Source organism: Salvelinus namaycush, chromosome 7 (assembly GCF_016432855.1).
Source record: "Salvelinus namaycush isolate Seneca chromosome 7, SaNama_1.0, whole genome shotgun sequence".
Classification (NCBI taxonomy): domain Eukaryota; kingdom Metazoa; phylum Chordata; class Actinopteri; order Salmoniformes; family Salmonidae; genus Salvelinus; species Salvelinus namaycush.
The window spans coordinates 14,640,542-14,762,437 of NC_052313.1; the positions used below are offsets into that span (position 1 = coordinate 14,640,542).

The window sequence follows — 121,896 nt, forward strand, 5'->3', positions numbered from 1 at the left end:
CCTGTCAATGAAATGGAATCCTACGTAGATGCGTTCTGCCTACAACAAAATCTCTTGCATAGTTAGTTTTGCATACTAAGTCTTGTATGGTTTGTTTTGTTTCGGTATGTTCCATTGAACGTGGCTAATGTGTTGGTTCGATCACAAATCCCACAGTTAAGGGAATCGTTGATAGTGTTAACTAAGGGAGAAAACTCTAGAAAGTTGAGTGAAGTTCAATCTCTTGCTTCTCTGCGCGGGTTGATATTTCCTCTGCGCAGCACTCCCAGGGAGGGAACGTTCCCAGGGAGGGAACGTTGCTTAGAGGGAACGTTGCTGTAGAACCGCGCCTATCTAAACCTCCCATTGAGGTGTGGTAGTGCTAGAGTACCAGGTGGGTCCTCTGAGGCCTCAGTTACAGATTATTTAACTTTGAATTCTATGACTCTCCTCTGGTGTTCTGTCCCCCCCATCCATTTCACTCTAAACCCTATTTAGTTTGCTTTCAAAGAAATCTTGAGCTCTGTTTTGACATGGGAGTTTATCTGCACCGTACTGTTGTGGGGGTGCCATGTAAAGCCGCGATGCAAAGCCTAAGACTTTCATTGCAGGCCAAACACAGTGGGATTGTTTAAACTCCTCTCATCTCTCTCTCTCACCTGATTCGCTGGGATTTTTATTTTCTGCCTGAAACCATCGCCTTGGTGTTCTAACAAGAGTGGGTCCTTGTAAACGGGGGTTGTCATGGTGACTCCTCCCTCTTTGGGCTTTACTGCATGTGCTTTTGCTCCTCCAATGTGAGGAGAGCAGAGGAAGAAAGGGGGAGAGAGGGGGTGAAAATGGAAGGAGAAGAGACAGAAATGGAGAGTTGAGGGGGAAAGGTCGTTGCAGGGGAAATTAACTAGATTGTTTTGGAAAATGGAAAGAAACTGATGGGCACTTTACCCCGGTAGTCTTTTTTGCATTGATGTAGACCTAGATCGTAGATGCAGTGAGTCTTAAAAGAGTCTTGAAATGAAGCTTATCATGTTAATGTTTCATTTCACAAATCCCTTCCTTATTAAACAATTACCAAGTCTTCCTATAGTGGATGGAGTTAATGTAAATACTAGAATGTAGTCCTGTATCACTGCTATATCATGATGCAATGTGGAGAAGTATTGCATGACTGTCATCAGGGAGGACTTGGATCAAACTGAGAATTGTCAATTAAATTAGGCAATGTTTATAGAGGGAACACTAGGTATTGAGTTATTGAACCAGCTGGGGTTTGGGCTTTGGGATGGGGAGGGCCGGGAGTTGCAGTACCTTGGAGGAAGATGTTCCCTAATTAACTTGAGATTAGAGCCTAATTGGAAGGGCTGTGAATTGTTGAGTGGGGACTCAATTTCCCATTGTGCAACAGTCAAAACGGGGGCTTTTTCTAATGAGAAATACCTTTTGATGGTGGCCAAAGTACTAATACCTTTGGAAATGAATAGCATTCTCATATATTCCTTTGTCTCATGGCCAGATTTTCAATAGGACCAAATTTTACTCTCATAACAGATTTTTCTGTTATTTTCAGTGAGATTTGGATGGAAGCCTAGTTTTGTGAGAGAAGCAGAGCTCTCAATCAAATTGTGACTTCGTTTTTATTTCCTGTCTTCCAGATGTCTTTATGGCTGTGGTGGAGGAGGAGGTGTTGCTGGAGGAGGAGGAGGCGCGTCCAAGCCCTCGGCTGGAGGAGGAGGAGGCGCGTCCAAGCCCTCGGCTGGAGGAGGAGGAGGCGCGTCCAAGCCCTCGGCTGGAGGAGGAGGAGGCGCGTCCAAGCCCTCGGCTGGAGGAGGAGGAGGCGCGTCCAAGCCCTCGGCTGGAGGAGGAGGAGGCGCGTCCAAGCCCTCGGCTGGAGGAGGAGGAGGAGGCGCGTCCAAGCCCTCGGCTGGAGGAGGAGGAGGAGGCGCGTCCAAGCCCTCGGCTGGAGGAGGAGGAGGCGCGTCCAAGCCCTCGGCTGGAGGAGGAGGAGGCGCGTCCAAGCCCTCGGCTGGAGGAGGAGGAGGCGCGTCCAAGCCCTCGGCTGGAGGAGGAGGAGGCGCGTCCAAGCCCTCGGCTGGAGGAGGAGGAGGCGCGTCCAAGCCCTCGGCTGGAGGAGGAGGAGGCGCGTCCAAGCCCTCGGCTGGAGGAGGAGGAGGCGCGTCCAAGCCCTCGGCTGGAGGAGGAGGAGGAGGCGCGTCCAAGCCCTCGGCTGGAGGAGGAGGAGGAGGCGCGTCCAAGCCCTCGGCTGGAGGAGGAGGAGGAGGCGCGTCCAAGCCCTCGGCTGGAGGAGGAGGAGGAGGCGCGTCCAAGCCCTCGGCTGGAGGAGGAGGAGGAGGCGCGTCCAAGCCCTCGGCTGGAGGAGGAGGAGGAGGCGCGTCCAAGCCCTCGGCTGGAGGAGGAGGAGGAGGCGCGTCCAAGCCCTCGGCTGGAGGAGGAGGAGGAGGCGCGTCCAAGCCCTCGGCTGGAGGAGGAGGAGGAGGCGCGTCCAAGCCCTCGGCTGGAGGAGGAGGAGGAGGCGCGTCCAAGCCCTCGGCTGGAGGAGGAGGAGGAGGCGCGTCCAAGCCCTCGGCTGGAGGAGGAGGAGGAGGCGCGTCCAAGCCCTCGGCTGGAGGAGGAGGAGGAGGAGGCGCGTCCAAGCCCTCGGCTGGAGGAGGAGGAGGAGGAGGCGCGTCCAAGCCCTCGGCTGGAGGAGGAGGAGGAGGAGGCGCGTCCAAGCCCTCGGCTGGAGGAGGAGGAGGAGGAGGCGCGTCCAAGCCCTCGGCTGGAGGAGGAGGAGGAGGCGCGTCCAAGCCCTCGGCTGGAGGAGGAGGAGGAGGCGCGTCCAAGCCCTCGGCTGGAGGAGGAGGAGGAGGCGCGTCCAAGCCCTCGGCTGGAGGAGGAGGCGGCGGCGCGTCCAGGCCCTCGGCTGGAGGAGGAGGCGGCGGCGCGTCCAGGCCCTCGGCTGGAGGAGGAGGCGGCGGCGCGTCCAGGCCCTCGGCTGGAGGAGGAGGCGGCGGCGCGTCCAGGCCCTCGGCTGGAGGAGGAGGCGGCGGCGCGTCCAGGCCCTCGGCTGGAGGAGGAGGGGGCGCCGCGTCCAGGCCCTCGGCTGGAGGAGGAGGGGGCGCCGCGTCCAGGCCCTCGGCTGGAGGAGGAGGGGGCGCCGCGTCCAGGCCCTCGGCTGGAGGAGGAGGGGGCGCCGCGTCCAGGCCCTCGGCTGGAGGAGGAGACGGCGGCGCGTCCAGGCCCTCTAAAGAAGCCTAAAGTGTCTCCATCAGGTCCAGTATAGAAAACCATTGTACACCGAGTGTACAAAATATTAGGAACACCTTCGTAATATTGAGTTGCACTCCCTTTTGCTCTCAGAACAGCATAAATGCATTGGGGCGTGCACTCTACAAGGTGTCGAAAGTGTACCACAGGGATGCTGGCCCGTGTTCACCCCAATGCTTCCCACAGTCAAATTGGCTGGATGTCCTTTGGGTGGTGGACTATTCTTGATACACATGGGAAACTGCTTAGTGTGAAAAACTCAGCAGCTTTGCAGTTCTTGACACACTCAAACCGGTGCGCCTGGCATCTACTACCATACCCCATTCAAAGGCACCTAAATCTTTTGTCTTGCCCATTCACCCTCTGAATGGCACACATACACAATCCATGTCTCAATTGCCTCAAGGCTTAAAAATAATTATTTAACCTGTCTCCTCCCCTTTATCTACACTGATTGAAGTCGATTTAACAAGTGACATCAATAACATTTCATAGCTTTCACCAGGATTCACCTGGTCAGTCTGTCATGGAAAGAGCAGGTGTTGCTGATGTTTTGGTGCACTTGTGTATGCTTTAAAATCACAATGTCTAAGTATAACTTCCCCCAACCAGTAACTCTCCACTTGCTTTAGGTGTGACTTTGGAAAAATATCAGCACAACATCCATTCAATAAAGCATGAATCATGATAAAAAACAAACAAGGTTATGCTCTTATTTGATTGGCTTTCTCTGTTCCAGGTGTTGAACTGGCGCAGGAGATTCAGGTGACCGTTACCCTGACGGAGGGCCGGGAGTCTCACCAGAGGTCTGGAACTCTAGTGGACGTGTCACCGCTCGCCTCCCAGAGTCCCGCCTCACCCGTGGACGATTTCCAACAGGAACTGGAAATATCAGACTCTTTACAAACGGGGAAAGGTGCGGCGCCCGAGGAGGCTTTGCCCTGCGATGTAGAGGGGGAGGAGACCAAATCGGAAGACTCAAAAACCACTTTAGCCACGCCCACCAACGAAATATCTCATGAGGCTTTGGAGGAGACTACCGAAGAGGCTCCTGTGGAGGAGGAGGAGCCTATGGAAGTAGCACCTGTAGAATTGAAGTCTTTGGAATTGGCTGCAATGGAGACTACTGTTGAGCAGAATGTTATGGAACCCATGCAGGAGGTGCAGGATGCAGTTGCAGAAAAGGAGGTTGAGGAGAAGTTGCAGGGGTTGGAGGACGAGGAGTTGCCTCCAAGTATTTTGGACGAGGGGGAGAATTTGCCTCCAATTGTTTTGGACGAGGGGGAGGTGTTGCTTCCAAATGTATTGCCCATTGCAGAGGACAAAATCAGAGAAAAGGAGCTTAGTCCCATGGCTGAACTTCCTGAAATGGAGAGCCCCGTAGACATGGATATCATGCACGCCAGCAACCGCAGCCTCTCGGACTTCAGCTCACCGAGGGGAGATGGCAAAGCCCCAAAGGCTTCCCCTGAAATGTCTCCTGAGCTCTCGCTCATGCTGATCCAGTCCCTCTTCCCTACAGAGTCCTTCCCCAGGGAGGCCAGCCCTCCTTGGGTTCAGGTCCAAATCCAGGCCCAGGCTGCTCCACCACAGACCCAACCTCATTCTGGATATAGTACTTGTGTGCCTCCCACCACCACAACCTTTTTCCCCCTAACTCCCAAGATTGGCATGGGGAAGCCTGCCATCTCCAAGAGGAAGTTCTCCCCTGGGAGACCAAGGGTGAAGCAGGTAAGGTTGTTCATCTATTTATTTCTGTTGTTTTTTACAGGAAGGTTTCTTCCCCAAAACTGGATTGGAAGCTCCACTAGTCTGTAGTTCTTCTAGCAGGTTTGTAGCCATTATAACAAACCTTTAGTTCTTCTAGCAGGTATGTAGCTATTCTAGCTGGTCTGTAGCTATTTTAGCAGGTAAGTAGCTATTCTAGCAGGTCTGTAGGTGTTCTAGTAGGTCTGTAGCCATTATAACAAACATTTAGTTATTCTAGCCGGTCTGTAGTTCTTCTAGCAGGTCTGTAGTTCTTCTGGCAGGTCTGTAGTTTTTCTGGCATGTCTGTAGTTCTTCTAGCAGGTATGTAGCTATTTTAGCAGGTGGGTAGTTCTTCTAGCAGGTCTGTAGCTATTTTAGCAGGTATGTGGTACTTCTAGCAAGTCTGTAGGTATTCTAGCAGGTCTATAGTTCTTCTGGCAGGTCTGTAGTTCTTCTAGCAGGTCTGTAGCTATTTTAGCAGGTCTGTAGTTCTTCTAGCAGGTATGTAGTTCTTCTAGCAGGTCTGTAGCTATTTTAGCAGGTATGTAGCTCTTCTAGCAGGTCTGTAGGTATTCTAGCAGGTATGTAGCTCTTCTAGCAGGTCTGTAGGTATTCTAGCAGGTATGTAGCTCTTCTAGCAGGTCTGTAGCTCTTCTAGCAGGTCTGTAGGTATTCTAGCAGGTATGTACAGTTGAAGTCGGAAGTTTACATACACTTAGGTTGGAGTCATTAAAACTCGTTTTTCAACCGCTCCACAAATGTCTTGTTAACAAACTATAGTTTTGGCAAGTCGGTTAGGACATCTACTTTCTGATTACACTGAGTAATTTTTCCAACAATTGTTTACAGACAGATTATTTGACTTATAATTCACTGTATCACAATTTCAGTGGGTCAGAAGTTTACATACACTACGTTGACTGTGCTTCCAGAAAATGATGTCATGGCTTTAGAAGCTTCTGATAGGCTAATTGACATCATTTGAATCAATTGGAGGTGTACCTGTGGATGTATTTCAATGCCTACCTTCAAACTCAGTGCCTCTTTGCTTGACATCATGGGAAAATCAAAAGAAATCAGCCCAGACCTCAGAAAATAGATTGTAGACCTCCACAAGTCTGGTTCATCCTTGGGAGCAATTTCCAAACGCCTGAAGGTACCACGTTCATCTGTACAAACAATAGTACGCAAGTATAAACACCATGGGACCACGCAGCCGTCATACCGCTCAGGAAGGAGTCGTGTTCTGTCTCCTAGAGATGAATGTACTTTGGTGCGAAAAGTGTAAAGCAATCCCAGAACAACAGCAAATGACCTTGTGAAGATGCTGGAGGAAACGGGTACAAAAGTATCTATATCCACAGTAAAACGAGTCCTATATCGACATAACCTGAAAGGCCGCTCAGCAAGGAAGAAGCCAGTGCTCCAAAACCGCCATAAAAAGCCAGACTACGGTTTGCAACTGCACATGGGGACAAAGATCGTACTTTTTGGCAAAATGTCCTCTGGTCTGATGAAACAAAAATAGAACTGTTTGGCCATAATGACCATCGTTATGTTTGGAGGAAAAAGGGGGAGGCTTGCAAGCCGACGAACACCATCCCAACCGTGAATCACGAGGTGGCAGCATCATGTTGTGGTAGTGCTTTGCTGCAGGAGGGACTGGTGCACTTCTCAAAATAGATGGCATCATGAGGCAGGAAAATTATGTGGATATATTGAAGCAACATCTCAAGACATTAGTCAGGAATTTAAAGCTTGGTCGCAAATTGGTCTTCTAAATGGACAATGACCCAAAGCATACTTCTAAAGTTGTGGCAAAATGGCTTAAGGACAACAAAGTCAAGGTATTGGAGTGGCCATCACAAAGCCCTGACCTCAAACCAATAGAAAATTTGTGGGCAGAACTGAAAAAGCGTGTGCGAGCAAGGAGGCCTAGAAACCTGACTCAGTTACACCAGCTCTGTCAGGAGGAATAGGCCAAAATTCACCCAACTTACTGTGGGAAGCTTGTGGAACGCTACCCGAAACGTTTGACCCAAGTGAAACAATTTGAAGGCAATGCTACCAAATACTAATTGAGTGCATGTAAACTTCTGACCAACTGGGAATGTGATGAATGAAATAAAAGCTGAAATAATTCTCTCTACTATTATTCTAACATTTCACATTCTTAAAATAAAGTGGTGAACCTAACTGACCTAAGACAGGGAATTTTTACTAGGATTAAATGTCAGGAATTGTGAACAACTGAGTTTAAATGTATTTGGCTGAGGTGTATGTACACTTCTGACCTCAACTGTATGTTCTAGTAAGTCTGTAGCCATTATAACAAACCTATAGGTCTTCTAGCAGGTCTGTAGCCATTCTAGTAGGTATGTAGTTCTTCTAGTAGGTCTGTAGTTCTTCTAGCAGGTCTGTAATTCTTCTTGCAGGTCTGTAGTTATTCTTGCAGGTCTGTAGTTATTCTTGCAGGTCTGTAGTTCTTCTAGCAGGTATGTAGTTCTAGTAGGTCTGTAGCCATGATAACAAACCTTTAGTTCATCTCGCAGGTATTTCGTTCTTCAAGCAGGTTTGTAGCCATTATAACAAACCTTTAGTTCTTCTAGCAGGTCTGTAGCTATTCTAGCAGGTCTGTAGTTCTTCGGGACTTTCTGTAGCTGTTCAACTAGGTCTGTAGCTCTATCCAAAGACTGCTCTGCTGTGGTGGGAGTTGTGGTCCTCCGCTGATCCACAACTCGTATCCTCTCTCTCTGTAATTATATTCCCTCCTTTCCCATTCCCTCTTGTTGCTCAGTTTAGTGCCAGTGTGGAGTGTGTATTAATTAATGTTGAGAGGCTCTGGCTGCTTTCTCTCTCCCTCTCTCGCTCTTCCTTGCTCTCTTTTGCTATCTTTTTTTCCCTCCCCCTCTCTCCTTCTTGCTCTTGCTCACTTTGTCTTTTTCTCTCTTCCTCTTTCTTTCTCTATCTATCACTCTCTCGTTCACATAGCTGAGTATAACCCAGAGCCTTTGGGGATGGAGTAGCGAGGGCTGAGGTCTGTGCCAAGGGTTTGAAGTTGGGGAGGAGGGTGGACACCACATCTTTTGGAGGTGTTTTAATTCGTATAGGAACTCATTGAGGCGTGAAGCACGACACAAACCCATTTCCACCAAGCTGAGGGAAGAGGGAGGACACCTCTTTTTAAGGCCAGCCAAAGCTGTCAGAAGGGGAAATTCAACTTGGCTACTCGGTATATCTAAGCCCAATAGTGAGCTATAGACTCAGAACTGGAAAGCCTTGAATGATGTTTACCTTTTCATTTATTTATTTTTAAGTATAGAGCTCAATGTTTGTTTTTTACTTGGATTTGTTTTGGATATGATATAATGTATTTTTTAGGATGCATCTGTAAGTACTTGCATATAAAAGATGTCACCTTGTTTCGACTTTGGGCGAACATGTGCAATACTTATTTTAATAGTAGATTTTGTGTGTGTGTGTGTGCGTGTGTAGCACATCAATACAGAAGTTGCTGAGCTGAAGTTTTAGTCCATACTTTTTCTTCTTTTAGTTTGTTCCCTCTTATCTCAGGAGGATTACTGTTTCCAGTACAGGATCATTTGCAGGGTTTGCTTCCATTGCTAGGATCAGCTGGGATTTCCTATGTGTAGTGTGTGCCTGCTTGCTTGCCTGCCTGTGTGAGTTCTACTGAGCTTTTGAGTGTGTGCGTGCGTTCGGGTTTCCGTTCGGAAAATGTGGAGTTGGACATTCAGAATTTTAATTTATTTGAGATATTTACCAGACCATAAGCATTTGTAACCTGACTAGGGCGTCCACCCACAGAGTTCAGAATGACAGAAAGCACAATTAGATTATGGAAATTAATCTTAACAGAACAAGAAACTCGAGGATGCAACGGCATGTGTCCTTCTTACCGAATTCCTTTACTTTTCCTCAGTTTATGTCAATCTACTATTCCCCCATAGTATATATTTTTTAACCCATTCTATTGGTCAGCTTGTTCATCTGTGTGCGAAAGAAATGGCCTATTCCAAATTGATTCTGGGACAGTTGTGGGACGAAAGATCCCATATTCGTACAACCAGTTGGCCTGACTGAGGCTACCAATTTTTTTTTTTAAAGCAATTAGACTGATGCGACAGATCAGAACGTTTTAGCTTAAAATGTTGAAAAATATTATTTCTTCACATTAAAAGTCTGGTAATGTGCACTAGGTTATGTGCACATTAATGTCTGTTCAAAAATGTAATTGGCAGGGACCTCCCGAGTGGCGCAGTGGTCTATAAGGCATTGCATTGCAGTGCTAGCTGTGCCACTAGAGATTCTGTGTTTGAGTTCAGGCTCTATCGCAGCCGGCCGCAACCGGGAGGCCCATGGGGCGGCGCACAATTGGCCAAGCTTAGTCCGGGTTAGGGAGGGTTTGGCCGGCAGGGATATCCTTGTCTCATCGCGCACTAGCGACTCCTGTGGCGGGCCGGGCGCAGTACACGCTGACACGGTTGCCAGGTGTACGGTGTTTCCTCCGACACATTGGTGCGGCTGGCTTCCGGGTTGGAGGGGCATTGTGTCAAGAACAGTGCGGCTTGGTTGGGTTGTGTTTTGGAGAGACGCATGGCTCTCGACCTTTGCCTCTCCCGAGTCCGTACGGGAGTTGCAGCGATGAGACAAGACTATAACTACTACCAATTGGATACCACAAAATTGGGGAGAAAAAAGGGTGAAAAAAATTGTAATTGGCAAGAAAACACCATTGTAAAAGTGGATGAAAATATCCGGTAGAAAGACAGGAGATCTAAAGGTACAACAACTATACTGAACAAAAATCTAAACGCAACATGCAACAATTTTAGAGATTTGACGGAATTACAGTTCATATAAGGAAATCAGTCAATTTAAATGATTTTAAAGGGCTCTAATCGATGGATTTCACATGACTGGGAATATGCAAATTCCCAGTCATAAAATGCTAATTAATTACTTAAAAATCATACAATGTAATTTTCTGGATTCTCACAGTTGAAGTGTACCTATGATAAAAATTACAGACCTCTACATGCTTTGTAAGTAGGAAAACCTGCAAAATCGGCAGTGTATCAAATACTTGTTCTCCCCACTGTATGTTAAAAAATATATATATATTAAAAAGAAATATATACAAATTTTGCTACATACAAGACTGATTTTGAGCCGGTCGGTCAAAGATGGGAGCGTCGATGCACAGCTATTTTCAGGGCTCTCGAGAGATGTTAGATCGGTTTCAAGTCTGGCCTCTGGCTGGGCATTCAAGGACATTCAGAGACTTGTCCCGAAGCCACTCCTGCGTTGTCTTGGCTGTGGGTGGTGGTGGCAGTATCATTCTGTGGGGTTGGTTTTCAGTGGCGGGGATTGAGAGACTAGTCAGGTTCAAGGGAAAGCTGAATGGAGTAAAGTACAGTGAGATCCTTGATGAAAACCTGCACCTTAGACTGGGGAAAACGTTCACCTTCCAACAGGACACCGACCCTAAGCACAAAGCCAAGACAACGCAGGAGTGGCTTCGGGACAAGTCTCTGAATGTCCTTGAGTGTCCCAGCCAGAGCCCGGACTTGAACAAAATCAAAAATCTCTGGAAAGACCTGAAAATAGCTGTGCAGCAATGCTCCCCATCCAACCTGAGAGAGATTGAGAGGATCTGCAGAGAAGAATGGGAGAAACTCCTCAAATACAGGTGTGCCAAGCTTGTAGCGTCATATCCAGGAAGACTCTAGGCTGTAATCGCTGCCAAAGGTGTTTCCACAAAGTACTGAGTAAAGGGTCTGAAAACATATGTAAATGTGATATTTCAGTTTTTATTTTTTGAATACATTTTCAAACATTTCTAAAAGCCTGTTTTTGCTTGGTCATTATGGGGTATTGTATGTAGATTGAGGGGGGGACGGGACAATTTAATCAATTTAAAATAAGGCAGTAATTTAACAAAATTTAAAAATTCAAGGGGTCTGAATACTTTCTCTGTCAAAAGTATGTGGACACCCCTTCAAATGAGTGAATTTCGCTATTTCAGCTACACCCATTGCTGACAGGTGTATAAAATCGAGCACACAGCCATGGAATCTCCATAGACAAACATTGGCAGTAGAATGTCCTTACTGAAGAGCTCAGTGACTTTCAACGTGGAACCATCATATGATGCCATATTTCCAACAAGTCAGGTCGTAAAATTTCTGCCCTGCTAGAGCTGCCCCGGTCAACTGTAAGTGCTGTTATTGTGAAGTGGAAATGTCTAGGAGCAACAACTGCTCAGCCGCGAAGTGGTAGGCCACAAGCTCACAGAGCGAGACCGAGTGCTGAAGTGCGTAAAGTCGTCTGTCCTCGGTTTCAACAGTCACTACCGAGTTTCTTCGAGGCAGTTTGGAATTTCAGCACAAGAACTGTTCGTCGGGAGCTTCATGGGTTTCCATGGCAGAGCAGCCACACACAAGCCTAAGATCACCTTTCGCAATGCCAATGCCGACTGGAGTGGTGTAAAGCTTGCCGCCATTGGACTCTGGAGCACTTGATACACGTTCTCTGGAGTGATGAATCACGCTTCACCATCTAGCAGTCCGACGGACTAATCTGTGGCAACAGTTTGGGGAAGGTTCTTTCCTGTTTCAGCATGACAATGCCCCCGTGCACAAAGTAAGGTCCAGACAGAAATGGTTTGACGAGATCGGTGTGGAAGAACTTGATTGGCCTGCACAGAGCCCTGACCTCAACCCCATCGAACACCTTGGGATGAATTGGAACGCCGACTGCAAGCCAGGCCTAATCGCCCAACATCAGTGACTGACCTCATTAATGCTCTTGTGGCTGAATGGAAGCAAGTCCCCGCAGCAATGTTCCAATTCCAGTGGAAAGCCTTCCCGGAAGATTGGAGGCTGTTATAGCAGCAAAGGGGGAGCCAACTCCATATTAATTACCATTATTTTGGATTGAGATGTTTGACGAGCAGGTGTCCACATACTTGTGTACTTTGATTTTTGTTGTGTTTAAGCCTATGTTGCAGTTTCATTGCAGTAAGAGCGACTTTAAAATGAAGTTAGGCCTATAGATGTGTATTAGGGGGAGAAGAGAAGATGGGCTGTCATAAGAGGATAGCGGGTCGTACTAGTACACAGATGGTTAATATTGCTGCAAGATTAGGAAGATCTAGGAAGATGCTTAATCTTCTTCTTCCACACAATATTAAATACTTAAAGGGAAAATCCACTCAATCTATCCCTCATGCTCCAATGTTCTTAGACAATCGCTCCGTAGACTGTTCTTGACCTACTGTTGAGTGGTCCAATATGACCTACATTAGGGTTGGGTGTTATACCTTATATACGGTATCCCGGGGTATTTGGAAATATGCTCTGATTTTCCAATACCGTCAATAAAATGTAAAAAAAAAAATATATATATACACTGCTCAAAAAAATAAAGGGAACACTTAAACAACACAATGTAACTCCAAGTCAATCACACTTCTGTGAAATCAAACTGTCCACTTAGGAAGCAACACTGATTGACAATAAATTTCACATGCTGTTGTGCAAATGGAATAGACAACAGGTGGAAATTATAGGCAATTAGCAAGACACCCCCAATAAAGGAGTGGTTCTGCAGGTGGTGACCACAGACCACTTCTCAGTTCCTATGCTTCCTGGCTGATGTTTTGGTCACTTTTGAATGCTGGCGGTGCTTTCACTCTAGTGGTAGCATGAGACGGAGTCCACAACCCACACAAGTGGCTCAGGTAGTGCAGCTCATCCAGGATGGCACATCAATGCGAGCTGTGGCAAGAAGGTTTGCTGTGTCTGTCAGCGTAGTGTCCAGAGCATGGAGGCGCTACCAGGAGACAGGCCAGTACATCAGGAGACGTGGAGGAGGCCGTAGGAGGGCAACAACCCAGCAGCAGGACCGCTACCTCCGCCTTTGTGCAAGGAGGAGCACTGCCAGAGCCCTGCAAAATGACCTCCAGCAGGCCACAAATGTGCATGTGTCTGCTCAAACAGTCAGAAACAGACTCCATGAGGGTGGTATGAGGGCCCGACGTCCACAGGTGGGGGTTGTGCTTACAGCCCAACACCGTGCAGGACGTTTGGCATTTGCCAGAGAACACCAAGATTGGCAAATTCGCCACTGGCGCCCTGTGCTCTTCACAGATGAAAGCAGGTTCACACTGAGCACGTGACAGACGTGACAGAGTCTGGAGACGCCGTGGAGAACGTTCTGCTGCCTGCAACATCCTCCAGCATGACCGGTTTGGCGGTGGGTCAGTCATGGTGTGGGGTGGAATTTCTTTGGGGGGCCGCACAGCCCTCCATGTGCTCGCCAGAGGTAGCCTGACTGCCATTAGGTACCGAGATGAGATCCTCAGACCCCTTGTGAGACCATATGCTGGTGCGGTTGGCCCTGGGTTCCTCCTAATGCAAGACAATGCTAGACCTCATGTGGCTGGAGTGTGTCAGCAGTTCCTGCAAGAGGAAGGCATTGATGCTATGGACTGGCCCGCCTGTTCCCCAGACCTGAATCCAATTGAGCACATCTGGGACATCATGTCTCGCTGGGATGCTTTAGTCCAGGTCTGGGAGGAGATCCCTCAGGAGACCATCCGCCACCTCATCAGGAGCATGCCCAGGCGTTGTAGGGAGGTCATACAGGCACGTGGAGGCCACACACACTACTGAGCCTCATTTTGACTTGTTTTAAGGACATTACATCAAAGTTGGATCAGCCTGTAGTGTGGCTTTCCACTTTAATTTTGAGTGTGACTCCAAATCCAGACCTCCATGGGTTGATAAATTTGATTTCCATTGATACTTTTTGTGTGATTTTGTTGTCAGCACATTCAACTATGTAAAGAAAAAAGTATTTAATAAGAATATTTCATTCATTCAGATCTAGGATGTGTTATTTTAGTGTTCCCTTTATTTTTTTGAGCAGTGTATATACACACAGCGTATTCCAGTTCCCACCAATATCCAGCAAATTTGCACAGCCATTGAGGAGTGGGTCAACATTCCACAGGCCACAATCAACAGCCTGAACTCTTTGTGAAGGAGATGTCGCGCTTCATGAGGCAAATGGTGGTCACATCAGATACTTACTTGTTTTCTAATTCACGCCCCTACCTTAAAAAAAAAAGGTATCTGTGACCAACAGATGCACATCTGAATTCCCAGTCATGTGATATCCATAGATTAGGGCCTAATTCATTTATTTCAATTGACTGATTTCCTTATATGAACTGTAACTCAGTCAAATCCTTGAGATTGTTGAATGTTACGTTTATATTTTTTAGTGTATTAAGTTAACTATCTAAGATGTGCCAAATAAATTATCTCCAGCTGGGTTTTGCTAACGTTAGCTAAGTGGCTAACGTTAGCTTGCACGGTCAAGCTTCTTGGTAACCGCAGCAGAGCCCATCCCCTCCTGGATTAAGATCCCTACTGTCTAATATATGGTTTGTGCTAGCTGCAAACTGCGTTGTAATATACTTGCTTTACTATATGAGTTGGGTTGTCTGTCTTGGTAGTAAAAGTTTGCATGCACTCTTTAGTATTTACTTAGTATCCGCTATGGTGATTCCTTAGTACTTGTTAGCATTTTGTGATGTTTTGGGATTTTATGTACAAAAAAAAGATGGCACCCCTTGTGTGCACTACCAGTAATATCGTGTATCCTGGGATGGCACGGTGTGAAGGTATGGAATTCCGGATACCGCCCAACCCTAAACTGCATGGTAATGTAGTGGTCCAATACAACATACATGGTGATTTAGATGGTCTTGTCATGTCTTGAGGCTTGCGTTAAAGGTAGGCTCAACAATATGTCAGCATCAGACAACCAAATTCAAGTTTGCCAGGACTGGCACTTTTTGATTCTTCCTAAGTTGTTCCATCCCTAAAGGCGTGATGACATAACAAACCAGTAGTTGTATGTTATCGTTGTTGATTGCTGTGAGCAGGAATTCTGCTCAAATGATGTCTTATTGCTTTGTCTACCTTTTTAACGCATAATGTGTAGAATGGGATGGGGTTGCTCAGGAAGTTGGGTAGTATGACGATATTTGTGACTACAGTATGTCGTACATGTTTGAGATGGAAGCTGTGAAGAACGTCTCTGTACTGTGCAGACAATCTCTCCAAATTCCAACTCTTTCGCTCTGACTTTGGCCTGTTTTTGGATTTAGCCTAACCTTTGAGGTCCGTTTATCCTTTGCAACTGAGCATACTGTATTCACAAGCATGTGCTTGGAGATGGCATGATCATGTTCTTTTCACTATCTATGAATGCATTCAACTAATACATCCCCATTCACTTGCACCCTCATTCTCACACACTATGTACATAATCTACTGAAATGTCTCCCCCCCCCCCCTCTCTCAAAGCCTGTCTTTTGCACACTGACACCTTTAACCCTTTGATGCGTACAATCACATATTTGTGATCATTGTTGAGTGGTCCCTGCAGCGTATTATTGCAAAAATGTGATTGGAACAGTAGCAACAGAACGTAGGACTCAACAAACACGTCTTAACAGCATTGTGTCTTGAAAACAACTAAACAATGTTTTGTACTGATGGGAAATGAAGGTCTTCACAACTTTATTCCTCAATTGTACCTTTTATTGTAAAAGATAAATGTGAACTTTTTTTATCCAAGCCTCACACAGAACACATCCAAACTCATTCCATAAACCAGTCTAAATAACAAAACATATGTTACCAACCTAACTTGTTTACAATGTACCACATCTCTGGTGAGCACAAGGGAGACGTGTCATATTGTTTAGAAAAGACATAAGCTAACAGCAGCTAAATTCTTTGTGATGGCAGGCATGTTTGTTTGACATGTGAAAACTCCCTAATCCAAGAATGCCATCCAGTAGAAGATGCAAATAAACAAAGTCAAAATGCAGCCAGGAATCGGCCCAGAAGCAGCCCTCTTCCGGGGGGCTGGAACTGATTTACTGATGACTGCCCAGAAACGGCTCAAGTACATCGGGCCTTTTCCTTCTACCGGAATTCAGCCGACTTTGCCGGCATTTTACCAGAATCCCCCCAGAAGCGGCCGATGCTGTATGTATAGAAAATGACCCGATATTAGTAATTTTAAATATTACTATTATACATTTTATGCATACAAATTATACCCATCCACAAAAATAAAAATAAATTGTGTCGAAGGAAACACCATACACCTGGTCAGAGTGTGTGCGTCTAGCCCGCCACAGGAGTCGCTACAGCGCGATGGGACAAGGACATCCCGGCCGGGACAAACCCTCCACTAATTCGGACAATGCTGGGCCAATTGTGCGTTGCCTCATGGGTCTCCCGGTCGTGGCCGACACGGTTCTCGAACCAGCATCTGTAGCAATGTGTCTTAGACCGCTGCGCCACTCGGGAGGTTCCATCCACAAAGTTTTTAATGCTTATCAATTGCCTTACACAAAGTATCAAAATACTACACAGGACTCTTAAATAATTTGTATTTAAGGATCACAGAAACGGTGAGATAATATGGAAAAATACATAATTATATTAAGCAGCCCATGTAATCATCTGCCAGAGAGTAGCCCCAATCGTCCCGAACCCCAAGTAATACATTTGGGCCAGATAACGATCACCGGAATCGGCTTGAGCTCAATCCTCGCATCTTAGCCATAAGTAATACTGCCGAAGGCGGCCCAGACTCGGTCCATATGATGTCGGCCGAGTCTGACTCTCAGCCGAGTGCCCCGACTCTCAGCCGGAATCGGCCCAGATCCACTGTGCTAGCTGGGAGATGGCTGCGTGTAAAAGATTAACTTAGTTTGGCCACTTTTCAGCATATTACAAATCTTCGATGTACTTGTTTCAGTGTATACAAGAACTGGAGCACATGACTTGACAAGTCGTTTTCAGTTTATGACAAATCACAAACCAAATAAAATGTTATTACCTCACAGATCATTACCCCAAATACAAGCCTACTGCCAAGCCTAACCTTAGCGCAAAAGCTAAACAGGGTTGCCAGATTTGGTTTAAACCATTTTAGGGGAGTTTGTGGGGGGGTTCATTTAGTTTGTGGGTGATTTCAAGTCCATTGGGGGTAGAAATGTGGAATGTATTGTGGGGGAATATGATGCAGGAAATACTACCATGATGGGGGATTTATCAGTAAATGGGGGGCAAACACAGGAGTAATGTATAAGCTAACTAAAAGTAAAACCCCTGGAATGTGGGGTCTGAGCTGGCATCCCAGAGTAACGATAGTTATAGTCTAAGTCAGTCACGTCAACCATCCCTTCACCTCGTTTTGTCATAACATGGTCTGACGTTTACGTGACAACCAGAATGCATTGTGATGTCAACAAACACGGCGCCACACATAGCTGGCATTTAGCTTAGCATTAGCTCATCATAATCAGTACAACCTTCCAAAAGGTATTTTACACAACTCATGTGTCCATTACAATCAATGCAAGACTTGGAATGCATGATTTGTCACCAGAACTTGAAAACGTGAATATATTATGCTCCATATATACGGTGTGCTACAGTAGAAACGACAACACTATATACAGAAACTACAATAACGTAATAAGGCACTTACTTTGATAGGAACGCACATGTCCAAAGTTGTTGTTACTATAATGTAAGGGAAACCACAATGAAGGCAATGCAGGCGCCAGCCGGAAAATGTGCCAGGTTCAAAAAGTTTGTGCAGGTTCTTTTCTGACTGGAAATGTCTGAGGAAACACAGGGGAAATGTCGTAGAGAGAAGTTTCTCCTGCTCAGTAAAGCATCAAACATAAATTGTCTGCAACAGTGAAATGGGGTACTTCTATGTGAATTAATGTTTAGGCAGAACACACCTCAATTCAAACTGTTAGAAAATAAAACTTGTTAGAAAATTATTTGAAATTGACAATTAGAAACCTAACCAATAGATAATTAGCAGGCAGCGTGCCTTTGTTTGAGGGCAGTGCCGGTTAACTGTCCTGTTGCCTAACAATCACATTTTGGGTTAGTGAGTGCATTCTGACATCACTTGCATAAAAAAACTACCCCTGGGGCGATCATTAGAGATATTTGGAACTCACAGTGAAAAGGTTGTCTCGTGCTTAATTCCGACAGTTTCATTAAAAAGTGCTTGAATTTTGGGACAAATGTAAGCTGGAGATGGAGAAAAAAATGCAGGAAGCGAGTGGAGATAAAAAAAAATCTAACCCACGGCTGTGATATATTATTAATCAAGTTGAAATGATTTTGCATTGCAAAAAAAATGGAAAAAGCCCACTGTGATTGTGTGATTGAGCTTAATTATATAGCCTCTTGCCGATTAGCTCATTAAACAAGCTAAACGCTTCCCTGTGACAATTTCATCTGAAATTCCCTGACGACGGTCGCTGTGTTTATCTCGACAGCAGCAGTGGCGTCACGCTGACATAATCATCACTTGTTTTGTAAACACGCCAACAAGTAACAGGCGGCTGCCATGGCGCCCGGCACTGGATAGTGTGGAGTTGTGGACGGACTGTCGCAGAGCGCTTGACTAGGCGTAGCATTACTGGATGCAGTGGATGTGCAAACGGGCAATGTCTCGTGTTCTCTCCGACTATTGAACTTGACCCTCTTCTTGCAGACATCGATATTTCACAATCTCCTTTTTGATTGGAACAGATTTTCAAATTGAATTGTACTGAATCTCCAAATTGAGGTGAATTCAGTTTACCCTCCACTCATGTATAGGAGCTGTCCCAAAAGTCTCATATCTCACTGGTTTCTTGGCTGTTTTTTATAATGTCATGTATAACCATTTATTTTGTTGCTTTGTTTGACATTTGCATTTGGCTGTTGCATTTATGTTGCTGCATTTTGTCCCCTCCCACTCCCAACCCATCTTCCTCCTACCCCCACCCCTCCTCCAATCAGGGAGCATGGAGTAACCATAGGGCAGCAAGCCCCCCCTCTTGGTCCCAGCAGGACCCCTCAGAGGGGGGGTGGGATGGCCCAAAAAACAGGCAGTTGCAGGAGGTGCCCGTCTGGAGCATGAGAGTGGTAAATGGAGCGCTCTTATGATGTCCATGTCCAACCCCCCCCCCCCCCCCCCCCCTCCCTTTCACTCAGTGGTTTAGCCCGGCCAGGTGGGGACAGGTTAGGACATGACACAGCACATGGTGCCACCTGCGGAGAGTGAAGGCAAATCCATGTGAACATTGTTTTTGCACCTCCTTTATGAATTGCGTTATTATTCTATAAATTAACATTGTTAGCATTTAGCGTTGTTAGCATTGCCGGGACGACAGGAATCCCAATACCCCTGACCCCCCTCTCTGTCACCCCCACCGCAACCCTTTAGTCCTGACATTGTGACATGAATCCACTTTGACGCTAACGCGCCACAACAAGCCTCTCTCTCGCACGCGCTCTGATGAGTTCATAAACTCCACTGTTATGTCGTCCTGTCTGAGCTGACAAGGTAAAGATAAAACTCCTTCACAACATGGCTCAATTATTATACTTCAATCTATCACTGATCTGAGCGATGTATAGTCTCATATCAGTTAGCATATACACACTTCATACCTCCCTCTCGTGCGCGCTCTACTCTTTCCCTCTCTCCTTCCTCTATCCCTCTCTCCCCTTCCTCTATCCCTCTCTCTAGCTCTTTTCTCTTCCCTTCCTATTTCCCTCCTCGTTCCCCCTTCCCTCCTTCCTCGTTCCCCCTCGCTCATTCCCTCACTCGTTCCTTGCTCTCTCTGTTTGATATTCTCTGCCACACACACACACACACACACACACACACACACACACACACACACACACACACACACACACACACACACACACACACACACACACACACCTCTCACCCTCTTGTCTCTCTCTCCTCCCTGTCTCCCTCCCTGTCTTGCTCTCTCCTCGCTCTCTCCTCGCTCTCTCCTCGCTCTCTCCTCCCTGTCTCCCTCCTGTCTTGCTCTCTCCTAACACTCTCCTCTTGCTCCTGTCTTAATGTCTCTCTCCCCCCTCACTCTTTTATCCTGCCCTCTCTCTCCCACACAGGGTCGTGGTTCGGGCTTCCCTGGAAGGCAGAGGCCCCGCGGGGCCAACCTATCTGTGCGCGGGGGCCGCGGACGCTCTCGAGGACTCAAAGCCGACACCACCCTCGCCATGACCCCTGGGGTAGGAGCCCTCACCCCCTTTATCCCCCTCCACCGCCTCCCTCCCTCTCTCTGTCCTCCTCCTCCTCTGCATACATTAATAAAACAATGGCCTAATGTGCTTAGCTTAGCCCAGAGAGTGCACTCACATTAGCAAGAGGAACAGTACACTCAAGCACGGCATGAGGGTTGGTAGGGAGGGGGTGGTGGGGAGAGGAATGCTATTTTATAGCGGTGGGCAGGGAACTGACATGTTCCCCCCCCCCCCCCCCCCACACTAAAAACTGTGGGTGGTTGATGCAGAAAATGTGTTCAACATGCATTTAAAATACTATACATTGTGGGCACCTTTTAAGGTAGAAATGTCAATTCTGTATTGATTGTACGAGCTAGATAGTTGGATTAGATGGCAGCCTGCTTGTTGACCAGAGCCGCTAGTCATGTTGACACGCGGGCGGCATGGTAATGCTGAGATGGGAACCCTGCTGCCTGTTTGTCCCTGTGGATGACATAATAATATATTGACACACAGTCTGGAGGTGTGATAGCTGGTCACATGAGAACGTCTTTCATGTCCTAGACCTAGATCAGGCCTGATCCTGGGAGATATTTTCTAATACTTTACTAGGCCAAACACTATTTAATTTTTTATCTCAACCTTTCAGATTTTAAACACAATCTTACCATCTGTTTTAATTTCAATATTTTTAAAAATAATTTGTTAATCAACTCCTGCTTGTGTGCCTGTCTGTGTGCCTGTGTTCGTGTGTGTCTCTCCAGGCCAGCTTTGTGGAGCAGCCGTACATGGTGAAAGAAGAGGAGGAGAATGCCATGCACAACACTGTGGTCATTTTCTCAACTTCAGACCACTTCACTCTCAGACAGGTCAGTAACAACACTGTGGTCATGTTCTCAACCACAGACCACTTCACTCTGACAGGTCAGTACCAACACTGTGGTCATGTTCTCAACCTCAGACCACTTCACTCTGACAGGTCAGTACCAACACTGTGGTCATGTTCTCAACCTCAGACCACTTCACTCTCAGACAGGTCAGTACCAACACTGTGGTCATGTTCTCAACCTCAGACCACTTCACTCTGACAGGTCAGTACCAACACTGTGGTCATGTTCTCAACCTCAGACCACTTCACTCTGACAGGTCAGTACCAACACTGTGGTCATGTTCTCAACCTCAGACCACTTCACTCTGACAGGTCAGTACCAACACTGTGGTCATGTTCTCAACCTCAGACCACTTCACTCTCAGACAGGTCAGTACCAACACTGTGGTCATGTTCTCAACCTCAGACCACTTCACTCTCAGACAGGTCAGTACCAACACTGTGGTCATGTTCTCAACCTCAGACCACTTCACTCTCAGACAGGTCAGTACCAACACTGTGGTCATGTTCTCAACCTCAGACCACTTCAATCTCAGACAGGTCAGTAACAACACTGTGGTCATGTTCTCAACCTCAGACCACTTCACTCTGACAGGTCAGTACCAACACTGTGGTCATGTTCTCAACCTCAGACCACTTCACTCTGACAGGTCAGTACCAACACTGTGGTCATGTTCTCAACCTCAGACCACTTCACTCTGACAGGTCAGTACCAACACTGTGGTCATGTTCTCAACCTCAGACCACTTCACTCTGACAGGTCAGTACCAACACTGTGGTCATGTTCTCAACTTCAGACCACTTCAATCTGACAGGTCAGTACCAACACTGTGGTCATGTTCTCAACTTCAGACCACTTCACTCTGACAGGTCAGTACCAACACTGTGGTCATGTTCTCAACCTCAGACCACTTCACTCTCAGACAGGTCAGTACCAACACTGTGGTCATGTTCTCAACTTCAGACCACTTCAATCTGACAGGTCAGTACCATCATACATCACTGAAACGATAGAGTATTGACACTTTGTGCCATCAAAGTCCCGGCTTGTGTGTGTCTGTGTGTGTTGCTTAAAGCTGTGTATTTCAACTCCCCTCGTGGTCTCTCTACTGTCAAATCCTTCTTGTCTTCCTTAGAAAAGGCTCTGTATAGCAGTAGTGACTGGTGACTTTAATAAGGAGGACAATAGGACTCTTCCTCCCTGGTCAAGCCGCGTCTGTTGAATATGCCTAAAGCCTATTAAGTGTCTCACATAACCAAATACTGTACTGTACATTAGGGCTGTCCCGACTAAAAAAATCTTTGTCAACCGAGAGTCGTCCTGTTTTGACCAATTGATTGGTCGTAATGTTTAACCTTATTTTTCCATATATAGACAGACACACCCTGTGTTTGAATAAAATCAACTACATATGCACTGAGCTTGTCTGATGCTTTAGCACACTGTTTGATTAAATAATTAAGATACACAAATGACTCAAGAAAGAGCCCGATGGTCACACTGTTGAAAGAAATGACAGCTAGTACCTGTGACTGGCGCACATTGTCTCGCTCTTCTCCCTACTGCAGCTCAAAGGCAGCACAGCAAGTGTTTATTGCGCTGTTCGTGCTGAAGCTGCAACATAATTGCAGTCATTTACTTTCTTGTTTCTGACTGAAAAGTTATCAAAATCTCTAATTTGTTTAGGAAAAACATTCCCTATTCGCTCAACCCTTGCTCTCTTTACGTGAAACACTGGAGATTAAAAAAAGGCTGGTATAGGAGCAATTGTTGCTTTAGTATTATGTGTGCCAAAAGCCGTTACTGTTAGATTACAATAAAATATTGTTTCTGACAATTTGAAACAGTGTAAACAACACTAAATAATTGATTGCATTTCAAAGCATGTGCTCATATGCTGTTTGATGGCATGAACAAATGAATGATTGATTGATACAGTAGCCTATATATGGAAATATAGGCCTAACTAAGTTACAGTTATTAAGACTAAACAGGATGCGCTCTTAGGCCTACAGCTCGATGGTGGTTACACAAGGCTACTATACAAAGCCTACTAATGATAACGACATTACTTATTATAATGACGATCATAATAATATTAATAATAACAATAAGGAGATCAAGAAAAAGAGGGTATAGGAGCGAAAGCTAAATGCATATGTGTGACAAACCGGTGCGGTTAGATTACAATATCATTTTTCTGTCTGTTTGGAACAGTGTAAACACCACTAAATACATTATAATTAGTACCAGTCTGTTCTAATGGGGGGAAAAGCCTTTATTACAGCATAGCAAAGATTAAAACCAGCTGAATCTGTGAAATTGCTTTGTCCAACATTTTGCTGTTGCATGAGGCTTGGTGCTCACGGAATCAGTAGGCTATTAAACAAACACTCAAACAAGCAACGTAAGCAAGATCTGTCTCATTTCTGTAGATATTTAAATATGGATGATTTATAAAGCCAGGCGCATTTAACAGTTAGGCTATTGATTATAAGACTTAATTAAGTTGGTTTCCCCTCTCCTCAATTTTCTTAAACAATTAGGCTTAAGCAAGGACTGTTTCCTCGTCTGTGCTGCTGCTGCCTCCGCCGCATTGTTCTCATTCCCAATATGCTAGTAACTTTGCTATTATGCAGATAGCAACATAGGGAAAGGCGGCAATTCTACGGCGAACTGAAGATTGTTTCAGAACCTCGGACAGTGACCGTATCCAATAGGGGAAAAAGCACATTTGTTATAAAATAATATTATATTTATTAGTGTTGCACCATAATATTTTTACATAATATAACCATACACAATGTCAATATCACATGTCTTAGTGATGAACTGTGCCTTGCTCATGGCCTCCGCCAGGGATTAGTCCACTGAGACAGGCGTGAATCAGACACGTGTCTTGTGAAAAATAAAATGTATTAATTGTGACTGCTCGACTAAAGAAATCTCTGTCGACCAACAGCCTATCGACCAATCGACTAAATGGGGTCAGCCCTACTGTACATATTTGAATATGCATGCTGGTGAAAAAATACTACAGCTATTAGAGATTATGAAACATTACAAATGCATTTTGTATGATGATGCTATGATAATCTCTTGTCCTTGTTGGACAGGCTGTTTACTAGTCTCTTCTTGGCCTTGTTTTCTCTTCCAACTTTTTCCACTCATTTGCGTCTGGCCATTTTTGCAAACACCCACACATGGACATGCATGCGCGCACTCACGCACATACACGCCCCTGAGACACAGATGAATCCTGCTGTGAGGTAAGGCTCTTAAGAGATGCTGTGTCGTGGAAGATGAAAGTATCCCGAGTTACGCTGCTTGTTACTGCGGGAGCCGTATGTTTATGTACGTCGAGAAATTTAACTCGTATGTCGAGAAATGTAACTTTCTCTTGTTTTCTCTCCATTTTCTGTTAACCTGCTCTATTCCCCATTACTTATGCACTCTTTCCTTTTCCTTCCACATCCTTTTCTCTCTATCCTCTGCTCCCTCTCCTGAACCTCCCACCTCTCCATCTTTCTCTCCCTACCTCCTTCTTTCCCTCTCTGTCTACTTCCCTTTTTTTCTCTATTCTCCCTTCCTCCCCCTCTCTCTCTTATACAGGACATGTGTGTGGTGTGTGGGAGTTTTGGCCAGGGGTCAGAGGGCAGGCTGCTGGCCTGTTCCCAGTGTGGCCAGTGTTACCACCCCTTCTGTGTCAACATCAAGGTGAACCCTTCTCTTTCCTATACCAGACCTACAGTATCTCTCAAAAGATAATCCGCAACCAATAATGTGTATGTATATATACACTGCATTGTTTTTCTTATATGCATTTAGCAAGACATGGGGCCCCTCCATTGATTTTGTTCTGCTTGAGGCACTCAGATGCAGTGGTGGGAAAAGTACCCAATTGTCATACTTGAGTAAAAGTATAGATACCTTTTTAATAGAAAGTTACTCAAGTAAAAGTCAGCCAGTAAAATACTACTTGAGTAAAAGTCTAGAAGTATTTGGTTTAAATATACTTAAGTATCAAAAGCAAATGTAATTGTCAAATTTATACTTAAGTATCAAAAGTAAACGTACAAGTATAAGGAGGGGCACCCACTCCAACACTCAGACATTATTTACAAAAGATGCATTTGTGTTTAGTGAGTCCACCAGGCCAGAGGCAGTAGGGATGGCCACGTGTTTTCTTGATAAGTGCATGAGTTTTACCATTTTCCTGTCCTGCTAAGCATTCAAAATGTAACGAGTACTTTTTGTTGTCAGGGAAATTGTATGTAAGACAAAGTACAATATTTTCTTTAGGGATGTAGTAAAGTCAAAGTTGCCAAAAAATATAAATCGTAAAGTACAGATACACACAAAAAAACGACTTAAGTAGTACTTTAAAGTACTTTACACCACTGCTCAGATGGCATAAGAACATGGCATAAGCCATGTCAAAATGTGTAGAATTGTAGGAAATTAGCTTTAAAACTAAAATGGTCTCTCAGCCCCATGGCAAAATGTGTAAAATTGCAGGAAACTAGATTTAAAACAGCAACATTTTGTGTATGTGGCTACATGTATGCATAGTTTGGTTGTAGCGTAGTCGCCAGGGGATTCCCTACAGATTGTATTAGGCTCTGTGCCAACCTCCCCAAGCAGCTTTGAGCCAAGGTGTCAAATAAATACTGGGATGATTAACAGGTTTCACTTTAAGCACCTTGTGTGGATTCTATTGATGGATTTATCGCCACGCCAAGTCTTATCCCCGCAACACCACCCCCTCTGGCAGACAAATAAGGGCCTAAGAGAGTTTCCTTTGATATAGTGTTAAGTTTTTTACAAATATCACCTCAAGCAGTCGCCACTCCAAGCCGGCTTGCCTACAATTGTCATATTCCATTCTAGTTGGAACAAAGCCTCTAAAATAAAATCAATAGTATGTATAGAAGTTTTACTTTTATGAATGTCATATGCATGCTGCCCTTATGCCTATTCTGGTTCAGTGTATTCAGTGAATTGGCCCCTAAATATAGAATGTACCCACCCCCCTTTTAATCTCTCCCACTGAAAAAAAAGCACTCACTCAATAATGGGAGCCTATCAGACACGCACACACACTCACACACACGCACAGGTTTTCTTCATCACGCCTGCCTCTGCCAGCCAATCGCACCCATCCCAGCTAACACAGTGATTAAACCGATTGATGTTAGCAGCACCGCGGCGCACTGGCGGAAGCTAATGGACAGGAATGATGGAGACGGCATTATTGATGGCCCCTGGTAGCTAGCGAAACGGCTAATTGCCCTTGGTAGCCAAGTGCGCTCAGCAGCACTTAGTGTGACTGTACATTTCACTCACGGCTATACACATTGGCTGCTTGGTTGTAATTTTTATTTATTTTTATTACAATGCTAGTAAAAGAGAGATGTACCTGTTATTGACAACATGGTGAGAATAAGTCTCTTTTTTGGCATCCATTTCGGGTCTGCCAGATCCAATGGAATTGGTGGCCTACTGGCACAAAGTGGTGTTTATAAGTAAGCCCATGATACATTTAGGAGTAGTCGGGTAATGATATTGGGTAACTGTTTACTATGGAATCTCTAAATACCTCACCCAGATTTGAGTACTGAAATCAAAAAACATTTTAAATGGAGGTAATCTGGGTGGCTAAACTATGCAAGTGGAAATCCACCAACGTCAGCTTGTTATGGTATTTGTTGTCTGGCTTTCAGCACATAATGGGTGAGGGAGGAGGGTCTTTCTCTCAATTGGTTTGATCCTCCCTCCGCATCCATGGTTTATTGGCTAATAAATACTGGTGCATCCCTTTGACAAATAGCTCAGCAATGACCTTTAACCTGGAAGATGTGCTGCTGGGAACTAGAGATGTGATTATTCCCCTACTAAATATAGAACATACAGCCATTAGTCAATATGCTCCATTGAAATGGACCTTAAAGGGGATTCCTATCCCTGCTCTGCCCCTTTAATACCTCTCTAACCTTTGCCCCCTGTGCCACCAGATCACCCGGGTGGTGCTGAGTAAAGGCTGGCGCTGTCTGGAGTGCACGGTGTGCGAGGCGTGCGGCCAGGCCAGCGACCCAGGCCGCCTGCTGCTGTGTGACAACTGTGACATCAGCTACCACACCTACTGCCTGGACCCGCCCCTGCAGACGGTGCCCAAGGGCAGCTGGAAGTGCAAGTGGTGTGTATATGTCGTGACTGCTGCCAATCACGGAGCACAGCACAGCCAATCAAAGTATCAGAGCTTGTCTGGCTGCACCAATGATGCTGTCAAATGTTTTTTAGAATGAAGATGGTTTGTGTTTGTTTGTCTCTATTCTTTCCCTTAGTATCTCATCTCTCTATCTCTATAATGTCTCTTCTCATCCATGCGTCTCGCTCTCTGCGTCTTTCTCGCTCTCTCTGCGTCTTTCTCGCTCTCTCTGCGTCTCTCTCTCTTGCTCTCTCTGCGTCTCTCTCTCGCTCTCTCTGCGTCTCTCGCTCTCTCTGCGTCGCTCTCTCTCTCGCTCTCTCTGCGTCTTTCTCGCTCTCTCTGCGTCTTTCTCGCTCTCTCTGCGTCTCTCTCTCGCTCTCTCTGCGTCTCTCTCTCTCGCTCTCTCTGCGTCTCTCTCTCTCGCTCTCTCTGCGTCTCTCTCTCGCTCTCTCTGCGTCTCTCTCTCTCGCTCTCTCTGCGTCTCTCTCTCTCGCTCTCTCTGCGTCGCTCTCTCTCGCTCTCTCTCGCTCTCTCTGCGTCGCTCTCTCTCGCTCTCTCTGCGTCGCTCTCTCTGCGTCTCTCTCTCTCGCTCTCTCTGCGTCTCTCTCTCTCGCTCTCTCTGCGTCTCTCTCTCTCGCTCTCTCTGCGTCTCTCTCTCTCGCTCTCTCTGCGTCTCTCTCTCTCGCTCTCTCTGCGTCTCTCTCTCTCGCTCTCTCTGCGTCTCTCTCTCTCGCTCTCTCTGCGTCTCCCTCTCTCGCTCTCTCTGCGTCTCTCTCTCTCGCTCTCTCTGCGTCTCTCTCGCTCTCTCTGCGTCTCTCTCGCTCTCTGCGTCTTTCTACGTCTCTCGCTCTCTCTGCGTCTCTCGCTCTCTCTGCGTCTCTCTACGTCTCTCGCTCTCTCTGCGTCTCGCTCTCTCTGCCTCTCGCTCTCTCTGCCTCTCGCTCTCTCTGCGTCTCTCGCTCTCTCTGCGTCTCTCGCTCTCTCTGCGTCTTATTGGGGTCAAATTTGTCTCCACTTTTGTGGATTGGGGTGATCAGTCCTTAGTTCCAAATATTGGGGAAGATGCCAGAGCTAAGGATGATGTTTAAGTATTGCGAATTGTAATTTGTTGTCTATATATTTTATCATTTCATTTAGGATACCATCAACCCCACAGGCCTTTTTGGGTTGGAGGGTTTGTATTTTTGTCCTGTAGTTCATTCAATGTAATTGGAGAATCCAGTGGGTTCTGGTAGTCTTCAATAGTTTATTGTAAGATTTGTATTTGATCATGTATATGTTTTTGGTGTTTGTTCTTTGTTATAGAGCCAAAAGATTAGAGAAGTGGTTTATCCATCGCCATTTTGGATAGATAATGCTTCGTGTTGTTGTTTGTTTAGTGTTTTCCAATTTTCCCAGAAGTGGTTAGATTATATGGATTCTTCAATTATATTGAGCTGATTTCTGACGTGCTGTTCCTTCTTTTTCGTAGTGTATTTCTGTATTGTTTTAGTGATTCACCGTAGTGAAGGCGTAGCCTCAAGGTTTCTGGGTCTCTATGTTTTTGGTTGTTGGATAGGTTTTTCAATTTCTTTCTTAGGTTTTTGCATTCTTCATCAAACCATTTGTCATTGTTTTTAGGTTGTCTGCTAGAAATGTTTAGATTTGATAGGGAAGCTGAGAGGTCAAATATACTGTTTAGGTTGTCTACTGACAAGTTTACACATTCACTATTACAGTGAAACATTTTGTCCAGGAAGTTGTTTAAAAGTGTTTGACTTTGTTGTTGCCAAATAGTTTTTTGGCAAGTTTCCACACTACTTTCCTTCCATCTATAGCATGTCTTAATATGATTCAGTTCCTTTGGCTATAATTCCTCGTGATTGAGCATAGCTCAGTTCAAGTAGAGTGTTATTTTGCTGTGATCTGATAGGGGTGTCAGTTGGCTGACTGTGAACGCTCTGAGAGACTCTGGGTTGAGGTCAGTGATAAAGTAGTATACAGTACTACTGCCAAGAGATGAGCTATAGGTGTACCTTCTATAGGAGTCCCGTCGAAGCCTGCCATTGACTATGTACATACCCAGTGTCTGACATAGTTGCAAGAGTTGTGACGCGTTTTTGTTGGTTATGTTGTCGTAGTTGTCTATGGAGGCATATGGGGGAGGGAATGCTGTCACCTCCAGGTACAGTTGAAGTCGGAAGTTTACATACACCTTAGCCAAATACATTTAAACTCAGTTTTTCACAATCCTTGACATTTAATCCTAGTAAAAATTCTCTGTCTTAGGTCAGTTAAGATAACCACTGTATTTTAAGAATGTGAAATGTCAGAATAATAGTTGAGAGCATGATTTATTTCAGCTTTTATTTCTTTCATCACATTCCCAGAGGGTCAGAAGTTTACATACACTCAATTAGTATTTGGTAGCATTGCCTTTAAATTGTTTGACTTAGCAAGCCTCTCACAATAAGTTGGGTGAATTTTGGCCCATTCCTCCTGACAGAGCTGGTGTAACTGAGTCAGGTTTGTAGGCCTCCTTGCTCGTAGACGCTTTTTCAGTTCTGCCCACAAATTTTCTATAGAATTGAGGTCAGGGCTTTTTGATGGCCACTCCAATACCTTGACTTTGTTGTCCTTAAGCTATTTTGCCACAACTTTGGAAGTATGCTTGGGGTCATTGTCCATTTGGAAGACCCATTTTCTACCAAGCTTTAACTTCCTGACTGATGTCTTGAGATGTTGCTTCAATATATCCACATCATTTTCCTGCCTCATGATGCCATCTATTTTGTGAAGTGCACCAGTCCCTCCTGCAGCAAAGCACCCCCACAACATGATGCTGCCATCCCCCGTGCTTCACGGTTGGGATGGTGTTCTTCAGCTTGCAAGCCTCCACCTTTTTCCTCCAAACATAACGATGGTCATTATGGCCAAACAGTTCTATTTTTGTTTCATCAGACCAGAGGCCATTTCTCCAAAAAGTACGATCTTTGTCCCCATGTGCAGTTGCAAACCGTAGTCTGGCTTTTTTATGGCGGTTTTGGAGCAATGGCTTCTTCCTTGCTGAGCGGCCTTTCAGGTTATGTTTATATAGGACTCCTTTTACTGTGGATATAGATACTTTTGTACCCGTTTCCTCCAGCATCTTCACAAGGTCCTTTGCTGTTGTTCTGGGATTGATTTGCACTTTTCGCACCAAAGTACGTTCATCTCTAGGAGACAGAACGCGTCTTCTTCCTAAGCGGTATGACGGCTGCGCGGTCCCATGGTGTTTATACTTGCGTACTATTTTTTGTACAGATGAATGTGGTACCTTCAGGCATTTGGAAATTGCTCCCAAGGATGAACCAGACTTGTGGAGATCTAAAAAAAATAATTCTGGGGTCTTGGCTGATTTCTTTTGATTTTCCCATGATGTCAAGCAAAGAGGCACTGAGTTTGAAGGTAGGCCTTGAAATACATCCACAGGTACACCTCCAAATGACTCAAATGATATCAATTAGCCTATCGGAAGCTTCTAAAGCCATGACATTATTTTCTGGAATTTTCCAAGCTGTTTAAAGGCACAGGCAACTTAGTGTATGTAAACTTCTGATCCACTGAAATTGTGATACAGTGAATTATAAGTGAAATAATCTTTCTGTAAACAATTGTTGGAATGATTACTTGTGTAGATGTCCTAACCGACTTGCCAAAACTATAGTTTGTTAACTTCTCTAGGATATGTGGGATAAAAATCAATCTTTCATGAAATCACACATGAAAGACACCAAATTAAAGCTACACATGTTGTGAATCCAGCCAACATGTCTGATTTCAAAAAGGATTTACGGGGAAAGCACACCAAACAATTATGTTAGCTCACTACATAGCCACAGAAAAACACAGCCATTTTCCCAGCAAAATATAGTAGTAACAAAAAGCATAAATAGAGAAAATTAATCACTAACCTTTGAACATCTTCATCAGATGACACTCATATGACATCATGTTACACAATACATTTATGTTTTGTTCGATAATGTGCATATTTATATCCACAAATCTCGGTTTATATTGGCGCCATGTTCAGAAATGCCTCCAAAATATCCGGAGTAATTACAGAGAGCCACGTCAAATAACAGAAATACTCATCATAAACTTTGATGAAAGATACATGTTTTACATATAATTAAAGATACACTTGTTTTGAATCCAGCCAACATGTCTGATTTCAAAAAGGATTTACGGGGAAATCACACCAAACAATTATGATAGCTCAGTACATAACCACAGAAAAACACAGCCATTTTCCCAGCAAAAGATAGCTTTCACAAAAACCAGAAATAGAGAGAAAATTAATCACTAACCTTTGAACATCATCAGATGACACTCATATGACATCATGTTACACAATACATTTATGTTTTGTTCGATAATGTGCATATTTATATCCACAAATCTCGGTTTACATTGGCGCCATGTTCAGAAATGCCTCCAAAATATCCGGAGTAATTACAGAGAGCCACGTCATATAACAGAAATACTCATCATAAACTTTGATGAAAGATACATGTTTTACATATAATTAAAGATACACTGGTTCTTAATGCAACCGCTGTGTCAGATAAAAAAAAAAAAAAAACGTTAGTAAAAAGCACACCATGCAATAATCTGAGATGGCGCTCAAATATAAATAACATTTCTCCGCCATGTTGGAGTCAACAGAAATACGAAATTACATCATAAATATTCCCTTAGCTTTGATTATCTTCATCAGAATGCAATGCCAGGAATCCTATTTCCACAATAAATCGTTTTTTTTGTTCGATAATGTCCATTACTTATGTCAAATTAGCAACTTTAGCTAGCATGTGTAGTACACGTGTCCAAACACTGGCGCAAATGAAGGCAAGCGTCGGACGAAAACTTCAAAAAGTTATATTACAAGTCGAATAAACTGGTCAAACTTAGTAGAGAAACAATCTTCAGGATGTTGTTATCATATATATCCAATAACGTCCCAACCGGAGCATTTCTTCATGTCTGTATAACTAATGGCACACATGGCCATCCCATGGCTAGAGTGCGTGACCAGGAACTGGCAATCTGCCAGACCAGTGTCTCAAATAGCTCCCATCCGGCCCCACATCACACTAGAGGCTTCATTCCACGTTCTACTGACTGTTGACATCTGGTGGAAGGCGTATGAAGTGCAAACAGATCCATAGATTACAGGGATTTGAATAGGCGATGACTTTCACATCGACCCTTTTCAGAATTTTCACTTCCTGTTTGGAAGTTTGCCTGCCATATGGTTCTGTTATACTCACAGACATAATTCAAACAGTTTTAGAAACTTCAGAGTGTTTTCTATCCAATAGTAATAATAATATACATATATTATCATCTGGGACAGAGTAGTAGGCCGTTCAATTTGGGCACCAATTCATCCAAAAGTGCAAATGCTGCCCCCTATCCCTAAAAAATTAACAAGAAATTTGTGGGGTGGTTGAACAACGAGTTTTAATGACTCCAACCGAAGTGTATGTAAACTTCCGACTTCAGCTGTAGGTGTTTGTCCCCCTGTGTGCTGAGGGTGTCAGGTTCTTGTCCAGTTCTGGACAATGACCTCAGACCTTGTATATTCCAGGATGAGATTGTAAAAGCTTTGTGTTCCATAGTGTCTAGTGGTGTTTTTCTGTGGTTTAGGCCTGAACCATCACAGTAGGTGTGTGCAGAGCATCTGTTATGTACATCTTAGGTCGCAGGATGGGGCTTGGGCAGGTGTAATAGTGGGCTTGGGCCTGTTGCGCTGCTCACGGCCTGGGCATATGTCCTGCTGTCATGTTGAGGTCCGTGCCGCAGTGGCGGGGGGCATGGGGTGTGCAGAAGGGACATAGGTCTGATATGCGTTGGCCTTTATAGGGTGTGGCCAGGTTTTGCTTGGGGTGGTCTTATCTGGTTGGGGTGTGGCTGGTGATGCTGTGGTCTGGGTGTAGGTCCTCTTGTGTGTTCTCTCGATGCAGGTCCTTCAGGAGGGGTCTGGGAGGGTGTCCGATGCTCCTGTGTGAGGTTCTGGGGCTACGGTTGAGGGTGACGTCCTTCAGGGTCCTGGCAAAAGTTGGGATTGGTGCCTTGTAGAGGTGGACCTGGTCATAAAGGCTGTTCAAGTTGAGGGTGGGGTGGTGGGCCAGGTAGACATTTAGGTTTTGAGGCACAGTCTCGCAAAATGCTTTTATTCACCCGCTGTATGGTGGCAGGGTGTAAGTATTTTCGTGTTAGCAGGGTAGAGATGACCACTTGTGCATTGGGGAAAGTGAAAGAAGCTTTTTCAATCACTCCCTTGTGCTGTGGCCACCCTTTCCTGCTGGGTCCTCAGGTAATTTGTGCCCGTGTGAATTGGGATGTGGCTGGGGACCCTAGTATATCCTCTGACAACAGCTCCAGGCCATGCCTAGTGTTTGGGCACCAGAGTTTAGCCACTTTGTCTCTCTCTCTCTCTGCGTCTCGCTCTCTCTCTGCATCTCGCTCTCATATATTCTCGCCAACTATCTACACTCCCACCACTGAACATCAACATTATTTTCTCTCTCTTTCCCCCTCTCTCTGTCACACGTTGTTGATCTGTAGCAGAGCTTTAGCAGCTGTTTTCAGCCGTGATAGGGAGGGATTTCCCCCATATTAGGCGTAACATCAGTCCCTAATCCCCAGTCAAACAACACTCTGTTGACACTGCAGCGAGACTCATTCATTCAGGACTTTCCTTGGAGCCCCGCCAGTGACATATATTTATTTTTAGGGCAGCTCTTTTCAAGGTGGATGATCCATACACACACACACACACACACACACACACACTTCTTAAGTGTGTGTGGTATATATCAGATAGCGTAACTGTAGTGGGTTATTTTGGAGTTTATAGTAGGTTTGTGTGTCTGTGTACCCTCAGGTTTGCTTGGATGAACAGTATTTACACTGCCTTCAGAAAGTATTGAATTATTCCACATTTTGTTACAGCCTGAATTCTAAATGGATTATTTTCTCACCCATCTAAACACAAGTCCTCATCATGACAAAGTGAAAACATGTTTTAAGAAATGTTTGCACATTGATTGAAAATTAAAGACAGAAATATATATACACATCCCTTTATGACACTCCAAATTGAGCTCAGCTACATCCAATTTCTTTTGATCATCCTTGAGATGTCACTACAATTTGACCTGTGGCCAATTTAATTGTTTGGACATGATTTAGAAAGAAACTCACCTGTCTATATAAGGTCCCACAGTTGACAGTTCATGTCAGAGCAGAAACTATACCATGAAGTCCAAGGACCTGTCTGTAGATCTTTGAGCTAGAATTGTGATGAGTGCATTCAGAAAGTATTCAGACCTCTATACTTTTTCCACATTTTCTTAAGTTACAGCCTTATTCTAAAATGGATTAAGTAGTTTTTTCCCTCATCAGTCTGCATATAATTCCCCAGAATGACAAAGCAAAAACTGTTAAAAAATGTTTTGCAAACTTATAAAAAAACTGAAATATGACATTTACATAAGTATTCAGACACTTTACTCAGTACTTTGTTGAAGCACCTTTGGCAGCGATTACAGCTTTGAGTCTTCTTGGGTATGACGCTACAAGCTTGGCACACCTGTATTTGGGGAGTTTTTCCCATTCTTCTCTGCAGATCCTCTCAAGCTCTGTCAAGTTGGATGGGGAGCGTTGCTGCACAGCTATTTTCAGGTCTCTCCAGAGATGTTCGATTGGTTCAAGTCCGGGCGCTGGCCGGGCCACTCAAGGACATTGAGACTTGTCCCGAAGTCACTCTTGCGTTATCCTGGCTGTGTGCTTAGGGTCGTTGTCATGTTGGAAGTTGAACCTTCGCCCCAGTCTGAGGTCCTGAGTGCTTTGGAGCAGGATTTCATCAAGGATCTCTCTGTACTTTGCTCCGTTCATCTTTCCCTCAATCCTGACTAGTCTTCCAGTCCCTGCCGCTAAATTACATACCCACAGCATGATGCTGCCACCACCATGCTTCACCATAAGTATGGTGCCAGGTTTCCTCCAGACGTGACGCTTGGCATTCAGGCCAATAAGTTAGATCTTGGTTTTTATCAGACCAGAGAATCTTGTTTCTCATGGTCTGAGAGTCCTTTAGGTGCCTTTTGGCAAGCTCCATGCGGGCTGTCATGTGCCTTTTACTGAGGAGTGGCTTCCGTCTGGCCACTCTACCATAAAGGCCTGATTGGTGGAGTGCTGCAGAGATGGTTATCCTTCTGGAAGGTCCTCCCATCTCCACAGAGGAACTCTGGAGCTCTGTCAGAATGACCATCAGGTTCTTGGTCCTTCTTCCCCAATGGCTCAATTTGCTCTTGGAAAACTTTTGGTGGTTCCAAACTTCTTCCATTTAAGAATGATGGAGGCCACTGTGTTCTTGGGGACCTACAATGTTGTAGACCTTATATAGACTGGTGTGTGCCTTTCCATATCATATCTAATCAGTTGAATTTACCACAGGTCGACTCCAATCAAGTTGTAGAAACCAAGGGTGATCCAGGGAAATAGGATGCACCTGAGCTCAATTTCGAGTCTCATAGCAAAGGGTCTGAATACTTATGTAATTAACATTTGCAAACATTTCTAAAAACCTGTTTTTCACTTTGTCATGGGTTATTGTGTGTCGATTGAGGATTTTTAAAATCCATTTTAGAATAAGGCTGTAACGTAAAAAAATGTGGAAAAAGTCTGAATACTTAATACTGAATACTTACCAAATGCACTGGATCTGGGGAAGGGTTTTCAAGAATGTATAGAGTGTTGAAACATTCCAAGAACACAATGGTCTCCATCATTGGGAAATTTAAAAAATATGGAACTACCCTGACTCTGCCTAGAGCTGGCCGTCCGAACAAACTGAGAAACCAGGCAAGAAGGACCTTGTTCAGGGAGAGGTGACCAAGAACCCAATCACCACTCTGACAGAACTACAGAATTCCTTGGCTGAGTTTGTCTACAGAACTTCACCAATCTGGGCTTTATTGGAGAGTGGCCAGATGGAAGCCACTCTTGAGAAATTGGCACATGACAGCATTCCTGGAGTTTGTAGAAAAACCGAAAGAATAAGGAAAAATTTTATCTGGTTTGAGACCAAAATGTAACTCTTTGGCCTGATTTCAAAACGCTATATCTGGAGAAAACCAGGCACAGCTCATCACCTGTCTAACACCATTCCTACCGGGAAGCATTGGGGGTTGCAGAATCAAGATATGGGGATGCTTTTCAGCAGCAGGGACTGGGAGACTGGTAAGGATAGAGGGAACAATGAATGGAGCCAAATACAGGCAAATTCTTAATGAGAACTTGCTTCAGAGTGCAAACGACCTTAGACTTATGTTTCAACTAGAGGTCGACCGTTTGATCGGAATGGCCGATTTTAATTAGGGCCGATTTCAAGTATTCATAACTATCGGTAATCGGCATTTTTGGACACCGGTTGTGGCCGATTACATTGCACTCTACGAGTAGACTGCGTGGTAGGCTGACTACTTGATACGCGAGTGCAGCAAGGAGCCAAGGTAAGTTGCTAGCTAGCATTAAACTTATCTTATAAAAAACAATACATTTTAACATAATCACTAGTTAAATACACATGGTTGATGATATTACTAGTTTATCTAGCTTGTCCTGCGTTGCATATAATCGATGAGGTGCCTGTTAATTTATCATCGAATCACAGCCTTCTTCGCCAAACGGGTGATGATTTAACAACCGCATTTGCGAAAAAAGCAATGCCGTTGCACCAATGTGTACCTAACCATAAACATCAATGCCTTTCTTAAATTCAATACACAAGTATATATTTTTAAGCCTGCATATTTAGTTAATATTGTTAATACTGCTAACATGAATTTATTTTAACTAGGGAAATTGTGTCCCTTCTCTTGCGTTCTGTGCAAGCAGAGTCAGGGTATATGCAGCAGTTTGGGCTGCCTGGCTCGTTGCGAACTGTGTGAAGACCATTTCTTTCTAACAAATACCGTAATTAATTTGCCAGAATTGTACATAACATTGAAGGTTGTGCAATGTAACAGCAATATTTAGACTTAGGGATGCCACACGTTAGATAAAATACGTAACGGTTCCGTATTTCACTGAAAGAATAAACGTTTTGTTTTCAAAATGATAGTTTCCGGATTTGACCATATTAATGACCTAAGGCTCGCATTTCTGTGTGTTATTATAATTAAGTCTATGATTTGATGTTTGATAGAGCAGTCTGACTGAGCAGTTGTAGGCAGCAGCAGGCTCGTAAGCATTCATTCAAACAGCACTTTCCTGCATTTGCCAGCAGCTCTTCGTTGAGCTTCAAGTATTGCGCTGTTTATGACTTCAAGCCTACCAACTCCCGAGATTAGGCTGGCAATACTAAAGTGCCTATAAGAACATCCAATAGTCAAAGGTATATGAAATACAAATGGTATAGAGAGAAATAGTCCTTTTATTCCTATAATAACTACAACCTGAAACTTCTTACCTGGGAATATTGAAGACTCATGTTAAAAGGAACCACCAGCTTTCATATGTTCTCCTGTTCTGAGCAAGGAACTTAAACGTTAGCTTTCTTACCTGGCACATATTGCACTTTTACTTTCTTCTCCAACACTTTGTTTTTGCATTATTTAAACCAAATTGAACATGTTTCATTATTTATTTGAGACTAAATTGATTTATTGATGTATTAAGTTAAAATATAAGTGTTCGTTCAGTATAGCTGTAATTGTCATTATTACAAATTTATAAATAAAAATCGGCCGATTAATCGGTATCGGCTTTTTTTGGTCCTCCAATAATCGGTATCGGCGTTGAAAAATCATAATCGGTCGACCTCTAGTTTCAACAGGACAATGACCCCAAGCATACAGCCAAAGCAACGCTGAAAAGGCTTCAGAACAAGAATGCCCAAGTCCCATTTGAAAATCTGTGGTAAGACATGAAGATTGCTATTCACCGCCACTCCCCATCAAACTTAACAGCACATGAGAAAATCTGCAAAGAAGAATGGGACAAAATCCCCCAATCCAAATGTGCAAAGCTGATACAAACATACCCAAAACGACTCAAATCTGTAATCGGTGCTTCTACAAAGGATTGACTCGGGTGTGAATACTTATGTTTATGAGGTATTTTATTTTCAATACATTTGCAAACAATTCTAAAAACTTGTCTTCACTTTGTCATTATTGGGTATTGTACTGTATGTAGATGGGTGAGCAAAAACATCTATTCAATCCATTTTGAATTCAGGCTGTCACAACAAAATGTGGAATAAGTCAAGGTGTGTGAATACTTTCTAAAGGCACTGTATGTGTGTGATACAAGTGCATTATCTTTGGACTCTCTGTGTTGGGAGGTGTGCTAGATATGCTGGAGTCGCTGCGATTGTAGTGTTTCACCCCTGCTTGACATCGCCCACTCATGCCACCCTCTCTCTCACCTGCCATAGGTGTGTCTCCTGTACCCAGTGTGGTGCCACCTCCCCCGGCATGAGGTGTGACTGGCAGAACAACTACACCCAGTGCGGCCCCTGTGCCAGCCTGGCATCATGCCCGATGTGCATGCGCAGCTACTGTGAGGACGAGCTCATCGTGCAGTGCCGCCAGTGTGACAGGTGAGCAATAATCATCTCTCTCTCTGCCAGGCCATGCGCCACCTGAGAATGATTGGGTGACACTAGGACCTGACAACACTGTGTAGATATGGCATGTTGGCAGCCAGCGTCCAGCTTGACAAAGGAAACAGTCCAAAGATCTTACTACGGTGTCATTTACTCATCGTAAGGCTTGATGGGATGAACATATCATTGCTGTAGCAAACGGGTTAATGCATATCGGAGTCTGTGTGAGTGCGTAGCTAAGTGCTTGTTTATGTGTCTATGTGCACCTGTCTCTCTCTGTATTTACACTTGTATATGTTCAAATTGCATGACATATACACTACCGGTCAAAGGTTTTAGAACACCTACTCGTTCAAGGGTTTTTCTTTATTTTTACTATTTCTACATTGTGGAATAATAGTGAAGACATCAAAACTATGAAATAACACACAAAAAATCATGTAGTAACCAAAAAAGTGTTTAAAAAAATGCTTCTGCAAAGTATTTACTCGGGTGTGAATACTTATAATACCAGTGAAAAGTTTGGACACCTATTCATTCAAGGGTTTTTCTTTATTTGTACTATTTTCAACATTGTAAAATAATAGTGAAGACATCAAAACTAACACATGGAAAACATAACACATGGAATCAAGTGTTAAACAAATCAAAATATATTTTATATTTGAGATTCTTCAAAGTAGTCACCCTTTGCCTTGATGACAGCTTTGCACACTCTTGGCATTCTCTCAACCAGCTTCACCTGGATTGCTTTTCCAACAGTATTGAAGGAGTTCCCACATGCTGAGCACTTGTTGGCTGCTTTAACTTCACTCTGCGGTCCGACTCATCCCAAACCATCTCAATTTGGTGGAGGTTGGGGGATTGTGGATGCCAGGTCATCTGATGCAGCACTACATCACTCTCCTTCTTGGTCAAATAGCCCTTACACAGCCTGGAGGTGCGTTGGGTCATTGTCCTGTTGAAAAACAAACGATAGTCCCACTAAGCCCAAACCAGATGGGATGGCGTATCGCTGTAGAATGCTGTGGTAGCCATGCTGGTTAAGAGTGCCTTGAATTCTAAATAAATCACTGACAGTGTCACCAGCAGAGCACCCCCACACCATAGCACCACCTCCTCCATGCTTTACGATGAGGAATACACATGCATAGATCATCCGTTTACCCACACTGCGTCTCACAAAGACACGGAGGTTGGATCCAAAAATCTCCAATTTAGACTCCAGACCAAAGGACACATTTCCACCGGTCTAATATCCATTGCTCGTGTGTCTTGACCCAAGCAAGTCTCTTCTTCTTATTCGTGTCCTTTAGAAGTGGTTTCTTTGCAGCAATTTGACCATGAAGGCCTGATTCACGCAGTCTCCTCTTAACAGTTGATGTTGAGATGTGTCTGTTACTTGAACTCTGAAGCATTTATTTGGGCTGCAATTTCTGAGGGTGGTAACTCTAATGAACTTATTCTCTGCAGCAGGTTGTCATGACGTGGCCCTCTTTGGGTATAGCGAAAGATGAAAATTAATTACTTAAAAATCATACAATGTGATTTTCTTGATTTTTTTTTTTTGATTCCGTCTCTCACAGTTGAAGTGTACCTATGATAAAAAATTACAGACCTCTACATGCTTTGTAAGTAGGAAAACCTGCAAAATCGGCAGTGTATCAAATACTTGTTCTCCCCACTGTATACCCCTCTACCTTGTCACAACACAACTGATTGGCTCAAACGCATTAAGGAAAGAAATTCCACAAATTAAGAAGGCACACCTGTTAATTGAAATACATTCTAGGTGACAACCTCATGAAGCTGGTTGAGAGAATGCCAAGAGTGTGCAAAGCTGTCAAATCTGAAATATACATTTTTGGATACTACATGATTCCATATGTGTTATTTTGTGGTTTTGATGTCTTCACTATTATTCTACAAAGTAGAAATAGTACAAATAAATAAAAACCCTTGAATGAGTAAGTGTGTCCAAACTTTTGACCGGTAGTGTACATAGACATGAAATTGCACGTATAAAGTGCATTTGTAAATGTATCTAATCGTCCTCTCCTTCCCATGTCAGGTGGATCCACGCCTGCTGCCAGGGCCTGGACACAGATGAGGAGGTGGAGAATGCAGCGGATGATGGCTTTGACTGCACCATGTGTCGAATGCACGCTCTGCCTTCACAGGGTAAGACTCCAGACCTAGCCCACACACGGTGAATGCTATGTGTATGATTATGAGGCCAATACCTTACAATAGGTGTATGGTGATAGCTATATAAAGTGTGCACTAGTCTTCATCAAATTAACGGCAGCCGATTTGGTGGAAAGTAGCTGTAAATATACCCCTTTGCATCATGACAAGTTGTAGTAACTAGACCTGTGTTTGAATACTCATACTAACCGCACTAACCATACTATTTGTGTTGTAAATTGAGTAGTATGTTTATTGGTCGTAGTATGAATATAGTTAGTATACCAAAAGTTCCTGGATGACGTACGACATTTGCCAAAAAACAAAGTATACAAGCAGTGCAGTGGACACTATTTCCGCTCATAATGCAATTCTACTGAGAATGGGCGTGGCCGCAACATTTTCAGATTTGAAGAAAATGGAGTTAAATATGCAGCTGAAGTCCGACGAGAGAGGATACAAATTCATTGCTTTAACTCGACTATTCCCAAACTGGGGTACGCGCAATGCTGTCGGGGGTACGCCAAATAAAAATGTGATTCACATTTTCAAACAGTCCATTTAGATTTTCCAACGGGGCTATACATCTGGGTGATGTTTTTTTCTTGCCTGAGTAGCCTCGTTTCACTGCCATGAATACATTTCAACCATCTAGTGTTCAGCAAAATAACACAATGTCAAATACAGGTAGCCTAGTCAAATAATTAACATCCAATCACATTAACCGTTACTCTCTTGCGGGAAACCTTCACTCTTGCGCAGACATTTAGAAATGAAACATGACCATTTGAAAAATAAGCCATGGGGGTTTTTTGAGTGAGAATTAAGATGACTTTTGAGTAGTAAGACATGTATAAAAGCAACAGAAACCATTAATAAGGGGCTATAAGTGTCTTATATGGTGAGCTACCTAGTGGCTAGGGCAGGCAAGCTCCGTACTATTTGTGGAGGACTTAATTCTTCTTGCTGCTGCGGATAAGGCTAAGACAATGCTGGGGGAAAAGGCCCAAAATACCACAGACAATGCCTTCATCAAACAACACTGTTTCACGACGCATCAGTGACATGGCAGGAGATGGTTTGAAACAATTACTGCTTTGCATACAAGCCCGTGAATTCTATGCGTTACAGCTGGATGAGTCAACAGACGTGGGGGGCCTGGCACAGCTCCTGGTGTATGTCCGTTATGTTTATGGGGGGTCAATTAAGGAAGATATCCTCTTCTGCAAACCACTGGAAACCAGGACAACATGAGAGGATATTTTTAAGTACTGGACAGCATTGTGACATCAAATGGACTTTGGTGGTCAAGATGTGTGGGTATCTGTACTAATGGTGCAAAAGCCATGACAGGGAGACATAGTGGAGTGGTAACGTGCGTGCAAGTAGTTGCTCCCGATGCCACTTGGGTATACTGCAGTATCCACCGAGGGGCTCTTGCAGCCAAGGGAATGCCTGATAGCTTGATAGACGTTTTGGACACTACAGTGAAAATGGTTAACTATGTTAAAGCAAGGCCCCTGAACTCTCGTGTATTTTCTGCCTTATGCAATGATATGGGCAGCGACCATGTAACGCTTTTACAATATACAGAAGTGCACTGGTTATCAAGGGGCAAAGTATTGGCACGTTTTTTTTTTTTACTTGAGAGACGAGCTTAAAGTTTTCTTTACTGACCATCATTTTTACTGACCGCTTGCATGATGAAGAGTTTCTCACACGACTGGCCTATCTGGGTGATGTTTTTTCTCGCCTGAATGATCTGAATCTAGGATTACAGGGACTTTAAAACTATATTCAATGTGCGTGCCAAACTTGAGGCTATGATTAAGAAGTTGGAGCTCTTCTCTGTCTGAATTAACAAGGACAACACACAGGTCTTTCCATCGTTGTATAATTTTTTGGTGTGCAAACGAACTCAAGCCTACGTACAATGTCAAATGTGATATAGCGAAGCACCTGAGTGAGCTGGGTGCGCAATTATGCAGGTACGGATGACACAAACAGCTGGATTCGTTATCCCTTTCATGCCCTGCTTCCACTCTACTTACCAATATCTGAACAAGAGAGCCTCATCGAAATTGCAACAAGGGGTTCTGTGAAAATTGAATTTAATCAGAAACCACTGCCAGATATCTGGATTAGGCTGCGCTCAGAGTTTCTTGCCTTGGCAAATCGTGCTGTTAAGACACTGATGCCCTTTGCAACCATGTACCTATGTGAGAATAGATTCTCGGCCCTCACTAGCATGAAAAAGAAAGGCACGGACTGTGTGTGGAAAATGATTTAAGACTGAGACTCTGTCCAATATAACCCAACAGTGCAGAGTTACAGTTGAAGTCGGAAGTTTACATACACCTTAGCCAAATGCATTTAAACTCTTCTTCACAATTCCTGATGTTTAATCCTAGTAAAAATTCCCTGTCTTAGGTCAGTTAGGATCACCACTTTATTTTAAGAATGTGAAATGTCAGAATAATAATAGCGAATGATTTATTTCAGCTTCTATTTCTTTCATCACATTCCCAGTGGGTCAGAAGTTTACATAGACTCAATTAGTATTTGGTAGCATTGCCTTTAAATGCTTTAACTTGGGTCAAACGTTTCAGGTAGCCTTCCACAAGCTTCCCACAATAAGCTGGGTGAATTTTGGCACATTCCTCCTGACAGAGCTGGTGTAACTGAGTCAGGTTTGTAGGCCTCCTTGATCGCACACGCTTTTTCAGTTCTGCCCACAAATGTTCTATAGGATTGAGGTCAGGGCTTTGTGATGGCCACTCCAATACCTTGACTTTGTTGTCCTTAAGCCATTTTGCCACAACTTTGGAAGTATGCTTCGGGTCATTGTCCATTTGGAAGGCCCATTTTCTACCAAGCTTTAACTTCCTGACTGATGTCTTGAGATGTTGCTTCAATATATCCACATCATTTTCCTGCCTCATGATGCCATCTATTTTGTGAAGTGCACCAGTCCCTCCTGCAGCAAAGCACCCCCACAACATGATGCTGCCACCCCCGTGCTTCACGGTTGGGATGGTGTTCTTCAGCTTTCAAGCCTCCCTCTTTTTCCTCCAAACATAACAATGGTCATTATTGACAAACAGTTCTATTTTTGTTTCATCAGACCAGAGGACATTTCTCCAAAAAGTACGATCTTTGTCCCCATGTGCAGTTGCAAACTGAAGTCTGGCTTTTTTTATGGCGGTTTTGGAGCAGTGGCTTCTTCCTTGCTGAGTGGCCTTTCAGGTTATGTCGATATAGGACTCGTTTTACTGTGGATATAGATACTTTTGTACCTGTTTCCTTCAGCATCTTCACAAGGTCCTTTGCTGTTGTTCTGGGATTGATTTGCACTTTTCGCACCACAGTACATTCATCTCTAGGAGACAGAACGCGTCTCATTCCTGAGCGGTATGACGGCTGCGTGGTCCCATGGTGTTTATACTTGCGTACTATTGTTTGTACAGATGAACGTGGTACCTTCAGGCGTTTGGAAATTGCTCCCAAGGATGAACCAGACTTGTGGAGGTCTACAATTCTTTTTCTGAGGTCTTGGCTGATTTCTTTGAGTTTCCCATGATGTCAAGTAAAGAGGCACTGAGTTTGAAGGTAGGCCTTGAAATACATCCACAGGTACACCTCCAATTGACTCAAATGATGTCAATTAGCCTATCAGAAGCTTCTAAAGCCATGACTGCATTATCTGGAATTTTCCAAGCTGTTTAAAGGTACAGTCAACTTAGTGTATGTAAACTTCTGACCCACTGGAATTGTGATACAGTGAATTATAAGTGAAATAATCTGTAAACAATTGTTGTAAAAATTACTTGTCATGCACAAAGTAGATTTCTTATCCGACTTGCTAAAACTATAGTTTGTTAAACAAGAAATGTATGGAGTGGTTGAAAAACGAGTTTTGATGACTCCAACCTAAGTGTATGTTAACTTCCGACTTCAACTGTATATGCATCCTTTCAAGCACACCCTTCTCATTAAACTATGGTGAATTATTCACCATTTTTGATTAACAATTAAGGTTTTATATGTAAGATGGCTAAAAAAAAGAGCAAAATTATTGATTGTTATTATATTATTTGTTGCCTGGTCCTTTAAGAGAAATTTGTCACTTCCCACGAGCCAGTTTATGCTAACAACAAGTTGCATAGCAACAGCATCAACTTCCGGTAAACAGGCGAAGAGCTAGTACACTCAACTGAAAGTATACCGTTTGTTTACAGTATACTAAAATGAACTAATAGTATTGTGTATGTACTCATTACGCTTTTAGTATACAGTATGTTAGTATGGGTATTCAAACACAGCTTAGTTGTATATCCTATGGGTAAGGTCTTAAATGTAGTGTACAGTGTTACCAAGCTCATCTCAATGAACACATCCAGCTCCACTCAATTAGCCCAAAGTCGTCCTCTTTTTTTGTTAAGGGGACCAGCCTCAACCAAATTACAACAGCAGATGGCTAGATTTTAAAATCAAGCTGCAGCCTGTTCACTCACTCATTCTATCGGATAATTCTTGAAATTGGGGACAGATTTTACCTCCGAGAAAATAGAGGGAGTGATGGAAAAAGGGAGGGAGGTAGTTTTATTTAAATAATAAAATGAATGAATTTAATCTCAAATTATTAATTTAAGTAAAAAAACGTACATTTTTTACTTACATAAAAAATGTAAGTAAGTATTCTTTACATTTGGTGGCAGCGGTGAAATCCAGTGGTTGCTGTTTGATGCATTTATTTGTTTCATCTCCATATTACTGCTGTATATGACTTCAATGCACTGAAATCTAAATCCTCCAAATCCTTTGACATTTTGCATATTTGTCATTCAGGCAAAGTGGAGGCCCTCCTATCTGACGGCTGCGAGGCCCCGATGGTGGCCCAGATTGTGTCTACAACGAGAGAGCCAGGTAAAACAGCACTACCCTGATAAATCACAGTGCCGTTTATCAAGTGGTGTGACTCAAAGGAATCATTACTTTCTTTAAATGTTGTCGCTCCTTGAGTGTTGGACTCGCTAACGTAATATCCACGTTATGTGGACACAAGTTTTTCAGTATTTGTAAACAAGATGGTCACAGACATGTACGTGGGAGGCTGCAGGGAAAAGTGAATCACTCATGAGTATTGCTCTTTGTATCTGTCTAGTACAACAAACAAACGTGTGTTCATAACACGGGGTAGTCCTCGAGAGCTACATTTCATACTTGTAAACAGGCCTGGTAGATTGATTAATGAACCCCTCCTCCATACCTTCAGACATCCAGAAGACATACACCCAGGATGGGGTGTGTCTGACCGAGTCTGGCCTGTGCCAGCTGGAGAGCCTGGCAGTGCCCTCCTCAACCCGCCGAGGGCAGAACAGGCGGCCCAAACCCAAGCTCAAGCTGAAGATCATCAACCAGAACAGTGTGGCTGTGCTCCAGACCCCACCGTACCCCCACTACTCAGAGCTGTCCCGGGACGGGGACGGGTACATGGACGACCGCCGAGGTAAAGACTTCTAGGTGTTTACTATGGGTTGGCTGGGGGTATCCCACCTTGAGGAGTCTGGGGGCTCCATCCTCAGCTAAAAAGTTACAAAGTAAAAAAAATAATAATAGAGGTTTGTTCAAATAAACCCATTATTGTTTTTTTTTTGTAGATGAATATATTTGAACTAGGATGTAAAGCTCAGGTTTTCTCTTCCACATTGGCCAGGACCGGAATATCTGGGCTATTTTCTAAGGATAGAAAATTCAGCCAAATTGACTTGGTATGACACAGGAGGGGATCTGCATACATCCTTCCCTTGTTTCCATTTAATCAGAATGGTCAAAAGGAAAGGCAGATGTTTGCCAGGAAGCAATGTTCCCTTCATCTCAAGATTTAGATGCACAGAAAACGTAAAGGCAAAAGCATAAGTAATGCTTGACGTTTGCACTGGAACCGATTTGTCGGAAAGAGGAGGGAAACGGAGGAGGAAGGAGATGGGGGGGGAAAGGGAGGAGGAAAGGTGGGGAATGAGGGCAGGCAGGCATATAATGAATATGACTTGGAGAGAGAAGAAAGGCTTTTGAAAACAGCAGTCAGCAAATTATACCTCAATTGGCATTTTGGTGATGAGAGGAAGCTGGCCGGGGCTAACTGAATTAATCCCCAGCCCATCCATCAGAACATGGCTCTCAGTGCAAGCAAGGGCTAATGATGAGAAATTAACCCTTTCCCGCTCACTCTATATTTGGTCCTCTATATTTAACTCACGCAGCGGGCACATTTTCAAGCCATGCCGAGAGGGAGCTTTTCAGTGGCTGCTTTACAAATCACATAAAACTATGTTATAATGTTGCCATGACTGTACACAGGTTTATGACAATGCACATAAATATAGATAAATTACATTAACCTTGTTTTGAAGTGTGAAGAAGTATATCTCAGTATTTACCATGAACTATGGTTGTGATCAGGTACTAGGGACTATTTTGTTATGTCGGTAGGTGTTATAGCCAACCACTGTAGATGTACCACCTCATGGCATTTAGAAAAATGTGAAATATGAACGAAAAAGTCTGCCTTAGACTAATCATGCATACATTTGTGCATGTCCCATACAGTGATTTGTCCTTTAAAAGTTGCAGCGTACTGCAGAATTCTATGGCACGTTATTTAATTGCCAACCACTGATACCATTAATGCTAGTTAGTGCTAATTTGACCACCAGAGGGCATCTTTGAGAAGCATTTGATGGCCTTCAATAGTGGCTGTTCTAGAGAATTTAAAACCTTTTTTTGTAAGAACATAGTATATGGGACTAATTTTTAAGAAATTTTGCTTAATTTCATTAATATTATGGTGTTTCTATTCCAAGAAAAGCGAAAAACCCTCTGGGGTTCCGTTAGAATGGAACGGAAAATATGGCGCTGTACAACGTCATGGTCGGGAGTAGGCTACGTACTGGGCTATTTAGCTAAAGAATCCCTGTGTCGTGAGGGAGACCTGGGTTCAATTCCCCGATGGGGAGGAAGGAGTAGGCTGTCTTTGTAAATAAGAATTTGTTCTTAAAACTTCTTATGGCTGCAATCCCGTTAATGGGATCGATATGACAACAGCCAGTGAAAGTGCAGGGCGCCAAATTCAAACAACAGAAATCTCATAATTCAAATTCCTCAAACATACATGTATCTCATACCATTTTAAAGGTAATCTTGTTAATCCCACCAAAGTGTCCGATTTCAAATAGGCTTTTCAGCGAAAGCAGCACAAACGATTATGTTAGGTCACCACCAACTCACAGAAAAATTCAGCCATTTTTCCAGCCAAAGAGAGGAGTCACAAAAAGCACAAATAGAGATAAAATTAATCACTAACCTTTGATCTTCATCAGATGACACTCACAGGACTTCATGTTACACAATACATATATGTCTTGTTCGATTAAGTTCATATTTATATCCAAAAACCTCCGTTTACATTGGCGCCATGTTCAGAAATGCCTCCAAAATATCCTGAGAAATTGCAGAGAGCCACGTCACATAACAGAAATACTCATCATAAACTTTGATGAAAGATACATGTTTTACATAGAATTAAAGATACACTTGTTCTTAATGCAACCGCTGTGTCAGATTTCAAAAAGCTTTACGGCAAAACACAGTATTCAATAATCTGAAAACAGCGTTCAGCCACAAAAGCAAGCCATACAGTTACCCGCCAAATTGCGCAGTCAACAAAACTCATAAAAAGCATTATAAATCTTCACTTACCTTTGCTGATCTTCGTCGGAATGCACTCCCAGGACTCCCACTTCCACAAGAAATGTTTGTTTTTTTCGGTAATGTCCATCATTTATGTCCAAATAGCTATTTTTGTAGCGTGTTTGGTAAACAAATCCAACGTCAGGGAAGCGCGTTCACTAAAACCTGACAATGTCCAAAAGTTCCGTAACAGTCCGTAGAAACATGTCAAACGATGTATTGAATCAATCTTTAGAATGTTTTTAACATAAATCTTGAATAACGTTCCAACCGGAGAATTACATTGACTTCAGATGAGTGATGGAACAGAGCGCCCTCATGTGAACGCGCATGGTCAAAGAATGGTCAGGTCATGGCAGACCTGACTAATTCCCCTTTCATTCGGCCCCCCTTCACAATAGAGGCATCAGACAAGGTTCTACAGACTGTTGACATCTTGTGGAAGCCGTAGGAAGTGCAAACTCATCCATATCTCGCTGTGATTTCAATAGGATCTTCGTTGAAAATGACCAGCCTCAGAATTTCCACTTCCTGTTTGGATTTTTCTCAGGTTTTTGCCTGCCATATGAGTTCTGTTATACTCACAGACATAATTCAAACCGTTTTAGAAACTTCAGAGTGTTTTCTATCCAATACTACTAATAATATGCATATATTAGCAACTATGACTGAGGAGCAGGCCGTTTACTCTGGGCACCTCGGTGCATCTTTCATCCAAGCTACTCAATACTGCCCCTGCAGCCATAAGAAGTTAACTGACTAGTTAAATAAAGGTTACACTAAGAGCATAACATTTCTACACCCTAATTGTATAATTGTAGTCTAACCAATACCCAAACGGAGATTCAGTGAAAATAAAAATCTAATTGATTTATCAAGACCAGTCCCCATGCTTGTCTCAGAGCAGCGCAAAACGGTGCTAAAATAGTTGTAGGCTATTGCTTCAAATCCTATTGCTTCTAACTTCAATATGCTCTTTAAATATATAAGACCTACAGCACATTACTCAACACTAGTGAGACACATGTCGCCTACGGTAGGCCTACAGTATAGCGAAAAATATGACGTGACTCTCTGCCAATAACTACATATAGAGGATTGGAGGATTCTAAATTAAAACCGAAAGCCGCCTCATGGGTCTCATGGTGGCGGCCGGCATGGGTATCGAACCTGCATCTTTAGCAACGCATTTTGCACTGAGGGAGCCCCCATCCACTTGGGAGCCCCCATCCACTTGGGAGCCCCCATCCACTCGGTAGCCCCCATTCACAAAGTATCAAAATACAGAGAGGTGTTGGTAAATGTATATTGTCCTGCTAATAGCCCATAAATGGCTATTATCATACTGTACATGGTTTCCAGGTCAGGATAACCAAAACATTTCTTTATTAAGACTATCAGAAAGAATATTGGTACTTGTTTATTTTGATCCAAAGCTATGAATGAGTGAGTCACTCAGCTTTATGTAGGTGCTAGCTATATGACTGTGCCATCAACTTGATAATATATAATTATATTTTGGAGGTTATTTTGTTTTCAAAAAAACTAAAGTGAGCGATTGTAATCTGAATAAAGGCCAAAATAATATTTGTAAAGGCCAAAACATTTATTTATGTTTTTAGAGGGAGAGAAACGCTGGGACAATTGTGCGCCACCCTATGGGACCCCCAATCACGATCGGATGTGATTCCTAATAGTACTTTTTGTTGTATTATTTGTTTTGTCTTTTTTCTGGTGGATTAAACTGAAATTGGTTGCAATCACGGCCGGTTGTGATACAGCCAACCTAACTAAGAAATACATTTGACGATAAGCTACCTGCTAATAGCCATAATGGCGCTGTACAATGTGACTGTGTGTTTGAAAGAGTATTTTCCAGTCAGCAACAATTTGTTTACGTTCATTAGACAACTTTGTTCCAATATTTCTGTAATTCAGTGATATTTATTCCCATAGTAATTCGTTATGGATCCATAACTAAATACACATCTGCATTTTGAAAGAGTATTTTTATCATTATTTTATTTAACGAAAGCATAAAGATGCCATTACTAGTTACATTGTTTTAGTTTGAACATGCAGACTGGCACTAAGAACAACGGGAACGTTTCCCTAGTCAGCGCCATTATTAGTGCAATGCCCCTTAAAGTGTTGCTCTGTGCTACCCAGTGTGGTGGGATGGGGGTCCACCCCCCTCCCCCATGGGCTAGGTCCATCTTCTGTGCGTGGCTCTGTGGCCCATCCCATGCCCCCTGCCCTCGTGCCTTGAACCTTGCGTGCTTTCAGTGGATACAGCTGGAAAACTGCAAGGCAATCCCATTGTGCGCCACTCAGGAGCCATGACCAATATATATTGTTCTGCTAATAACAGGGTTAATAATATATCTGTGAGAATATCCAAGGGGCTTTGTTTAAAAAAAGAACAATATTTTGTAGATTTTGTTTTCAAATAAAGCCTTGTTTGTTATTTAGAATTATTTCTGTTTTTAGAGGGAGCGGAACCAAAAACCTACAGTCATCTCATAGGTCTCCCAGTCGAGGCCGGCACGGGTATTGAACCAGCATCTGTAGCAACACAGCTTGTACTGCTATGCAGTGTCTTAGACCGTTGTGCCACTCAGGCGCTGTACACCGTGACCAGTCGGGAGTGGGTTACAGTACTACAGTAAGAGCGAAATAATCCTAAAAAAACCTTAGTGTAACAACAGTTTTAGTAATTAATACTGAAGTTGTGCACAATTATCAGTTCCTATTTAGGTTTATGTCGCCCATTCATTGTCAGTTAGAGAAACAGTAGGACCCAAAAGCATAATCAGTGCTCTAACTCTCCCCTTGCGCTGGTCTGGAGCAATGAAGTGGTGACGCAGGGTACCGTACTAAACCACAAATGACTAAGTCCTGCAGCATAATCACAAAACTTTTAGTGGAGCAACCACTGTATGTAAAGGATATATATCAATCATTAAAACCTCTACGGGATCAGTGTCCCTATACCGGGACGGTTGAGCTAACGTGCGCTAATGTGATTAGATAGACATGTCTTATATGGGCCGAAAGCTTAAATTCTTGTTAATCTAACTGCACTGTTCAATTTACAGTAGCTATTACAGTGAATACCATGCTATTGTTTGAGGAGAGTGCACAACAACAAAACACTTATCACGGCAACTGGTGTGATACATTCACCTCAAGGTAAATAATGTACTTATATTCAGTAATCTTATTCAGTAAATCCTGAGGGTCCCAGAGATAAAATGTAGCATCATTTTGTTTGATCAAATCTATTTTTATATTCAAATGTAGGAACTGGGTTCTACAGTTTGAACCCCTGCTGTCTCTGGCTCCACACCCACCCCACCCTGCCATCTAGATGTGTGAAAGTTAGTGTATAAGCTAATGATAAATCATTTATGACATTCCTGGGAGTGTGTAAACTTATGTTGTATTACCATATCGTTTTTGTATGTTCTCAATAGTTATTTACTTGAAAATGTATCAATTGACCAATTCGGCACATTTGGGCAGACTTGATACAAAATATTGTCCAGTATTGCAATGCTTCACTGGATCAATCTGAAACTTTGCACACACACTGCTGCCATCTACTGGCCAAAATATAAACTCCGTCTAAGCTGCAGTATTATATGATGGCGTTTCTCTTGTATTTGAAAGATGATGGGACAAAAAAATATATAGAAAACGCTTTACAAAGTATTTTTTTGTATTATCTTTTACCAGATCTATTATATTCTCCTAAATTAATTTCAAATTTCCATAAACTTCAAAGTGTTTCCTTTCAAATGGTACCAAGAATATGCATATCCTTGCTTCAGGTCCTGAGCTACAGGCAGTTAGATTTGGGTATGTCATTTTAGGCGAAGATTGAAAAAAAGGGTCCGATCCTTATTAATCCTGGAGATGCTATTTGCATTTGTAATCTGAGAAATACTAAAGTGTTAAAAGGGTTATCTCTAAGATGGTTATCTCCTAAAATAGTTTAAGTGGTTAATTTAAAATTCCAACACTAATGTACTGATGTGGCTCCTCATCCAGAGGTCTTACTCTGACACCAGGCCCACCAAGATGGCAGACCTCCCATCAAAGATGCATTGAGGGTTTTGTGGATCATGGGTATGTGCAGGGCTGGGTCATGTTCATCAAGAACCAAATGGGAGAAATAGAGGGATTATCAAGAAATTCTCATTTTAGTTTACCATTGCAAAAAGTGTTTTCTGTTGCGTGTCCTAATGAACGTCTTCATGGTCTGTGTCCTGGTTTTAGTGACATGGTTTTGGTTGTGTTCCATTCCAAAAGGGGACCTCCTGATGGACTGTGACTTGAAGTCGGACTCCAGTCCGGAACGGGAGCCTGTCGACGACGACGCCAAGGGGGCCGAGGGCGCCGACGGCAACAAGAAAAGGAAGAGGAAACCTTACCGGCCCGGTAAGTTTAACATTCAAAACTTTGTCTGTTTGAGTTTAGAACAGAAATGTGTATTTTGGCTCTGAGACAGCACAGCAAATACTGTCTGAAAAACAGTACATATAAGGCATCATTAAAGTGTCAGGGACACAAATGCGCATGGAAGGGTCCCCTTCCATAGGTCAGCACAGACCCTGGATCAGTTTTGTCTCTGAACTCCTATGGGTTGAGGTTCAGATCGGACAAGATGAAACGTATCTTACAGCAGCTCTTAGGAACATCTTATGTTTAGCCCCATTAGGAGAAAAGAGAAGATAGGATGTTGATGGGGATGAATGGACAGGGGGAGAGCGAGAGGGAAGGAGAGTGGTGGAGGAGAGGGGGATGCAGAGGGAGGGAGGGAGCAGACGTATGGGAGATGCAGAGGGAGGGGGGAGCAGACGTATGGGAGATGCAGAGGGAGGGGGAAGCAGACGTATGGGAGATGCAGAGGGAGGGGGAAGCAGACGTATGGGAGATGCAGAGGGAGGGGGGAGCAGACTTATGGGAGATGCAGAGGAAGGAAGGGAGCAGACTTATGGGAGATGCAGAGGGAGGGAGGGAGCAGACTTATGGGAGATGCAGAGGGAGGGAGGGAGCAGACTTATGGGAGATGCAGAGGGAGGGAGGGAGCAGACTTATGGGAGATGCAGAGGGAGGGAGGGAGGGAGCAGACTTATGGGAGATGCAGAGGGAGGGAGGGAGGGAGCAGACTTATGGGAGATGCAGAGGGAGGGAGGGAGCAGACTTATGGGAGATGCAGAGGGAGGGGGGAGCAGACGTATGGGAGATGCAGAGGGAGGGCGGAGCAGACGTATGGGAGATGCAGAGGGAGGGGGGAGCAGACGTATGGGAGATGCAGAGGGAGGGAGCGGACTTATGGGAGATGCAGAGGGAGGGAGGGAGCGGACGTATGGGAGATGCAGAGGGAGGGAGGGAGCGGACGTATGGGAGATGCAGAGGGAGGGAGGGAGCGGACGTATGGGAGATGCAGAGGGAGGGAGGGAGCGGACGTATGGGAGATGCAGAGGGAGGGAGGGAGCGGACGTATGGGAGATGCAGAGGGAGGGGGGAGCGGACTTATGGGAGATGCAGAGGGAGGGGGGAGCGGACTTATGGGAGATGCAGAGGGAGTGGGGAGCGGACTTATGGGAGATGCAGAGGGAGGGGGGGAGCGGACGTATGGGAGATGCAGAGGGAGGGGGGAGCGGACGTATGGGAGATGCAGAGGGAGGGGGGAGCGGACGTATGGGAGATGCAGAGGGAGGGGGGAGCGGACGTATGGGAGATGCAGAGGGAGGGGGGAGCGGACGTATGGGAGATGCAGAGGGAGGGAGGGAGCAGACGTATGGGAGATGCAGAGGGAGGGAGGGAGCAGACTTATGGGAGATGCAGAGGGAGGGAGGGAGCAGACTTATGGGAGATGCAGAGGGAGGGAGGGAGCAGACTTATGGGAGATGCAGAGGGAGGGAGGGAGCAGACTTATGGGAGATGCAGAGGGAGGGAGGGAGCAGACTTATGGGAGATGCAGAGGGAGGGAGGGAGCAGACTTATGGGAGATGCAGAGGGAGGGAGGGAGCGAGCAGACTTATGGGAGATGCAGAGGGAGGGAGGGAGCAGACTTATGGGAGATGCAGAGGGAGGGAGGGAGCAGACTTATGGGAGATGCAGAGGGAGGGAGGGAGCAGAATTATGGGAGATGCAGAGGGAGGGAGGGAGCAGACTTATGGGAGATGCAGAGGGAGGGAGGGAGCAGACTTATGGGAGATGCAGAGGGAGGGAGGGAGCAGACTTATGGGAGATGCAGAGGGAGGGAGGGAGCAGACTTATGGGAGATGCAGAGGGAGGGAGGGAGCAGACTTATGGGAGATGCAGAGGGAGGGGGGAGCAGACGTATGGGAGATGCAGAGGGAGGGGGGAGCGGACGTATGGGAGATGCAGAGGGAGGGGGGAGCGGACGTATGGGAGATGCAGAGGGAGGGGGGAGCGGACGTATGGGAGATGCAGAGGGAGGGAGGGAGCGGACGTATGGGAGATGCAGAGGGAGGGAGGGAGCGGACGTATGGGAGATGCAGAGGGAGGGGGGAGCGGACGTATGGGAGATGCAGAGGGAGGGGGGAGCGGACGTATGGGCGATGCAGAGGGAGGGGGGAGCGGACGTATGGGCGATGCAGAGGGAGGGGGGAGCGGACGTATGGGAGATGCAGAGGGAGGGGGGAGCGGACGTATGGGAGATGCAGAGGGAGGGGGGAGCGGACGTATGGGAGATGCAGAGGGAGGGGGGAGCGGACGTATGGGAGATGCAGAGGGAGGGAGCAGACGTATGGGAGATGCAGAGGGAGGGAGGGAGCAGACTTTTGGGAGATGTAGAGGGAGGGAGCAGACTTATGGGAGATGCAGAGGGAGGGGGGAGCAGACTTATGGGAGATGCAGAGGGAGGGGGGAGCAGACGTATGGGAGATGCAGAGGGAGGGGGGAGCAGACATATGGGAGATGCAGAGGGAGGGGGGAGCAGACGTATGGGAGATGCAGAGGGAGGGGGGAGCAGACGTATGGGAGATGCAGAGGGAGGGGGGAGCAGACGTATGGGAGATGCAGAGGGAGGGGGGAGCAGACGTATGGGAGATGCAGAGGGAGGGGACTTATGGGAGATGCAGAGGGAGCGGACTTATGGGAGATGCAGAGGGAGCGGACTTATGGGAGATGCAGAGGGAGCGGACTTATGGGAGATGCAGAGGGAGCGGACTTATGGGAGATGCAGAGGGAGCGGACTTATGGGAGATGCAGAGGGAGGGGACTTATGGGAGATGCAGAGGGAGGGGGGAGCAGACGTATGGGAGATGCAGAGGGAGGGAGCAGACGTATGGGAGATGCAGAGGGAGGGAGCAGACGTATGGGAGATGCAGAGGGAGGGAGGGAGCAGACGTATGGGAGATGCAGAGGGAGGGAGGGAGCAGACGTATGGGAGATGCAGAGGGAGGGAGGGAGCAGACGTATGGGAGATGCAGAGGGAGGGAGGGAGCGGACGTATGGGAGATGCAGAGGGAGGGAGGGAGCGGACGTATGGGAGATGCAGAGGGAGGGAGGGAGCGGACGTATGGGAGATGCAGAGGGAGGGAGGGAGCGGACGTATGGGAGATGCAGAGGGAGGGAGGGAGCGGACGTATGGGAGATGCAGAGGGAGGGAGGGAGCGGACGTATGGGAGATGCAGAGGGAGGGAGGGAGCGGACTTATGGGAGATGCAGAGGGAGGGAGGGAGCGGACTTATGGGAGATGCAGAGGGAGGGAACGGACTTATGGGAGATGCAGAGATGCATCTGTCTCGTCCAGGACCGGGGTCTACGCAGACTGGTACGCCATAGCCAATCAGAGGAACAGTAGGGGTATATGCAAACAAGCCATTTTCCAAAATTCACTTTGAACTGGACTGTGTGTTTACAGACAGTAGCAACAGCGCAACTTTAGATCATTAGAACGCATTTGGCAAAAGCCACAAAATACACTTGTTTGGATTTCTGCAAATATGCAGCTAAATACCGCGATAGTCCTCTTACATTTGGGAACTTTACAGTCCTATTGATCAAACAACCATAAAAAGGTAGGCTGTCTTTCCCTATATGTACATCAACAACAACAAGATCAAACAACTAATGCTAGCCAGAGCAAGATGAGATAAAATCTAATGAAGGAACATTAAATAAACCCTCTCAAAATGTTTCAGCTAGTTGTGAAAGTTGCACTGATAAACAATGGAGAACAGCCTGCTTGTCCTTCTGCAGCTTGCCTGCCAATGCATGCGTTGTCCCAACCAAGTACCCAAGCTTACTGGCAAAGTTGGCTCGCTAGCTAAATGAGAGAACACTTCACTCTGGCCATTTTACTTGCCGTAGCAGATCTGATTAGGCTGTTTACATGTTATCTAGAGCGTTCAACTAACTTATTACTTTTTTTGCCTACGTTTACTGACACCGGTCATATTCAGTGGGTCTTGCACGGTTATTCTGCGCTCTGGCACACTCAGTCAAGTGCTCTGAAATCGGATTAGATAGCTAGTCAGAGTGAATTTGCAAACTCAAGATATGCTAACTGGATAACCGTCGTTCAGCATAGATAGCTAGCAAAGCGATTCACATTTCTTGCTAGCTAACCAAATGACACATGCATCTCTAGCTGTGTAGCCACACAAAAAAATTATACAAGGGGGAAAAGTCAGTTACTCACCCACTCCTCCATTGATATGACGTCCTCCTAGCATCTAGCTAGCGTAGCTATCTAGATAACGTTAGGCTCTGTGTTTTTAGCTTGCTACATAAATAGATACGCTACCATAGCCTTAGTAACATTTGTCTGTTTTTGTCCAAAATATTGAGTCATTGAAACTGTGCATCCCGAATGGAGGCTGCAAACAATATACCGAGCCAGCTGATAACAATATTTTATGGACTATCAAGAAATGTATTGGTGAATTATTTTAATCATGCATTGAACTGCATCCATCTATTCTGTCAAATCAAATGTTTTTGGTCACATACACATGGTTAGCAAATGTTATTGGTCACATACACATGGTTAGCAGATGTTATTGGTCACATACACATGGTTAGCAGATGTTATTGGTCACATACACATGTTATTGCGAGTGATGTGAAATACTTGTGCTTCTAGTTCCGACAGTGCAGCAATATTTAACATGTCATCTAACATTTCTACAACAACTACCTAATACACACACATCTAAGGAATGGAATAGGAATATAAACATATAAATATATGGATGAGCAGTTACAGAGCGGCATAGGCAAGATGCAATAGATGGTATAAAATACAGTATATACATATGAGATGAGTAATGCAAGATGTGTAAACATTATTACAGTGACTAGTGATCCATTTATTATGGTGGCCAATGATTTCAAGTCTGTATGTAGGCAGCAGCCTGTCTGTGTTAGTGATTGCAACAATACTGTAGTGTACGTCATGGAATGTTGAGTCAAATATAACCTATTTTAAAACCTCATGAAGTTGGTTTTGTAGCATAAACTGGGAATTTGATATTTTTGACTGATATTATGGTTCTGTTTCCTATCTGCAGAGTAGTTAAAACGCTGTCAGTTCCACTTTAAAAATGTAATATGGAGTTAATACATACATTTTTGGACTTAAAAATGTTATGTATGCCCATGGATTCTTGAAGAATATAACTTTTAAATGCCTCATGAGCTGACACACCCCAGCAGAATCCAAAATGTAAGATTGTTTTACCGTAATTGCTGGACTATTAAGCGCACCTGAATATAAGCCGTACCCACTGAATTTTTTACAAATATGTATTTTGTACATAAATAAACCGCACATGTCTATAAGCCGCAAGTGCCTACCGGTACATTGAAACAAATTAACTTTACACAGCCTTTAAACGAAACACGGCTTGTAACAAAAATAAATAGGCTTTAACGAAACACGGCTTGTAACAAAAATAAAAAATAAATAGCAGTAAACAGTAGCCTACCAAGAAAGTCAAACTTCATTGCGGTGGCGATTGTTATGGCTTTCAGTCGGATCTGCACAGTTCCAACGTCTTATCATCGACTCATTAAGGCCAAGCTCCCGTGCAGCAGCTCTATTTCCTTTTCCAAAAGCCATATCGATCGCCTTCAACGTGAAAGCTGCATCATATGCATTTCTCCGTGTCTTTGCCATGATGAGGGTGACAAAATGACTACCGTAATCAGAATGATGGCAAGTTTGAGCGCGCTCGATTTACGTCACATTATGTGACGGTGCTCAGTTTTTTGGCGGCATGAATCTTGTGAAAAAAGAAGAAAAAAAAGTAAATTAGCCGCGTCATTGTATAAACCGCGAGGTTCATAGCGTGGGAAAAAAGTAGCGGCTTATAGTCCGGAAATTACGGTACTCCAATTTTTGTAAATATGGTAATTGTAAACACACTATAGCCTCAAAACATTGTTAAAACGAAAAATGTTCTATCATGGATGGTCAATCCTTACATCCATATCTGTCTATGAATTTGACAGTGGTTGATTCTCCAGACCCATCCCTCAGTTTTTTACCGAAACAGAGGTGGGGTGTCCTCTTTATTGCTTCAACTGTGAATTGGCCCTTTGAAGCTCTCCCACTGAATGTGGAAGAGTCCTCTGGAAAAGTAACATTGACTCATATATATACTCAAACGAATAATGTCCTACTGAAAAAACACCTGGAAATTGTCTTTATATATGACCTTTTCATTTGCCTGTCTATATACAGTTGAAGTCGGAAGTTTAGAAACACTTAGGTTGGGGTCATTAAAACTTGTTTTTCAACCACTCCACAAATTTCTTGTTAACAAACTATAGTTTTGGCAAGTCGGTTAGGACATTTGCTTTGTGCATGACACAAGTCATTTTTCCAACAATTGTTTGCAGACATGATACAGTGAATTATAAGTGAAATAATCTAATTCCAGTGGGTCAGAAGTTTACATACACTAAGTTGACTGTGCCATTAAACAGCTCGGAATATTCCAGAAAGTTATGTCATGGCTTTAGAAGCTTCTGATAGGCTAATTGACATCATTTGAGTCAATTGGAGGTGTACCTGTGGATGTATTTGAAGGCCTACCTTCAAAATCAGTGCCTCTTTGCTTGACATCATGGGAAAATCAAAAGAAATCAGCCAAGACATCAGAAAAACAAGTCTGGTTCATCCTTGGGAGCAACTTCCAAACGCCTGAAGGTACAATGTTCATCTGTACAAACAATAGTACGCAAGTATAAACGCCATGGGACCACGCAGCCATCATACCGCTCAGGAAGGAGACGTGTTCTGTCTCCTAGAGATGACCGTACTTTGGTGCGAAAAGTGCAAATCGATCCCAGAACAACAGTAAAGGACGTTGTGAAGATACTTGAGGAAACCCGTACAAAAGTATCTATATCCACAGTAAAATAAGTCCTATATCGACATAGCCTGAAAGGCCGCTCCGCAAGGAAGAAGCCACTGTTCCAAAACTGCCATAAAAAAGCCAGACTATGGTTTGCAACTGCACATGGGGACAAAGATCGTACTTTTGGAGAAATGTCCTCTGGTCTGATGAAACAAAAAATAGAACTGTTTGGCCATAATGACCATCATTATGTTGGGAGGAAAAAGGCGGAGGCTTGCAAGCCCAAAAAACACCATCTCAACCGTGAAGCACGGGGGTGGCAGCATCATGTTGTGTGGGGGTGCTTTGCTACAGGAGGGACTGGTTCACTTCACAAAATAGATGGCATCATGAGGAAAGAAAATTATGTGGATATATTGAAGCAACATCTCAAGACATCAGTCAGGAAGTTAAAGCTTGGTCGCAAATGGGTCTTCCAAATGGACAATGATCGCAAGCATACTTCCAAAGTTGTGGCAAAATGGCTTAAGGACAACAAAGTCAAGGTATTGGAATGGCCATCACAAAGCCCTGACCTCAATCCTATAGAACATTTTTGGGAAGAACTGAAAAGGCACGTGCGAGCAAGGAGGCCTACAAACCTGACTCGGTTACACCAGCTCTGTCAGGAGGAATGGGCCAAAATTCACCCAATTTATTGTGGGAAGCTTGTGGAAGGCTACCTGAAATATTTGACCCAAGTTAAACAATTTAAAGGCAATGTTACCGAACACGAATTGAGTGTATGTAAACTTCTGACCCTCTGGGAATGTGATGAAAGAAATAAAAGCTGAAATAAATAATTCACTCTACTATTATTCTGACATTTGACATTCTTAAAATAAAGTGTTGATCCTAACTGACCTAAGACAGGGAATTTTTACTAGGATTAGATGTCAGGAATTGTGAAGAACTGAGTTTAAATGTGTTTGGTTAAGGTGTATGTAAATTTCCGACTTCAACTTTGTGTGTGTGTCTATACAGTTAAAGTCGGAAGTTTGTGCACATTCCCAAGTGTGTGAGAAGTAGACACAGCCCAGTTCTGATATTTTTTTCCACTAATTAGTCTTTTTACCAATCAAATCAGATCTCCTCACAGCAGTCAAAAGACCAATTAGTGGAACAAATATCAGAATTGGGCTGTCTGTTAAAATGCAGCGTGTGTATGCATGCATGAATGTGTGTACAGTATGCGAATGTCTATGCCAGAGAGAGCCACAAGCTCTCGCCCATGTCAAATAGCTGGGTTTGACGGGGCGGGAGGGAAGGAGAACTGGTGGGGAGAGGTGGAGAAAGGGGTGTGTCTCTCCTGTTTGCCAGGTCACTTGTTATGAACTGTCACAGTGGAGACATTTTTTTCCCACCCTGCTCTAGTGAACAAGTGGCTGCAGACATTCTCACAAATAACATACCAGTATCACACAAATAAGGTATCTTTACTGTGTCATTTAAGGTGGATTACAAAGCTATTATTATGGGGTATACTGTGGCGCTATTACTTGATTGTGAACCTCTTTCATGTGATAATTGTCTTAAATAATGTTTAATGAAGTTGTTCATTGCAAGATTAGAGTAGTTTTTCTATGGTGTTAAAATGTACGTTTTAGTCATTTAGCAGACGCTCTTATCCAGAGCGACTTACAGGAGCAATTAGGGATAAGTGCCTTGCTCAAGGGCACATCGACAGATTTTTCATCTAGTAATCTCGGGGGTTTGAACCAGCGACCTTTTGGTTACTGGCCCATCGCTCTTAACCGCTAGGCTATATGATGTTGTATGTTTTGTAATTTGGCTATTTTAAGTCTAGTGTATGGTGCCTTACTGGTGGTAATAGAATCTCATATCTTGGTGTTCTTATTTAGCACAGACGACAAGAGTTGGTTATCCATTGAATGCTCTGAGTTGGACTTCTCATAAGGGGGCGGTATCCTGGCAACTCTGAATTCAAACGGCTGTTTCCTCTCTCTTCCCTGCACATAAATCATCAAGTCTCCCCTCTCTTGCTCTGAGGCAGCTTAAGGAAGGCTGGAAGGCTCTGTTTGTCTGCTTCCAGACCATAGGGGCTTCTCTCTCAATACCAAAGCTATCCAGAAATAGGCTTACCCGAAATGCTCCCTTCTTTCTCTCTCACACTCAGTCTCTCAGGTCTAGTGGCTAGGAGATGAATTCCCCAAACACTCTTACACACTCACTCTCTTACGTTTGCTCTCTCACACATTTTAATATATAATATAATAATATGCCATTTAGCAGATGCATTTATCCCAAGCGACTTGGTCTCTCACTCATGCACTCTGTCATTGTGTATTGACCAGAGTGAAAGTCTCTCGCTCACTCACATCTCCCCTCAGGCTCTGTGCTCATAGGTCACTGAGTAATTAAGATTAATGCCAGGGATTGGACTGAAAGACCCTCCTCTAATGTCTGACATAATTAGGGCCCTGGTGACATAAATTGCTGTCATATATCTCCTCCCTCCCACTTGTCTCCCGGCTAGGTATTGGAGGGTTTATGGTCCGCCAGAGAAGCAGGACGGGACAAGGGAAAGCCAAGCGATCCCTATCCAGGAAATACTCAACAGGATCGTTACCTGAGAACCCAATGTGCAAAGAGGAAGGTAAGCAAATGGAATAGTCTCTAAAGTGCAAGTCCCACCCATCTGACACTCCAGGCAGACTATCAAATCCAACACTTAACCCGGTAATAAGGTGGTTCCCTGACTGTTACTTTGAGGTTGTGACCTCCTGTCTGTGTGTTGCAGGGTGGAACAAGACGGAGAGTACTCAAGCGGAGGAGACCCCACCGGTGTCTGAATGTCTGGAGAAGGTCAAGAAAAGATACCGCAAAAAGAGAACCAAATTGGAAGAGGAGTTCCCTTCTTACCTGCAGGTGACTTTCAGTCACATGTACACTAATGATATCAGTATTGGTCTAAAATGTTCATTTTGATTCTGTTATCATACTCTGTCTTATTGATCGATTTATAGGAAAAGGTCACCGGTTCAATATGCATAAAATCACCTAATCACACTGAGGTGATTGACTGTATTTGTACAGATGTAGGATCTTAATTTGATCACACTTCTGTTGCTGAGAATTTCCTGCAATGCAGATGAGCTTCATGATTTACATAAATTAACTGAAAACTTGCAATAACACAGTTAGTTATATTAACAGTATTGCACGTTTCATGTAGCCTAACTACCAATCAAGCAACGTTATGGACTAAACTTAAAAATTGTTGCAGCATGATTATGTTGCTGCAACAATACTGATCAAATTTAAGATCCCACATCTGTATGAACCATTTTAGCAAATACGTCTTAGCCTAATTGTCCCAAATCATCTTCTTGTACCACATTAGAATAGTGCATATTCGATAAGACATCTTCCAAGCATTTACCAGTAGCAACTTTATTTCACCACCCATTTCAACCAGCACTTCATAAGTTGCATGTTGCCCCCTTCTCAGATGTATTACCTTCATGATAATTAAAAAAAATCCCTGAAGCGTAAGTCCTCTCGGAGAGACGTTGCCCACTCTGTGCCACGCCACACCTTTAAAAGACCCAGCATGCTCAGGGTTCGGGGGAGCAGCCATGCGTTAAGCGCACCAGCTGTCACTTTGGGCTTTCTTGTACGCCGCGCTTAAAATTTTTATTTAAAGGTCCTCACCAGAGGAACGACTTTAATCAATTATTTAAATACCCGGCACATTAGCCTTTTTAATGTTTTACCACAGCAGGGAGCAGTCACATTGATAGTTTTGGAGCCGTTAGACCTGTTGGAAGCACTAGTGACTTAAACACGTAGCGGCTCAGCCAGCGGTACAACGTGTCGCCACTGAGTTCAGGCTTTCTGTGAGGTTGTGTCTACCCATGTCTGTTTATTTGTATGGCTTTGTACAGGTTTAGGGCAATTCTCATATTGGAATCACATTCTATCCAACACATTGATTCCTACAGCCACAAGGTTTTTACATAAAGAGTTGCTATATCAGTGATTCTAGTTGCTATATCAGTGATTCGAGTCAACTTTCTATTTTTGTGGAACTATGAGTTGATTTTATATGGTTGCATCTTTATATGGTGTTGTGTGTTTCTCAGCTTCTATGTAACTAGGCCTCTCTCTAGAGAATGCATGCATGTAGCTCTTGCCATGTTGCTGTCAAATTAGATCCCAGTTGGTCACTGTACAGTAGAAATCTAGATACAGTTGATGTCGGAAGTTTACATACACTTAGGTTGGAGTCATTAAAACTAGTTTTACAACCACTCCACACATTTCTTGTTAACAAACTATAGTTTTGGCAAGTCGGTTAGGACATCTACTTTGTGATTACACAAGTAATTTTTCCAACAATTGTTTACAGACAGATTATTTCACTTATAATTCACTGTATCACAATTCCAGTGGGTCAGAAGTTTACATACACTAAGTTGACTGTGCCTTTAAACAGCTTGGAAAATTCCAGAGAATTGTCATGGCTTTAGAAGCTTCTGATAGGCTAATTGACATCATTTGAGTCAATTGGAGGTGTACCAGTAGATGTATTTCAAGGCCTACCTTCAAACTCAGTGCCTCTTTGCTTGACATTATGGGAAAATCTAAATAAGTCAGCCCAAGACCTCAAAAAAAAATTGTAGACCTCCACAAGTCTGGTTCATCCTTTGGAGCAATTTCCAAATGCCTGAAGGCACCACGTTCATCTGTACAAACAATAGTACGCAAGTATAACACCATGGGACCACGCAGCCGTCATACCGCTCAGGAAGGAGAAGCGCTCTGTCTCCTAGAGATGAACGTACTTTGGTGCAAAAAGTGTAAATCAATCCTAGAACAACAGCAAAGGACCTTGTGAAGATGCTGGAGGAAACAGGTCAAATCAAAGCAAATTTTATTTGTCACATACACATTGTTAGCAGATGTTAATGCGAGTGTAGCGAAATGCTTGTGCTTCTAGTTCTGACAATGCAGTAATAACCAACGAGTAATCTAACCTAACAATTCCACAACTACTACCTTATACACACAAGTGTAAAGGGATAAAGAATATGTACATAAAGATATATGAATAAGTGATGGTACAGAACGGTATAGGCAAGATGCAGTAGATGGTATCGAGTACAGTATATACATATGAGATGAGTAATGTAGGGTATGTAAACATAAAAGTGGCATAGTTTAAAGTGGCTAGTGATACATGTATTACATAAAGATGGCAAGATGCAGTAGATGATATAGAGTACAGTATATACATTATATTAAGTGGCATTGTTTAAAGTGGCTAGTGATACATTTTTGATCAATTTCCATTGTTAAAGTGGCTGGAGTTGAGTCAGTATGTTGGCAGCAGCCACTCAATGTTAGTGGTGGCTGTTTAACAGTCTGATGGCCTTGAGATAGAAGCTGTTTTTCAGTCTCTCGGTCCCTGCTTTGATGCACCTGTACTGACCTCGCCTTCTGGATGATAGTGGGGTGAACAGGCAGTGGCTCGGGGTGGTTGTTGTCCTTGATGATCTTTATGGCCTTCCTGTGACATCGGGTGGTGTAGGTGTCCTGGAGGGCAGGTAGTTTGCCCCCAGTGATGCGTTGTGCAGACCTCACTACCCTCTGGAGAGCCTTCCGGTTGTGGGCGGAGCAGTTGCCGTACCAGGCGGTGATACAGCCCGACAGGATGCTCTCGATTGTGCATCTGTAGAAGTTTGTGAGTGCTTTTGGTGACAAGCCGAATTTCTTCAGCCTCCTGAGGTTGAAGAGGCGCTGCTGTGCCTTCTTCACAACGCTGTCTGTGTGGGTGGACCAATTCAGTTTGTCCGTGATGTGTACGCCGAGGAACTTAAAACTTACTACCCTCTCCACTACTGTCCCGGCGATGTGGATAGGGGGGTGCTCCCTCTGCTGTTTCCTGAAGTCCACAATCATCTCCTTTGTTTTGTTGACGTTAAGTGTGAGGTTACATTTGTGGCCTGCTGGAGGTCATTTTGCAGGGCTCTGGCAGTGCTCCTCCTTGCACAAAGGCGGAGGTAGCGGTCCTGCTGCTGGGTTGTTGCCCTCCTACGGCCTCCTCCACATCTCCTGATGTACTGGCATGTCTCCTGGTAGCGCCTCCATGCTCTGGACACTACGCTGACAGACACAGCAAACCTTCTTGCCACAGCTCGCATTGATGTGCCATCCTGGATGAGCTGCACTACCTGAGCCACTTGTGTGGGTTGTAGACTCCGTCTCATGCTACCACTAGAGTGAGAGCACCGCCAGCATTCAAAAGTGACCAAAACATCAGCCAGGAAGCATAGGAACTGAGAAGTGGTCTGTGGTCACCACCTGCAGAATCACTCCTTTATTGGGGGTGTCTTGCTAATTGCCTATAATTTCCACCTTTTGTCTATTCCATTTGCACAACAGCATGTGAAATTTATTGTCAATCAGTGTTGCTTCCTAAGTGGACAGTTTGATTTCACAGAAGTGTGATTGACTTGGAGTTACATTGTGTTGTTTAAGTGTTCACTTTATTTTTTTGAGCAGTGTACAACGGTTTGGCCATAATGACCATCGTTATGTTTGGAGGAAAAAGGGGGAGGCTTGCAAGCCGAAGAAAATCATCCCAACCATGAAGCAGTGGGGTGGCAGTATCATGTTGGGGGGTTGCTTTGCTGCAGGAGGGATTGGTGCACTTCACAAAATAAATGGAATCATGAGGAAAGAAAATTGTGTGAATATATTGAAGCAACATCTCAAGACATCAGTCAGGAAGTTAAAGCTTGGTTGCAAATGGGTCTTCCAAATGGACAATGACCCCAAGCATACTTCCAAAGTTGTGGCAAAATGGCTTCAGGACAACAAAGTCAAGGTATTGGAGTGGCCATCACAAAGCCCTGACCTCAATTTCTATAGAAAATTTGTGGGCAGAACTGAAAAAGCGTGTGCGAGCAAGGAGGCCTACAAACCTGACTCAGTTACACCAGCTCTGTCAGGAGGAATGGGCCAACATTCACCCAACTTATTGTGGGAAGCTTGTGGAAGGCTACCTGAAACGTTTGACCCAAGTTAAAGCATTTAAAGGCAATGCTACCAAATACTAATTGAGTGTATGTAAACTTCTGACCCTCTGGGAATGTGATGAAAGAAATAAAAGCTGAAATAAATCATGCTCTCAACTATTATTCTGACATTTCACATTCTTAAAATAAAGTGTTGATCCTAACTGACCTAAGACAGGGAATTTTTACTAGGATTAGATGTCAGGGATTGTGAAAAACTGAGTTTAAATGCATTTGGCTAAGGTGTATGTAAACTTCCGACTGTATACACACCTCACTATTTCTGTAAGTGTCTGGATAACACTAGGGCCTATAGAGTGCTGCAACACCGAGAAACAAAAATACATATACAAAACACACTGGAATCTGGGCCTGGAGACCCATTCAATTAATAATTTGGTTAGCAGTAGCGTAGCCTGATAAGACTTATTATTATTAGTAGCTTTACTTAAAGTTCAGTATGCATTGTAATTTCAAATACTGTATTTGAATTGGATTACTATGAACTGATCCCTTTCAATTCAAATCTGGAATTCATAACTGGATCCCACCTTCTGACACCAGGGCTGCATTTACACTGGCATCCCAATTCTCATATTTCGCCCAATTATTGGCAAAAGATCTGATTGGTCCAAAGACCAATTAATGGCAAAAGAGAAGAATTAGGCTGCCTTTGCTGCCATAGCCCAAGGGACAAACTTGCTTCCTGTCATGTTTTTTGTGCGTGAAAGATATGTGTTGTGTTACTGAATGTGTTCTCTGTATCTCATGGTCACTTTCTCATTGACTGTGTGGTATGTTACCAGGAGGCTTTCTTTGGAAAGGAGCTGCTGGACAGGAGCAAGCAGAGCAGGCAGGCGGGCCTGGTGACCACAGGGCTCTGTGAGGAGAACTCAGGGGTCCATGCAGAGACCAAACCCCGCAGCGTCAACGCCAGCTTCCTGGACCCCTCCTCAGACCCGCTGCTCAGTGCTACCTCGACCACCATACCCATCTCCAGCAAAGGAGGAGGACTGCGTATGTTCGCATCTCTTTTGCACACTTTCTCGAGCTGTCACTTTCCCTGTCTTACACACACACACACACACACACACACACACACACACACACACACACACACACACACACACACACAGAGGTTCGTCCTCAGAGGTGAGCTGTCATGTTGACTCTCTTCTCCTAAAAGTTCATTTTATTCTACATGCAGAGAATTTTTTTTCTCCAATATGTTTTTTTGCTTTCTCTTTTACACACAATGGACTCTCAATGTACCCAGTCTCAATGCCATCTTTCAAACAAACCCGAGCAGAATGGAAGAAAGTGGCCTTGTATTAGTTTGGGTCCCCCTCCTCTTCTAGATGAACAGTACTATTTCCCTTAAGTTTTTCCCCAAGTTTTTTCTTGTCAAAAGTTGTAAATTCACGTGGTTTCTTCCACCATCCCCCATCAAGTTTCTTCCACCATCCCCCATCAACCTTCAATCCTGTCTGCTCATCTTAAGTTCTCTTTTCCACATATACAGTCATTTACACTCTACTCCAACACGCTATGAAAAGTGCTGCAAGTTGCCTACTGGGAACACACATAGCGGCAAGAACTCACTGGAAACTAGCAAAACAGATAGATTAACGACAGTTTTTTTTCTCTTCAGATTGCCATTTGTGTTAGCAGAGCGTTTGGTTTTCTACATTGTTTTCGATAGACTTATTCACTTTCATATCGAAACAGCCGGAGTTGTTATCTCTAGTACAGGGGTCTCCAACAGGTAAATTGCGAGCTACCAGTAGCACACAGCCCACCTATGAGTAGCTAATCTATTCTGAAAGAAAGTACATGAGTTTTTGTCATGTGTTCCATCAAAATCTGTCATAAACATAAAGCCCCGGCTGCTTCCCAATCAAAGCCACATTGACATTATCCCACCACTGGTTAACCACTATTGGCTTAAAAAGTCAAACATAATACAATATCTGGCCATTCATTTCCAGCAATTATAGCCCGTCTGTCTGTTTGGTGCGCGAGTTAGTCTATTCGTCCATATATAGCAAGGTAGCGATGCTAATGATATCTGCCATTTTGTGGGCAGACACAGACATTCCCCATAAACCTTCTCAATGAAATGGAAACTGCAAAGTAGGTTTACCTGACAGAACTAGATTATGTCATGCTTATTGTATCAATTGGGGGGCCATTGTTTTGCAATCTCTGCCATGACATGTTCTGCAGCAGTAGGCCTAACCTCTAAAATGACACATTCCTCTCTTGGTAGATGCGGAATTAAGGGGGAATTCTAATGCGATTTAAGCATTGACATGGACTCAACATCAATTTTCATTGTTTCTCTAGGAATAATTGGTATATTGTGAGTAAAAAAACTGAAACGAATCCAAAACCAGGAAAAATTTAACTGAGAAAACACAAAATAAAATGTTCTGGCTCTGTCATGGCTCATGACAGAGCCAAAATGTTTTGGCTCTGTCATGCCAAATACTGTTTATTAACCATTATATTGACACCAAGGACCCGGGGAAGAGTTGCAGGGTAGAAGAAAAGAATGTGCCTATTTGAAAGCTATACAAAAATGAGTAGCTTGTGACATGTTTTAAAAGTAGCTCTCATGCCTGAAAACCCCTGCTCTAGTATCATCCAGAACGCAATTTGCCCTCCCACCTTTATTTAACTAGGCAAGTCAGTTAAGAACAAATTCTTGTTTTCAATGACAGCCTAGGAACAGTGGGTTAACTGCCTTCTTCAGGGGCAGAACGACAGATTTTTACCGTGTCAGGTCGGGGATTCGATCTTGCAACCTTCCAGTTACTAGTCCAACGCTCTAACCACTAGGCTACCTGCCGTCATTTGTAGCAGAGGGAAGCACACTAGTCACTCGGAAGATTTGCTTGTTTTGAAGACATTCACCAGCTTTTAGTTTGAATATGGTCCTTGGACAGGGTTAGTTCTCTTAGATATTAAGGAAACCATATACTGTATGCCTATATACAGTGCATTTGGAAAGTATTCAGACCCCTTGACTTCTTCCAAATGTTACGTTACAGCCTTATTCCAAAATTGATTCAATTGTTTTTCTTCTCATCAATCTACACACAATACCCCATAATGACAAAGAAAAACAGTTTAATTTTTACAAATGTATTAAAAATTTAAAACGATCACATTTACAGAAGTATTCAGATCCTTTACTCAGTACTTTGTTGAAGCACCATTGGCAGCGATTACAACCACCTTTGCACACATGTAATTTCTCCCATTCTTCTCTGTAACTCCTCTCAAGCTCTGTCAGGTTGGATGGGGAGCATTGCTGCACAGCTATTTTCAAGTCTCTCCAGAGATGTTTGATTGTGTTCAAGTCCTGACTCTGGCTGGACCACTCAAGGACATTCAGAGACTTGTCCCGAAGCCACTCCTGCGTTGTCTTGGCTGTATGCTTAGGGTCGTTGTCCTGTTGGAAGGTGAACCTTCACCCAGACTGAGGTCCTGAGCAATCTGGAGCAGGTTTTCATCAAGGATCTCTCTGTACTTTGCTCCGTTCATCTTTCCCTCGATCCTGACTAGTCTCCCAGTCCCTGCTGCTGAAAACATCCCCACAGCATGATGCTGCCACCACCATGCTTCACAATAGGGATGGCACCAGGTTTACTCCAGACGTGACGCTTGGCATTCAAACCAAAGAGTTCAATCTTGGTTTCATCAGACCAGAGAATCTTGTTTCTCATGGTTTGAGAGTCCTTTAGGTGCCTGTCTTGTGCCTTTTACTGAGGAGGGACTTTCGTCTGGCCACTCTACCATAAAGGCCTGATTGGTAGAGTGCTACAGAGATGGTTGTCCTTCTAGAAGGTTCTCCCATCTCCACAGATGACCTCTGGAGCTCTGTCAGAGTGACCATCGTGTTCTTGGTCGCCTCCCTGTCCAAGGCCCTCCTCCCCCGATTGCTCAGTTCGGCTGGGCGCCAAGCTCTAGGAAGAGTCTTGGTGGTTCCAAACTTTTTCCATTTAAGAATGATGGAGGCCACTGAGTTCTTGGGGACCTTCAATGCTACAGAAATGTTTTGGTACCCTTCCCCAGATCTGTGCCTCGACACAATCCTATCTCAGAGCTCGACAGACAATTCCTTTGACCTCATAGCTTGATTTTTGCTCTGACCACCAGATCATCCGGACTTTCCGGAAGTCCTGAGCACGGATGCAGATCTCCTGGGAATGCTGTCGGATGATCTGGTGAAGCAGGGGAATGACTCAGGTAGACCCCTCCCCTCCTCCAAAATGGCAGCCTCCACTTCCTGTCTCCTCTGCCCACTCAAATACGCACTCTCCCTGTCATTAGCAAGGTCAACGCCATACACAAACACCTATGGACTTTCTCTGTTGCATCTTTACTTATGATTTGGCATGTTCCCTCCTTCTCCTTTTGGTAAGAGAAGTCCTCGGGCCCGTCTGGCCTCTTAGGAGTAGAGCTGCCCCCTCCCTCCACTTCTCCCACTCCGGGCCTGCTCACTGCGTTTGCATGTCCTTCCTTCTCTCTTGATCTGTGGTCTGTGCACTGCCTTTCCAAATCATGTCCAATCAATTGAATTCACGACAGGTGGACTTCAATCAAGTTGTAGAAACATCTCAAGGATAATCAATGGAAATAGGATGCACCTGAGCTCAATTTCGAGTCTTATAGCAAAGGGTCTGAATACTTATGTTAAGGTATTTCTGTTTTTATTTTTAATACATTTGCAAAAAATTCTAAAACCTTGTTTTCGCTTTGTTATTATGGGGTATGTATATCATCTCCATCTCCAGCCAATTCCGAGGATCCCTTAGTGGACCTTCCGGAAGTCCTGAGCACGGATGCAGATCTCCTGGGAATGCTGTCGGATGATCTGGTGAAGCAGGGGAATGACTCAGGTAGACCCCTCCCCTCCTCCAAAATGGCAGCATCCACTTCCTGTCTCCTCTGCCCACTCAAATACGCACTCTCCCTGTCATTAGCAAGGTCAACGCCATACACAAACACCTATGGACTTTCTCTGTTGCATCTTTACTTATGATTTGGCATGTTCCTTCACTTGTATTGTATTGCACATCGAATAATACTCTTGGTTTGCAGTGCCTACTCTGGCCAACACTTCTGTCTCTGTGTATTATTTTTGCTTTGCTTTCGAACAGTTTACTTGAAAGGCCTGTCTTGATGCCGGCATATTTGAAAGAGAACCAATACTATTCAAACCCAGGTCTGTGCTAGGACATGTTATGATGGTTGTTGATATTATGTCACAACTATGACGAGATGGTGTAGCATCACATTGAGCTGCTTCAAGTAGTATCAATAGCATTAGCATTTTATTACACCTGCTTTTCTCCCCCTCATTTTATAATCATCTGGTTTTGGGTTCCTGTAGGTCTTGATTTATGCCATTTCCAGGTCGACAGCCCTCCTTCTCCTTTTGGTAAGAGAAGTACTCGGGCCCGTCTGGCCTCTTAGGAGTAGAGCTGCCCCCTCCCTCCACTTCTCCCACTGCGGGCCTGCTCACTGCGTTTGCATGTCCTTCCTTCTCTCTTGATCTGTGGTCTGTGCACCCCACTCCTCTCTCACACTGTAGCACTGTCCAGTCTCTTTGACTAACTACTGCGGTGTTACTAACCACGCACCAATCTGCATGTCTATGTGGTGGTTCAGTGGTATTGGGTAAAAAAATTATTAGAGGTGCTCATTAAAAAAAATATATATTTATCACAAATGTTGTTTTTTATGTAATTCAGTTGGTTTCATTTGATATGTTTTAGTGTTTACTACCTTTTCACCCCAGCTGAGTTTAAGTTGTGTGGGTTAAAAAGTGAGCTTCCTCTAGTCATACAATGTAACAAAGTTTGAACTGAATGACTCCGCATGTCTCACAGGTCTGGCATTCCATGGAGCAGTTACCTGAGTAGCAATGAGTATTTTATTTATTGAGCCGGCAAGGTTTCCTTTTTTCTCTGTCGCCTTGAGTCTGTGAAACAAAGAAATGTATTTTATCTGTCCAGTGTTGTATAGTGATTTTCATTTTCCACCCTTCTATTTGTCCGAGAGATTATTTGAGAACAAACTGTGTCTTACGAGAACGCCTGAATTCCCTGAAGCAGATTACTAGTTTTATAAAAACAATAAGTTACTTCAGCCTTTATTCTTTCCTTTCAGACCATATGCAGTATCTGTGGTCTCAATGCATCTCTTCCCATATATCCAGTTAATTTAAGGTCACAAGCAAATTAGCTTTTTCCGACAAAAAAAACACATGGCAAACTAGTGGAGTGTGCACCACAGTAAAATGTGCATGAACCTCCAACCCCCTCTGATGTTAAAGACAGCGGTTATGATGATTAATCATTGCAATCTCCCATAACTTTTTTCATTGATTAAGCCCTCGTTTATTCGAATGTGGGCAGGATCGGAACGATGATGAAAGTAGTGTGGCTATTTTTTAAGACAACCCCCCCCTTTCCACTCTGTCGAGCAGGCAACACATATTAGTTTTTTGTTAGGGGAAGAAAATGCATGGAGAGCTTATTTTACAACCATGACATGATCAGCTCTCTCTCCTCTCCTTCTCCTCTCTTCCTCTTTCTCCTCGCTTTCTCTCTCTCCTCTTTCTCCCTCTTTTTTTCTTCCTCCAATACCCAGCAACAGTTCTAAAATAAATTGCCCGTCAACTCTGATTTACTCTTTGGTGTGACAGCTTCCAGTTTTTAGGGGGGTTGTTTGGAGGGTGGGGTGGGGGGCTAGTGTGTTGATTTTTAACATAAAAGTGGACTGTGTGGGTGTGTGCGAGCATCTGCCTGCATGTGTCTGTGTGACCACCATCCCCTCAACATCCTTTTATCCTTTTCTGCCATCCCCTAGCTGGTCTGGACATGGCCCCCATCTCTGATTATCCCATTGGGTCCTGTCAGGGCTCTGCAGGCCGGGGGCCCAGGGCTCTACAGGAGGAGCCTCTGGATGTCATCCTGAGCCCAGAACTGGACAAGATGGTCGTAGATGGTAAGCCGACCATGTTGAATTCTGACTGTTTACAGGATTGGTTGCTTAATCGGTGTCATTGGTGAAGAGCAGAGGTGTAAATCTCCAGGGCTTCAGTGTCTTTTCTCCTCCAAATCACTGATGTATTGATGTATAATTGGCCAGAGAGTTGCACACCACCTGGTTTCCCTGGTCAACATCAGTACATGGATTCAGGATTGGTTTCCTAGACGCAGATTAAGCCTAGTCCTGGACTAAAGCATTAGCAAAGAACAATCTCCATTGAAAGCACTTTTTTAGCCAGAACTACGCGTAATCTGTGTCTGCGAAACTGCCCCTAAAAGTCAAGAATGAAAAATAAGTATTTCTTCCTAGAGTTGCGTACCTTTGTTGCGTATGCGCTGTACAGTATCCATCACATGGAGCAACTGCAGTGTATATAGAAGCCATGGTGGTTGAATCAAATGCCAGATTACAAAATCATGGAAAGCTAAGTAAATAATGTTTGCTCAGTTTAACTGATGTTCCCGCAAAGTTAAGTGTTTACAAATAGGGAGGTCTACCCTGTTTTCTTGGCAGAGATTTATCCCTTGTCCCTTTTTCAGGAACCTGTCTTTCAAAGTTAATTTGTAAAAATCCAAATAACTTCACAGATCTTAATTGTAAATGGTTTAAACACTGTTTCCCATGCTTGTTCAATGAATCATAAACAATTAATAAGCATGCACCTGTGTAACGGTCGTTAAGACACTAACAGCTTACAGACGGTAGGCAATTTAGGTCACAGTTATGAAAACTTAGGACACTAAAGAAGCCTTTCTACTGACTCTGAAAAACACCAAAAGAAAGATGCCCAGGGTCCCTGCTCATCTGCGTGAATGTGCCTTAGGCAAGCTGCAAGGAGGCATGAGGACTGCAGATGTGGCCAGGGCAATAAATTGCAATGTACGTACTGTGAGACGCCTACGACAGCGCTACAGGAAGACAGGACAGACAACTGATCGTCCTCGCAGTGGCAGACCACGTGTAACAACACCTGCACAGGATTGGTACATCCGAACCTCACACCTGCGGGACGGCAACAACATCTGCCCAAATTAGCCCAGAATCCCTCCATCAGTGCTCAGACTGTCCGCAATAGGCTGAGAGAGGCTGGACTGAGGGCTTGTAGGCCTGTTGTAAGGCAGGTTCTCACCAGACATCACCGGCAACAACGTCGCCTATGGGCACAAACCCACCGTCACTGGACCAGACAGGACTGGCAAAAAGTGCTCTTCACTGACGAGTCGCGATGGTCGGATTCGCCATACTGCTCATTCTGTGCATGATTTCCTGCAAGACAGGAATCTCAGTGTTCTGCCATGGCCAGCGAAGAGGCCGGATCTCAATCCCATTGAGCACGTCTGGGACCTGATGGATCGGAGGGTGAGGGCTAGGGCCATTCCTCCCAGAAATGTCCGGGAACTTGCAGGTGCCTTGGTGGAAGAGTGGGGTAACATCTCACAGCAAGAACTGGCAAATCTGGTACAGTCCACGAGGAGGAGATGCACTGCAATACTTAATGCAGCTGGTTGCCACACCAGATACTGACTGTTACTTTTGATTTTGAACCCCCCTTTGTTCAGGGACACATTATTCCATTGCTGTTAGTCACATGTCTGTAGAACTTGTTCGGTTTATGTCTCAGTTGTTGAATCTTATGTTCATACATATATTTACACATGTTAAGTTTACAGAAAATAAACGCAGTTGACAGTGAGAGGACGTTTCCTTTTTTGCTGAGATGATATACACACACATATACACATCTATCTATATATATATATATATATATATATATTCACATATATCTATAAATACACGTGTGTATATATATATGTGTGTGTGTGTATATATGTGTGTCTATATATATACACGTATACACACATAGATAGATTTATGTGTGCATGTATATATATTGTTTATTTCCCTCATCAATTTGCACACTAATGTCAAAGGAAAAACAGATTTTTAGAAATGTTTGCTAATTTTGTATTCAGACACTTTACTCAGTACTTTGTTGAAGCACCTTTGGCAGTGATTACAGCATCGAGTCTTCTTGGGTATGATGCTACAAGCTTGGCACACCTGTATTTGTGGAGTTTCTCCCATTCTTCTCTGCAGATCCTCTCAACTCTGTCAGGTTGCTGCGCAGCTATTTTCAGGTCTCCAGAGATGTTCAAGTCCAGGCTCTGGCTTGGGCCACTGAAGCCCATTCAGAGCCTTGTGCCGAAGCCACTGCTGCGTTGTCTTGGCTGTTTGCTTAGGGTCGTTGTCCTGTTGGAACGTGAACCTTTGCCGCAGTCTAAGGTCCTGCGCGTTCTGGAGCAGGTTTTCATCAAGTATCTCTCGTGCTTTGCTCTGTTCATCTTTCCCTCGATCCTGATTAGTCTCCCAGTCCCTGCCGCTGAAAAACACCCCCACAGCATGATGCTGCCACCACCATGCTTCCCCGTCGGAATGGTGCCAGGTTTCCTCCAGACGTGACGCTTGGCATTCAGGCCGAAGAGTTCAATCTTGGTTTCATCAGGTCTGAGACTCTTTAGGTGCCTTTTGGAAAACTCCAAGCGGACTGTCGTGAGCCTTTTACTGAGGAGTGGCTTCTGTCTTGCCGCTACCATGAAAGGCCTGATTGGTGGAGTGCTGTAGAGATGGTTGTCCTTCTGGAAGGTTCTCCCATCTCCACAGAGGAACTCTGGAGCTCTGTCAGAGTGACCATCGGGTTCTTGGTCACCTCCCTAACCAAGGCCCTTCTCCCCTGATTGCTCAGTTTGGCCAGGCGGCCAGCTTTAGGAAGAGTCTAGGTGGTTCCAAACTTCTTCCATTTAAGAATGATGGAGGCCACTGTGTTCTTGGGGACCTTCAATGCTGCAGAAATGTTTTGGTACCCTTCCCCAGATCCGTGTCTCGACACAACCCTGTCTCTGAGCTCTACGGACAATTCCTTTGACCTCATGGCTTGGTTTTTGCTCTGACTTGCACTGTCAACTGTGGGACCTTATATAGACAGGTGTGTGCCTTTCCAAAACATGTCCAGTCAATTGAATTTACCACAGGTGGACTCCAATCAAGTTGTAGAAACATCAAGGATGATCAATGGAAACAGGATGCACCAGAGCTCAATTTTGATTCTCATAGCAAAGTGTCTGAATACTTATGTAAATAAGGTATTTCGTTTTTTATTTACAAAAATAACCTGTTTTCGCTTTGTCATTATGAGGTATTGTGTGTAGATTGCTTTTTTTCATTAATTGTAGAATAAGGTAACATAACAAAATGTGGAAAGTCGAGGGGTCTTAATACTTTCCGAAGGCACTGTATATACAGTGCCAGTCAAATATTTGGACACGCCTACTCATTCAATGGTTTTTCTTTATTTTTACTATTTTCAACATTGTAGAAAATAATGAAGACATCAAAACTATAAAATAACACATATGGAATCATGTAGTTACCAAAAAAGTGTTAAACAAATCAAAATATACTTTATATTTTAGATTCTTCAAAGTTGCCACCCTTTGCCTTCATGACAGCTTTGCCTACTCTTGGCATTCTCTCAACCAGCTTCACCTGGAATGCTTTTCCAACCGTCGTGAAGGAGTTCCCACATATGCTGATTACTTGTTGACTGCTTTTCCACTCTGCGGTCCAACTCATCCCAAACCATCTCAATTGGGTTGAGGTTGGGTGATTGTGGAGGCCAGGTCATCTGATGCAGCACTCCATCACTCTCCTTCTTGGTCAAATAGCCCTTACATAGCCTGGAGGTGTGTTGAGTTGTCCTGTTAAAAAACAAATGATAGTCCCACTGTCCGCAAAACAGATGGGATGGCATATCGCTGAAGAATGCTGTGATAGCCATGCTGGTTAAGTGTGCCTTGAATTTTTTGGACTCATCTGATCAAAGGACAGATTTCCACCAGTCTAATGTCCATTGCTTGTGTTTCTTGGCCTAAGCAAGTCTCTTTTTCTTATTGGTGTCCTTTAGTAGTGGTTTCTTTGCAGCAATTTGACCATGAAGGCCTGATTCACACAGTCTCCTCTGAACAGTTGATGTTGAGATATGTCTGTTACTTGAACTCTATGAAGCATTTATTTGGGCTGCAATTTCTGAGGCTGGTAACGCTAATGAACTTATTCTCTGCAGCAGAGTTAACTCTGGGTCTTCCTTTCCTGTGGCGGTCCTCATGAGAGCCAGTTTCATCATAGCGCTTGATGGTTTTTGCGACTGCACTTGAAAAAACTTTCAAAGTTCTTGAAATGTTCTGCATTGACTGTCATTTCTCTTTGCCTATTGTAGCTGTTCTTGCCATAGTATGGACTTGGTCTTTTACCAAATAGGGCTATCTTCTGTATTCCACCCCTACCATGTCACAACCCAACTGATTGGCTCAAAAACATTAAGGAGGAAAGAAATTGCACAAATTCACTTAAGAAGGGACACCTGTTAATTTAAATTAATTCCAGGTGACTACCTCATGAAGCTCGTTGAGAGAATGCCAAGAGTGTGCAAAGCTGTCAAGGCAAAGGGTGGCTACTTTAAAAAATATGTTTGGATTTGTTTAATACTTTTTTGGTTACTACATCATTCAATATGTGTTATTTCCTAGTATTGATGTCTTCACTATTATTCTACAATGTAGAAAATAGTGAAAAATAAACAAAACCCATTGAATGCATAGGTGTCCAAACTTTTGACTGGTACTGTGTCTATATATATATCTATATATCATTGCAGTAATGTAATAAGCATTTCTTTATCTTTTTCAGGTGCAATTCTCAGTAAACTCTACAAAATCCCAGGTTTGTGGTTTTGATATTAATCTTTTCAGGCCCATTAAGGCCCAACCTAGATTGTTCTTCTGAGAGTTGTTCATTCAGTTGTATGTCAGAGATGATCAAAAACGATTTGAATGACAGTTATTGATGGTGGTTTAAAGTACGTGCGCAGCATCGCAGTGCTTGAGGCTTCACTACAGACCAGAGTTCGATTCCGGGCTGTGTCGCAGCCGGCCACAACCGGGAGACACATGAGGCGGTGCACAATTGGCCCAGCGTCGTCCCAGTTAGGGTAGGGTTTGGCTGGCAGAGATGTCCTTGTCCCATCGCGCTCTAGCGACTCCTGTGGCGGGCCGGGCGCATGTGCGCTGACACGGTTGCCAGTTGTACGGTGTTTCCTCTGACACATTGGTGAGGCTGGCTTTCGGATAAAGCGAGCAGTGTGTCAAGAAGCAGTGTGGCTTGGCAGGGTCGTGTTTCGGAGGACTCATGGCTCTCGACCTTCGCCTCTCCCGTGTCCGTACAGGAGTTGCAGCGATGGCACAAGACTAACTACCAATTGGATACCACGAAATTGGGGAGAAAGAGTTGTTTTTTTAATAAAATACGCGCATCAACGTCATTTATTTCATTGACTAAAGAGCTGGAGGGGAAGGATGTTGAGGACCTCTTCACAGCGGTCCTTAGTCCCAGCACCAGCCAGCCTCCACAGCTGTCTCACCCTGGGGCCAATGGACCTGGAGCCATGGCCCTTCCAAACCCAGGTACCACCACCACCCCAAGCCTCTTGGAGAATTGTATTTGGTCACATTTTTATATAATCTACTATTGACTGTAAAATGAATGTATAACCATGGGCATTTATTGATCATTGAGGAGCGCATTGATTTTATATGCATGTCATGTTCACATAATCAACAGGACATGTGGATGTACACGTGAGTATACCAAACATTAGGAACACCTTAACTTCTCTAGGGTACGTGAGACGGTAGCATCCCACCTCTTCAACAGCCAGTGAAACTGCAGGGCACCAAATTCAAATACAGAAATACTCATTATAAAAATTCAGAAAACAAAACATATTTTACATAGGTTTAAAGATTAACTTCTTGTGAATCCAACCACGGTGTCAGATTTAGAAAAATGCTTTACGGCGAAAGCATACCTTACGATTATTTGAGAACATAGCCCAGCAGACAAATCATTACAAACAGTAACCAGCCAAGTAGAAGAGTTACACAAGTCAGAAATAGAGATAAAATTAATCCCTTACCTTTGATGATCTTCATATGGTTGCACTCAGCAGACATTCATTTACTCAATAAATGTTCCTTTTGTTCGATAAAGTCTCTTTATATCCAAAAACCTCCGTTTTGTTTGCGCGTTTTCTTCAGTAATCCACAGGCTCAAACGCAGTCAAAACAGGCAGACAAAAAATCAAATTGTATCCGTAAAGTTCATAGAAACATGTCAAACGATGTTTATATTCAATCCTCAGGTTGTTTTTAGCCTAAATAATCTATAATATTTCAACCGGACAATAACGTCATCAATATAAAAAGGTAAACAAGAATGGTACTCTCTCGGTCGCGCGCATGAAAAAGCTCTGTGACACTTTAGGGTCCACTCATTCCGACTGCTCTTACTTCCTCATTTTTCGGGAATACAAGCCTGAAACAATTTATAAAGACTGTTGACATCTAGTGGAAGGCATAGGAACTGCAATTTGAGTCCTAAGTCAATGGATACTGTAATGGCATTGAATAGAAAACTACAACAACAAAAAAAATACTTCCTGAATGGATTTTTCTCAGGTTTTCGCCTGCCAAATCAGTTCTGTTATACTCACAGACACTATTTTAACAGTTTTGAAAACTTTAGAGTGTTTTCTATCCAAATCTACCAGTTATATGCATATAATATCTTCTGGGCCCGAGTAGCAGGCAGTTTAATTTGGGCATGTTTTTCATCCAAAATTCCGAATGCTGCCCCCTACCCTAGAGAAGTTAATATTGAGTTGCACCACCCCACCCATTTGGCCCTCAGAACAGCCTCAATTTGTTAGGGCATGGACTCTACAAGGTGTCAAAAGTGTTCCACAGGGATGCTGACCCATTTTGAATCCAATGCTTCCCACAGTTGTCAAGTTGGCTGGATGTCCTTTGGGTGGTGGACCGTTCTTGATACACACAGGAAACTGTTGAGTGTTCAAAGGCACTTAAATGTTTTGTCTTGCCCATTTCACCCTCTGAATGGCACACATGCAAAATCCATGTCTCAATTGTTTCAAGGCTTAAAAATCTTTCTTTAACCTGTCTCCACCTCTTAATCTACACTGACTGAAGTGGATTTAACAAGTGACATCAATAAGAGATCATAGCTGTCAGTCTGTCTTGGAAAGATTAGGTGTTCTTGATGTTTTGTGTAATCAATGTATGTATGGAACTACTTATCTGACATTCTCTATGCTCTCTGTTGCAGGCGACGGTGGGATGTTCCCCCAGATGCCAATGATAAACGGCATGATGGGGCCCAACCCCCATTTTCCTCCAACTCCCATGATGCTCGGCGGCACAGGCCCATGTGGCCCCGGCAACTTCTCGCCCATCCACAGAATACCTTTCCAAGAGAATATGAGGTAAGAGCTGGCATAGCAGGAAGCTGTTGTACCCCTCCGGCGTATTACTAGAGCATTGCTTTCACCTTTTAAAGACAACTGCTGGAAGGCAATCAATTGGATGCTGTTTTATTTTTTTACTTAACATAGTCAAGAAGACTCAATAGGTTTCTTCCATTGTTTGGACTTCATTGTAGTTCGCTTTAAACAATTTTTTCCCTCTGAGGTCTGCTCACTTGTTAGCGTTAATATCTCCATCAATGAATAGGTTGTATTTTATATACTGAAGCCCAAACTACATTTGCCTCAAGGTGATCCACATTGTAAGTGACATAGAAAGTGCAAATATAATAATAATGTGTCTCTAGAATGCACTTCAAGCCAATCAGAAACGAGTATCCAACAATGCAATGGTATAAGTCAATATAATGTGTAACCAGAGAGCTCCTTCCAGGGACAAGAAGTTTAGCCAGATGGGGGGTGACGTAGTGGTTCCATGGAGCGCGCCCGTCCCCGGCCCCCTTCCGGAGGGAGAGACAGACACCATGTCCAACGTGCAGAGGAGCACGCTCAAGTGGGAGAAGGAGGAGACTCTGGGCGAGATGGCCACAGTGGCCCCAGTCCTTTACACCAACGTCAACTTCCCCAACCTCCTAGGGGAGTTCCCAGGTTGGTACAGAATGTTTGGTTCTCTAAAATTCTTGTGTGAATTATCGAAATGTTATTTTTTATTATTAAAAATAATGAGCTCGGAAGTTGTTACACCCATTTAAAAGATTGTATGGATATTGTGAAAAGGAGACTAGAAAAGGTACTCTACTTGGCCATATTGCATGTGTGTCCTAGCGCTGTATGTTTTAGCTCATCTTTTTTCTATCTCAGACTGGGCTATGAGAGTGAAACAAATCGCAAAATTATGGAGGAAAGCCAGTTCCCAGGACAGGGCCCCATATGTGGTAAGTTTGTTTACATCCATGCTGGACTATGATTCAATGCACTTATTATAATCAGCATTTGGTTTTCCTGATTGCTGAAGAGAAGTTTATATAAACCTCTAGACAAAATCCATACATTGAAGTAGTATTGAAGAAATAATGGCAAATCTTTTCCAAAACTCTCAAAACTTCCAACGAAAAACAGCCGTAGTACCAATCAAAAATTAATTATTTCTACTTCACCAGAGCAACTTAGTTAATGACTTACTCCACAAACCTGATTTGAGATTTTGATTGAATGGGGCCCTATGTTTATTGGATTGATGAATGAGCAGCCAATCACTGACGAAATGTTTAAGAGGCCATTAGGGAGAAGGACGTAATTTGTTTGTATTGTTCTGTTCATCTGTTTTCTGATGGCATTATAAACCTAAGGGCTCTCTCACTCTCTCTCTGTCCCTTCTCTTATCTTTGTTCTGTTTAAATGTTGTGCTTAGTAAGTTTTCCAGCTTTACAGATAGTTATTTGAGGGTTTTTCAGGACTGTTAGATTTTCTCCATGATTACATTCAACGATGCTCTGCATGTCAATTTCTTTGTTGTTGATGAGATTGGGTAATTGTTGATGGTTTCTTTATCTTATGTTTTCCCCAAGACATTCAGATTTTTTTATATACACTACTGTTCAAAAGTTTGGGGTCACTTAGAAATGTTCTTGTTTTTGAAAGAAAAGCAAAAAAAATTGTCCATTAAAATAACATCAAATGATCAGAAATACAGTGTAGACATTGTTCATGTTGTAAATTACATTTGTAGCTGGAAATGGCTGATTTTTAATGGAATATCTACATAGGTGTACAGAGGCCCATTATCAGCAAAAATCACTCCTGTGTTCCAATGGCACGTTGTGTTAGCTAATCCAGGTTTATCATTTTAAAAGGCTAATTGATCATTAGAAAACCCTTTTGCAATTATGTTAACACAGCTGAAAACTGTTGTACTGATTAAAGAAGCAATAAAATTGGCCTTCTTTAGACTAGTTGAGTATCTGGAGCATCAGCATTTGTGGGTTCGATTACAGGCTCAAAATGGCCAAAAACAAAGCACTTTCTTCTGAAACTCGTCAATCTATTCTTGTTCTGAGAAATGAAGGCTATTACATGCGAGAAATTGCCAAGAAACTGAAGATCTCGTACAACGCTGTGTACTACTCCCTTCACAGAACAGCGCAAACTGGCTCTAACCAGAATAGAAAGAGGAGTGGGAGGCCCCGGTGCACAACTGAGCAAGAGGACAAATACATTAGAGTGTCTAGTTTGAGAAACAGATGCCTCACAAGTCCTACCTAGAAGGCCAGCATCCCGGAGTCGCCTCTTTACTGTTGACGTTGAGACTGGTGTTTTGCGTGTACTATTTAATGAAACTGCCAGTCTCAACGTCAACAGTAAAGAGGCGACTCCGGGATGCTGGCCTTTTAGAGAGAATGCCAAGAGTGTGCAAAGCTGTCATCAAGGCAAAAGGTGGCTACTTTGAAGAATCTCAAATGTAAAATATATTTCGAATTGTTTAACACTTTTTTGGTTACTATATTATTCCATGTTTTATTTAATAGTTTTGATGTCTTCACTATTATTCTACAATGTAGAAAATAGTAAAAAATAAAGAGAACTCCTTGAATGAGTAGGTGTCCATACTTTGACTGGTACTGTATGTGTAACCATCTGTAATAATTAGCTTTATCATTGTTCAATGGGTCAAGTGATTGACCACTCGGAAGAATTACAAAATTGACCCTTTCTTCCAGCAAAAGGCACGCGATAACCGGGCAGCGCTGCGCATTAACAAAGTTCAGATGTCCAACGATACGCTGAAGAGACACGAGAATCCTCACCAGCAGCTGTTGACTGACCCCTTTGACCCCAATAGTGTCCCCATGGACGCTGAGCTGCTCTTCAAAGATACTCTCAAGCCCAAGGAGTCTGAGCACGAGCAGGAGTGGAAGTTCAGACAGGTAAGAGTACCTTTAGGGTTAAAGTTTGCTGGAAATGGGGGGGGGGGGGGGTGTATGAAGCATGGGTGCACTGTAAAGCAGGGTTTCTCAACCACTTTTCTAGGAGTTGTTGTGGATTTGTTTTGCCTTAATTTCTTTTATATAAATGTTTTTTTGTTTAAATTGAGTGAGGGTAGGAAATTGGATGCAAGATTGTGGGGAAATTGCATGCATGCCTTTTTAGAAAATTAGGAAGTTATTTGTTTCATGGCAGCAAAATGGTATAAGTGGAGTTTTATTCCTGCCTGTTGAGAAACCCTGGTGTAAGAGAGCAGTGTGCGTTTCTTTATGTACATGTATTTTATGACACCATAATACACCACCATAACAATCAAAGTACCGCATGTCAGGGGAATTGTGAGTAGAAGCAAGGTGGTGAGATTGAACATAACATAACTTGGGGGGGCATGAAACCTAATTTTTTATATTTAACTTTATATATGTGCATGGTTGAGTGAGTCATTTTTAAACAATACATTTGGCGTTCTCATACAGTCTACTAATTCTTAATTTGCATTGAAAAGGGAGAGTTAAATCAGATGTGGGGACCGCTTAAGACGCAGCAGGAAAAGGTCCAAAAAAGCAAAGCCATAAAATCAACAAATAAAGACGTCCTTTTTGGACATTCCAACCAGGCAACTATAGCTGCAGGAGGTGGAAAAATGTCTCTGGTAAGATTCCCAAGGCAAGGCACTGTTCTGGTTTTCGTCTGCCGAGAACCAATAAAGCAAAATTTACGAGGTGTAAGAAAAGCAAAATGTAAAGTGGAGTTGTAGGGAGAAAAGCTTGGTTAACTGGTAAAATCTGTCCTTCGCCCTGAAAACACAGTAACAGCCTCCAGAAGCTTTTTTTCATGACCATATTACATACACCCTCACATTGTTCCCTCTTGCATGGCTTAACACACGCTAGACCCACTCATATTGAAAAAGTATTAACTTTGTTGTGAGTGAGGGAAAGAGAGCATTCTTAGCACCATGTCATCATAAAATTTCAAATTCAACACTTTCAAAAAGGCTTCATTCACTGAAGTGCCTCCCCTCCCCTGCTTTTCTTGTTTCCATGGCAGCAAATGAGACAAAAGAGCAAGCAGCAGGCGAAGATCGAAGCTACTCAAAAGCTGGAGCAGGTTAAAAATGAGCAGCAACAACTCCAGCAACAACAGCTGTTTAGCAGTCAGTCATGTGGAGATACAACACCTAATAGTGGGAACCAGAGCCCCATGACACCTCAGCCCAGCAATGGTGGAAAGTCTGGAAACTCATCCCCTCTGCAGCCAATAGTGTCTAAGGATGGCTTCGCTAGACCCCAACTCCCAGTCACGCCCACCTCCGGATCACAGGATGACGTGTTCCTCAGACCACAGCTCCTACCTCCGTCGTCGAGGACACCCACCCAGGAGACCTCGTACCCGCAGCAGGGACCATCCTCCGAGCTCCAGTCATCACAGATGTTCTCCCCGAGTTCCTCCTCAGGCTCCCGGCCATCCTCACCTTGGGACCCCTACGCCAAAATTGTGGGCACCCCGAGACCGCCCCCTGGGGATGGCAGATCCACCACGCCCCAGCAGAACTCTCTGTCAGAGATGCAGGAAAGGGGAGGGAGGCATTCCCCGGCACACGAGTCCTTTGGCTCGCCCACGTCTGGTAATGCTGACCCTTATGCTAAGATGCCAGATACCCCCCGGCCACCTGACCCGTTTGTTAAACCCATGGGACCCGCCAGGGTGAGCCCTTCAGGACTCGTTGAGCAGCAGCAAAAGCAGCAGGTCAGGCACATGATGAGCCCTCCCTCTGGAGGAGAGGCTTTTGCCAGGATAGGGGGCCACCGAGCTGAGGTCTACCAGCGCATGTCTCACAACCGCATGATCCTCTCGGACCCCTACTCCAGGCCCTTGCTCACTCCCATCCCCGGCAGCAACGAGTCGGGCTCTGTGCCGGTGTTCAAAGCCCCCATGCCTCCCCAGCAAGAGCCCTACGGTGGCCCTATGCCTGGGGGACTTAGACGAGGGCCATCTAATGACTTTCCCCAAGGATCACAGGCCGACCCCTATGCCCAGCAGCCCCTCACCATCCGTCCGCCCATGGGGGAAGGGTTCCCCAACGAGCCCAGAATGATGCGCCAACCCCAGGAGGGCCATTTCTCTCAACCCATGCCAATGATGAGACACCCTCACAGAAACTCATACGCCCAAGCACCATCCACCCCGAGACCAGATTATTCTCAGCAGATGCCTGACCCTTACGCCCAACCGCCAGGCACCCCCAGACCTCACTCTGATGGCCATGCCCAACCTCCCGGCACCCCAAGGCCACACTCAGATCCTTCATACCTGCAGACGCCACCTAGCCTTCATCTAGACCAGTTTCCCCAGCAGCACCCAGCCAATCGCAGACAGTCTCCATCTCACTCCATTGATCCTTATACCTCCATGCCAGGTACCCCCAGACCAGCCCCAGGGGATAGATTCCCCAAATCCCCTGCTAGTCAAAGGAACATGGACCCCTATGCCCAACAACCCGGTACCCATCGGCCTTCCAATGCCATTCTATACGCACAGCCCCCTGGAACCCCAAGACCACTCCTCACCGACCCTTATGCCCAAGCTGCTTCAGGGATGCCCCGGCCAGGAGCTGGTCCTGACGCCTTCAATCGACTAGGCTCCAGACCGATACCCATGTCCCAACTTCCAGCTGACCCCTTCTCCCACCAGTCTCCAGGCAGGATGCAGGACACATTTGCCCATCCAAGTGCCCCAGGCCCTCAGATATCTAAGCACCCGGAAATGTCGGACGAAAGTTTCTCTCTGCCGCAGTCGAATCATCACGGTGGCCAAACGCCGATTCACGACCCCTTTGAACAGGGTCCAATGACACCTTGTGCTCAAGCTTCAGAAAGGCCAGCCCATGATATCCCCCAGTTGAGCAGCAACACTGTTGCTGCTCAGAACAGCATGCAGCCACACCTGGGAGACACTGAGGAGAAGCTCAGACAGGTATTTGCATTTAGTAGAGATGCAATCACACTGTCACATGGATAACACTTGAATTGTCATAAAGCCTTCTTCTGTTTGCACAGTTATTAGCAGGTGATTAGTCATTCCCAAGCCAATATGACAGTGCACGTCAGTGCAACATGAAATAATTGTTGCTTCTCTCTAATTAATTAAGAGCTGCATGATGCAGGATTTATTTGTTACTTGCTAATGTGTACCTTGCTCCCCACCCCACCCCCCCCGGGCAGCGCCAGAGACTGCGCCAGCTAATCCTGAGGCAGCAGCAACAGAAGACGGCCATCCGACAAGAGAAGGGACTACTACAGGAAGCTGGTGGAGCTACTGGTGTGGTGACACCCCGTCACTGGTCACAAGAAGATCCCACCCCGCAGAGCCACATGTTTGGCAGACCACCACCCCCTTACCCAGGACCCATGAGGGGCGGCCCCCAAGTTCCCGGGGGTCAAAGGTTCCCTGGTACCTTCCTAGGGGACCAGCGAGGACCCTTCCCCAACGAGGGCCAGTTTGCCATACCCCACTTCCCCAGGGACATGGGCAACATGGGCAGGCCCCAAGGAATGAGGTTAGTCAAGATTGACAGCATAGGTATACATAAACTCTTGCCCTTGACACTTCTTTTTTTTTATGGACAAGGCCTTTACCACATTTAAATGCAGCTGTATATTTTCATAATGCAACACATTTGTGGTGGATGAGGTCAGTTTCCCCCTACTATGTAAAGCGCTTTGAGTACCTCAGTTGGTAGGAAGACGCTCTATATATCCAATCAAATCCAATCCATTATAATTGTCTTAAAGATTGTGTTGCTCCTTTTTAAATTATTCAATTAATGAAATTATGTTAAACATGCATTGTGGAAAGAAGTGGAATTTTTGAAGTGCTACTCACTGTGTAATCTTCCTTATTTGTGTGTAGGGAGCAATCAGCAATCTGTGACATTGTGTTCTGCCTTGTTCATGGATTAGCATTTGACAGTGTGTTTTTCATCTTTTCTTCTCTCAGGTTTGGATTTCCCTCCGGCCAGGAGCAACATTTCCTCAGGCCCCCTCAGCAGATGCCCGGCGGGCCCATGGTCGATAACATTCCTCCACAGATGAGAAGGTCCCTCTCGGTGGACTTTTCCAGGGGGGGCAACCCCCTGATGGGACTCCCCCAGGACTTCCCTCCACAGGGCCTTACCGTCCAGCAGCACAATATCATGGGTCAGCCGTTCATCGAGCTCCGCCACAGGGCCCCTGAGAACAGGATGAAGATCCCCTTTGGTCATGGACCCCCCGACGTCATGGACCCCTCCAACCAAACCCAGAGACCACCCCAGTGCTTCATGGGAGGCCAGGAGATTGGCTTCGCCAGGAACCAGGGACCCAGAATGATGGCTCCCATGATGGGCAGACCTTCCCAGGGATCGGTTGGCCAAATGCAGATGTTGGCAAGTATGGAGAACCTGCACCAGCAGCAGACTGAAGTGCGGGTGACCACTGAACAACAACATCCTCCACTGAATAGGTCCCTCAGCCACCCTGTCACTAGTGAGTCACTCAATGCAGAGCCATCTGGTATGCTCTTGCCTGGGTCTAGCACCGGTCAAACGGAGGAGACTCAAATACCCAGTGGAGACGGAATCGACGAAAACCTGGACACTGACGACTCTGCAGTGAAGGACCTCGAAGACGTGGAGGTCAAAGACCTGGTCGACCTGAACCTGAACCTCGACCCAGATGATGGCAAAGACCTGGACCTGGGACCCAATGACCTGCACCTCGACGACTTCCTCATGTCTGGGAAGTTTGACCTCATCGCCTACACGGATCCTGAGCTCAACCTGGACGACAAGAAAGACATGTTCAGTGAAGATCTCGACCTGGGTGACCCCATGGAGGAACACCAACAGGGAGAGACCTCGGACCTCCAGAAAGCCCTGTCGGAGAAGAGGAACGCCAGCGGAGACTGCGCAGCCACCTCGTCCCAGTCCGTAGGGAAATCCGTGCACGGCCAAATCAGACGGGAGGCCAACAAATCGAAAGAGACCTTGGACATAGTCAAAATAGAGGAAACAATCAAAACGGAGGTCAAAGATGGACACATGCAAAACCAGGACCAGCCACTCTGCAGTGGCCGGATGAATGACAACAGAACCATGACTAACCAAGAGGGTGCAGGGCTGTATGAGCAGCCTGGACAGACTGTCTCGGCTCCGGTCCTCTCCAACCTTCTGGTCAAAGAGAAACTGGAAAACACTGGGTTAGGCCCAACCGGCTCTCCTCATCAAAGGAACATAGCTGCCCAGCCGAACCAGGCCACTGGGCTACACCCAAACACAGGCATGCAACATACCCAAGACAACAACAGGCTCAATCCCAGCGTGGCTATGGGACATCGGGTGAACCCTGCGTTGGTTCAGAGCAGGCTTTCAATGGGAAACCCAAACCACATCCTAGGGGGGAACCACAGCTTCGGGGCCTCAGCAAACCAGCAGATGGAGCTAAACCTAGCCATGGTGGGAGCCAGTCAGCAGCCCACTGCCCATGGCCTGAACCCCCAGGGCCAGCAAGGCTCATCGCTGGGGCAGGCCGGCCCACAAAACAGGCCTCTGCTGCTGGACGAGCAGCCCCTCCTACTGCAGGACCTGCTGGACCAGGAGAGGCAAGAGCAGCAGCAGCAGAGGCAGATGCAGGCCATGATCCGACAGCGCTCCAGCGACTCCTTCTTCCCCAACATAGGTAAGGACAATGAGCTTCAGATAGACATGCGACTGCTGTTTTGGTGATCCGTTTAATTAAGCCACACACATTACCCCTCTACATGTAGTTATTTCCAGAGTGTAGTCAGAACAGTCCTCTGGGGGTTTTGCAGTCATTTTGCATAATCATCCTTTTTGGTAGATATGTGGAATATGAAGCCATTTTCGTTTGAGACAAATGCTTTTTTTATATTTTGAAGCAAAAAAAAGAACGTTCCCCACATGTAATTTGAGGAACAGAATGTTGGACATAATTTTTCTTGACTAAGAGACACTTTTGGGAGTCTTACTTCACCAGCGTTCCATCCATAATTTAGATGTGGCACTCGTGACGGGTGGATTCTTTTAAAATGGCTTAGAAAGAGGTCAAACCTTAAAGGAGAAGTTATTTTTTACAACCAAATCTCTATTTCTGATGTAAATGGCATGTTATAGAAGTCTCCAGACACCTTTTTTGTGATTTCACTTGTTTTTGAGAAACTTACCCCAAACAGCAAATCACTTCCTCGTTGAATATTATGGGGGCCCTGAAAAACATTAACAATTGCTTCAAGAACACCCAAATACTACAAAGCTCTCAGTATATTGATACAGGTCTTTAGATGTTGTACACATGAAATTGTGTCATTCCGAACTTTATCCATAATGTTCCATTTCCCCCATACTACACAACGAGATGTCCTGTTTGGGTTAAGTTTCTCAAAAACAAGTGAAATCTGTGTATGGACCCTTCTATAACATGCCATTTACATCAGAAATTGAAATTTGGTTGTAAAAAATTACTTTTCCTTTTAAAAGGAGGTCAAATAATGCCTTTTATTGCATTATTCAGAGTGGCACCACAGGAGACCAATTGAAACAGTTCTATGGGCAACATGCTGGCATGTACTACTCTTCTAGCTAGATGTCTTCTACTGTTTAAGTGGAAGGATTGGTTTCCTCCTACTTTTAACCATTGAATAAAGGAAGTTATGCAACATCTCAAGCTAAAGAAAATACGCTACTCCGTTAGGGGATCTGCAATTCCATTTTATAATATCTGGCAACCTTTCCTATCCTTTGTAGAAGACATGGACCCAACTAATTTCACAACTCCATAAACCAACCCAAATTTGAATTTGTATCATTATTATTACTCTTTTTAAATTATTATTATTATTATAAAAATATATTTTTTTATAATATCTTTGTATTCTTTTACTATTTGATTATATTACTCATTGTATATCATGTCTGGTTTTGGGGCAGGGTTCTGTTAGAGCATGGAGGGGTTGGGGTGGGTTTTAATTTAGTAGGGAGCATAGGGTGGTTGGGGTGGGTTTGATTTTGGTAGGGTATCCGTGTGTGTTCTGCCCTCTACCTGTTCGTTATCTGTAGAATCATAAAAAATGGCAAATAAAAAACACGGAAAGGAAATCAACTACGATTAAGGGGGACTTGTCAAAAAATTACTGATACTTTTTTGTTTTGTTTTCTTATTTAGCAGATTTTGATGCCGTCACAGACCCGATCATGAAGGCTAAGATGGTAGCCCTGAAGGGAATCAATAAAGTCATGGCTCAGAACAGCATGGGAATGCCCTCAATAGTCATTAACAGGTAAGGCAAAAGCTTCCCCAATGCTAGCTTTGAGTTCTTGTGCTAGGTAATGTTATTTAATTGAAAGGGTAAAAAATTATTTCATGTTCCCTAAAGCAATGATCCTCTCAGAATTCAGCATACGCCAGGAGCCCATGGACCAGATGCTGCTGCCACTCTGCCTCCACATGTGTTTGGACAGGTAAGCATCGTGAATCAACCACTATTTGTCTATCAGTCTGCCTGCCGTATGTTTCATATATTATGCTAGAAAAAAAGGCCACATTATCGTTTGTTAATTGTCTTCGCAGGACGGGAAGTTGGCTCCACAGATGGCGAGACCAAACCCCCCAAATTTTGGACCTGGATTTATCAGTGAGTGGACAACCCAAAGTTTTTCTATTTGCATTTGATTATGACATCCTCCTTCATTTTAACCAAATTATTAATCACAGACCCATTTGGTCTCTTCAGTATTTCATTTGTTGACGACCATATCCAATCCATGGTCTATTCGATTTCACTTGTATGTCTTTTGGATTTATGTATACAGTTTTGTCTCCCGTCTCTCAGACGATGGCAAGAGGAAGCAGTACGAGGAGTGGCTCAAGGAGACCCAACAGCTCCTGCAGATGCAGCAGAAGTTTCTGGAAGACCAGATTGGGGCCCACAGGAAATCCAAGAAGGCCCTGTCAGCCAAACAGCGGACGGCCAAGAAGGCTGGCCGTGAGTTCCCTAAGGAGGACGTCGAGCAGCTGAAGCATGTGACAGAGCAGCAGAGTGTGGTGCAGAAACAGTTGGAGCAGGTAGCTAACTAAATGTAGCAAGGGTTCATTGCAGGCATTCTATGTTGAGGTTTGGATTTGAGTTATTTCTTTAGTCTCTTGATTCTACATCTTTACATGGCATTATCTGTAACATAATTGGACATCCTGAGGCCTTAAATAATGTAAAGATGTGAGGTTGTACATGCTGTCTGTATAGAGCTGTCATTTACCTTGGAGGGGTGGATAAGAGAAAGATCTCATATCGTAAGCCACTTGAAACATTTTGTATTTGATTTATTAGGATCGCAATCATCCGACGCCAATAGCAACAACTAGTCTTACTGGGGTCCGACACATAACTAAAAAGACATTACAGACAAAAGACTTTAGAATTTACATACATTTAAAAACATGAACATGTAGTGTGTGCATCTATCAGTTACACATACAGTGCATTCAGAAAGTATTCAGACCCATTGACATTTTCCACATTTTGTTACGTTACAACCTTATTCTGAAATGGATAAAAGTAGAGTGGCCAGACGGAAGCCACTCCTCAGTAAAAGGCACACGACAGCCCGCTTGGAGTTTTCCAAAAGGCACCTAAAGGACTCTGACCATGAGACACAAAATTGTCTGGTCTGATGAAACCAAGCTTGAACTCTTTGGCCTGAATGCCAAGCATCACATCTGGAGGAAACCTGGCACTATGCCTACGGTGAAGCATGGTGGTGGCAGCATTATGCTGTGTGGATGTTTTTCAGCGGCAGGGACTGGGAGACGAGTCAGGATTGAGGACAAGATAAATAGAGCAAAGTACAGAGATCCTTGATGTAAACCTGCTCCAGAGTGCTCAGGACCTCAGACTGGATCGAAGGTTCACCTTCCAACAGGACAACGACCCTAAGCACACAGCCAAGACACCGCATGAGTGGCTTCGGGACAAGTCTCTGAGTGTCCTTGAGTGGCTCAGCCAGAGCCTAGACTTGAACCTGAACAGAACTGAAAATAGCTGTGCAGAGACGCTCCCAATCAAACCAAACAGAGCTTGAGAGGATCTGCAGAGAAGAAAGGGAGAAACTCCCCAAATACAGGTGTGCCAAGCTTGTAGTGTCATACTCAAGAAGACTCGAGGCTGTAATCACTGCCCAAGGAGCTTCAACAAAGTACTGAGTAAAGGGTCTGAATACTCATGTAAATGTTATTTCATTTAAAAAAAAATACATTTTAGAATAAGGCATTAACGTCACAAAATGATGGAAAAAGTAAAGAGGTCTGAATATTTCTGAATGCCCTGTACCTGACAGTACATACACACAACAATTAGGTCACATGGGGGAGAGGTGTTGTGCCGTGAGGAGCTGCTTTATTTGTTTTTTTAAACGATGTTTGCTGTTCACTTGCACTATATTAGATGGAAGGGAGTTCCATGCACTCATGGCGCTGTATAATAGTGTACGTACAGTTGAAGTTGGAAGTTTACATACACCTTAGCCAAATACATTTAAACACAGTTTTTCCACACTTCCTGACATTTAACCCTAGTAAGAATTCCCTGTCTTAGGTCAGTTAGGATCACCACTTTATTTTAAGAATGTCAAATGTCAGAATAATAGTAGAGAGAATGATTTATTTCAGCTTTTATTTCTTTCATCACATTCCCAATGCGTCAGAAGTTTACATACACTCAATTAGTATTTGGTAGCATTACCTTTAAATTGTTTGACTTGGGTCAAACGTTTCGGGTAGCCTTCCACAAGCTTCCCAACTTATAAGTTGGGTGAATTTTGGCCCATTCCTCCTGACAGAGCTGGTGTAACTGAGTCAGGTTTGTAGGCCTCCTTGCTCACACACACTTTTTCAGTTCTGCCCATACATTTTCTATAGGATTGAGGTCAGGGAATTGTGATGGCCACTCAAATACCTTGACTTTGTTGTCCTTAAGCCATTTTGCCACAACTTTGGAAGTATGCTTGGGGTCATTGTCCATTTGGAAGACCCATTTGCGATAACGCTTTAACTTCCTGACTGATGTCTTGAGATGTTGCTTCAATATATCCACACAATTTTCTTTCCTCATGATGCCATTTATTTTGTGAAGTGCACCAGTCCCTCCTGCAGCAAAGCACCCCCACAACATGATGCTGCCATCCCCCGTGCTTCACGGTTGGGATGGTGTTCTTCAGCTTGCAAGCCTCCACCTTTTTCCTCCAAACATAACGATGGTCATTATGGCCAAACAGTTCTATTTTTGTTTCATCAGACCAGAGGCCATTTCTCCAAAAAGTACGATCTTTGTCCCCATGTGCAGTTGCAAACCGTAGTCTGGCTTTTTTATGGCGGTTTTGGAGCAATGGCTTCCTCCTTGCTGAGCGGCCTTTCAGGTTATGTTTATATAGGACTCCTTTTACTGTGGATATAGATACTTTTGTACCCGTTTCCTCCAGCATCTTCACAAGGTCCTTTGCTGTTGTTCTGGGATTGATTTGCACTTTTCGCACCAAAGTACGTTCATCTCTAGGAGACAGAACGCGTCTTCTTCCTAAGCGGTATGACGGCTGCGCGGTCCCATGGTGTTTATACTTGCGTACTATTTTTTGTACAGATGAATGTGGTACCTTCAGGCATTTGGAAATTGCTCCCAAGGATGAACCAGACATGTGGAGGTCTACCATTTCTTTCTGAGGTCTTGGCTGATTTCTTTTGATTTTCCCATATTGTCAAGCAAGAGGCACTGAGTTTGAATGTAGGCCTTGAAATACTTCCACAGGTACACCTCCAATTGACTCAAATTATGTCAATTAGCATATAAGAAACTTCTAAAGCCATGACATAATTTTCTGGAATATTCTGAGCTGTTTAAAGGCACAGTCAACTTAGTGTATGTAAACATCTGCCCCACTGGAATTGTGATACAGTGAATTGTAAGGGAAATAATCTGTCTGTAAACAATTGTTGGAAAAATTACTTGTGTCATGCACAAAGTAGATGTCCTTACCGACTTGCCAAAACAATAGCTTGTTAACAAGAAATTTGTGGAGTGGTTGAAAAACGAGTTTTAATGACTCCAACCTAAGTGTATGTAAACTTCCGACTTCAACTGTATTTTTTAATTTGTTCTGGACCTGGGGACTGTGAAAAGACGCATGGTGGTATGTCTGGTGGGGAAGGTGTGTGTGTCAGTGCTGTTTGTAAGATGACTATGCAAACAATTTGGAATTTCCAAACTGTCTTTCCTCAAGTCTTTACTCAACTCTTAGCCAAGAGAGACTGACATGCATAGTATTAATATTAGCCCGATGATTACAATGAAGAGCAAGACGTGCCACTCTGTTCTGGGCCAGCTTCAGCTTAACTAGGTCTTTCTTTGCAGCACTTGACCATATACCGGGACAATAATCAAGATAACTAAAGCCTGCAGGACTTGCTTTGTAAATAGATTCTCTCCATCTTTGAGGGCTTAATTTAGGGTTTTCCTCTTGCCTTTTGGTCTTTAGCTCCCACATCATGTTGGATTCCATCTTATCGATTTTCTCTTGAAATTAAACTCTTGATGTCGGCTCAGTTATCAACTCTTTGCTTTGTCAAAATTGAGGGGACAGAAATACAATCTTAACTTGTTTGTGACCCTCCACAGCAACACACACAGCACACAAAGCTTGATTGCTGAAAAACAGCTGCTACTTCTAAATAACTGTTTGGTTTCTTGAGAATCAAGGGAAACATTGAGCCCGAAAACAAACCTTTTGACCTTTTCTTAGCAAAACAAATGGCGCCTTTGCTAATTATTTCCAACTTCCGTGACCTTTTCAATGTGGCGAGACAGAAACGCATGATTTATTCTGTGAAGTTAACACACATCCTCCACTCAGTCAATATTTCCCCAAGGCTTTTTTAAAGAGGTTTTACTATGATTATGCTATTTACTTCGTAATGGTTCAATCTGATTTCTTGTGGATTCATGGAAACATTTACTGTATCGATACGTATTATCTGGTTCCAGGTAGTTGCCAATTTTATGGAGGTATTTTGAATAAGTAACAGAAAATAGCATTTGATCACTGTTCTTTCTGTGATTGTCAGGTAAATACCAGTTTTAATTGGACGGTATAGAAAAGCAGTGCCTAAAAATGTCTCTCAATACCATCTTGCACTGTGAAGAGTTGGGTGGGATAACCTTCCGTCTGCTCACATTTCTCTTATTGTTTTTTTCCTCGTGTTATTTCTCTCTGATAGATTCGGAAACAGCAGAAAGACCATGCAGAGCTGATAGAGGAGTACCGTGTCAAGCAGCAACAGCTAAGTCTACAGGCTCCTATGATGCCAGGGATGCCACCCATGCCAGGGATGTCAGCTCATGCTGCCCCTATGATGCCCAGGGAGCCCCCTTTGGGCCAGCCCATGATGACAATGCAGCCCCACCCCAGCCAGCCTAACCTTGCCCGCATGCCCAACGTGCCAGGCTGGCACCCTGGGGGAGCCCCAGGACCGATGGGAGGCCCGGGTCTAAGAATTCCAGCTCAGATGCCCCCTGCCAGCCCTGCCCAGTTGCACCAGCCCCAGTTACCACCCCAGACCCAACTACCGCCTCAGCCTCAATCAGCCTCAATGGTGCCCGGAGTAAAAGCCACACCTGCAGGCAAAGGAGCAGGAACCCAGGGAGCCAGCGGAGGTAACGGTGGTGGTGGCAGCAATAGCCTCGCTGTGAAATTTGATGACAACAATCCATTCAGCGAGGGCTTCCAGGAGCGCGAGAGGCGGGACCGCATGAGGGAGCAGCAGGAGAGACAGCGGGTTCAGCTGATGCAGGAGGTAGACAGGCACCGGGCCATGCAGCAGCGGCTGGAGATGGAGCAGCAAGGCCTTGGTATGGGTCCCGCTGGGCTCCCACACGGCTCTGGAGCTACTAACCACAGTGGGGATAGCCTGGCCCACATGCCATTCTACAATACTGATCTGCCCCAAGACTTCATGCAGCCCTCTAGACCTCAACAACAAGCACCACCACAGCAGGGGCAGCTAGGGCCCATGTACCCCCAGCAGGGCATCGGGGCCTTCATGCTGGGGGACGAGCGCAGGCCTATGCCCAAGACTGGGGCTTTTGGTGGTCCCGAGATGGGTCCCAATTTCCGTCCCAAAAACCCCATGCTGCAGGGGCTCAACTTCCCCTCGGGACAGCCCCGTCCCGCCAGATTCGGAGGCCCTGGGATGATGCCCCAGAGTGGGGGCCGAGGCGAGGGACAGGGACTACCGTTCGGAATGGACTCATCCACCCCCCTGCCTCCCAACTACCCCGGCTCAGGCCAGTCCTTGATCCAGCTCTACTCTAACATCATCCCAGAGGAGAAGGTCAAGAAGAAGAGGAACAGGAAGAAGAAGAGAGACTCGGTCGACGACATAGACTCTGTCAAGACCCCGTCCACTCCCCACTCAGACCGCTGCTCCCCGCTGACGCCCTCCCGCGGGTCTGACACCTCATCCACCCGGAGCCTCAGCATTCCCGGTGAGCAGGATCTGTCCGATCTTTTCCTCCCAGTGGGGTCCTCTGGTTTGGCCCCCTCCACAGAACTGGAGAGGCAGCTCTCAGGCAGCAGCTTAGCCCAGGGTGGCTGCTCCAGCATGGGCTCTGAGAATGACCGGGCCCCCCTGTTTGACGAAACCCTCCAAATCAAGTTGGAGAGCATAGAGACTGAGTGCAGAAGGGACGAGGCGGCCAACGAGGGGTCTGCCTTGCAGCACGTTCCCCGAGCTGGCGGGACAGTAAAGGTGGAGGAGGGAAGCGAGGGGGGGTTTTCTTCACCCCTCCACGGTGCCAAAGGTGGTGACACAGGGAATGAGCTGCTTAAGCACCTGTTGAAGAACAAGAGCACACCCCCACCGGGCGCCAATGCCAACCAGACCCTTCCCACACAGCAGATGTCCTGTGACAAACTGCGCTCAGAGCAGGAGGACTCATCAGACCACAAAGCCACTGCCAGGCCGGCCTCCACCGCCAACAACATGGTGAGAAGGGAAAGACCACAGTATAGCATAGGTTACTGCATGTTCTATCTGAAATCGAAATATTGGGGTACAGAATTGGCTAAGCAATTGCTATACAGTACTAATGAAAACTCTTTGTTGTGTAATAGTAGCTCACTAACCCTGTCTCGTTGTAATTTCCCAGACTCCCCGGCGCAGTCAGCTGACAGGAAGCGCTGAGCTCCTAGAAACCTCGGTGCCGGAGCAGGGCAAGAGGAAGCAGCAACGCAACAAACTGACGCATAAAAACGGGGTGGAGAAACCACCATCGCGCTACAAGAGGAGGAAAAGGGAGGAAGAGGAGAAGCAGATTGGTTATTCCAGTACTGACACTCTGATGACCCAGCTCAAACAGGTACAGATCATAGTCGTCAGCCACCGAACAGTGTTGAATGTGCTGATTAGCTATTGTGTGTTGATTGGCTGATTGGTCTGGTCATGTTCCCAGTCCCGAAACATAAAACAAGAGTTTTATTTAGTACATATTTCACGTGTGTGGTGCTGCTGATTTTATAGATGAAAGTTTATCTTTTCCTGCAGTTGCTTACAAATGTGGGTGTTTATTTAGCTATTTTCTGTTAGCACACCTCATAAATCACTCATCTTAATATGTAATTACTTTCATTTAGGTGGAATTAAATGGTCCGTGGATTGTTTTAAAGAATCACTCGACATTTGTGGAGGCATAAACCGAATATTAAATGAAAAATCTAATACTTAGTTGACTAATAATAAAATAAATAAATTGTATGTCATTCAAATTATGACAAGATATACCATGGGTTATGCAGTGGTGAACCTTTCACAGGGGCACAATAAAATGTTTGCCAAAAAATTCCCGAGGCTGCATTTTGTCTAGACTGCCTACGCCTCGACTACACTTTTGATAACCATATAACGTTAGGTTAAAATTACTTCAGTTATTACACCCCCCAAAAAAGTCATTACCGTAATAACAGTCAAATGTTTTCATTAAATTTCTAGAACTAATTTTGATCCTGTTCAGTGCTTACCTCGAAATATAAGCAGTGAGAAATCCTTTAAAATACAGTACCACGTACAGCGTCCCTTCTGCTCTCACTAACCCTCCTTCCCCTCTTCCTCCACCCCCACAGCAGCTTTCCCTGTTGCCCCTGATAGAGCCCCTGATGGGGGTCAACTTTGCTCACTTTCCCCCCTTCGGCAGCGGGCAGCTGAACGGGGAGAACAGCCTGTCGGGATCCTTTGGCAGCGCTTCGCTGGGCGGCGTGTCAGACTACTACTCCCAGCTCATCTACAAGGTGAGGAGAGATCACTAGTTTATGCACATCCATCCCTTTCCCAGGTGGAGGATAGGAAAAGGAAAAATTTTCCTAGAAAATAAAATAGATAGCCGCACAAATTTCCCTAGTTGAATCCAGTTACGATGTTGTGTGATTTGCCATTTTGTAGCAGAACAACTTGAGCAACCCGCCCACCCCTCCAGCATCACTCCCTCCCACGCCGCCCCCCGTGGCGAGACAGAAGATGGTCAACGGGTTCGCCACGGCCGAGGAGCTTACCAGGAAAGCTGCCGTCTTGGGTGGCCATGATGGTAAAGTGGGACTCAACATTTTCTAAATCTTCTGTGCCTCTGTCTCACTTCTTTGGAGATGTAATGCTGTAGTAATATTATAGATAATATTAAAGAGTGACCTAAAATGTATTATATATCAAAGAATCCCTACTGGGATTGCAATGGAAAAAGAAAAAGACAGATTTCTAAGGTCTGAAAATAAAAGGAACAATACATGTTTTACTTTCTCCCTATAGCGTTCCAGACAGAAAAAGACCTGCTGGCCCATGCCATCACCCAGGGGCCCAAGACGGTGGACGTCCCCGCCTCGCTCCCCACACCACCCCATAACAACCAGGAGGAACTTAGGTGAGCCTTTAGGGGACTTGCAAATCCACATTTCAATGGGAGTCAGGATAGTTCCTACCTGGTTTGAGCGAGTAACTGTAATTTTGCTTCTGAACAGAGAGTGGAGTATTAAACAGACTTATACCCTTCTGCACTACTCAGCCGAGCCAAGCTGTATTGCCCTGGCCTGGTTACGTGAAGGAGCCCAGTGGTTGAACTAGTTTCCCTGATTCTGTGTACATCCCAGGAGCCAGGACCACTGTGCGGACAGGGACACCCCTGATAGCTTCGTCCCCTCCTCGTCCCCCGAGAGTGTGGTCGGCATGGAGATCAGCCGCTACCCCGACTTGTCAAATGTCAAGGAGGAGCCCCCCTCCCCTTGCTCCTCCCCTGTAATTCCCATGCTGCCTAGCGCCAGCGGGAAAGGTAAGAATCACACATACACAACTTTCACTCCTGACTGAACAAGAGTTACAAAAATCTAATCCAATTTTATTCATCAGGTGTGAACTAACAGTGAAATGCTTAATTACAGGCCCTTCCCAACAATCCAGAGAGAAAGAAAATAGAGAAACAATAGAAAAGTAAAACACAATAATAGATACACAATGAGTAACGATAACTTGGCTATATATATACTGAACAAAAATATAAATGCAAAAATGTCAAAGATTTTACTGGCAACAACTCTGGTTGATATTCTTGCAGTCAACATGCCAATTGCATACTCCCTCAAAACTTGAGACATCTGTGGCATTGTGACAAAACTGCACATTTTCATGACCCTTTTATTATCCCTGGCACAAGGTCTACCTGTGTAATGATCATGCTTTTTAATCAGCTTCTTGATATGGATTTGTGCACAAAATTGGAGAGAAATAAGCTTTTTGTGCATATGGAACATTTCATTTCATCAGTGTACAAGGGGTACTAGTACTGTGCCAGGGTACGAGGTAATTATGTACATATAACTAGGAATAAAGTGACAGATTGTAAACAGTACCAGGAGTGTATGTGATGCGTCATGCAAATAGTCCGGGTAGCTATTTAACTAACTACTTATCAGTCTTATGGCTTGGTGGTAGAAGTTGTTCAGGGTCCTGTTGGTTCCAGACTTGTTGCATCCGTACCACTGGTCGTGCGGTAGCAGAGAGAACAGTCTATGACTTGGGTGTCTTTGACCATTTTTAGGGCCTTCCTCTGACACCGCCTGGTATAGAGGTCCTAGATGACAGGGAGCTCGGCCCCAGTTATGTATTGGCCTGTATGTACTACCCTCTGTAGCGGTTGGATGTCAAGCAATTGTCATACCAAGCGGTGATTCAGACTGTCAAGATGCTCTCAGTGGTGCAGCTGTATAATTTTGAGGATCTGAGAGCCCATGCCAAATCTTTTCAGCCTCTTGGGGGGAAGAGGTGTTGTCATGCCCTCTTCACGACTGTGTTGGTGTGTTTGGACCATGATAGGTCCTTAGTGATGTGGACACTGAGGAACTTGAAGCTCTCGACCCTCTCCACTACAGCCCTGTCGATGTGAATGGGGGCGTGCTCGGCCCTCCATTTCTTCTAGTCCACGATTAGCTCCTTTGTCTTGCTGACGTTGAGGGAGAGGTTGTTGTCCTGGTAGCACACTGCCAGGTCTTTGACCTCCCTATAGGCTGTCTCATTGGTGTTGGAGTTGTGTGCAGCCACGCAGTCATGGGGGAACAGGGAATACAGGAGGGGACAAAGCACGCACCCCTGAGGGCTCCCCGTGTTATTTTATAGTTATGTTGGGTCATAAAAAGTTTTTCTTGTTACTAATGGTAGCCATTATATTGGTAAATATCTTTAATAATCATTCTCAGGCCAGTATTGTACAAGCATCATTTGTGTTAGTTCCTCTGTAATATTAGATTGTCTGTTTGTTTCCCTCAGGGACTGAGATTAAGCGAGAGGTCAAGACTGAACCCTCAAGCTCCTTTTTCGGGTCCCAGTTCAGACAGGCTCCCTCCTGCTCCAAAGCTGGCCTGGTATCCATAGCTATCACCTTGAATCCGGTCGCAGCGGAGGTGAGTGGTTAAATGCAACTGTAAACAACCCATTTTGACAACTATAGTTGATCTGATCTTAGACACTAAATGGCAGTAGACATTCTGAAAACATACATACAGTTGAAGTCGGAAGTTTACATATACTTAGGTTGGAGTCATTAAAACTCGTTTTTCAACCACTCCTCAAATTTCTTGTTAACAAACTATAGATTTGGCAAGTCGGTTAGGACATCTGCTTTATACATGACACAAGTAATTTTTCCAACAATTGTTTACAGACAGATTATTTCACTGGGTCAGAAGTTTACATACACGAAGTTGACTGTGCCTTTAAACAGCTTGGAAAATTCCAGAAAATTATGTCATGGCTTTAGAAGCTTCTGATAGGCTAATTGATATCATTTGAGTCAATTGGAGGTGTACCTGTGGATGTATTTCAAGGCCTACCTTCAAACTCAGTGCCTCTTTGCTTGACATCATGGGAAAATCAAAAGAAATCAGCCAAGACCTCAGAAAAAAATTGTAGACCTCCACAAGTCTGGTTCATCCTTGGAAGCAATTTCCAAACGCCTGAAGGTACCACGTTCATCTATATAAACACCATGGGACCATGCAGCCATGGGACCATGCAGGAAACGCGTTCTGTCTCATAGAGATTAACGTACTGTGGTGCAAAAAGTCCAAATCAATCCCAGAACAGCAGCAAAGGACCTTGTGAAGATGCTGGAGGAAACGGGTACAATAGTATCTATATCCACAGTAAAATGAGTCCTATATCGACATAACCTGAAAGGCCGCTCAGCAAGGAAGAAGCCACTGCTCCAGAACCGCCATACAAAAGCCAGACTACAGTTTGCAACTGCATATGGGGACAAAGATCGTACTTTTTTTAAACAAAACTAGAATTGTTTGGCCATAATGACCATCGTTATGTTTGGAGGAAAAAGGGGGAGGCTTGCAAGCCGAAGAACACCATCCCAACCGTGAAGCACGGGGGTGGCAGCATCATGTTGTGGAGGTGCTTTGCTGCAGGAGGGACTGGTGCACCTAACAAAATAGATGCCATCATGAGGGAGGAAAATTGTGGATATATTGAAGTAACATCTCAAGACATCAGTCAGGAAGTTAAAGCTTGGTCGCAAATGGGTCTTCCAAATAGACAATGACCCCAAGCATACTTCCAAAGTTGTGGCAAAGTGTCTTAAGGACAACAAAGTCAAGGTATTGGAGTGGCCATCACAAAGCCCTGACCTCAATCCCATAGAAAATTTGTGGGCAGAACTGAAAAAGCGTGTGCGAGCAAGGAGGCCTACAAACCTGACTCAGTTACACCAGCTCTGTCAGGAGGAATGGGCCAAAATTCACCCAAGTTATTGTGGGAAGCTTGTGGAAGGCTACCCAAAACGTTTGACCCAAGTTAAACATTTTAAAGGCAATGTTACCAAATACTAATTGAGTGTATGTAAACTTCTGACCCACTGGGAATGTGATGAAAGAAATAAAAGCTGAAATAAATCATTCTCTACTATTATTCTGACATTTGACATTCTTAAAATAAAGTGTTGATCCTAACTGACCTAAGACAGGGAATTTTTACTAGGATTAGATGTCAGGAATTGTGAAAAACTGAGTTTAAATGTATTTGGCTAGGGTGTATGTAAACTTCCGACTTCAAATGTACATTTTAATAAACTACTGGGTAACCAAGCCAGACCATATGCAAGATAGACAAAATGGGTTGTCTCGCATAAGGCTGTTTGTATTGACCACGAACTTATTAGACCACCCTGACCCTTTCCGGACCTGTAGAACATCCCTGGCATGGTGGCTGCGGTGGCCGACCTGCTGTGTGTGAACATCCCCGTTAGCTACGAGGTGAGCTGCGGCCCCGAGCGTAGCTCCCTGGCCCTGCTGGCTGGAGTCAAGGTGCCTCAGACCAAGGGTGTGGACCCCCACCACGCGGCCATGTTCCCCCAGCAGCCCCCCACCATGAGGTTCCTGAGACCCCCCGGACCGCACACCCATTCCGGAATTAGCCAGCAGCCACCTACCAGCGCCGGTCAGTACACACCAGCAATGCAACTTTAAACTACTGATAGTGATGGGAGAAATAGGTGTTTCTGGCCCACAGAGCTAGTTAAATCGTGGTGGAACCATATCTTTAAGTTAGCACTTTCTTTTACTGGTTTTCCTATTACTTTCCATACAAACAATTGTCTGTTTAGAAAAGATTTTGAACAAAGAGCTAGTCATGGAAACACTAGTCTGTGTGTGAGCCAGAGCTCTCTGATAGTCCTATCTAGCCTTTATTGATCATGTCCGAGATTTGAAGTTTAATGAAATCCCCTAATGGTTGGGGATGATGAACCTGTTAGGTTTTCGGTTCCAGACTTTCAAAGTATAATATGGGTGACTTAATTGATTTTGAAGAAGCCATGTGAAATGACACAAATGCAATCGTACTAGCGGTCTTTTGTTCTTGTTCACCTGTCTTTCACCCAGGTGTTTTGATTGACGATACATTTAAGTGTTCTGCGATGTTGATGGTCAGTTTGATTGAGTTGTTTGTGTTTTAGGTCCGTCTGCCAGGGGAGACGGGCCTAAACCCCAGTGGTGCTGGAACTGCAAGGTGCTGGTTCTGGGAAACGGAGTCCGCAAGTCCACCAAAGACCTACCCTGCAGCAAACGGGTAAGCCCCAGATCAGTTGTTGCTCGACTGAAGCAAATATTTTAATTTTACTATGCAAGTCAGTTAAGAACAAATTCATATTTACAATGGCGGCCAAACCCTAACGACGCTGGGCCGCCCTATGGGGCCGGTTGTGATGCAGCCTGGAATCGAACCAAGGTCTGTAGTGACACCTCTAGCACTGAGATGCAGTGCCTTAAACCACTGCCACACTTGGGAGCCCCAAAAGTATTGTTAATTTGAACAATTTTAGTCATTTGAATTGTATAAGCCTGAAGCCTCATACCTATCATGTCTACAGTATAAATTTGGTTGCTGAGGAATGAGATTTATCTGAGCCAAAAAAGTCAAGCTAAGGCCTGCTTTTATGAATTTATCAACCCCTCTGAGATTGACAGTTTTTTTTTTGCATTATTAAAATTCATGTCATCATTTGCTCTTAGTTCCTCCAGCCCTCCCTTATGTACCATCCATATAAAGAGCTCAAGAGCTTGAGGTTAAAGTATACTTTGAGCACTTCAAAGCATGCGACCTGCCTCAAGTCCTCCCTTAGGGGGGTACGTAGAAAACGGTTGCCTTATTATGCTAATCCCCGTTCCCTTTGGGGAAGTAATGATCCGCCCCAGAACAATTACCAGGTTAACTGCCTAACCCCCGAGGGACCACTGCCACGACACACTTCCTTATTTACCACGGGAGGAGTCGAGATGGCCCGAGTTGAGCAAGCGGGTGGAGTATGTAAATGCAAGGCTGTTTAAATCAGGAGTTACCTTTGATGTCTTTCTCCTCTTCCTGCCAGCCCACACACACTATGCAAATGTCCCGACTCTTTATGGCGTCAACACAATGGCTGTGGCACAGCAGGTTCCCATATGTAGGATATCTTGAGGATCACATATGGGGTAGTAGTAGTTGTTTCTGGACAGTGCCGAACTGTGTGTCTCATGCATGTTCAGGCAGAGTGGCCCTGTCTGTGACCTGGGTCATGTTCATTAAGGCAAAACGTTTTGCAACGGAAAACAAAAATGAGTGTTTCTAATTGCACAGGTTGTTAATACCTGCCCGTTTCACTGAGACATTTCTTCCTTTTTGTGCCTAATGTACATGATGCTGACTTGTCTTTGCTTTCCACAGGAGAGACCGAACCATGCGGGGGGCAGCATGGTCTTCTGCAGCCATAACTGTTTCGTCCTCCACACCACTGCCACACAATCCAAAGCCATGGACAGTAAGGTGTGTATCTCTAACTGTACTCAACACTTATCTTTTGCTCTCTTAGCTTTTTGAGAGAACCTCACTGATACCAGTATGGTATGTAGAAAATCCTGAAAGAGTCCAGGATTTTTTTGTGTGGCATTTTCCAGGTCTGGAAAAATACTAAAATCTTTTTGGGGAAAATCATAAATTAATTTCATAGTTTCTGTTAATGTAATTTATTCAGGCACATTTTATCAAAGGAATAAAAATCGACAGGATCGGAATGACACTTTAGTGCGTCTGTGTTTGCGAGCATCACCTGCATTTGTGCAAGACGAGTGGGCCGTTGCTCAAGTAGAACAAGACAGTCGGCATTGCAACAGCATGTAGGCCTAGCCTCTAAAAACTAGGTAGCCAATTCAAAACATATATTGTACCCCCTAAGGTTGATGTCCGCGCCCCCCCGCAAAAATCGAATTAACATAATAAAACATTTTATTTGTTGACTGATATATACAGACAGTTCAGAACAAATTTCCTTCAGACTATCTGTTGTTCCATTCGTTTGTATGGGTTAATAGCAGTAAGGCCAAAATGTATTTTATCATATTTAAAAAATATAAAATAAAAAAAATTACTTCAAGGGGTCTTAAAATTCTAAATCAAATAGCAAAATGATCCTTGGTATGACCTTCCTAAAACAATTCCATATAGCTTAGCTCCCCGGCTTAACCCATAAGTCTAAGTCTTTAGCTATTATTAGCATATAATGTTTCGTCATGCCCCAAAAAAACTTTCCACCGACACTTGCAAATAAGGCCATAATGTTTAACCCGTTTTGAATGATTCATGTTTAATTTAAAATATTATTTTAGAAAGAATGATTCACTTCGCTGTTGTATTATTTGGGATTCGTTCAATTCCAGTTGATTTGGATGTATGGGGCCATTGCAACTCGATAGAATTGTTTACTTTGCAGGCTGACTAGCATCTAAGGTAAATATGACTACGTAAACTAGATGCATTTATTTTTGAAAATGGCCTACCATAGCCATTTGATCTTTGATATATTGAATGAGCGAATTATTTCAAAAGGCGTGAAATGTTATACATCAAGGGTGGTTAACCATTCTCCAGGAGAGCTAATGGGTGTGCAAGCTTTTATTTCTAATGGGTGTGCAGGCTTTTATTCCCCTCCAACAAAACAAATTTCAGAAATGACCTGCTCAACCGGACCTTGATAAACGGGCTCTGATGTGTTTGAGCAGAGCTTTATCAAAAGTCTGCACACGCAGTAGCTCTCCAGACTGAGGGTTGACACAGTTGCCTAACAGGTATTCTACTGTGGGGGGGTTAAGTACCTTGCTCAACGACAGGAGATGGTAAATGTAATCAGAGAGCAGCCTCCCAGAGAGCCTCACTTATAGCGACGTCGCCAGTTGTTGGTCATGGAAATGTTAAGTCATGAAAAAGTGTGTCCAAAAAAAAAAGATTCCAGCTGTCAAAATGTGTATGAACGTTGGTATTCTTATAATGGGTTGGACTCATGGATTGCATGGAGAATGAGTGGATGTATGTGTTCATTTAAGCGCAGTCAAAAAGCAGGTGGAATATTTTAACATGGTCTAACAATGACCAAAGATGCCATTGCTGAGGAATTAGCATTGGTTTCCTAATGAGTAAACTCTCTTTCGCAGCCAAACATGTCTCCTCTCTTGCCTGAGTCGTCGGTTAAAGAGAGCCCGTCCAAGGTGCTCCACCAGTATAGTAACAACATGTCCACACTGGACGTCCACTGCCTGGCCCAGCTGCAGCCCAAACAGTCGTCCCCCTCCAGCCCCCATTCCATCTCCTTCCCCTCTGAGAAACCCAAGCCGGATACTCTCAAGGTGACGGTCAAGTTCAAGCCAAGGCCCAGGGCGGTCCACTCAGCCAGCGGGGGAGGTGATATGTCGCCGTACCACCATAAGCGCTGGAAGGGCCTGCGTTGGCGCAAGTGGAGCGTGCACATTGTGGTTCCCACTAGCAGAACCCTGCTGTCCTCTCTGCCCGGTGAGGACGAGATGGACAAGCTGCTGAGGAAGCTGGGCGCCTCTCTGCGTCCTGATCCCCTTCCCCGCGACCTTCGACGTTGCTGCTTCTGCCACGAGGAGGGCGACGGTGTGACGGACGGGCCCGCGCGGCTCCTGAACCTGGACCTAGACTTGTGGGTGCACCTTAACTGTGCACTGTGGTCATCGGAGGTGTATGAGACGCAGGCAGGCGCCCTTATCAACGTGGAGCTGGCGTTACGGCGGGGCATGGCGGTGCGCTGCGCCTACTGCCAGCAGACGGGCGCCACCAGCCGCTGCCACCGGTTGCGCTGCGCCAATGCCTACCACTTCACATGCGCCCTCAAGGCCCAGTGCACCTTCTTCAAGGACAAGACCATGCTGTGCCACCTGCACCGGCCCCGGGGCAGCGACAGGGCCGTGGCGTCCGCCACTAACCACCACGACCACGAGCTGCGCTGCTTCGCAGTGTTCCGCCGTGTCTACGTGCAGCGTGATGAGGCGCGGCAGATGGCCAGCATCATGCAGCGTGGCGAGCACCGGCACACGTTCCGTGTGGGCAGCCTGGTGTTCCACACTGTGGGTCAGCTGCTTCCCCAGCAGATGGCCGCCTTCCACTCTGCCAACGCCATCTTCCCCGTGGGCTACCGGGCCAGCCGCATCTACTGGAGCACACGTCACGGCAACCGCCGCTGCCGCTACCTGTGCTCGGTGGAGGAGAACGAGGGCCGCCCGGAGTTTGTGGTGCGGGTGATGGAACAGGGCTACGATGACCTGGTGCTCACCGGCGCCTCACCCAAAGGTAAGGGGGCGTGGTGGGGTGAGAAACAGACCTGGGGGGGTTGCAACAGAAAATGAAAATGTCCAGCTAGTCCATCTGTTTCAGTCAGTTTTCTTCCATTAAATGCCTTATGAACATGACCTTATTGACCTCACCCCTAAATATCCCGTTTGTTGTGTTGTAGGTGTCTGGGACAAGATTCTGGAGCCTGTGGCTGAGCGGCGTAACGAGTCTGGAACTCTGAAACTGTTCCCCGTCTACCTGAAGGGAGAGGACCTGTTTGGATTCACTGTCACTGCCGTCACCAGGATCGTGGAATCGGTAAGGGCAGAGATGGCAAGAGAGAGTAGAACGTTTTAGGTGGGTGTATACAGTGCATTCGGAAAGTATTCAGACCCCTTGACTTTACACATTTTGTTACGTTAGACTTATTCACAAATTGATTCAATCGTTTTCCCCCCCCTGAAAATCTAAACACGATACCCCATAATGAAAAATACAAAATTGGACCCTTTACTTACTTTGTTGAAGCACTTTTGGCAGCGATTACAGCCTCGAGTCTTCTTGGGTATGACGCTACAAGCTTGGCACACCTGTATTTGGGGAGTTTCTCCCATTCTTCTCTGCAGATCCTCTCAAGCTCTATCAGGTAGGATGGGGAGCGTCGCTGCACAGCTATTTTCAGGTCTCTCCAGACATGTTCGATCAGGTTCAAGTCCGGGCTCTGGTCGGGCCACTCAAGGACATTCAGAGACTTGTCCCGAAACCACTCCTGCGTTGTCTTTGCTGTGTGCTTAGGGTCGTTGTCCTGTTAGAAGGTGAGCAGATTTTCTTCAAGAATCTTTCTGTACTTTGCTCAGTTAATATTTCCCTCGATCCTGACTAGTCGCCAAGTCCCTGCCACTGAAAAACATCCCCAAAGCATGATGCTGCCACCACCATGCTTCACAGTAGGGATGGTGCCAGGTTTCCTCCAGACAGGACACTTGGCATTCAGGCTAAAGAGTTCAATCTTGGTTTCATCAGACCAGAGAATCTTGTTTCTGAGAGTCCTTTAGGTGCCTTTTGGCAAGCTCCAAGCGGGCTGTCATGTGCCTTTTACTGAGGAGTGGCTTCTGTCTGGCCACTACCATAAAAGCCTGATTGGTGGAGTCATGCAGAGATGGTTGTCCTTCTGGAAGGTTCTCCCATCTCCACAGAGGAACTCTGGAGTGACCATCCGGTTCTTGGTCACCCCCCTGACCAAGGGCTTTCTCCCTCGATTGCTCAGTTTGGCTGGGTGGCCAGCGCTAAGAAAAGTTTGTGGTTCCAAACTTCTTCCAGTTAAGAATGATTGAGGCCACTGTATTCTTGGGGACCTTCAATGCTGCAGAAATGTTTTGGTACACTTCCCCAGATCTGTGCCTCGACACAATCCTGTCTCAGCGCTCTACGGACAATTCCTTCGACCTCATGGCTTGGTTTTTGCTCTGACATGCACTGTCAACTGTGGGACCTTTTATAGACACGTGTGTGTCTTTCCAAATCATGTCCAATCAACTGAATTTACCACAAGTTGTAGAAACATCAAGGATGATCAATGGAAACAGGAGGCACCTGAGCTCAATTTCGAGTCTCATAGCAAAGGGTCTGAATACTTATGTAAATAAGGTGTTTCATATTTTTAATACATTTGCAAACATTTCTAAAAACCTGTTTTCGATTGGTCTTTATGGAGTATTGTGTGTAGATTGAGGGAAAACATTTATTTAATCCATTTTAGAATAAGGCTGTAATGTAACAATTTGGAAAAAGGGAACCGGTCTGAATAATTCCTGAATACACTGTAGCTAACCCAGTTTGGGTTTGAATTTTCTTCAAGGCCATTGGTTTGGGCAAATCAAAACATTTTTGTTAAAAGCACCAATACAAAATAGCTTCAACTCCATTAAGTGCTTTGAAGGAAAAGGCTTTTCACAGGCACAGGAGGTTCTCCATCAGACACTATTTTAGAATCTGGCTTTTCAGTTGATTATGAAAGCACTTTTTCAATCGAAGGTTAAGTGGTGTAAGACATTTCTTTAAAAAATTACCTGTAGGAAAAATAGTTCAATATATCCACTTACACATCATAATGGAAACCTGAAATGTACTATTGAGTGTTTAAAACTTTGTCATTATAAACCCTCAAACCACTTACATGTTACAAAATATATATTTTTCATTGTGTGTGTGCGCGCCTGCATCTCCCAGCTCCCTGGAGTGGAGGCCTGTGAAAGTTACACTTTCCGTTTTGGACGGAACCCTCTGATGGATCTCCCCTTGGCCATCAACCCAACTGGCAGTGCCCGCTCGGAACCCAAGACCTGCACCCATGTCAAGAGGTTGGTGTTAAGGTATTCTGTATGATTTTACCCTTAAGTTCCTGCCATGTTTGTTTCGGCCACTGTTTTAATCTCTGGAAAACGTTGTCTTTGTTCCATCCACAACAAGGTGTTCTCTCTTCTTCAGTATCCTCTTTATGCATGTTTTTTTTAAAGTCACTTCACAGATTCCTAGTTGTAAGAAATGAGTCATGAGGTTCCTTTGATTTAAATCAATGTAGCAAAAACAACCGCTTTCCTCCATCACTCTTTTCTTGTGAAGTCATCATCCTTCATTGTCACGCCCATTTTCAGTATAAAGCTAGATGTTGGTATCCCTGGTAGGAAGGGTTCTGCTCTTAACCACACAATAGCTGCCTCTCCACCCAATAACTAACTCCTACTTGATTCTCGTTTGGTGAAACTCTTACAGCCTTCCCAGAGGCCCAAATTAAGCCCATTCCTGTACCTTTAAATGGACTGTCTCCATTAACAATGCCAGTTAGGAGTGGGCATAATCTGGGTTCAGGAAGCCCCCATACACAGTCCAACCCTACAAAAGTAGTACTGTAATTCGAACTTCCTGTTGTGGAAATGCTTCAGGGTGTCTCATGTGTTTTGGCTTCTCTTTCTGTAGATCTCACACTTTGTCCAGCACCGGCGGCTCCTCTAAGTCCATGCAGACAGTTGGCAGCGTGGGTGTGGTGGAAGCACCAGAAGAGGTGACCCCCAAGCAGTTTGCATCCATCCCCTTCCAGTACCGACGCATGAAGGCAGAGTGGAAGAGCAATGTGTACCTGGCACGCTCTCGCATTCAGGTGGGCACCTTTGCCACTCTGTGCTAGGGCTACATGCGGTCTCTACACATCACTGATGCAGATTCAATATACTTCTTTAACCTGTTTGGGATAGGGGGCAACATTTTCACTTTTGGATGAATAGCGTGCCCAGAGTGAACTGCCTCCTACTCAGTCCCAGATGCTAATATATGCACATTATTATTAGTATTGGATAGAAAACACTCTGAATGATGTCTGTGAGTATAACAGAACTCATATGGGAGGCGAAAACCTGAGAAAAATCCAACCAGGAAGTGGGAAATCTGAGGTTTGTAGTTTTTCAAAGCTTAGCCTACCGAATACAGTGTCTATGGGGTCAAGTTGCACTTCCTAAGGCTTCCACTAGATGTCAACCGTCTTTAGAAACTTGTTTCAGGCTTCTGCTATAAAGGAGGGGAGAATGGGAGCTGAATGAGTCATGGGTCTGGCAGAGTGTCTCAGGCTCGTGACGCGCGGTCCCGACAGAGTTAGCTCTCGTTCCAGTGCTTTTCTACAGACAATGGAATTCTCCGGTTGGAACATTATGTTAAAAACATCCTAAAGATTGATTCCATATATCGTTTGACATGTTTCTACGACCTGTAACAGAACTTTGAGTTTTTGTCTGGACGTAGTGCTCGCGCCTCATGAAGATGGGCTGAACACGCTAACAACAAGTGGCTATTTGGACATAAATGATGGACTTTATGGAACAAATCAGTCATTTATTGTCGAACTGGGATTCCTGGGAGTGCATTCTGATGAAGATCATCAAAGGTAAGTGAATATTTATCATGTTATTTCTATGATGTGGCTATATGCAAAATACCGGATGTTTTGGAATCAAAACATTACTGCACGTAACGCATCAATGTAAACTTAGATTTTTGGATATAAATATGCACATTATCGAACAAAACATACATGTATTGTGTAACATGATGTCCTATGAGTATCATCAAAGGTTAGTGATTAATTTTTATCTATATTTCTGCTTTTCGTGACTCCTATCTTTGGCTGGAAAAATGGCTGTGTGTTTTTGTGACTTGGCTCTGACCTAACATAATCATATGTTGTGCTTTCGCTGTAAAGCCTTTTTAAAATCGGACACAATGGGTAGATTAACAAGATGTTTATCTTTCATTTGCTCTATTGGACTTGTTAATGTGTGAAAGTTTCATATTTCAAAAAAATATTTTTGAATTTCCTGCGCTGCCTTTTCAGCGGAATGTTGTGGAGGGGTTCCGCTAGTGGTTGTTTGCGTTCTAAGTCGAGTTAAGTTGTTTGAGGTGTTAACCCGCACTGTGTCTGTCCTCTGGCAGGGGTTGGGTCTGTATGCCGCCAGGGACATTGAGTCCCACACCATGGTGATTGAGTACATCGGTACCCTCATTCGCAACGAGGTCGCCAACCGGATGGAGAAGATGTATGAATCCCAGGTGAGTTTAGATAGACATTTTTACCACAAGACTAGATACACTACATGTGTAAGGCCATTCTGCTGTGTGCTCGATTGTATATACCTTTAAGCAACGGGTGTGGCTGACATAGCTGAATCCACTCATTTGAAGTGGTGTCTAAATACCTTTGGCCATAGTGCCTCCAGAAAGTATTCCCATTACAGCCTGAATTTAAAATGGAATAAAATGTTGATATTTTTGTCACTGGCCTATACACAAACCCCATAATGAAAAGCTGAAATGTTTTGAGTCAGTAAGTTACATGGACTCACTGTGTGCAAGTAGTGTTTAACATGATTTTTGAGTGACTGCCTCATCTCTGTACGGTCCCTCAGTCGAGCAGTGAATTTCAAACACAGATTCAACCACAAAGACCAGGGAGGTTTTCCAATGCCTCGCAAAGGGCACCTATGGGTAGATAAACAATTATTTACAAAAGCAGACATTGAATATCACTTTGAATGGTGTATCAATACACCCAGTCACTACAAAGATACAGGTGTCCTTAACTCAGTTGACCCCTCAGGGATTTCACCATGAGTCCAATGGAGACTTAAAAACAAGAGTTTAAATGGCTGTGATAAGAGAACACCGAGGATGGATCAACAACATTGTAGTTAGTGCATTCAGACCCCTTGACTTTGTTACGTTAGCCTAATTCTAAAATTGATAATAGTTTTTTTCCTCAATCGACACACAATACCCCATAATGACAAAGCAAAAACAAGTTTATTTATTTTTTTAAAATCACCTTTACTCAGTACTTTGTTGAAGCACCTTTGGCAGTGATTACAGCCTCAAGTCTTAGGTATGACGCTACAAGCCTGGCACACCTTTGTTTGGGGAGTATCGCAGATCTTCTCAAGCTCTGTCAGATTGGATGGGGAGCGTCGCTGCACAGCTATTTTCAGGTCTCTCTAGAGATGTTAGATCAGGTTCAATTCCCAGTCCAGGCTCTGGCTGGGTCGTTGTCCTGTTGGAAGGTGAACCTTCGCCCAGTCTGAGGTCCTGAGTGGCCAAACTGAGCAATCGAGGGAGAAGGGCCTTGGTCAGGGAGTTGACCAAGAGCCTGATGGTCACTCTGACAGAGTTTCTCTGTGGAGAAGGGAGAACCTTCCAGAAGGACAGCACTCTACCAATCGGGCCTTTATGGTAGTGACCAGACAGAAGCCTCTCTTCAGTAAAAGGCCCGAATGGAGCTTGCCAAAAGGCACATAATGGATTCAGACCATGAGAAACAAGATTCAACTCTTTAGCCTGAATGCCAAGTGTCATGTCTGGAGGAAACCTGACACCATCCCTATGGTGAAGCAGGTCCTGAGTGCTCTGGAGCAGGTTTTCATCAAGGATCTCTCTGTACTTTGCTCCATTCAGCTTTGCCTCGATCCTGACTAGTCTCCCAGTCCCTGCCGCTGAAAAACATCCCCACAGCATGATGCTGCTACCATCAGGTTTCCTCCAGACATGACACTTGGCATTCAGGCTAAAGAGTTGAATCTTGTTTCTCATGGTCTGAATCCATTATGTGCCTTTTGGCAAGCTCCATTCGGGCCTTTTACTGAAGAGAGGCTTCTGTCTGGTCACTACCATAAAGGCCCGATTGGTAGAGTGCTGTCCTTCTGGAAGGTTCTCCCTTCTCCACAGAGAAACTCTGTCAGAGTGACCATCAGGCTCTTGGTCAACTCCCTGACCAAGGCCCTTCTCCCTCGATTGCTCAGTTTGGCCAGGCGGCCAGCTCTAGGAAGAGTCTTGGTGGTTCCAAACTTCCATGTAAGAATGATGGAGGCCACTGTGTTCATGGTGACCTTCAATGCTGCAGAAATTGTTTCACTGTCATTATGGGGTGTTGTGTAGATGGGTGAGTTCATTTAATCCATTTTGAATTCATGCTGTAACAAGTCGAAGGGGATGAATACTTTCTGAAGGCACTGTATCTACAAGACAAGCATGGCCATTTTGTATCTTACATATTTGATTCTATTGCTGTGCTGCAGAATCGTGGAGTCTACATGTTCCGCCTGGACAGTGAGCATGTGGTCGACGCCACCATAACAGGCGGACCAGCAAGGTAGGAGTTTCTACGTTCTGAATACATAATTTGACCCCCACTTATGTTACATTTCGATGCTGAGGTCAAGCTAGTCATTTCACTAGCATTTAGAAAAGTTGTTTACCCTTTATCATCCTCAGATATATCAACCACTCCTGTGCCCCCAACTGCATCACTGAGGCCGTGAGCTTGGAGAGAGGTGTTAAGATCGTCATCAGCTCCTGCCGTAATATCCAGAGAGGAGAGGAGGTAAGATATGTACCTTTCATTAGCAATATTACTTTATATTGGGAGTAGAGACTGGGAATGAATTGCACTGTAGCTACCTGAAACATGAATAACAATGGTCTCGTCATATCAAGCATGCATAGATATCGTTATCAAAGTTTTGCATGTCGATAGAGCTGGATTGAACTGATTTCTCTCTCTCCCTCTTAGCTGTGTTACGACTACAAATTTGACCTGGAGGACGACCAGCATAAGATCCCTTGCCACTGTGGTGCAGTTAACTGTCGGAAATGGATGAACTAGAACAGAGTTGCGGCAAAAGACGGGCAACGACACTTTAAAATTACACACACACACGTGCATTCCTTATAGGCTTGTTGGTTGATATGCTATTACTTTTTTTAAAACAATTTAATCGGGGGAAGAGACTGACCGCAGAACGACTATTTTTATTAAGGCAGTGAGCTGAGTCTTTCACTGCAAAAAAGAGTAGAGATGGATTTTTGTTAATATTAAAAAGTGTGAGGGGATTGGGGCTGGGGTAGAATTCACCAGTTGACCAGGAGAGTTTTGTACTGGCCACCGCCTTACTTAGTTAGAGAGGCAGGTCCTCCGGATTAAGAAATATATACATATATAGTTACAGAAATGTAGACGCCACTGAACAAGGAATGTACAGAGAGGACTTCCTTAGGGACAAAGCTAAGGGATTATTAACTTGCACTAAAAACAAAAAATTTGTTAAATACTTGATTCCATGAGTCAGTTTGTTTTTGATTTATGTAAAATAAGAGATTTTTTTCGTATTTATTATCAAATGAAGTTATTTTTTTAAATGAGGAGAAAGAGTCACCGGCAAACTGCAGCCCAGTCTAATCAGAACGTGTTGCTGTATACAATGTGTAAATATCTGTAAAAGACGTAAATAATCAGCCAAACTTCAAACTTAGCTTCATGGCTGTTTGGATGATTCTTTAGGTTTTTTTTCAACAAAAAAAAGTATTTAAGAAGGATATCATTGTGCAAAAGTCCAGAGTATTTTTGTTTTATTTAGAATGTAGTTGCATTGACACGCGCAATCTAAGAATTGCACAGAGCACCAATCAGAGACTGTTACATCCTAATAACCCTTAGTTAATCAGATTTGAACGTAGAATTAGAGAACTGTGAATTTAGGTTGGAAACCACCCACACCATCGGTTAGCTTCTTTAACTGTATCATACGCACAGTAGTCTGATTTACCTCATGCAGTTAATTAACAGACACATGTTTAAAAAATGTCTTTCAGTTGCAGGGGACTCCATTATGCTTTTGACAAAATGTGTTGTTTACATTTCTTTTGAATAAGAAACGTGCTGGCTAGTTGAGAAAAAAAATATATATGATTTGACTCAATCACAAAAGTCAATCTGGTACTAGCATTTTTCTGACCAGTTTGAAATGAAGTTCATTTGTGTACATGGCATGTATGTTTTCAAATTGTACATAATTTTCCCTCGTACAATATTCAGACCTCTTAACAGTATGTGTCTTTTCTTTGTCCTGTATAGTAGTATCTAATGTAAGAAGAAAAAAATGGAAGGTTTTTTAAAGTATACAGAGTGTGATGGGTTGTGGAATCAGATCATTTACAAAAAATAAAATATTTTACATCTGAAATTTGCCACTTCTCTACTGTGGGAGGAAATGGACCAAACTTTAATGTCAATCAATTGCAAATTAGACAAGGCATGTTCATACTTCAATTAACATTTATTTGGTTGTCTCATTTGCAAGAGAATTACTCAACTGCACAGCGTACATTTGGATAAGGGGAAAAAAAAATCATAGCTCACTAGAACAGTGCAGGACAGATGGCTAGTATGATCCAAGACTGCTATATACTTTGGGAAATTGAAGACTATCACTGCATTTCCACTTACCCTATTCAACATGATTTCCATAGACTGCACACAATGTTGATCTTTTGGTCAATAAACCTGATGTAGTATAAAGTACAGCTAATGCAGTGTAGCCCAAGGCTCTCCAACCCTAATCTTGCACACCTGATTCTAATAATTAGCTGGTTGAAGAGCGGAATCACCTACAGGATGGTAGCTATCCAGGACCAAGGTTGGAAAGCCCTGGTCTAGCCTATCAACAGTTTCAAAGAAGTTGCCGTGCACAATTCAAGGGTATGACAAATACATAACTTCAAACAAAATTCCAGTGATAAATATTTGTACAATAGAAAATTTCACTAAATAAAATTAAATACTGTATGTCATAGTAATTCAAGTGGAACTGACAGCATTGTAACATGAAATCTGTTCGTATACACCCCCAGGAAGATTATTTTGTTTTACATTTTCACGGAATGACGTATAGTAAGGCATTTGTGAAAATTCTATAGCAATACAGAGTGGGAAACAGCTGTGCTTTTAGAGAGTTAGACACTAGAGTAAATAAAACCTAATCTGTCTTGTCCAGGACCTGAGTCTCCGCAGACCGGTGCGCCGTAGGCTTATATGCAATTAAGCCGTTTGCCACATGGGCCTGGCATAATTCACTTTGAACTGGACTGTGTTTACAGGCAGTAGTAACAGCGTGACTTTAGAATGCATTCGCCAAACGCCATAAAATACACTTGAATCGATTTCTGCAAATATGTACAGTGCCTTCGGAAAGTATTCAGACCCCTTGACTTTTTCCACCTTGTTACGTTACAGCCTTATTCTAAAATGTATCACATTTACATAAGTATTCAGACCCTTTACTTTGTTAAAGCAGCAATTACAGCTGAGTCTTCTTGGGTATGACGCTACAAGCTTGGCATGCCTGCATTTGTGGAGTTTCTCCCGATCCTCTCAGAACAGCTATTTTCAAGTCTCTCCAGAGATGTTTGTTTGGGTTCAAGGCTTTGAGACTTGTCCCGAAGCCACTCCTGCGTTGTCTTGTCTGTGTGCTTAGGGTCGTTGTCCTGTTGGAAGGTGAACCTTCACCCCAGTCTGAGGTCCTGAGTGCTCTGGAGCAGGTTTTCATCAAGGATCTTTCTGTACTTTGCTCCGTTCATCTTTGCCTCGATCCTGACTAGTCTCCCAGTCCCTGCCGCTGAAAAACATCCCCACAGCATGATGCTGCCAGGTTTCCTCCAGATGTGACGCTTGGCATTCAGGCCAAAGAGTTCAATCGTGGTTTCATCAGACCAGAGAATCTTGTTTCTCATGGTCTGAGATTCTTTAGGTGCCTTTTGGCAAACTCCAAGCGGGCTGAGGAGTGGCTTCCGTCTGGTCACTACCATAAAGACCTGATTAGTAGAGTGCTGCAGAGATGGTTGTCCTCCTGGAATGTTCTCCCAGCTCCACAGAGTGACCATCGGGTTCTTGGTCACCTCCCTTTCTTGTCCTATGTTGCTCTGCGTGTGCTCACTGCTCATCGATTGTCTGTATTGTAATTGTTTTAATAACCTGCCCAGGGACTGCGGTTGAAAATTAGCCGGCTGGCTAAAACCGGCACTTTTACTGAAACGTTGATTAATGTGCAATGTCCCTATAAAAATTTAACTTAAACCAAGGCAAGAGAATTGGCTGCCCGCCCGTTTGGCCGGGCGGCCAGCTCTAGGAAGAGTATTGGTGGTTTCAAACTTGTTCCACTTAAGAATAATGGAGGCCACGGTGTTCTTGGGGTCCTTCAATGCTGCAGACATTTTTGGGTACCCTTCCCCAGATCTGTGCCTTGACACAATCCTGTCTTGGAGCTCTACGTACAATTCCTTCGACCTCATGGCTTGGTTTTTATTCCGACATGCACTGTCAACTGTGGGACCTTATATAGACAGGTGTGTGCCTTTCCAAATCATGTCCAATCAATTTAATTGCTCAATTTCGAGTCTCATAGCGAAGGGTCTGAATACTTTTGCAAAAATGTCAATTCGTTTTCGCTTTGTCGTAGGTTGTGTAGATTGCTGAGGATTAGATTAAGGCTGTAATGTAACAGAATGTGGAAGAAGTCAAGGGGTCTGAATACTTTCCGACGGCACTAAAATACCACGGGAGTCCTCTTACATTTGGGAACTTCACGGTCCTATTGATCAAACAATAATGAAAAGGTAGGCTCTCTCTCACTCAGTTATGCACATCAACAAGGGGTGTGTTTGTAAATTCACTCGAGTGCGATCTGGGTGTTTTGGGCACTCCGGCCGAGGAGTAGGGTTGATCCGAGGCTTCTGACCTCACAACGGCACCCAAGCTAACTGGCTAAAGTTGGCTAACTTGCTACTTCCAGACACCACTCTGACCATTTACTCACCCTAGCAGAGCTGGTTATGCTGTTTATGTTATCTAAAGTGTTGCTGACTGCTCGTTCATAAATTCCTCAGTTATTCTGCGCTATGGCACACTCAGACAAGAGTGCTCTGAAATTGGAGTAGATAGCCAGAGCGAGTTTACGAACGCAAGAGATATGCTAACTGGAGCCGTTCAAGCTCAGCCTAGCTAACTCGCAAAGCGATTCACATTTCATGCTTGCTTACCAAATGACACCTGCATCCCTAACCACAAAAAAACGATGCGGGGGGGAAAAGTCACGAAAAAAATTCTAGCCCAATGACCACTCAAAACCCTCCCAAAAGGCCTGAAGAGTAGCAAATACATTTTTTTCAGCAAGAGAGGAGTTGCCATATCTATACAATAAAACATTTCCCCATATTGTTATTGAGCCAATTAAGGAATATCATAATGACGTTAGAACAAAATTTGAATGTGGCAAGAGAAAAGAACTCGCCAGAATTGATCAATGGATGTCGATTTAACTCGTTTGACAGCTGGGATTAAGCAATAACGCACAAGGGGGTTTGGTATATGGCCACGGGCTGTTCTTATGCAACGCAGAGCCGTTAGCCGCTATATAACCACCAATGTTTTGTCTTACCCGTGGTATATGGTCTGATATACCACGGCTTTCAGGGCTCAAACCAGGTTTCTAATTGTAATTATAAACTGGGTGGTTTGAGCCCTGAATTCTGATTGGCTGAAAGCCATGGTATATCAGACTGAATACCACGGGTATGACATAACATTTATTTTTACTGTTCTAATTACGTTGGTAACCAGTTTAATAGCAATAAGGCTCCTCTGGAGTTTGTGATATATGGCCAATATACCACGGCTGTGTCCAGGCACGCCAACAGAAGCAAATGTATAATTCTCTACATTTAGCTTGTCAGTTTCATTGAGAACTTTCCCCCGTAAAAAGAACCACGTGAGGGCGTTCCATAACTTCCATTTCAAATTTCCACCCGGGCAGCCCCTGAGACCCAAGAACTGAGCATGCATAAAGCACTTCACTTGATACCGTTGTCTTTAAGCAGTCAACATTGGAATGCAGTTTAAACCACCTCGGAGCGAATATATGAAGTGCGCCCAGTCTTTTTCCAGTGCTTTGTGTGCATTATTTCTTGATTTGCATCAGTTCTAGGGCATTAATGTTTATGGAAAAAGGTGTTTCCATAGCCTACCTACAACTGGTAAAAAGTTGCCACAACGAGCTCGCTCTCCTCTTGCTCACGTGACT

At 44.3% G+C, this 121,896-nt stretch overlaps 1 protein-coding gene across 1 annotated transcript; it reads left to right on the forward strand.

The window, feature by feature from the left end:
• Positions 1–20,962: 20,962 nt before the first annotated feature.
• LOC120050620 (histone-lysine N-methyltransferase 2C-like) lies at positions 20,963–117,906 on the forward strand. Its single transcript, XM_038997209.1, has 43 exons — positions 20,963–21,034; positions 24,668–24,772; positions 27,070–27,251; positions 38,737–38,901; positions 40,979–41,088; positions 45,949–46,020; positions 46,370–46,603; positions 53,158–53,286; positions 62,728–62,847; positions 62,992–63,119; positions 68,080–68,290; positions 71,438–71,527; positions 72,076–72,180; positions 74,156–74,293; positions 81,575–81,731; positions 82,165–82,379; positions 82,593–82,666; positions 84,449–84,655; positions 85,764–87,689; positions 87,938–88,272; positions 88,713–90,430; positions 91,937–92,048; positions 92,145–92,229; positions 92,339–92,402; positions 92,601–92,833; positions 97,031–98,797; positions 98,961–99,170; positions 99,931–100,095; positions 100,247–100,388; positions 100,607–100,718; positions 100,945–101,123; positions 102,614–102,747; positions 104,539–104,788; positions 105,306–105,418; positions 106,553–106,651; positions 108,313–109,468; positions 109,632–109,768; positions 111,680–111,810; positions 112,427–112,607; positions 113,930–114,046; positions 116,062–116,135; positions 116,258–116,366; positions 116,556–117,906. The coding sequence occupies exons 1-43, from the start codon at positions 20,981–20,983 to the stop codon at positions 116,646–116,648; spliced, it is 12,138 nt and encodes a 4,045-aa protein (XP_038853137.1). The 5' UTR covers positions 20,963–20,980; the 3' UTR covers positions 116,649–117,906.
• The last annotated feature ends 3,990 nt before the right edge of the window (positions 117,907–121,896 follow it).

Coding starts and splice junctions, on each gene's coding strand:
- LOC120050620 (XM_038997209.1), top strand. CDS start 20,981: ATGCACAACACTGTGGTCATTTTCTCAACTTCAGACCACTTCACTCTC. Junction 38,902..40,978: donor CAGTGCCGCCAGTGTGACAG/GTGAGCAATAAT, acceptor TTCCCATGTCAG/GTGGATCCACGCCTGCTGCC. Junction 62,848..62,991: donor CCCAATGTGCAAAGAGGAAG/GTAAGCAAATGG, acceptor TGTGTGTTGCAG/GGTGGAACAAGACGGAGAGT.